General features: G+C 40.2%; 1 protein-coding gene and 1 non-coding gene across 2 annotated transcripts; both read right to left on the bottom strand.

Moving 5' to 3' along the window:
- Positions 1-4,381: 4,381 nt before the first annotated feature.
- Positions 4,382-101,189, bottom strand: Ap1g1 (adaptor related protein complex 1 subunit gamma 1). Its single transcript, XM_059264014.1, has 23 exons — positions 100,857-101,189; positions 67,013-67,216; positions 49,901-50,025; positions 43,479-43,620; positions 41,876-41,972; positions 40,787-40,863; positions 37,658-37,753; positions 37,153-37,233; positions 36,871-36,969; positions 32,459-32,514; positions 31,267-31,380; positions 27,186-27,326; positions 26,120-26,174; positions 20,994-21,116; positions 19,823-19,912; positions 19,029-19,156; positions 16,989-17,093; positions 15,968-16,109; positions 15,661-15,787; positions 13,395-13,502; positions 13,115-13,275; positions 9,857-9,955; positions 4,382-8,550 (listed from the first exon to the last, which is right to left on the bottom strand). Exons 2-23 carry the CDS (start codon positions 67,211-67,213, stop codon positions 8,449-8,451), a joined length of 2,469 nt encoding a protein of 822 aa, XP_059119997.1. The 5' UTR covers positions 67,214-67,216; positions 100,857-101,189; the 3' UTR covers positions 4,382-8,448.
- LOC131912144 (small nucleolar RNA SNORD71) lies at positions 30,864-30,949 on the bottom strand. The gene has a single exon (XR_009379550.1). It is a non-coding gene; the product is annotated as a small nucleolar RNA SNORD71 (small nucleolar RNA).
- Positions 101,190-102,604: the final 1,415 nt, after the last annotated feature.

Genomic DNA, 102,604 nt, shown 5'->3' on the forward strand with positions numbered 1-102,604 from the left:
TGTTAAGAGATAGCCAGGATGCTGCCCTCCACCCACCGAGGGCGGTGCTGGAATTCTCTCTCCAAGACGTTTCCTGCTTTCAAATGTGCCTGTCACCTTGCAAGCACTGGCCATGAAAGAACTGTTGCATATACTCACCTCTCTTAGGAGATAGTTTGCGACCTTCGTCAGCAAACAGCCTTAAGTACGCAGACATCACATCACTTTCCAGCCACATCCCAATGTCCCCTATAGTCAAAATATCATAATTCTTTTCTCGGCCTCAAACAGTAATATGCTGTGTAAGCCTTATTATTATTTTGCAAGGCATAACTCAGCAAAGAATATTTTAAAGGTTAAGTTTTTAGTTCCTGAAGTGATAGTACTTTTGTAGTCAGTGGACCAAATTACGAGTTCTGCCTTATTCCAAATTTTAGTTGTATTCATTATTAGATCTGTACTTGTACAAATTTCTTGATCTAATTCTTTTGGATTGGTTTTTGTCTTTGTTTGTTTGTTCTTTAAAGACAGAGCCACATGTAGCCCAAGCTGACCCCAAACTCACTATATAGCCAAAGCTGGCCTTGAACTTCTGATTCTCCTACCACACATCCCAAGTGCTATGATTGCAGATGTGCACCACCATGCTTCCTTTATGTCATGGGTGTTAGGCCTATGCAACACTTGCACGCTTGGTTGTAGAGGCCAGAAGAGAGTGTCAGATCCTTTGGACCTGGATTACAGATGGTTGTAAATTGCCATGTGGTTGCTGGGAGTTGAACTTGGTACCCTGGAAGAGCCGTCACTGTTCTTAACCACTGAGCCATCTCTCCAGCCCCTTCCATTGGTTCTTACAGGTCGAACTACATTAACATCTGCTTGGCAGTTATTAAGGTGCATGCGGTGAACCAAACCCACAAAGAGCCTAACTCAGAGACTCATAGTAACCATTATGATTCTGAAATTCTAGACTTCCCAAAAGTTACTAGCATTAACTGCTCCTAAGTTTTGTAAGGAGCCTTGTAGACCTCTGCATTTTTAGGGCTTCCTCTCTTATGCATGTGTTGAATCTCCAGTCAACCTGTAAGGAATTAAAAAGCAAAACAAGGTCTTGAACAATTGGCAAAGGTGGTATCTATTATCCACTGCTTCAGTTTGGCTAGTCCAACTATTTGTCTGGAGTACTTTAATTACAGGCTTAAAGCAAGATCATCTGAGATCTAACAGGACCTGTCTTGAGATGTTTTTTAATTTGGAGTTAATTTACCAGTCAAGATAAAATTTTGTTTCAAAGGTTCTGCCTCATACTAATTATTTCTTCTATAAAAAGTATTATCTGTCTTCATATGAGTTACTTTGCATCTATCACAGTCCCAATCTTCATTTCTTGGTTTTCTTTTAAAATTATAAGCATGGTTTCTCTATGCCAAGACTAATATAAGGTGAAAGATAAGGTACTTCCCAGTGCTGTGGAATGGTCTGTATGTCAAGTGTGTTGCTGATTGGTCAGTAAATAAATCACTGATTGGCCATTGGCTAGGCAGGAAGTATAGGCGGGACAAGGAAAAGAATTCTGGGAAGTGGAAGGCTGAGAGAGAGACACTGCCAGCCGCCATCAGGACAAGGAAGATGTAAGGTACCAGTAAGCCATGAGCCATGTGGCAAAGTAAAGATTAATAGAAATGGGCTAAATATAAGAGTAAGAGCTAGACAATAACAGGCCTGAGCTAATGGCCAAGCAGTTTAAATAATGTAAGAGTCTGTATGTTTATTTTATAAGTGGGCTCTGAGACTGGCGGGACTTGGTGGTGGGAGCTGGAGAGAAATTCTCCAGCAACATCCCAGGGTTTGAAATTATTTCAAGAAACCTACCTGATTTAGTTGGATTTTCATTTCATAGTTTCCTGGGTGATTTCTCAGCAAACACAATATAGGACATAGGACAGGCACTAATTTAAAGCCACAAGTAGACAGCCAAGGGAAGGGAAAAAGTAGTTGGGATTGTTTCCAAAAGCCTGTTTCTTGAGGTACTACAGATTACCATTTCCAGATCTCATGTGACTTACCACATTTGATCCTGTCCCAAGTCCAGCCGTGAGTTCACATGAGGGGACAGCAATGGTTTGTAAATGGTTATCTTTTTAGTAATCTGAAGGGTAGCCTACACCATCAATTCAAAGTAAGTCTATATGCTAAAAACTAAGTATTTACTACTTCAAATTGGCAATACCTCTTGTAAAAGAAATACCCCAAGAGCACTGGCCCAGATGCCTTGGGGGGTCAGCTTTTATATGCAGCTACCTTTAAAAGTCCCCATTACTTCAGATCCAGTTCATCATCAAAAATCTGCTGATGTTTCCTTTTCAAATTATATAGTGATGTTAACATACTGTTACAAAGGTCACATTTGGTGCTCACCTCCAGTTCAAGGCAATGTGTATATGTATGCCAAGTGTTATGTAACCACACTTTCTGGAAATGGTGAACAGCTGAGACTAACCCTAAAAATAAATTCCTCTGGGATTTATGTATGAGTGTGTGTGAGTGTGTGTATGTGTATACAAAAAACCATCTGCCCTCACTGCAGGCTTCTCACTACAAATCATGCCAAGTCCAAGAAGCATTAGGATCCCTCCTCTCCGTTTCCTTCCTATGAGGCTCCACACACACACTACCTCAAAGTACACTATGGAGAAAGAAAGCTAATGTCAGACTTTGGGAGAGGAGCCGGGAGCTTTGTATCTGCTTACTGATATCCAGGTCCCATTCTTTCACTGGTCACAAAGTCATCTTTAGGCCCAAATCCAGTGTTAGCCACCACAGGATAAGCAGACTTAGGTGTTCTGTATTCTGGTTCCAAATGTTGTTTACATGACTTCAAAGTTTGAAGGAATTTTTCTCTTTGAACATTTCTCTTTCTCCTTTTATAGTGAGCCTAGGCCTTCACATAAGCTAGGCAAGCACTCTACCACTAAGCGGCACCTCCAGCCCATTGAGCATTTTTATTTTTTACATATGAAGACAGCTGAACTGGGGGAGATCACAGAATACAAAGCTGTTTAAAAATTGATTAAAATTAATTTTGAGCCGGGCAGCGGTGGCTCACGCCTTTAAGCCCAGCACTCGGGAGGCAGAGGCAGGTGGATCTCTGTGAGTTCAAGGCCAGCCTGGTCTACAGAGCGAGACCCAGGACAGGCAGCACTGTTACACAGAGAAACCCTGTCTTGAAAAAACAAAACAAAACAAAAACAAAAAAAATTATTTTTGTACTTCTAGATTGATGTTCAGACCTCATTGAATTGTTAAAGTGAATGTTTAGTTTCTGTTTACTGGCTAAATTGTAGCTTTTATATTTTTACCTAATTATACCTAGATGTACATCAGCTAAATCTACTTACAGAAACAACGATGAATTTTAAGTAAGCCATGTAGAAGACGAGCTTATAGAAATGTTATCAAATGGTACCAAAGGGCACTGCTGCATAAAGTAGATAATCTGCCAAGGTCTACACCCTTCCATCTTCAATCTAGAAGCCGTCATATCTTCTCCTTTCTCATTTAAGGGAATGTTAAGGATCATGAGAGTTGACAAAAAACCAAAAGCATTCAACCTTCAGCAAAAAAACTTTCTATGAAGTTTGGGAAGATAACTTGCCAAGCAAGCAGGAGGACCTGAATCCCACCAGGCATCACTCACGTCAGCACTCATGTAATCCTGGCACTGGGGATGTGGAGACAGGTGACCTTGCTAACCAGCCAACCTCGCCTAAGAGGTGAACCCCAGATCCCAGCAAGTGACCTTGTCTCAAATAACAAGGTGAATGGCTCCTGAGGAACACCTTTAGAGCAACACCTGAGTGCATTCTCTCTCTCTCTCTCTCTCTCTCTCTCTCTCTCTCTCTCTCTCTCTCACACACACACACACACACACACACACACACACACATATTTTAAAAAAAGGAATTCATGAGTTATGCAAAATAAGCCATGAAATGTAATTCATTTGGGCTGGTCAGGTCTTTCTCTATCAAGTCACCAAAACAACTCACCAAAAATCAACCAAGCCAGCAAACAAAACACAAAACCTAATTTATAATTAAACATGAGTGTCCCTTAATATAGTAAGTATATATATAAAATAAGTCATCTTATTGGCTTCATAGCTCTGAGAATTCACCTGTGTGGAGAAAACAAATATGATAGTAATTGCATTACAGTTAAATGTTCACTTGTTCTTTAGACTTTTCAATATCTATAACGTCTACAAGATTTTTAAAATGTTGTTTCTTCTCTTGGTGAGATTTCTGCACAAAGGAACATTAAAAAGTCAATCTAGCACAAAGCTTTGGGGTAAGGATTCATCCAAGCCTTCTAATTCATATGTAAGAAGCAAGGCAGCAAATTTTAAATCATTGAGTATTGACTTTTTATTATTAGTCACTGTTCATAATTTGTTTCAACCAAAAGACAATACACACAGCAGAATTCAAATGCATCCCATGTAAATGTTTACATCCATTTTATTCCTCACTCGCCTCTAAGACTTATCATTTCATTTTAAATTTTTTTACATCTCAAAAATATGTCTGCAATAATTAGAACTTCATTAGCTGTCCCACTTGGAAACAGCCTTTTAATAATTTTACAGTAAAGAAGATGTGATGGGCTTAATGAAAATGTAACTTACAACGTCGTGAAAGAAAAAGGACTTTACAGGAACACAGTGGGAGACCACAAGGGAAAGAGTTCAGAAACCCTTTCCCATAAGATCCCTAAATAAAAATAAAAACAAAACACACAAAGCGCAAATGCAGGTTCTTGGGGTTGGGGGAGGGGGAGTCTCCAATGCTCCATCTTGAAGCCAGAATCAAGAAGCAGCTGCTCACACTGCTTCAGCATTTTCTTCCGTGTAAGTGTTCCAGGTTCTGGGAACAGAACCTTGTCCACGGGACCCACTCACTGCTATTGCTTGAAAAAGGTATTCACTCAGGTCCACACACAGCCCCTCCCTCCCTCCCGAGGCTGGCCAGGAGTATTTTAAACTTCAGCACTTCCTGTGCAGGCCTCTCTTCCGTGATCTTCCCCTACCCAGACTGACAAACAGACCGGCACACACAGCCCTCTCAACCACAAGGTTGGTGAATATGCATTTTCTTTCTTTCTTTCTTTTTTTTTTTTTTTGGTTGTTGTTCTCTCTCAGTTTAGGACACGGTAGTTAAAATACATTCACTGGGAAAAAAAATACACATTCAAACTCCTTCTTCCCCTACTTCTCATGGGCAAATATATTCATTCCAATGTAGAAGATAATGAAATCGAACCACAAAAGCAGTATTTCCTCACTTCCAACTTTTTCTAAAAGAACACAGAAATGGAAAGCATGTTATACAGGAGATGGAAAAGTTCAAACTATTAGTGCTGGACAGTTTCAAAAGTCTATTTTCATTTATGAGGGAGACAAAGGTTAAGAACCACACCTTTAACCAAGAAATGGGTATCTGCAATATTACACTGAGGAATGTTCCTTTAAATGAAAAGACCTTGAAGTTAACAGATGATTACTATACACTGCAGAAAACCTCCATGACTCCTTAAACCATCTCAGGGTAACAGCACCAAAGCATTGTGGGAGAAGTGTCTCGGAAGAGCACCCTTCCTACAGTTTTCTGAGATTACTTAGAGGAATTCTCCCTTAGGATGACTGGGGAGGGAAAGAAGGATGACACAGAAACTACTCCTCGAAGAAGGCGATAATGAGGTACACGTGCATGTGAAATTGTCAGTAAGTGGGGCTCACTGCTTATCACCCTGGGCTTATTCAAAAGTCACAGAAATCACTTTCTTCACAATGGCTCTGAGGTTGTCAAATCCATCCAAATCTGTTTCCTCTTGAAGGGTTACATGTGGGAAAGGAATGACTGAAATGTGCAAGAATTCACAGACACGAAGAGATTTCTCCTTTAAGCTGCAAGGCCAAGTGGGAAGATAACTAATGCTGATCCTAGAAACTAAGAAGGCACGCTGAAGCTTTCAAAGATCCAATCACTTGGAACAGTCTTCACAACCATCTGTATCCTAGGCAGTTATTTGGCTGCTAGTCCATCGGTATGGTGCTCAGGTCGTCTCAGAAATAGTCATATCTACACAGCACCCTTTGTGTTAAGGCCATGATATTTTTATTCCTTCTCGATAAAGCCATGGATGACCACATACGCTACCTCAAAACTCTGATCACCCAGGCAGATACTTTGTCAGCAGAGATCTTTCCAGCTCCATTGGCTAGCACTGTCTTTCAGCTTGGTCTTGAGCAGATTTCTTCAGATTCGACTTAGTTCAACAACAACGACAACGAAAAGCAACCAAAAACCTGAGCTGGTTAGCTACGGATGTAAAGGAGAAAATAAAGCCTCCACACAAAGAGGAATGTTAAGACAAATTCTATTCAAGAAATCCACCAATAGAACATTAATCCTATCATGTTTCACAGCATTAAATCTCCATCCAATGAAATTTGTGTGCAGGAAACCCTGAAGGCTTTCACTGCACAGGCAGAGAAGTTGTCTAAAGTACACGTGTCCAAACTTGCTTTACTGAACACAGGAGAGATATCCTATTTGTAACTCAGCTGTCCATTTACCCAGTCCAGTAAATTTCAGTAAATCTTGCTCTTAAAAGACTATTAAGACCAGAGACTTTCCCTTTTGGAGCCTTTAGTTCAACTCCAGTTTGTCAATGTTAGGAATAGTCTAGCATCTGATACAGAGCTAGGTTTGACAAGACACTGAAGATTTTAAGTAAAGGCTTGGTGAAATGGAACAGGGAGAAAGGAGATTGTATCAAGGTTTAAAACTGAAGCCAAAGTGTCATTCTACTGTACAATATGGTAACAGCCGCCAATTAGCTTTACAAGTAAGGTGGGCCCCACTTTTCCTTTCTCCTGCTGTGCATTAGACACAGTGCCTGAATACCTGAACGTATAAAGTACATTGAATATGTACCGCAGGGCAGTCACCCAGCAAACCAACATAAAGGCTTGGTGACATCAGGGTCTTTTCTAAAAAGCACTCGGCACTCTTACTGTTTAAAATGCTCAAATCTTTAATGCAGATGTTCGTGAGATTGGTTTCTTTCAAGAGACCAATTTCTCAGACTCAGGAAAGGATATTCCTACGCTATGGTGACCATAAGACTTGCTCTCACATAGGGGGCAAAGAAGCTACAAGGCTTCATTTCAACACCATAAAGTACAATATAGGAAAGATTTCTTTAACCGTGTGGTCTTTATTTCAGTGCCAGTGTTACAGATACAACACAAATGTTCCAGTTAGAAGAAGGAATTCAAACGGAATGCCAAGGTCCAAGCCAGGCTCAGGAAATGAAAAGGGAGGTTTGGAGCCATGGATGAACTGACCCCAGTGTGCTCCAGATGAAGTCTGGTACTGCTCTTCCTATGGGCTATGGTGTTTTGTGACAGAGTCTGCTCCTTAAGACTGAACTCCTCTTTTGACCCATTTACCACAGCTCAAAGAGGCAAGTGACAGGCTTGGGGGAACATTGTGGTGGAAACAGGGGCATTAATAACTAATCATGTATCTTTTAGAAAATGTCCACTTTGCACTTTAAGGGGAATTGATTTTGAAAATCATGGAGAGAGAACTCATGACTACAGCTAAAGAATGGAGAGAAGGGGGAGCTGGAAGAGCCTTGGAAGTTTCTATTACAAATAGAGCACCATATCCTTCATGCCAAATCTCAACAAAAGCTCTTTGAACTGCATCTGTCCAGTGTTTACAAACAACCTCTCAAGGTCTAACCAGTTTTGTTTTGTTTTTTTTTTTAACAAACATACATACATACATGTGTGTCTGTGTGTATACAGCAATGCACAGAAAAGGCTACCAGGAGCCTAATGCCTCTTTCAAACATCGGGAGAACCAGCAGAAAAGGGCAGGGCTCCCTTATGTCCATTGTTACAATTCCATTCCAAATGCCGGATGTAAAAAGCGCCTTAGGATGGTAACCAGCTAGTGAGGAACGAACACCCCACCTTGCCCAGTCCACAGAGATACAACAGTAGAAAGAAAGGGCCACTCTTTGCTGCAGAGACAGAGTGAGTGTTTTCTTGCCATGAATTCCAGTCCTCTCCTCCAGACCAGCTGCTGATTGCCTCAGTGGCCCAGAGAATGTTGATTCTGGCTGCAAATGTGGGAGGGGTCAAGTGTGGAAAAGGGAGAAGAGGAGGAAGAGTGCAAAGTAGCCTCCAGAAGCAGCCAGCCTCACCAGCGGAGGAGAGGACATTAGTCTTTACCGATGCTTCAAGGTCAGCAGTAACTTGAGGAGAACCCTCCTCGACAGTTCTCTCAGCTCCTCATGCCCATGGTACAGTTGGGGGGACTTGCCAGCAATCACAACCTCCTTCCCAGAATTCCTTTGATTGAGTGGGATAAGAATGAGAATGGTGCTGGACCCTCATTGCCAGGACTGAGGGGGGAAATTGTTCACTTCTGCTAGATCTTGCATTGCTGAGCCCTTGTGATTATATGTGAGCTTGATCCGCATTCGCAGCTGTTGCTATAAAAGGGAAAGAGAACCATAAATTAATTCACTGAAATAAAATCTCCCTCTCTCTCCAGTCTAAAATAGACTGTTTCTTGGAAACAAGGTTCCACTACATTGACCAGGCTAGCCTTGAACCCTTGGGTCCAAGTGATCTTCTCATTTCAACCTCCCAGGTATCAAGGACTACGGGCACACACCACCATGCCTGGCTCCAGATTTATTTAGTCCTAAAGGCAAACCAAGTACATCAAAGTAAAGCTGTCTCAAATGGTACATAGGCAAACAGCCAACACCAAATACTTATCACTCTTGGAGCCCAGGAGTCAACATCAAGGCCATAAGGTAGAGAGCATGCACATGCAGAATACCAGGCAGGTCCCCAGCATTGGGGATGGGGGTGGGTGGGGTGGGGGTTGGGGGACAGGACACAGACAATACAGATGGACGGATGTGGGGCAGGGGGCACAAAAGATTTAACTCTGTCCAAGTCTCCAGAAAAATTAGGGAATACTCTGCTGCATGTTCTATATTTGAGTCAACTGCTGCTTGGTTTATAAAGCCCATGGTAAACATCAACGTCAACGTTTCTATTTCCAAAGCATAAAAGAAAAAACTGGGTGCCCAGGTAACAGCAGTAGTTTTAAGTGTGGCACATATCAAATATTAATACATTAAGAAAAAATTTGTTCCATGTATCTGACGATGAAAATAATGTGTTTGTCCGTACTAATGATCTGATCAAAACTCAGAAAAAGACAGAGAAAAGGCAAAGTAATACAGGAGAAGGAAACAATCAGAGAGCTTGCAAGGAAAAAAAAAATTGAACCATTTCAAAACACTGTGAAAATCAGACAGTTAATTATAAATAAACCAGTTTATTTCTTTGAAAAAACACAGTGAAACTACTGCTAAGTTGGTTTCTACACTATTTTTCATCTAACTGCTTCACTTAAAATCATCCAGTTTGGATAGCCATACTTGGTAATTACAGCGGGAAATATGGACTTTTGACTCAACAAATGATTTTACCTCGGATTTAAACTTTTGTTAAATCTTCAAAACTATACCTATAATCCTCAAAACAGAGAATTTTTAGTTGTATTTTAATAAGATGTCACTAATCCCATTTGCTGTCCCTGGGCTCAGTTTATCTCTACAAAAGGACAAGGAAGTTAGACCAGGCATATTCCTAGATCTCTTCTCTAACTACGAGTGAGACAAAACAAAAACAAACACAAATCAGAAAAAGAAAAGCAAAGGTTTACATGAGAGAACGGGTTTACACCTTATGTAGAGCTGCTCCAAATGTGCTACTCACCTTCTGTGGATTCAGAACCTTAATGACTTGCGTGATGGTCCCTGTGTTAAATGCTGGGACAACGCTGCTGCTAGGAGACAGAAGCTGCAGCTGGAATGTCTACAGAGGAACAAAGGGCACTTCAGAAAAGCAGCACTGTTAGGTCAGAGATGTCAGCAAGAAGCTGAGCACAAGCAGATGGGTCAAGTCCCAGGTTCCCCTAAGTTCTGTCCAGTGCTTGTTTTCCAGATACCAACCCTTAGTATATAGTCACTCACTGAATTTGCAAAATCCCAGTAGGTCTCTGCTTGTGAAAATTGAAAAGGTGTCACGTTCCCATCTCTACCAGAAGGTGACCAATTCTTGTTCTGGAAACTCTGCTTAGTGGTAACTAAGTAACTTGTGATCAACTACACAAGTAAAGAATGTGTGCCTGTGGCCTGAAACAATACCAAAGGAGCCTAAAAAAAAAGCTTTCCAGACATAATAAGCCAACATACTAGCTACTAACTACAGGCCTTTATGCTTCTGTATGATCTGGGGACTAGGCTTCAGAGACTCTGACTTCTGTTTTCTAAAGCCTGCATAATGTGGATTATGTCAAGGTCTGCCCCTAAAGAAAGGCTTGAAAAAGCCAGTTGTTAATACATAAGTGGAACATTCAGGAATGCACCAGCAGGGACACAAGGCCCTAACACAAAAAGTACATGCAGAACCAGCCCCAACAGCAAAAGACCAAGAGAAGCCAAACATCATAATTTGTTGAGTGTGGAGAGGTTTTTATCTGTTTGCAGAGATGGAACAAATGCTTTAAACAAGCTAGGTAAGCCATATTGTACTAAGTAGCTAAAAAAAGCCTTTCCTGAGAGGCAGAAAAGTTTCTTCATAAGCTCAAATATTAGAACTCAATAGTCAAACTCAAAGCACAGGCTTATTATCTTGGTTCTCATTTATAATTCTATTGTCAAAACGAATTATGTAAGCCAAAAATGCTGTTACCAGCCAGGTGGTGGTGGTGCACGCCTTTAATCCCAGCACTCGGGAGGCAGAGCCAGGCGGATCTCTTTGAGTTCAAGGCCAGCCTGGGCTACAGAGTGAGTTCCCGGAAAGGCTCCAAAGCTACACAGAGAAACCCTGTCTCAAAAAACAAAACAAAACAACAACAACAACAACAACAAAAGCTGTTACTAATGTATTTAATTACATTTAAGACATTATCAACTATGATCTAAATAGGTATTTTATAGAGCACTAAGAAAGAAAAAAAGCTGCCCATTAAACTATGACAAGATATCAAGTTTATTTTTCTATAGCATGGGAGGAGGTAATCAAACTTAGGACCTTGTACATACAGGCAAGTGCTCCACCACTGAGCAACAACCTTAGCTTTAAGGTATCACTCAAATTATACTTCAATTTCAGAAGTTGAAAGCTACATAGTAGTAGGAAATGTGGCATTTTGAAGCTCAAGATACATTAACAAAACACAGTGCCCTGTATAACACCCAAAACAAGACCATGCAAAGGCGATGTTGCTAGGCCAGTGAAACATAACTAGCATAAAACCCTAAGGTGTAACAGCTGCCATTTCCTGGACACTGAACACAGAAAAGTGCTTCTGGCTGGGTCCAACATGAGAAACTCATCCACTCTTCAAAGTGACACTAGAAGTAACTCTTCTTACCACCTCACTTAGCAAATGAAGACAAAGACACAGAGAATGACCTGCTTCATGCAACACAGCAAGTACTAAGATCAAAACAGGACAGCTCTAGAATTTATAAGTGACTTATAACTATGTCACATCACTTTAAAAATACATTAATTATTCTGTCTCTAAAATTATGAGCAAAGGTTAAAAAAAAACCCACAAAACAACAGTAACTACAAGAAAGTATTGTCAGCTTCCAAATGCATGTTGTATGAATGCCATGCTGCACATGTCACAGAAAGATTAAATTAGCTTAGTCTAAGCCAGTGCTAAATGCAAACTATGGCCTAATACCTGTCTTTAACATTCTATTGGAATGGAGCCATGCTCAGTCACTTGTGTATTTTCTACAGCTTGAATCACTATCTTTCAGAGAAAACCTTTGTACTCTGCTCATTTCTGAACTTCATTAAAATTGTTCAGTATTCAAAACCAAACAAATACTCCTTAAATTAATTTGTTGTTTTAAAATGCCTCAATTCACCAAACAGTCATTGTATCAATAGTAAACTGGAGGTTAATGAAGGAGGAATATTTCACTCAGGTATCAAGACACAATATTTTTCCTGAGGCTAGAGGGATAGCTCAATGGGTAAAGGCACTTGCTACCAACTCTAATGACTGGAGTTCAATACCTAGAACCCACATGGTGGAAAGAGAGAACCACCTCCTGAAAGTAGAGTTGCCCACACAAACTATGACATGTGTATCTACCCACATACATGAATGTATGTGCAGACACATACAAAATTTAAAAAAAAAAAATCTAACTTTGAAAGTGTAAACTATCTATACATAAAAGTTTTGAAAATTTTTAATTCTAATCTAGTGACTAGCTACCAAGTAGTCCTTTATCCTAATTAACATTTTAATTCTATGTTATATGTTGAGTTCTTAGATCTTTAGTAGTACGTTACTAACCCTATGTCAATACTCTAAGCATTAACCTTATAAAATTCAGTTCTCACTAATCCTAGTTTTTGGTTTACTCTTTTAAAAAATAAGGCCTTACTATGTATGTAGCACTGGCTGGTCTAAAATTCACTACTGAGATAAGGCTGGAATCCTCCTGCCTCTTCTTCCAAAGTGCTGAGATTACAAACATATGTCCCCATATCCAGCTGAATTTTATTTTATTATGCTAGCCGAAAAAGTATCTGTTACTGGGGCTGGAAAGATGGCTCAGCAGTTAAAAACAGTAACTGCTGCTCTTCTAGAGGATCCAAGTTCAATTCCCAGCACCTATGCCAGATAGTTCATAACCACTCATAACTCTAGCTCCAGGGCATCAGATACCCTTTTCTGGCCTCATTGGAGGGACACACACACACGGCATACATTTACAGACATCCACCCAAATACATATAAATAAAATTTTTAAAAAGAGTATAACAAAGTAAAAGTACTCACTAAAATGACATGCTTCAGTGAACAACGATTTTGTGACACTGCTGAGTTAAGTTAAATCTGAAAATTTAATCTCTAAACATTAAATATATTCTTCAAATGCACAAAACAAAGTTAGCTAATTTTTAATCAAAAGAAAAGGCAGAGAAGACACAGTATACCTTTGGTACTGCAGCCTGGAAAACAAAGTCCGTCATGTCTAGCTCTGTGCTGTTAGAGGCCTGTATCGTTATCACTGTTACACTGGGGTTGGTGTTTGACCGTTCAAAGGTGAATTCTATCTTCAAGCCATTCTTACTGTATGCTGTGATGGAGGGGATACCTGGGGAAATACAGGAGGATCAGTCATACAGGAGTCAGCTAACGACAGGAGAATTAGTACTCCCTTTGCTCAGTACCCACCACTCGGTACTCAAGTGAGGGTAGAAATGGTAACTGTACCTGGAGCGATGTCATTGAAGAGAGGCTGTGACGAAAGCCCATCCAACAAGAAGGGGGGCTGGGATATCTGTGGCACTGAGGCAGGGGTAGGAGCAGCAGCTGGAGCACCTAAAACAGATTTCAAAAGAAAGTCAATCTCAGGGAAAAACTGCAGTTACTATGAACTCAAGTTAAAGAAAGGATAACTAACCAGTATTCAAAAAACACAGGCCAAACAAGAAGAACCAAAAATTCAAATACTTTAACTTCTGTTCACCAAAATTACCATTAAGAAAACAAGACCACAAGCAAGGGGAAATGTCTATTATGTAACAACAAATGGGTAAGTGTTCAAGATATAAATATCTCAATGAAAGAGATAATCCAAATAAAGAGTGGTAAGATATATAACATGCAATTTATAGAAAAGAACCTGAATGAAAGGGTATCCTTTGTTTTTCTTTCTTTCTTTCTTTCTTCTTTTTTTTTTTTTTTATGAAAAGGGAATCTTAGAGGGGGCTCAATCCCATCACATAATTAATAAGGCTGAAACTACTTGCTTGGTTGGTTTTGTTTTTGTTCATTAAGACAAAGGCTCATCATGAAGCCTAGGCTGGTCTTGAACTCAAAATCTAAATACTGGGATTATAGGCATGTGCCACAATGATCATCTAATACTGTGTATTTCTTGATAAAATATTAGACAAACATTGAAAAATATAGTCATGCCAGGTACAGTGGCATAGGACTGTAATTCTATACTCAGGAAGCTGAATAAGGAAGAGTCCAGTTAAAGGTTAGACTGGGCTACATAGCAAGATCATGTCTCCAAATCACCCAAAAAGAAGCAAAAGTAAAACCTTAAAATTGAGTTAAAAGCCAGGTGGCAGTGGTGGCACACACCTTTAATCCCAGCACTCGAGAGGCAGAGCCAGGCGAATCTCTGTGAGTTCGAGGCCAGCCTGGTCTACAGAGCGAGATCCAAGACAGGCACCAAAACTACACAGAGAAACCCTGTCTCACAACACCAAAAAAAAAAAAAAAAAAAAAAAAAAAAAAGCATGAAGACCTTGAGCTAATATTGGTCTTCAGTTATCTAGTATAGTTTTGACATCTGCCAGTCTAAAATTGTTTCTCTGTTTACAACCCCTGCCCTCTCCCTTCTCCATAGGCCCAGGCTGGCCTCAAACTCACTATGTTACCAAAACTAACCCTGAACTTCTGATTCTCCTGCCTTCACCTCCTGTGTGCTGGGATCCCATAGGTGTACTAACACACAGGGCTTATTCAGTGCTATCAATAAAAGCCAGAGTTTCCTGAATGCTAGACAGTCATTCTACCTAGGAACTGCGTCTCCTACCCTGAAATTGACTAATTGTAAATGACTCTAAAGGCATAAAACAAGATGCTTTTAAAAACTGTGTTAAGATATAAATTGTGGGCCAGGCATAGTGAAGCATGCCTTTAATCCCAGCATTTGGGAGGTTGAAGCAAGCAGATCTCTGTGAATTCAAGGCCAGCCAGGACTACAAAGCAAGTTCACACACACACACACACACACACACACACACACACACACACACACACACACACGTGTGCACCCAGTCTCACAAAAAAACAACAAACAAGATATACGTGAGAGTTCTGGAAGCCTGCTATGTTTAGGGAAATCATTTAGACCAGGGTAGAGAGCAGAGCTGCTCCACATTCTGAACCTCTGGTTGTCTTCTTCTCAGTATAGATAGGCTGCCAGGTCCATTATACTTTTAAAAACATCAACTTTTCAGCCACACTTTACATGACAATTAGGATAAAATTACACACCTCAGTGATACTCTTGGACACACCACTTGCAAATGGCATAAGACAAGAAAGACCATGCTAATGGTGGGTGCTTTCTCTTTGGTTGCTTTAATAAAAGAAGGGGAAGAGGATGGTAGGTAATAAGTTAACCCATCACCACAAATGTCCACAGCTGTTGAAAACTAACTATGAACAGAAACACATCTGGAGAAGGTTGATTTTGAGGCACCAACTAAAAACAGAGTTGGCTGGAAACACATTATTTTCTCTTCTAAAAAAAGAAGTCCTTTCTATCTTAAAATACTAGCAACAAACCATTCTTCCAAAATTAAGTTAGCCTTTAAGAAATCCCTCTGGATTATCCTCAGAACATTAACATGGCAGCTTACATCCCAGATGTTGCCAATTCTATCCTTGCTTCTTATCATTTCCCCCAAGATCTCTATTGCTATCCAAATAGTAAATAACTCCAGTCTAGCCTCACCTGTTAGGGTGATGTCTCCCAGCAAGTCAAGAAGTTCTCCACCAGCAGAAGCCGGTTTGCTGGTAGGTACAGTTGGAATAACAGGTGTTATGTCATTTCCTCCCAACAAATCCAATAAATCATTGGCCTAAATAAGGAAATAACACCTTCATTCATAAGTTATTTGTCTCAAATGGAAAAAACTTTGTGTTTTTAATATTAAGAAAGGCAATTATCAATCAATCAAAAAACACTAAAGGTATCAGCTAAGAAATAAGCTACAGGGACTAAAATACACCAGGAGCCCCACACAACAAGTAAAGGCTACCTGGCTGGTGGGCTGGGGCCCAGAGGGCGGTGGCTTAGTTTCTAGTGGAGCTGCTTCTGTCTCTCCATTTGTCTGCACAATCTCAGCAGGGCCATTCGTGGTCACTTTTTCCATGACAGGCATTCTTTCAAGTAGGGCAGACCTAGAAGAATCTGAAGTGGTTACATTCTAGGCAGTTAACCTAGACTCCCTGCACAAAACAATCACCATTAATGATTAACTTTGAAGCCTAAAAAACATCTCCCCTCCCTACCCAACACACACACACACACACACACACACACACACACACACACACACACACACACTAGAGTAGAAGATGGATTATAAAATATATACATGACCTAAATTCTTAACTGGATTAAGAACAGGCAAGAAATCTTGAATAAATAAAATGTCCCAAATCCCCAAAACTGCTATTCAGTAGCTGAGACTAGGGTGAAGGAAGTAATATCCAGAGATATTAGCAGACTTCGGTCATGAGTTGGATACTATATAATGGGGGGGGAGGGGGGGGCGCCAAGGACAAAAACAAACCACCAAATGTTTGAAGTAATGGAATCTGAAAATTATTTCTTGTAAAAAGATAGTAACTGCCTTTTAACCAAATAAAATGTGAAATGATGCAAACTTTATATGGGGGGGAGAGTGCAATGAAAAACACACAATAATTTTCATTTATTTATTTATTTATTTAGAGACAGGGTCTTATCATGTAATTCTAGCTGGCCTGAATCTCACTCTGTAGACCAGGCCAGCCTTGAACTCACAGAGACCCACCTGCCTCTGCCTCGTGGGTCCTGGGACTGAAGGCAGGCCTCACCACACCCAGATCAATACATTGATTTCCTTGGTGCTTAGGCAGAGGAGAAAATGGACAAGGAGGAGCGGCCCCGCAGCGCGAACTGAAGAGGGTTACAAACTCTGTGAGTGCCACACAAGCCATGTCTCCTCCACGGACTACAAGGACCAATCACTCAGAACGCAGTGGTACAGCCAGTGGTTGGTTTATTTTGCTCACCTCATATGGTCATATTTCTTAAAAAGTGCATTGTATTCTACTGCCCTCTGCTGGAGCTCTACATCGATGCTGCTTCCATAGATGGAAACCACTTTCTTAATTCGGCTGTAAAAGAAAACGATAAATCAAAACATTCAAAACACAAAATGCAAAACGAAGCAGTGAAAATGTTAAAAACAAGAGTTTCCTCGTTAAATTTTTGAATTATCTATGTTTCTTAAATTCACATCGTGTTTCAAGAAGAGGATACCACTGCCTTACCTCTATTCATTCACCATTATACTACTCTAATTGTAACGACAGATTTCTCAGTATCTATTCCATTTCCTTCAACCTGCTAGAGGTTTGAGAACACAGCTTAGTGGCACAGTGCTTGCAGAGCTGTGTGAGGCCCGGCAGTGAAGAGGAAAAAACCTTGCAAGACAAAAGTACCCATCATTTTGCCACAAAGGGAATTTGTACTATCCAATTCTCTTTCTTAGTAACTTTATTTTATTTATTTATTTATTTATTTATTTATTTATTTATTTATTTATTTATTTATTTATTTATTTATTTATTTTGGTTTTTCGAGACAGGGTTTCTCTGTGTAGCTTTGCGCCTCTCCTGGAACTCACTTGGTAGCCCAGGCTGGCCTCGAACTCACAGAGATCCGCCTGGCTCTGCCTCCCAAGTGCTGGGATTAAAGGCTTGCGCCACCACCGCCCGGCTTCTTAGTAACTTTAAAAATCAGGTTTTCACATCAGAATGCTCACCACAAATCCTTCCAATTAGCAATTTAAATACTAAGAAATTTACACTTCTCATGAAGCCTTACAGTGAAGATGAAATAGCAAGTCCAAGAAAACTAACTTTATCAAGAGTCAATTTTTATTCAAAATTGCACCAAGTAAAACTTAAAAGATTTAAACACACACACACACACACACAAACACACTTTTATTCCTATACCAATATTTCAGAATATAATACATCAAGGCAGGCATAGTGATACATGCCTTTAATCCCAGCCCTTGAGAGGCAGAGGCAGGCAGATCTCTGAGTTCCAATCAGCCATAGTTACATGGTATAAGATCTTGTCTCAAACAAACCAAAACAAACAAGAAAACAACACAATAGACCAAAATTTTAAGTGCAAATGTTAGAAACTAGATTGTAAAAATACAACTTTAGCTACACAATAATCCTCAGTAGGGTGGGGCCATGACAGAACAAAATACAAATGAAATAAGCATCAACTACAGACTGATCATTCTGAATGTGTAGTACGAAGTAAATGAAAACTTTCTATCGTTGTCTCTACTTCTCTCCAGTCTTCTTATTTTATGTGTGTGAGCTCCTTGTCTGCATGGATGTCAGTTCACCAAGCATTTGCAGTGCCTGAGGAAGCTAGAGGAGGCTGTTGGATCCCTGGAACTGGAGTTACAGGTAGCTGTTAACTAAAGAGTGGGTGCTGGGAATGGAACTCGAGTTCTCTGCAAGAGCAACAAGTGCTGAGCCATCTCCCCAGCCCCATTTTTGTCTACTCTTGAAGTTTCCTGTGATAAGCTTTTAAATTTCCCAGAGTCTCATGTAATCTAGGTTGGCCTGATTAGTTATATATTCAAGGATGACCATAAACAACTGATCTGACCTGTTTATGCAGTGCTTGGGATCAACCCTGGGTCTTGTGTATGTCAGGCAAATAAATATTCTACCAAATGAGCTATAGAACAAGGGGCTAGGGTGATACTTCAGTGGGTAAAGTGACTCTCAGGCAAGCATGAGGCCCCCAGATTGTCCCGAGCACCTACAGAAAGCCAGGGGTGGTGGTACACATCTGTAATCCTAGTGCGACCGAGGTGGACACTGAGGGTCAGGTTCTTGAAGCTCTCTGGCCAACTTGTCAAATAAGTGAGCTTCTGGCTAAGAGACCCTATCTCAAAAATGAAGGTGGCAAATGATAGCAGAAGACACTGCATCAACCTCTGGCCTCTGTAGTGTGCACACACAAACGGAGTTACAGAACAACCCTCTCATTCTACTTCCCTCAATACTCACTTTACAGTACAGGTGAATCGAGTAGAAAGCTTCATAATGGCAGTGAGAGCATACCCTCGTGTCACAGAGGTGGACATATTAGAGATCAGGACACTTTCTAAAATATCCAGCACTTCATCTTCAGTCACCTGGAGAGGAAAACCAAGACGCAGCACGTCACCAATGGAAACTGTAAAGCACGGGAATCAGAGGAGCTGGAGGGGCCGCCTCTCCCACTGCCTGTGCGGAGCTAGTCCACTGCTCTGAGCAGGTTTCAAAGCAACCACTGGCGATTAAGAACAGATTCTATTTTCAGTGACAGAAGGAGAAGAAACATATGAGATGCAAGGAGTTCAAGGCTGTTGCCGGGGGTTGGGATTTAGCACAAGGCCCTGGGTTCGGTCCTCAGCTCCAAAAAAAAAAAAAAAAAAAAAAAAGCTGTTGCTAATATGTTCTCAAAAGTTAATGTCTCAATGAACAAATGGAAACACGAAAACGTGCCTCATAACTGCCCACAGAAACCAGAACCCCATCTGCTACGGAAGAGTGAGACAGGAGTGGTCAGTTCAGTACTGGGGACTGAACCCTGCACTGATCTAGCACTCGATAATCCAACTACACCCCCAAGTCCAACCGCAATGGATTTAAATCCACATAATAATCCAAAAATTTGCCAAAAATGTCTAAACACAGTCTTGATACTACTACTACTGTAAAAAGCTTTCAAGGAATCCATTCCAACTCCCCATTAAACATTACTCCATTGTCAAAAACACAATCTTGTTCCCTCCTTAACCAAGAGTAACAAGAGATACCTGAATAGGCTCTTCCTCTTCACACTGGCCAGACACAAGAAGATCGCCATATTCACCTATACACCATGCAGCCACTTGTACCAACGGTTGCTGCCAAAAGAAAGTCAAGGCCTTCAATCTTCCCAAATGCTTTGTTGTGTGTGTCTCTGTGTAAGCATGCATTTATACATGTACAGGTATACATGTGTGCGTTTGTATATACAATGGCTTAAGTGTATGTGCACGTACATGTGTGAAAGTAAATATGGAGGCCAGAAAAAACCTCTGTGCTTCTCAGATGCTGTCCACCCTTTTTCTAATGTGTGTATGCATGTGAGCACATGTGTGTGTGTGGATGTATGTGTATATGTGTACATGTGTGAGTAGAGGCCTCCATCTCCACCTTTTTCATTAAAGCATGGTCTCTTTACTGAACACAGAGCTCACAAATATGGTAACCAGGCTTGTTTGAGCCTGTTCTGAGGGTCTTGGGACTTGAGCACTAGAATTACAGGTGAACAGGCACACCAACCACGCTCACGCTTCTTCCGCTGGTTCTGGTGACCCCATCTAGACCACTTTTATGTCTTTCATGTTGGTTCTGGTGATACTAACTATAGCTTTCTGGATTTCTGCTTGTACACCAGGGTCAGCCAATTTTTACTTGTTTGTTTTTGAGATAGGATCTCACTGGCTTGGACCTCACCAAGCAGGCTAAGCTGGCTGACTAGCAAACCCCAGGGTTTCTCCTGTCTTCTCCTTACCAGCACTGGGATTATACAAGCCTGTGCTGCCACACTTGCCTTTAAAGGGGCGGGAGGAGGGTCGTACAGAGGTGGGGAGTGGTGGCACATGCCCTTTATAATCCAGCATCCAGGAAACAGAGGCAGGCAGATCTCTATAAATTTGGATACAGCCTGGTCTACACAGCCAGGGATACACAGTGAGATCCTGTCTCAAAAATGTAATAAATAATAATTAAAAATAATAATAATGAACAAGGGTACAAGAGATAAAATTCAGGTCCTCATGCTTGCAAAGTCAAGAAACTTCATTGACCCCAAAAATATTAAATGTAGGTTATATATCATGTAATTATAAAGTTCAAAATAGATTATATGTGGAATGATAGTAACATAAGATTAAAAAAGAGTATTTTTTTCCATGATGTAACAAAAAATGAAGTACTTACTTGAGAATAATCCCCAAGAATTGCCTTGTACAAGCGCTGGACAGTGTATGCATGCATCTCCACACTATTGGTGATTAACTGAATCAAGTTGGGGACCGCATCATCCCGAACATAACTTCCTGCCTAAAAGGAAACAGAAACAATTATCCTAGAACACACCAGCAGCATTGGCAAGTACAGGTAAATGGTTTTACCAATCGCTGGTTTTGGAAAAAGGCCACAAAAATAAATGAATGGACGGACGGACGGACAGACAGACAGACAGACAGATAGGTAGATAGATAGATAGATAAAAGCAGATATGATTATAACTAGATAGATAGATAGATAGATAGATAGATAGATAGATAGATAGATAGATAGATAGATAGATAGATAGATAAAAGCAGATATGATTATAACAGCCAGGTTGATAAACACCTCAACCAAAGCCTAACAAAAAATTGCCATCAAAATCAAAATAGAAAGTTTCAAATTCCTGAGGATGACTTTTTTTTCTACTTAGGTAAAGCTCTGAAATTTTAAAACTTTAAAAGATGCATTCTCTGGGAACAAAATCACCACGTCTGTTTTCCACAACTCCCCAACACTGTTAAAACCCCATGAGCAAGGGGAGCACTCACTCTGGGGGTGCAAGGAAGGGCGCCTGTGCACAGCACCAAAGGTCCAGTCAACCTTCTTCTGTTTTGTTTTCAGTGTTGGGGCAAATATAGGCTTCTCACAAAGGCTAGACAAACATTACCACTAAACGATACCCTAGCATAGCATATCAACTTTTCAAAAATAAGCTTAAAGTATCACACTGTTATTTAAAAACTAGTACTCACTAATATGATCAATAATATAGACCTAGGGATGGGAGATATTTTAATCATTTATGCACTGCCGGGCTGATTTTGGCGTGGCACCTGAGATTAAACAGTCTTATAAATGATAGGCAAGCACTCTACCACTGAGCCTTCTCTCCAGCTGTCATCCTTTTAAACTGTCTATGTAGGATTTTTTGTTTTTGTTTTTGTTTTTTTTGCTTTTTTGGTTTTTGTTTGTTTGGTTGGTTGGTTTTTTGGTTTTTTGAGACAGGGTTTCTCTGTGTAGTTTTGGTGCCTGTCCTGGATCTGCCTCCCAAGTGCTGGGATTAAAGGTGTGCGCCACCACCACTGCCCAGCCTGTCTATGTAGTTTGAATATTTTTGGCCCTCCTAAACTCACCGGAGTGTGACTTTGTTGCCTGCAAGATGTAGAACTCTGAGCTACTTCTCCAGCACCATGTCTGCCTATATGCCACCATGTCCACCATGATGATAATGGACTAAACCTTTGAAAATGTAAGCAATGGGGCTGGAGAGATGGAGAGATGGCTCAGAGGTAAGAGCACTAGCTGCTCTTCCAGAGGTCCTGAGTTCAATTCCCAGCAACCATATAGTGGCTCACAACCATCCGTAATGAGATTTGGTGATCTCTCTGGCCTGCAGGTATACATGCAAGCAGAACACTGGATACATAACAAATAAATATCATATATATATATATATATATATATATATATGAGTTGCCATGGTCCAGCCAAACACCGGGTTGAGCTCCAGGAGTCCAGTCAAATAGAGAGAAGAGGGATTCTATGAGCAAGGGGCATCAAGATCATAATGGGGAAACCTACAGAGACGACCAGGCCAAACTAGTGGGAACCCAGGAACTTTAGACCAACAGCTGTGAAGCCTCCACGGGACTGGACTAGGCCCTCTGCATAAGCGAGACAGTTGTGTAGGGGCCTCCTGACAGTAAGATCAGGATCCATCCTTGTTGCATGAGCTGGCTTTTTGGAGCCCACTACCTATGTTGGGACACCTTGCACAGCCTTGAGGCAGGGGGAAAAGCTTGGACCTGCCTCAACTGAATGTAACAGGCTCTGCTGACTCCCCATGGAGGGCCTTACCTATTGGTTAGAGGGAATGGGGGGTGGTTTGGGGAGGGAGGCTGGAGGGGCAGAAAGAGGGAAGAGGAGGATCTGTGATTGTTATGTAAAATGAATTAAAAAATATTTCTTAATTAAAAAAAAAAGAGTTGCTGTGGTCATAGTGTCTCTTTACAACAATAGAAACCCTAAGACAGTTCTTAAACCTTTTGATGAGGGAGGTTCACAGAAGAGCCTGAGCCCAAGCTCTGTTTCCTAGGCAGGAGACAGGGAAGGAGTGGGGAGCGGGACATATATGACACCAATACCTTAATACCAATACCCTGTCTGCAATGTCCCAATAGGGTGCCTGTCAGTATCTGTGAGAGAGGGGGAGCTGCTGCAAGATCCTAACATTACATTCCTACAGGGCTAAAGAAGAAAAACCACATGGTCATCATGAGAGAGTACAAGTCAGCTAGAAAAGTGACAAGTACAAGCATTTCAAAATATTCTCCTCTAAGAGCTCTGATTTCTCACCAAAACTAGGAATGAGTATTCTAATTCATTGTGATTTTTGTTAAAATGTACTTATTCCTCATTATCAATCACATTTGTCAACTTTAAGTCTTCTATGAAATTAACTTATTAGCAAAACAGAAACTAGCATATCCCAGAAAATTCCCTACAAAAAAAATGTATCTTTCTGTTGCTGTTCTGTTTGTTTAATGGCACCATCTTTTTTGGGATTTTTGTTTTTTGGTCGTCCCCTCCCCCCGCCCCTGCCCCCCCAGGCAGGGTTTCTCCATGTAGTTTTGGTGCCTGTCCTGGAGCTCGCTCTGAAGAGCAGGCTGGCCTTGAACTCACAGAGATTCGCCTGGCTCTGCCTCCTGAGTGCTGAGATTAAAGGCGTGCGCCACCACCAACTGGCTAATGGCAGGATCTTACATTATAGTCTAAGCCAGCCTGAAAATCACTCTGTAGCGCAGGCTGGTGTTGAATTCATGGCAGTCCTTTTCCTTAAGCCTCCTAAGTGCTAAGATTACGGTCATAAGCCACCATGTCCAGTAACAAATGCATCTAAATCATCATAATTTACTGAACTAATTCTCATTTGTGCACTGACAGCTGCTTTCAGTTTGCCTCTAGGATAAAGGAACATTTTTGCATGAACATTTTTGTGCATTTGTCTTTTTCATTTTTCTAAGCTAAAGCCTAAAAATTTGTATCAATACAGCAAAAGGTACAACATAAGCCTTTCACTGCATTCTTTCCTACTGCACTCTGAAAAGATACCACCATTTTATTACACTATCAAGTGAAGAGTGTGGTCTACATCTCTATTGGTTTAACCATTAATTACATTTTTATGCATTTTATGTGTGTGGGTATGGGCTTGCGGGCTGTGGGTGGCATGCATGTGGAGGTAGGGAACAGTTTTTGAGAGTCAGCCCTCTTCTGCCAACATGAGCACTGCAGGGATTGAACTCAGGTGACCAGAATCAATGGCAGCCACCTTTACCTGTTTCTTTTTTAACCAACACTAGAAACTGGGTTTAGAAAGTACAACAGAAGATAAGTGGGTTGGCCAGACCCGTTCTTCCAACTAATTGTAAGGCTAGCCTAACCAACACAGTGAGACCTTGTCTCAAAAACAAAAGGTATGGTAGAAAGAAGGCCTATAAGCAAAAAGAGAAAGTATGAGTACAGGTATAATGGCATATCCCTATAATCACAGGATGGAGGATCAAGAGTTCAAAGTCAGCCTTGGCTGCATAAGCCAGTTCAACTCCAGCCTGAACTACATGAGGACCTGTCTCAAAAAGAGACAGTATCACAGATTAAAAATGGTACTTTGCTGGGGTTGGGGATTTAGCTCAGTGGTAGAGCGCAAGGCCCTGGGTTCGGTCCTCAGCTCTGGGGGGGAAAAATGATACTTTGCTTTTATTTTTCTTACTATTTACTAGTAAGTCTATTTTTCACTTGTTAAATGTTTCCTTCCCTTTTGGTGATCTATTCAAATGCCAATGACTCTGTTCATCAGATTTTCCCATTTTTATTTATGTATTAAAGATAACTAATATACTGTCATGTTACAATGTTTTCCCTACTTAGTTTCTCGATCTGTCAGTTTTTCCCTTTTGCTTTATGAGTTTATAACTTTAATGCTGTCACTAATGAGAATATTTTCCTTTATGGTATCCATCATGACATACAGTATATCTTCTTATTATGTCATCACACTCTACTAACTAGTTTAAAAAGAAAAAAGAAAGAAAGAAAAGAAACCCAATAAGAATGCCCAAGAAAAGACAACATCTAAGACGGAAATTGTAAAGTAAATATAATCATTTCAAACATTTGCAATAACTGATAGAGGATAGAACTCAAAGATCAAGTACTTGCCTAGTGTGGAAAGGAAAAATTCAACTGCAACACCTTCCTATCATATTCAAAATAAAATTCAAACACTTAGGAAGCTTTACAGAATGGCTCCTGCTTACATCTCTCCTTTTACTGGCTTTACTACTTATCTGTCTGGTGCTTTCCACGCAGGCCAAGCGTGCTGCCCCAGGTCTTTGAACTTACCATTCATTCCCTTTGATGAGGACACATTTCCCTGAGGTATATGAATGACTTGCTCCTCCTTCCACAAAGCCCGTTTCTCAAATGTTACCCTCTCTAAAACAGCCCCTGACCACACTAAAAATAACATGTGGTTAGTTGCATTAGGCACACCGGCATCTATCCCTATCTGACATTATTTCACATATTGGAAGGTTAGCCTAGACAACACAATGAAACCTGTATTTGTCAATTTGACACAAACTAGTCACTCAGGAGGAGGGACCTTCAACTGAGGAACTGCCTTCATCAGCTTAGCCTGTGGGCATGTCTGTGAGGCATTTTCTTGATTAATGATTGATGAGCAGGGGTGGGGTGGGAGGGACAAGCTCACTGGGAGTGGCAGCACCCCTGTTCAGGTGGTCCTGGTTTATAAGTAATCTGAGCATGCCAGTAGCACTCCTCTAGCTTCCTGCCTTGGCTTCCTTCTACGATGGACTATAACTTCTAAGCTCCAAACTCTTCTAGTGTTTTATCAAAGCAATACCACAACAGTTACAGTTACATAATTTCCATTCTTCCAGCTGAATACAACCTCCATGACAACAGGGGCTTCATTGCCGCATTTCTAGGTACATTCAGTATATAGTCTGACTTAAAAAGCTACATACCGTTGTCAGGACACGCATAATTGTATCTATATGCCACCGTTTGGAAGGTGCATACCTGAGAAAATAAGGTGAAAAACACTGAAATTAATAAACTGTACTATACCCAGTGACTTTCAAAAACTCTATTTTACAAACTTTTTCAAGTCTTCTAGTTAAATGATTCTATTTGGAGATGTTTCACCATTAAACCTAGCAGAAACCATCATTTATTTCAATGAACAATCAAATATAACCAAACTCACATTTCCCATAATATTACAATAGGAGTAGCTATACTGAAAATATGGAACTTTGCCCCAGTTTCTCAGAAGACAAATCACAGTGTCAGGAAAAAAAGAAAGCAAATTAAGAGGGCTGGGGAGATAGCTCAGTGGTTACAACACTTGCTTCAGAAAGCCAAGAACCGGAGTTAGATCCCCAGGACTCATATAAATACAATGTGGTGGATGTGGCAGCCTCAGGAAGCAGAGACAGGGAAAATCCAGAGCAAGCTTGAGAGACTTAGCCAAATCAGGGAGCTCTGGGTTTGACTAAGAGACTGTCCTCAATGAATAAGCTGGAAGAGCAACTGAGGATGATCCTGGACATCAACGTTGGACCTCCACTTGCACATACCCACACACAAGCAAACATGCATACTGCACACATACCACAAATGGGGAAATGAAGTTTCGTTAGACACTGGTTAAGACCCAAAATGAACCCTAGTTCCTTTAAACTCAGAGTGAGATATTCAGGAATAAGATAAAGAATAGTTACACTACTGCAACTGAGAAGCACTTTGTACTTGAGGTTTTATACATAAATAACTTCAATTCAGACGCTCTTCTGCCTCTTCATAACAGAGCCGAGCTTAAAGAATGGATATAGGAACAAAGTTCACAAAAGTGGAATTTTGTTTGGTCTTAATATATTTCAATATTGGCTACAATCACTTATAATTCAGACCTAGAAAAACACTACATGCCTTAAACATGTCTATAACATATCTTGGTCCGATGTTTTAAAGATGCTTTTAGGAAGTTCCAAAAACCTTCTACCAAGGAAAATAAAAATTAAATCTTACTTTTCTGCAGCAAGGAAGATTCCAGATGCACAATCGGCTTTAAATTCTGGTTCACATGAATCCAGAAAATAAAGTAATTCCTTCATCATGCCTCGGATATTATTTCCATTTACCAGGGCAAAACTCAACTCCATTGCACGTCTTGCAGAGGGGAAAAAAAGCATATTTATGTAACGCATACCCACCAAAAGCACTGACAGATGCATATGTACATAATCTTGTGATTTCAATCTTTACAAGCCAGATAAGCATGAAAATGTATTCATATGCTAGTTCTGATACTGTGTTAACCCAACACCTTTCTCCAGAAATCCTGGAGAGAACCTAGGTGTGGTAGCACATGCCTACAAGTCTAGCTCTTGAAAGTGGAGACAGAAGTATCAGTAGGTCAATGGCATTATCAGCTACAGAGCTAAAAAAAAAGTCAGCCTAGCCAGTGGTGGTGGCCAATGCTTTTAATCCCAGCACTCAGGAAACAGAGGCAGATCTCTGTAAATTCAAGCCAGCTTGGTCCACAGAGCTAGTTCTAGGACAGCGAGGGCTAGACAAAGAAACCCTGTCAGGAAAAACCAAAAAAAAAAAAGTCAGCCTGAGCTACATTGAGACCCTGCCTCACTCACGAATGAATGAATGAATGTATGAATGAATGAATGAAAATGCAGATAGACAGACACACAGACAGGGTGAATAAATAAATAATAAAAAATACCAATACAAACCTAGGAAAAGTCTAGTAACTGTAGTTCATCAGTCTATGTTCTATAAGACTGAAATATATTTTTCAAATATATTTGAAATTCTAAGACTTAAGACTCTCCAAAAGACAGGCAAGAAATTATTACTCAATAATAATGCCTCTTAGCATTGTTTCTTTAAAAACATGACATTTGTTTACCATATTCTTTTTGCACTCTACTTCTGTGTAAATGTAACATAACTGTGCTTACATGAAACAGTCCCATAGGACTGGGATGTAGCCTAGTTATTAGAGTGACTGCCAGTCCTGTTCAAAGCACTGGTTCCATCCTCTGCACTGCAGAAACTGAAGAAAGTGGGCCATGCCTATGCTCCCAGCATTAGGAAGGTAGAGGCAGGAGGTAAGAAATTCAATATCATTTTTACCATAGTGAGTTCAAGACCAGGCTGGGCTACATCAGACACTGCCCACCCCCCAAAAAAGAAGCAAAGGAGGGAGGCACGCATCATTAAAAGTAATAAAAATAAATATTAAAATATACTGATTATGGGGCTAGAGAGATGGTTCAGCCATTAAGAACTGTCCCCACACAGACACATATGAATATATCTAATTTAAAAAAAAAAAAACAGAAATAATCTAGCAGTGGTGGCATATGTCTTTAATCCCAGCACTCAGGAGGCAGAGGCAGGCAGGTCTCTCTGAGTTCCAGACCTGCCTGGTCTACATAGTGAGTTCCAGGACAGCCAGGGCTAGAGAGACCCTGTCTTCAAAAACAACCCCCTCACCAAAAAAAAACCTGCTAGACGTGATAGTGCATGCCTTTGATTCCAACACTCAGGAGGCAGGAGCAGGAGGATCTGTACGAGTTCAAGGATATCCTGGTCCATATAGTGAGTTCCAGGAAGTCAGGGCTACACAGTGAGACCTTACTCCAAAGAATTTTTAAACTAATTAATAAAAATTTTAATGAGAGAATATAGAAGCAAGGCATGATGGTTCATGCCTATAATTCCAGCACTTGAGAGAAAGAGGGCAGGAAGGCCATCACAAGTTAAAGGCCAAGCTGGTCTACATAATGAGTTCCATACCAGCCAGAACTACATAGAGAGAACCACTCCCCAAAACACAAATAGGACACCAACAGATATGCTAATGTAGTAGAAAGCACAGAAGGCCTCAACCCTAAACAAAGAACTAAGAAATACTGAGAGCAGGGAAAAATAGTCTTCTTAGAGAAGAGTACACCAAATGGTTATCCAATACCAAATGGTTATCCCTGAAAAAATAAACATAAATAACATTATACAGACTGACAGGTTACATTTATATATTTAGGAATGTATGTATACACCCACATATATATGCAACAAATTAGAGAAAGAGGCCATAAATGTGAATGAGAGCATATATATACAAGTAATATACAGACTGAGCAGGTTATATGTATATATTTAGGAATGTGTGTATACATATGTATACATATATGTACATGCACACACATATATATGTGACAATAATTAAAAAGAGGCCACAAATTTAAATGAGAGCAAGGAGTACATGGGAGAGGTTGAAGGGAGAAAAAGATGGAAATGAGGCAATTATATTATAATTATATTATAAATATAATTATATTGCATTATAATATCAAAAAATAAAAAAATTTTATAAAGGTATGAAAAACAAACTGGGCAGTGGTGGGGCACGCCTTTAATTCCTGCACTAGGGAGGCAGAGGCAAGCGGATCTTTGTGAGTTCAAGGCCAGCCTGGTCTACAGAGCAAGTTCAGATCAGCCAGAGCTGTTAGTTACATAGAGAAACCTTGTCTCAAAAAACCAACCAACCAAACAAACAAACAAAAACCAAACTAAACAGGAAACTGACCATAAAAAAGGAAAAAAAATTATAAAATAAAGTTCCTATCAAGTTTGGTAATAAAGGCAAAACTAAAAAAGTATAAAATACAAAATTCCATATAAATCTTTTCATGTTTGGTCAAAATGTAAATATTGTTCACAGCCAAAATGATGGCACATGCTTGTAATCTCAGCACTTAGGAGCTGGAGACAATAGAATCACAAGTTGAAGGTCAACCTCAACTATTTGAGACGTGTCTCTGGGCAAAAATATCAGACATATGATGCCTTTCAAAAGTCACAATTAGGTTAAGTACATGATTCCACATTGACCAATACACAGCAGTAGCAATTAAACTCTCAAAGCTATAATCATTCTCATAAAATGTTAAGGTAGCTTTTATACATGAACACAGTTAGTCTTGCACAGGCCTCTGAAGTGGGTGGCCTTCTGCCTGCATCACACAGGAGGCAACCAATGTCCTGGAAGGGTAGGGAAAAGGATCTAGTCTGTGAAGCATAGAGCTGCGATGAGAAACAATCTGGCTGAGTCGCAGCTCTTATTGCTATAGCTTCTGTCAAACACAGGTTTCATTTTTAATCAAAACCCTAAGCTACAGAGAAACAACAAAAATAAGAGTGAGAAAATGGACTTCTATTTCCAGAACTGCCCCTTTCAAGGGCCGAAGTGTAGGGTACATCATCTGATCCCTTGGTGACTATATTTTTACAAGTCTATTAATCAGACATAGGAAGAACTACTTCTCATTGGCTTACTGTGATAAACAACCAAGGAGCCGTAAAACCCTTTGCAAAGCTCTCCTGAAAGCTCATGTTACTAAATCTGGCTCTTACCTGTAAACACTTAGCATGTTTTTCTGTATAAATAAATGTTTGTTTACTGAATAACTACAGAGATCACTTTAAACCTCCTTTGTTTTAGATTTGAACACATATCAAAAGTATATTAAAGCTAACTATAAATCACACAGTTCTTCGAGAGCCACCAGATTCCACTGAACAAAGAAATTTTGTGTCTTTTCAGAGTGTCAACTGCCTGGTGATTGTACTACTCTAAGAAACTCACTTGCCTCCAGGATTCTGGGAGATTAGGTCCTGTGAAAAAGTGCGCTGTCAGCAATTTGAGTTTCAGCACAGTGGTAAGACACTTAGCCGATGGATCACTCCTTCTTTTCATCCCCCAGCACACATAACACAGCACCTCTACCAAGTGAAGTTGGGCCCAACGTATTTGTACCAATTCTTCTACCTCAGAACTGAGAGCTCTTTCAGTGCACACTTCAGTATTTCCCATGGGTCTCTTTAACTGACCGAAACTTCCCTTGCCAATCTTTACTTTAAAAACAAAACCAAACAAACAAAAAAACAGCTCATTTCTAAACACAATGACTAAATCCCTAAATGCCTGACTCAAAACTACCACAATTTATCAAACTGATGGAGGAGACAGATTTATCAAAAAAACCTGTTTCGCTTAACCACACTAGAGAAAGAGTCTCTTTCTTACCTCTTTATTGAGACATCCAGATCTTTTAGACAGTCCACAATTGTGCTTCTGTGCCTCTGTACAGCATTATGATCTGTCTGCACAGTCTTTAACAAAGATGTCAGAGCAACATATCTACAGAAAATAAAGTTTCACAATAACCAAGTTAAAATATAAAACTCAAGATGTTTTCCCTCTGCCTAAATAATAAAGACATCTAATAGATAAGGAAATGTATGCATCTTCAAAGGGTCAAGGTAAACACAGAACTAGTGAATATGGAGTAACATCCGTCAAGGGAGAAGAGCAGAATCTAAATAGTAGTGACAAGTTGGAGAGGCTTTGGATTAGCCTTGCTTTCACAATAACATCCACTTAAACTTCTAAAAGTAACCGACTCAGCTCTTTCTAAATCTTCCAAAGTAAAAAACACAGTAATTATATATGCTTTTTTCACACTGCCTTATCCCAAAGGACAAGAAGAAATTATTTTAATTTTATCATTTGAATGTTTTCTGCTCTTTTTTTTTTTTTACCAGTACCAAAACAGCTTCTATAAAAATTTGAGCCGGGCGGTGGTGGCCCACGCCTTTAATCCCAGCACTCAGGAGGCAGAGGCAGGAGGATCTTTGTGAGTTCGAGGCCAGCCTAGTCTACAGAGCGAGATCCAGGAAAAGGCGCAAAGCTACACAGAGAAACCCTATCTCAAAAAACCAAAAAAAAAAAAAAAAAAAAAAAAAAATTTGAGTTTAAAGCTGGGCATGGTGGTGCACACCTTTAATCTCAGAACTTTTGAGGCAGAGACAGGTTCTAGGCAAACCTGGTCTACAAACTGAGCTCCAATACATCCAGAGCTACACAAAGAAACCCTCAAGCCCCCCACCCCACCCAAAAATCAATTTGAGTTTACGATCCAAAGCCATGGCATTGAGTAGTTGCTACAAAAACCCTGTGGTTCAGAAAGCCTAAAATGTTTACCAATTGGCCCTTGGTAAGATGTTTGTTTTTGCCTTATAAGTTAATGTAAAAATTAAGCGGTAAAGGAAATCCTCAAATTCTTTACAAAACAGCAATTTTAAAACTTAAAATTAGAATTCTGACTTCAAATTCTAGATCATATAATACATAATACACATATAATTTTGAGCAAAATCACTCTGTAAATATTAATTTTTATAATTTGAAGACATGGGAAATTTTTTAGCTGACTTACCTAATATTTTTGTCATTGTTCAATAAGAATCGACCGAGAATATTTATGGCTAGAACCTAAAGAGAAATAGCACAGGTTTTTTGTTTTGTTTTTTAATCTAGAAAAATTACACACTTATATTGTTTTCTAACTCTAAAGAATCAATTTCTAGCTTCTAGGTAGAAGCTGCTTAAAGATGGCAGCTAGTTATCTATAGATTATTAGCAAAAAAAAAAAATTATCTAAAAGCAAATTCTTAAAATCACATTCCATTTCAGGGGCCAGAAAGATGGCTCAACAGATAAAGGTGCCTGCCACCTAGCCTGATGACCTGATTTCAAGTCCCAGATCCCATGTTGGAAGGACAGAACCCATTCCCTCAAACTGTCCTCTGACCACCATATGTACACAATAGTGGATATGTATAGACGCACATGTCCACACACAAAATAAATTCATTCTTTTTAAAAACAACATTCCATTTCAGCGGTAATACTGAAATTACTGGAAGACATAATGAAAATTTATTCTATTTACAGAATGTTACCCTATTCTAGAATGATAGTAAAGTCAACTGAGATCTTGAAACTGAAAGACAAACAAATACTCTACTTGAATAGTTTAACCCTAGAAATTTTTCTGATAAATATAACTGTACAAACTTATACAGAAAGTCTCCTGGAGCAGTATCAGCAAGGAACAAATGATAGGAGACATCCTAGATACCCAAACTAACAGATCTGCTGGATAGATTACTGGTGTGTACAGTGGAGTCCTATGTAGGCATTTCAAGAAAGGCATCTGACAGCGACAAAACTCAAGAGAACCTTGACATTATGCTAAACAAAGACACAAGCAAAGAGACAAATACTATATGGTTGCATTCATATAAGATAATATGATACTGTGAAATAACCTCTGTCATCGACCCATTTCTGGGTCAATGTCTTGGCATACAGCTCCTAAATCTCACATAGCTTTTTTCAAAAGATTTGTTTTTAAAATGTATGTGTGCACTCGACTCCCTGGAGGTAAAGTGCTAGGAATTGAACTCTAGTCCTCTGCAGGAACAGCAATCACTCATTTAGATCTCCACATTTAGATGCTGTGAAGTAACTCTTGATGGACTCCTGCATAGCCTTAGGATGGGACTAGTTTGTCAGAGGAAGCAACCATGTTATTGGAGGGTTGGAGCTTTCAGCCCATTCCCAAGATCCTGGGAAAGGAAAAGTGCTGAGAGTTATAATCATCACCAACGGCCAATGATTTAATCAATCATGCCTACATAATGAGGCCTCCATAAAAAACAAAAGAACAGAGTTCCTAAGAGCTTCTGGGTAGCTAAACACATGACGTTTTCTGAAGGATGGTACATGTGTGGGGAATGTTTCTTACCCCTCTCCATATGTTCTGCCTCCTATGTTTTTGCAATATACTCATCTGTATCCTTTGAGTATCCATTACCATAAACAAGAACAATTAAGTGTAACTCTTAATTCTGTAAGCCACTCTAGGAACCTAGAATTACAGCTAGCTGGTTAAAAATACCAGTCATATAAGTAGCATCTGGTGTGGGAGATAGGCCTGTGGAACTAAAGCCTTCAATCTGTGAGACCCAGGTACAGAATATTTAAACTGAATTACATTAGAGAATACCAACTGGTGATCACTGAAGCTATCACCCCATATCTGGTGTTGGAAGTAAAATATTAAGTGAGTAAGGAAGAGTACCGATTAGAAGGGAAGAAAATAGAACATTTCTTCTTCTCTTCTGCTGAAGCAATGGGACCCAAGCCTTGCACACACTAAGCAAACACTCTACCACTGAGCTGCATCCCCAACCCATTTTGTTGTTTTCTTTCTTTCTGTATCTTTGCAGAGGTATTGAGAAGAATCCAACAAATGGTGGTTTCTAAAGAATGATTTTTCAAAATAAATCCTTTTCTTTAAAAAAAAAAAAAAAAAAAAAAGCAGGGAGAGGAGGGGTTGAAAAAATGGTGCAGAGGTTAAGAGCACTGGCTGCTCTTCCAGAGAACTTGGGTTCAATTCCCAGGACCCAGTGGTGGCTTACAAGCATCTGCAAATCAAGTTCCAGGCATCTGATAACCTCTTCTGGCCTCCGCAGGCACCAGATACACATGTGGTACACAGACATATTTGCAATAGAAACATCCATACACATAAAATAAAATCATTTTAAATAACATTTTAATTAAAAAAGGGGGGATAAGGAACAGAAAAATTTGGGAAGACAAAAAAGCTCTAGACAAAGAAGGCAATATTGACTACTAAGCGATGTAAAAGCACTAAATCCATTACTACATCTTTATATGATTCAAGTGGTAAATTTTGTTACATATGTTCTACCACAACTGGAAACACATATACACACACACAAAACTGGTCTTAATCTATGAATAAGAAAGTTATCTAACAGAGTAGAGAACAATATATATGATGCTGCTCTTGCTTTAAAGGAGAGAAAAAGACCTTGCTCCAAGTTGACCTAGTACATTATTAAGGTGGTAAGTATGTTTCTTTAAAGGCTTTGGATTAGCAATTCTATTATTAACAATTGATTTGGACTGATGAACAAATGGGGAGAATTTATAGGGAGAATTCCACAGAACTTTCATCATTTAATGAGGGGAAAAAATGAAGGAAATAGGAAACTAATATTAGAATATCATCCTAGCAATTATTATACACAAGAACATCTGATGGATACCAAAACTCACTGGCAAAAGCCTGTAAGTACATTTGCACAGGCTCAAAGGGTCTCCTCCCAAAAATTTTAATTACAAAAGTTAAGATAGTAACTTTACAGTACTAAAGAAACCCAGCATATGGGGCTGGAGAAATGGCTCAGCAGTTAATAGCTTGTTGCTCTTGTAGAGGACCTGGGTTCAATCCCTAACACCCACATGATGGCTCACAAATTGTCCATAACTCCATTTCCAGGTGATGTGACACCCTCTTCCAAACTCCGTAGGAACCAGGCATGTACATGGGGCATATCCATACATACAGGCAAAACTCATCCACATAAAAAATAAAATAAATGAATTTTTATAGATAGAACAGGGGTGGAGGAGGCACACCCAGCTGGTATCACACTGGTAAGAAAACTAGTATGTATTACTTTGTATGCTCAGCTGCAAAGGACACATCAAGTCTGTGGAAAAGAATTGCCAAGAAAAGTATAACTTTAATCTATAAAATTATGAAAACATATCAGACAGACTAAATTGAGTTACATTCAACAAAACAACTGGTCAATACTTCTAAAGTGTCAAAATCACAAAAGATAAACAGAGACTGAGAAACTAACAGACCAGGATAAAAAAAAAAAAAAAAGTGACAATTAAATATAACGTGAGCTCATGGATTGGATCCTGTAACAGAAAATAAATACCATGTGGAAACTTGGCGAAATATGAATCAAGTCTAGAATTTATGTAATAGTAGAATGTCAATGTTACTTTCTTGGTCTTCATAAGACGTATACATTTGCAAGATATTATATCAGGAAAAGTTAAATAAAGGGCATAGCACATATAGGAACTCTAAGGCTTCAGGGGCAGGAGACAGCTAAGGAGTTAAGAGCATGTGCTTGCTAGTCTTCCAGAGGATCCAAACGTGGTTCCCAGCACCCACATTAGGCTGCTCACAACCATCTGTAATTCTAGCTCCAGGGAATCCAACACCCTCTTCTGGCTTCCAAAGGCACTGCTCTTACCACAAGCACATGCATATATACACAATTAATTACAAAAAAAAAAAAAAAAAAAAAAAACTTTTTAAAAAATATAAAATTATTTCAAAGTTAAGTGAAACTGGGGGAAAAGAGCTGGATGTGGTGGAGCACATCTATAACCCCAGCACTGGGAGGCTAAGGCAAAAGAATCAAGAAACTGAAGGCAATCTACACTACAGAGGAGTTCCAGGCCAGCTCAGTCTACATCCTACAGCAAGATGCTGTCTGACCACAGACAAAGCATCACAAGAAAGTATTTTCCTCTGGAAGGAGACTTCATGGGCAAATGTGCACGTTATGGAGCTAACATTTCCCTCTCTGCATACTGCTGGGGCGGCCTGAGTCTCTTGCTCTATAGGTATACTCCTTAAATAAATTTACTCAATATTGTACCTCTGACTTGTTTAAATAATGAGGTATAATTCAGGGTGTAGCTCTAATAAAAGCTTATTTTGAAAGGTTTCCTTAACAATAGCATTAGAGCTAACCCTGCCTTAGTTTTCCGAGCTCTACTATTTTCCTCAAGATTAAAGCGTAGAAAACACAGCACTATGCATTGGTACACCAATCCTTCCTAAAGTTCCAAATGGAATCTGTTTCCAAAGTGCTGAAGAAGCCCAATTCAATCACTCTAATTAAAATGTTTAGAAGGAAAAGAAGATTCAAAAAGACTTACTCGCAATCCACTCTCTGATTTAATATCCATGATAGTCAGAACCGTTTCATACAGAATAGCATTCCCTACATTTTTACTAGTCTCTGTATTAGTGGCAACCTGAAAAGACAAAGAGCGCACAAGTGACAAACCACACTTCCAAAAAGTATCTAGTGGCAACAAGACATATTTTGATGACAGTCACTCACTAAGGAGGAAACAGAAACTATTCACCCTAATAATCACATTCTACTCTCTGCTGCACGAAATGAAAATAATATACTCCAAGTTGGATCAACTCACCTGGGCTAATATATCATTCATAGCTTCACTTGAATCATCATCATTTCGTCCTAAAATTCTTAATAACCGCAAAATTCGTACCTAACATGCAAAATACAAAAATGTCAACAAATTATGTCTGACACAAACAAATCTCACTCAGTATGAAATTCAGATAATTCAGATGAAGTTTTAGATCAGAAAGAAGTCACAAGTATTTTAAACACTTTTCAAAAGAATTCATGCACACTTCTACATTAAATTAAGTTGTAAGATAATCCACCTTTCATGGCCCCATATCCTTTAGCTACTTAACTGATAATCAAGTACCTAAGTATCAGATAAATTTTACATTTACATGGTCATTTTATTAATTAAATACAATACTTATTTGGTCTTGGTGCACTTATTAATAGAATTAATAAATTACCAAATTTGTACCCTACATAAACTTAAGATGAAGGAAACATTTTTTTCAGAAGCACTGCATTCAAATGACATTTATCCAAATGTTTTTGAACCTCACCTGCAAAAAGGGGTCACTGATCCCAGAAACATCATGTTCTGGGGAGTATCCGGACATGATGAGGTTCTTTAGAATACGAACTAATTGGGGTACAAGCTGCAGAAAAGAAAGATGCATCAAAACAACAACAGCAACAAAAAGTGAATACCTAAGACTATCTCTTCAATAAGCAGATTCTTTGCTTTAGAATAATGATGCAAGGATCTGAGTCGAAGAAATTTCTTCTGCTACAAATATAGTATTGAAGACGGTTGACTCGGATACTTGGGTGAAAACCCAACAAGTAACATGTGCTTTACCAGGATGAAAACAAGCCAGGTCTTTTTCCTCCAGAGTTCTATTTGTAAAGACACTAGAAATCACAGTGCTCCAAGAGCTTATGGGAACCAGATAAAACAGGCCTATGGGGTATACTGGAACTCTACTGCTAGAGAACTTGAAACTCTTGGGTAGGAAAAAAGTTCCTTTTTATCCATTCTAACAAAGTCATACAAAGCATTAACCAATGATCTTATTAAAATAAAAAGCATACCACACCTCAAATAGAAGGGAAAAAAAAGTCTCTCCCCTGAAGATAGGTTTAGTCATGTATCCCAAAAAGCAACAGGAAATACCAAAGTGACCAACATGAGCCAAATGGAAAAGAGAGATGAAGAAAGCACACCTAAGATACCAAGGCCCTACTCTTTACTCATGTGATGGAATTCTGTCACAATTTCATACCAGCACTCAATTAAGTTTTCTTATCTTACCAAAGAGACTATACATCCCTCATAATCACGAATTCCTTTGTCCTTCCTTCATTAGGTCCACATCAGAGAGACAACTATTACTGTCAATCTAAAGTTACAGATGCTTTCAAATAAATATGAGCACTCACTTCCTTTTTGTTGATCAATTCCTTCATGTTAAACCCCTACTCAAAAATGTCTGCCACAGGTGAATTTTCCCAGGTTCCAAATGAAAACACCAATGAATTAACTAGATGAGCAGCTCTTATTACCTAAAACTAAATAAGGAAGGGTACAAACACTGCATCTTTCTGTAGGACATCTGAAAGAGCCAACTCTACTGCAACTCGTTCTTTTTCCTCCTTGTGTTTATGCTGTTCCCTCTCTACTCCCCAAGCCTAGAAAGGTATTGATATTAAAATAAAATGCCAAGCTACACTCAAGGCATGCACCCAAAACACTCAAAACATTAAGGCCACTTATAAAAAGCAAGAGAACATAATGTGAACTTAAGTTAGCCATAATCCTTTAGAATTTAGTGACTCATTAAATCATCAAAACCAAAATGAATTTGGACAACTCCAAGAATAAGACTAATAAGTCTAAGCTATAGAGATCTGTAAACTGTAAATAAAGTCTCAGTAAATCTGTTGACTGTGGTGTGAAGATAAACAGCTCGCCTTTCACACTACCCACAGTCTTTTGTGTACATACAACCCTAATCACTTTTTAAAATCTGGTTTAGTTCTTGGAGAAGTCCTTTTTCCCTGGGCTACTAAATTCAGAAATTGTTGTACTTGCTGCCAAGGCCAGTACATTGCATAAGACTGTCCTGGGACAGAAAGCACAGGTCTAAGTATTCAGCATACAAGTTCTCGGAACCCAGCTTCATTTTTCAGACAGAAATGCCAAGTTGCTAAAAGTGATGACAGGACAAATAACAGAGGGTGAGAGAGGGGAAGCTGCAGCCATGAAAGTCAGTTGGTGCCGGGTACTCCACCTCTAAATCCTTTCAATATCCCAAAGCTTCTCGGATTAAGTCCCAGGAGAGGGGAATAAAAGCTCTAAGTCTGAACTGAGAGCTCAGAAGTACGCGGAGCTTTTCCAAGTATGAGCTGCCCACAGATGGCTCTAAACTGTCTACTTCAAAAAGAAGCAGTGTTTTGTGTAAAGGCTCCAGACAGACCCGGAATGGCCATGAGCAAAGTCTCTCCCAGGAAGATGAAGGTAAGATACAGGAGGAGGATTACAACTCAGGGAAGGCTGCAACTGAAATCCAAGGCTGACTTTGGAGTCAGGAGTTTAAGTGACAAGACAGAAACTGGACCAGGAAGTTAGCCAAAAAATGCTCAAACAAATAATTCACAGTATTAAGCACAGCTTCAGCATTAGTATAGTTTAAAAGGCACACTTGTGGATGGACACACAAAAGCTACTAAGACCTAAAGCCAGCATGCACCATCTAGAAATAGGGTTAATTCTTACCTTTTCATTCTAACATACAGCAGGATTCCAAACAGACAACAGGAACAAAACATACAAAGCAAGCATTAGGGACAGATACGGGTCTCATACTATTTTACATTAATTTAATCAAGACATGAACATCTAAGGGAGAGTGAGGCCAAAAAAAAAAAAAGCTGTCAATAGATCGAATACAAAATGAACTCTTTGTGGAGTGCTCAGCAACCTTCTCTATGGAAATCATTACATGTAACTATACAAAGAACAGTAACCTTCTCACTAAGTAAAGGGAGAAATAAAACTGCCTACTTTAAAATGCTATGAAAAATGGGGTGCACGCCTTTAATCCCACCTCTTGGGAGGAAGAAGCAGGCGAATCTCTGAGTTTGAGCCCGCCTGGTCTATAGAGCAAGTTCCAGGACAGCCTAGGCTACATACGAAACCCTGTCTCAGGAAAAAAAAAGAGGGGGAGGGCTTAAAAAAGGTATGGCTATCACAGGACTCAATGACCTCAAGTGAACACTGTAATAAAGTAACAAAAGTAAAAATTCTGTTTGTTGTTTTCACCTTAATAAAGAAATATTACCTGTCTTTTAAAAAAAAAATCCTGTTTGTAATTTGACCTCAGGTTACATTTCCTGGCTCACTGTGAAAGCAGCAGATAAAACACGTGAGCAGTTTGTCTGCCAACAACAAGGAAAGACTTCTATTCTGAAAGGAAAAACACTATACTAGTGCCAGCCCTTATTTGCCTAAATCTGGCTCCCAGCCCTACCACACAGCAGGGCTAGTCAAATCCTTTACTCAGCTTCACAGCTTGCTTTCAAAAGAAAATCCTAAGTGGAAAAAAAAAAACCCAAAAAACAAAAACATGTACTTTTCAGGAAAATCATCTTTCAATCAACAAAGGCTAAGGCACACAGAAGGCACCTACCTTTCTGAAATGTGCGAGCATGTCTGGGCTCCGCTCACACATCTCTGTGAGGAGGACTACAGACGTGTGGAGGACACCTGAAAAAAAGGCCAAAGGGAAGCAAAAATGAGGGCCTACTCAGCTCCAGAGAACAAGGCTTCACTCCAGAAGGAGACTTGCTACTCCTGCTTTTCAATCCCCCCAGAATCAAAGCACTGTGAAAGAGTACTCAGCAGGAGCTGCTGCTTCCCAACAGTTAAAATGCCAAGAACAAGTCTGTCCATCTAGAACACCCACGCTCTGTTAGTGTAAACTAGACCTTTCCTTCTCCATGCTTATGTAATACACTACTAGCGACAATGACAGATAATCCTAGACAAAAAACCTTAGTAAGATACTAAATTCTCAGATAAAATGGATCAAAACACAAAGAACAAGTAAATTTGTTTGTCCCAAAGTCAGTAAAAAGAATCTCTAAAGACTTTTCACTAAGTAATAAATGACAGACCTACCTAAACCTTCATGTGTTCAACACTTGTTTTGAGCATCCCAGGCACAGCACAGATTTAAACTAATTTAAATTTGGTTTAAATTAATCAAATTAAATCTATTGTATCATTTTTTTCCTCTTAGTATTTAGGACATAAAACTTTACTTGGAACTCATTTCATTGACTTCAAGATAAGAACAAAAAGTTTGAGGGAGAAAAAAACCTAGTCACAATCCATTTCATTCCTCTCAAGCTTTCTATAAAGATATCTGAATGCACACTACAGATTCCGGTTAGAAATAACTCACCGGAATTCTTGCTAATCTTATACTCCTAGCACATGATAGCAAAAAAAAAAATTGTTTTTTTGTTGTAAAATAGCCAAGAAATCAGAGGGCTTTTACATGAAAATTGAAAATATGATCTTTTGTACATCATACTGAACATTAATAACCTAAGACAGGACCAGAACTGAAAGGTAGGTTTACTATGAAGAAATCATTGAACTATAAAGCTAGGCTCTGGCAGGCAAGCCCTATCTATGGTAACTGTACAGCCCTGAGACACAAGGCTGACCCTTCCTTTCTTGGAACTTTATGAGTTCATCCAAATCACATTACCATGGTTCTTCTCATTCAATAAATTTTTTGTTGCTGGTAAAAACATCTCCATAAGTTCAGGAACCTTCCTGATGACATGAACAGCACACAGTGCTGCCTATAAAAACAAAAATAAAAGGACAAAACATTTTATTTCAAGTAAGCCAGGGCAACCAAACTTATAAAAGAACTTCACCAACTAATTCATCTACGAGAAAAATTAAGAGGCTGGACAATGGGATTTATTATTTATGAACTGCCTGGGGCTTTCCAGTACATACTAGTGAATTAATGAGAAACTTTAAGCTCACCCATCTCTTTGTTCACATATTGCCAGACACCAGGGGGAAATGCTTTCAATTAGATAATAGTTAATAGGAATTTATCACACAAGTTAAATGTAAGTGGAATTCTGGGGAACTGAAAAACAGACAAGGGCTTCCATCTCTGATAATCATTCCTGAGTCAGATGATCAATACATCCAACAGTGTCATATAACGTAAAGACTCCTATAAACGCAATGCTAAGTTTAACAGTATCTATCCTGCCCTCAATTGACTCAAGTCAAGAAAGTCACTTAGGGGATAGAGAGTACAGCTCAGTGTCAATTGGGCTTAATTCCCAGTAAAAAGAAGGAAGGAAAGGGGAGAGGAAGGGAGGGAAGGTTGGTTAGCAAAATGTATTAACTAGTTTCTACTAAAAAAAAGACAATCTTACTAATCTGCCCACCGGGAAAAACAGGAGAGGTGGAGACTGTGGTGATCCCTCAAAGTAACTGCAGCTATTACTTGAGTCAAATGCAACAACAGCTTAGAAAGACTGGTTAGGGAAGATTCCTGCTCATTCCTCTCCATTTTATGGGGAGGAATTCAAATCTGAAGGAATGGTTTATTTAATGCAATATTGTGCATTCTAATAAGAGTAGCTTCCAGAATACTGAACAGGACACTGGCACATACACTAAGGAAATCTGTTTGTATGCATCATTAACAATATACATCCTAAAAACAGTCCTATATAAGCTTCTTTTTCTCACACCAATAACAGATTCAGTAAATGCCAACGAGATGATAGTTTATGCTCCTTTCTTGGACATATACATTCTGTGTTTTCTCTACCACAGTCTTAGGATTGAAGCAAAATTTTTAACTCAATAAAAAGCTTTTTTAGAAACAAGCAAAAGCAAGGTTAGGAGAATAAGATCACTCTCTTTGCCGTTACTATCCCAATCAGGCACATCGATTTTAGAAAGTGGTCTCTCCATCATAGCTATCTAGGCCCAGTGGAACTGTCCTTTTAGAGATACAAAGGCATGAGTATGAAGACATGAGCACATGTGCCAGTTATTAGTACAAAGTCAATGAAAAACTGTTCAATATCATAATTTTGATACGTGAAATAATTTACAAAGTACTCAGATATGCCACTGAGGACATAGTTTGTCTATGAATTATTTCTTTACAAAAAAGGAATCAAAATTCATGTATAATTCTTTTAAATATATTTACTGAAAAAAGAAAAAATATTTTAATTCCATCTAAGTTTTCAAAAACAAGTATTCTGCCTTCTCATTTCCATAATACTACCTAATCCAGACAGACATTTGACTTACTGCAAAGTTACCTTTTTTCTTAAGTAAGAGTTGGAGGTTTTCAGAAGCTTCTCTACCTCTCCTGCAAGATCTCTGCACATCTCTGAGGAGCCCATGCAGCCGAGGGTACAGAGTGCTAGCCCCTGTACGAACTGCGTGCTATGATTAAGATCACTGCAAGAGAAAGAAAGGGAAGTAGGAACAAACACACTCAGCCTTCCCAAAGCAGCTGCCAACCTAACTGCAAGTCTCAAGATTACTCCACTAATAACAAAGCAAACCGCAGGGGCTGGGGAGACAGCTTAGCACAAGATGCTTGCCTTGCAAACTTAAGGAATGAATGAATATAGGTCCCTAGAACTCTGCAAGCTAGACTCAGTAGACACCGGGGCCCTATGGCCAGATAGGCAGTGGAGACAAAGATCTCCAGAAGCTCTGCAGGACTGCTAGCCTAGGATGTGTAATAGGACAAGAGATCCTGTCTCAAACAAGGTAGAAGACAGACTGACACCTACGGCTACACAAGTACTATGGCACACGTGTACATGTACACGTACACACACACACACACACACACACACACACACACACACACACACACACACACTGAATCAATAGTTTTCTATCCAAGGTTTTCAAATGACAAAGTAACAAGAATGTGTTACCTATTAGATATTAAAAATACCACTTTAGAAAACTTAGCAACCACTAAAAGTAAAAAGATGGAGCAAAACTGTCTTGAAAGATTTCTAAGACATGATCTAGTACTGTCTATAAGAAAAGTTAAGATTCATACTAACTAAAATTCTTTTGTAGCCAGGTGTGGTGGCATACACTTTTAATTCCAGGCCTTGGGAAGCAGAGGTAGGAGGATGTCTACAAATTCGAGGCAAGCCTGGTCTACATAGCAAGTCCCAGGCCAGCCAGAGCTATATATTGAGACCCTGCCTCCCCGCCCCCCAAAAAAATAAATAATAAAAAAAATTAGAAAAGGAAATCTCAATTGCTAGTGAATTTTAGGATAATGTAAACACAACAAAAATATAGTTACTCTGGCCCCCTTTGATCTTACGCATTAGCCACCTCACATTAAATGTCTTCTATATTTCTAGTTATACTTGTTCAAGAAGGAAAACCAGTATTGTTATTACTATGATAAAAATAGCACTAGTGGAAGCACCTTTAACATACTAAACTAGGTAGTAACAATGAGCCCTCCTCAGTGTTTCTAACACACCAAATGTGGTTTGTGTGTCCTTGTATCCTGGAAGCCGGGTTCCCAATGTGTTCACGGTCGAGATGGTGACACTTGTATCACTTGTATCACTGAGCACCCTGCCCTCACAAGCGGCACTGGTGTTGAGAACTAAGCCTTTCTCATGAGGTTGGGTTGCTTTAAAGGAGCAAGAGATTCTGCTTCCTTGTGTGATTCCCCCTCTCCACACATGTACTCCGGCTGTGTGAAATGCTGAATGCCACAAGGCCCTCCCCAGAAGCTAAGCAGTTTGGTAGGCTACCACATCTTGGACTTTCAGCCTGGACAACTGTGAACTGAATAAATATTTTTTTTCTTTATATATTATAGCCTCAGGAATTCTGATTGTAACAAAAAATGAATATATTACTGTATAAAAGTGTTTTATTTAAAAAAAGCTAAAGTATTAAAAACATGAACTGCTAAACATACTTATATCTCGATATTAACTATTGCTATTCAGAAGCCAAATTATATGATTTACAATACCTCTACCAGTTTCTGAGCATTTTATATTATTTAGCACAACATGGGTCAAGGAAGTGTTTTCAGCCTTCCTAATGCTGCGACCCTTTAATACAGTTCCTCACGTTGGGTGAACCCAACCACAAAATTATATTGTAATTTTGCTACTGTTATGAACTGTAATGTAAATATCTGATATGCAGAATATGATACTTGACTCCCAACAGGTTCATGACCCATAGGTTGAGAACCACTGGTTCAGAGTTTATGGACATCTCAATAGTTCATGAGATCCAAACTGTTTTCATAATCCTACCCTACTGTCAGCTGTGCTGAGCTCTGCAGTTAGTTAAAGCAGTGGTAGGAAAACTGCTGTCCACAGCCCAGCGAAGGCAGCAGCATTAAACAACAGTGAGCACTGTGTTCACCACTGTATGGCTGAGGTACGGAGCAAGGAAGAAAGCAGCCAGAGAGGAGGGGAAGGAAGGCAGCTTCTTTAAACCAACAGCCAGCAGTAGTGGCACACGTGTGTGATCCCATCACTCGGAACGCTCAGACCAGCCTGAGGTCTTTCTGGACAAACTCATGTGACCATAGAACTTCAAAAGGAACAACTGATATTTGTTGCTAATGACATAATCCAAGCTTTGAAGTAAAATCTGAGGTTTTAGAAAACTTCTATCATCTCTACAAACTTGACAGTTTATAAATAATAGCTGTTCTGTGACATCAGTGATGATCCTAACCCATGAGGTATTTTTGCTATTTTATGATGAGATGCATTGGCATCCAGAAGATCTACATAACTTGGTGAACAATTTCTTTTCCCAAGTATAAAATCATCCATGGGTAAATAAGTTATTGGTTAAGGGGTGAGTGAGATGGCTCAGGGGGTAAGGGCACTTTACTGTCCAGGCTGGTGATATGAGTTCAATCTCCAGAACCCATAAGGCAGAGAAAACCAACTCCCCCAAATTGTTCTCTGATACCCACACATGCAATGACACACTCAGCCCAACACATATACAAAACAAATAAATGTTTAAAAAATTTTTCTTAGCTGGGCAGTGGTGGCACACGCCTTTAATCCCAGCACTCGGCAGGCAGAGGCAGGAGGATCTCTGAGTTCCAGAACAATCTGGTCTACAGAGTGAGTTTTAGGACAGCCAAAGATACACAGAGAAACCCTATCTTGAAAAACTACCAGGGAGAGGGAGAGAGGAAAGGAGAGAGAAAGAGAGCGTGCCAGCCACCTGTTCAATTTTAGCATAGTAGCAAAGACTATTAAGTACTTTGAAAAGTCAATTATTCTTCTCTTTGTGCTGCTGGGACCAAACCAGGCCTATGTTAAGTAAGCAAGAGCTCTATCTACGATGGGACTCCATATCCAGCTGTGTTTATTTTTATTTTGAAGTAGAAGCTGGCTAAGTTGCCCAGATCCAATTTTAACTTACTAAGTAGCCCAGACAGGCCCCAAATTTGTGATCCTCTGGCCTCAGCTCCAGAACAGCTGGGACTACGTGCCCTGCAACTGGCAAGTTTTCCCTTCTCCACATTACACCTGCTGGATGCTCCCCACCTCCATCAGTCAACAGACCACAATCAAGGAACTGAAGAAAGACATGAACATACAACTATCCTCCTTGGGGTAGAGTGGAAAAAAAATAATAAAATAATGCCACTCTCCACACAGGAATTTATCTTAAGAAATATTTTCATAGAAAATTTTACTTATAGCTAGGCATGTGCCTACAATTCCAACATATACCAAGCTAGCCTGAGCTACATAGTGAGAGTCTATCTCCAAAGAAAAAGAAAAAGAAAAAGAAAGTACTTATGTTAACCAACAGTTCATTATTATTCTCTGGGGAAGTGGAGTTATTGGGACAACACACACACACACACACACACACACACACACACACACACACACACACGGCAAACACTTTACCACTAAGCTAAACCACCAGGCCATTATTAGTTTTGGTTTGTTTTGTTTTGCTCTTTGAGACAAGGTCTCTATTATATAGCTTTGGCTATCTTCGAACTTGCTACATAGACTAGGCTGGCCTCAAAGTCACAGAGATCCACTTGAATCTGCCTCATGCGTGCTGGTATTAAAGGACTGCACCACCATGCCTGGCCCCATTATTAGTATTTTTAAATTAAAAAAAAATGAAGTTTAAAAGTTAAGTTTATTCTTTTATACCATACCAATTTTAATAGTTTAAAATTATTAAAGTAAAACTTGAATATTAATTATGGTTTTTAAACACTTAAGGGCCCAGCTCCTACAAATATTTAGTTGATTTTGTATTCATTTTCAATAGTTAAGGGTATTTTCAAAATGCAAATTCTTAAAATATTAAATTCAATTTCTTAAGACTTTACTCCAAGATCTTTCAATATCTTAAGTTTTTCCTCTGCCAATAAGGCAGCTATTCAGTATTAAGCATTAAAACTGTTGCTATACCATGAGCCTTATAATACAAATAAACCCACACATTAAACACACACACACACACACTTGTTAACAGACTTTAAATGTGCAAGACAAGCAAACAAGGAGAGACATGAATAATGCCATGCTTAAAATGAAATGCTTATCAATTCTCAATTATCTGAGAATATCCTCTCCTAAATTCACCTGGGGTTTGGCCTAACAACTGAACACAAGCTGGGAATGGTGTCACACACCTCTAACACCAGCCCCTAGGAGTCTGAGGCAGGAGAATCTTCAAGTCTAGCCTGGACTACACAGTGAATTTGAGATAGCCTAGCATTCATAATGAAGTATGGTTTTTTTGTTGTTGTTGTTTTTTTTGTTTTTTGTTTTGTTTTGTTTTTTGTTTTGAAACAGGGTCTCACTATGTAGATCAGGCTGGGTTCAAACTCACAGTGATCTATCTGACTCTAAAGGTATGTGATACCACACCCAGATAAGATTTTATTTCAAAATAGAAATTAAACATCAAGATTTCTTTATTCATGTGCCTCATTTTTCAGCTCTTACCAAGCTACAGCCTATCCTTTCGTTTGGTATTAACTCTAACATGTCTTGCTGCTGGGCAGAACTGGCAGCTTCCCTGCACATTGACTGAAAGGTTAGGTAACAGGGCAACAAACCATGAAAGAACCAAAGGAAAAGAACTGCCTTCCAGCCCTGTCCACAAGGGGATGTGGAAGATAAGCAGGATGACCTTTAAGGATGTATTCTCACGTCACTGAGGGATGCTGTTCATGGTTTTCTACTCTCCACTCTGGTGCTCACAACAGCCCCTGGCATGTAGGCAGGTGTGCAATAAAGCTCAATAATTAATCACCTTGGTATGTTCACTACTCATATTCCATGAACGCCCACCCCCCCAAAAAAAAAACCTTCCCAAAATTAAGTTCACAGCCTGCATTTAAATGCTACACTTCACAATTACAACCAAACTGTAACTCTCATTTTGAAATATTCTATTTTACACTGAAAAAGTTGAAAGGAGATCAGTACTAATAGAAAGAAATATACAATTTAAATGTCTATGAAGATGGTCATCTATACCCCTAATGTCTACCCCTTTCTATTTTCTGTCAAATACAGAAATATTACAAACAAAAGAAAATTTTAAATATTAAATTCATTGATAAAAACCAAAACCCAAAGGTACTTTTGACCATTTAAGACTTGAAGAATTTCCATAACTCTCTAACGGAATCCCCCTATTATTTTTTTATTTGTATGTTGGTACTATCTCACCAAACAGCCCAGATTAGCCTTGAACTTGAGATTGCCTGATTGAGTCTTGTAGTGGTAGGATTACAGGCATGTGCCACTGCACCCAGCTCACAGCATATTCTAAGAGGCTACTGGAGAAAACAGCTAACTTCTCCTAGATCCTCTCGTCTGTCCACACAGCAGGGGGTCCTTGGTTACTACAAAAGGTAAGAAGTCTAACAACTGCCGCATCAGTGAAGACACACTGGACTCTAAAGATGCTGTGTATTAAGTTCAGGGGCCAAGTCATGCTGCACACAACTGTGCTTCTCATCCTAACACTGTTGAGGTAAGAAGAGCCAGGGTTCGGGGTTAGCCTGAGGCATACACAGCAACACTCTCTCTCAAAAGAACATTTTCAGGGCTGGTGAGATGGTTAAATGGGTAAAGCACTTGCCACACAAGCCTAATGACCTCAGTTCAATCCCTGGAACTCATGGAAAGGTAGAAGGAGAGAACCGACTCCACAGATTGTCCTTTGACACACGCACACACACACACCACTGGCCATGCTCCCCTCACATAAACACATCACATATATACACACAATAATAAAATAAATCTATTATTTCACAGGGGTTGAGTACAATTCTACACTACTAAAATTTCAGTCCCTTACTCAGAATACAGATTAGTAACTTTTAATTAAGGTAAAATTTCATTATTCATGGTATCCAACATCCTAGAAATATAAAATATGAAAATCTAGATTTCACTAATGTTTTCTTCTCTTTTCTAAGAACATCCAAAGGTTTATCTAATTGCTAATTATGTATCATGTCTAAAGATGTACAGCAATGCTTTCGTTTTCTTTTGCTTAGTATCTTTACAATATTAACTACAATCAGGAGACACTCACATATATTCTGGACAAGAAATTTAAAATCAGTGAGTAGACACTCTTACTCTCATAAGAAATCCTTAAAAGAGCAAAACAGTTGTTTTGAGGGGAGGGAAAAGGTATGACTTACTTCTTGATACAATTGGTCATGAGAAGATGCACATCTTGTCTTTCATCTAATAACAGCATTGCTCCTAAATACCCAATGCGTTTGTCTGTGAATTTTTGTGAGGCGATTAGCTTGAGGCACTCCAACTACAAAAAAACAAAACAAAACAAAAACAAAAACAAAAAAGAAGAAAAAAAGAGGAGGGGTGAACAGAGAAGGAAAAGCATTGTTTTTAATTCACAATTCCCAGGGACTAGAGTCTGAATTTGTATAGTTCAGTGGTTAAGAGCAAGCATTTGCTGCTCTTGCAGAAGACCTGGGTTTGGTTCACACCACCCATATCAGGTAGCTCACTACGGCCTATAACTCCCAGCCCCAGGGTATGTGACTCCTCTTTCTGGCCTTCACAGGCACTTGCACACATACATACACATAAAACAACAAATCTTTTTCAAAGATTTGGTTTCTGTTTTGATAATCAAAACACTCAACAATTGGAAATAAAGCAATAAACAATATCTTAAATATCAAAATACACAATGAACTCAATAATTTTGATATAACATGAGAAGTACTACATTTAGGGCTTAAACCAAGGAATCAAATGCAGAAAGAAAATTAAATCTCCAGAGCAAAACACCATAGTGATACTAATCTAAAATGTTTTCTATCATTTTTCTTCAGACAATTATTGGAAGAGCACTTGTCTAGCATGTGTGAGGTCCTGGGTCACAAAACAATAAAAACAACTATTATTAACTAACTCTTCAGGATTCAAGAGTGAAACTGGGCTTTTCTTGAAAGTCACAACTACTCAAATACACTTTAAGGTTTCACCTGGACAAAAAAAATGTCAAGCAATCCCTCTGGGCTAGTGTTTTTCAAAGGGCATACACAAATCAAATTCTCCAAGCAGAGCTCTTAAATTACACTCTCCTTCTGAATCATACATCTGTGTAAGGGCCTCCAATGGAGACCTGTGTACATAGGAAGCGACAGTCAGGTGAGACTACTTTCCACTATGAATTTATCTAGTGGGCTCAAGTGAAATGGAAGGAAGTAAAGCAGTTTCACAATAGAACTGTCTGAGGCTATTTTTAATTACTCTTTTACAGTACCTTTTAATTATAAAAGCACCTCAAGTTAGGTGACTGACCACACTATCACAATGCTAAGATTCCAAGACCAGGATCAAAAGGAGAATGACTTGGGGGGGGGGGGGGGGGCAGGAAAGGGAAGAGGGAAGCAGCGGCCCCGCCCTTCCTGCTACGTATCCTATTCCAATTTTAACAACAATTTCTGAATAGAAGTTGATGATGTCTTTTATAATGTGTGCAGAAAAGGCCCTGCTGGTGAAGAAGAAAATCAGAAGCTGAACTGTTAACAAAGCTTCCCTTTTCAAGGAGGCCTGTAATCCCAGCATGACAGAGTTGGAGACGGAAGGGTCAATTCAAGGTCAACCTCAGCTACACAACAAGTTTGAGGCCATCCTGGGCTATATAACATACTACCTCTCAAACACACTATAATAAAAATTCCAGGCCGGGCAGTGGTGGCGCACGCCTTTAATCCCAGCACTCGGGAGGCAGAGCCAGGCAGATCTCTGTGAGTTCGAGGCCAGCCTGGGCTACCAAGTGAGTTCCAGGAGAGGCGCAAAGCTACACAGAGAAACCCTGTCTCGAAAAACCAAAAAAAAAAAAAAAAAAAAAAAAATTCCACTTTAAGCTTATTTTTCAAACATTCCATTGAATAATTCTATAAAAATTTTGTCATGTAAGAAAACGCCAAGATCTAAGCCGGGCGGTGGTGGCGCACGCCTTTAATCCCAGCACTCGGGAGGCAGAGCCAAGTGGATCTCTGTGAGTTCGAGGCCAGCCTGGACTACCAAGTAAGTTCCAGGAAAGGCGCGAAGCTACGCAGAGAAACCCTGTCTCGAAAAACCAAAAAAAAAAAAAAAAGAAAGAAAGAAAACGCCAAGATCTAGATATCACAAAAGTCTCCACTATCATTACTGAACCTTGGTCATAGCCAACTCTAAGCACTATACAAATACACTATCCAAAAACATTTTATTTAGATTATCTAGTGAGGGGGCAACACTCTTTATATATATGTATTTATTTGTAGTCTGTACTGTAAGTTGAGGGGAAGGGGAGAAAAGTACAATGGTGGGTTACAGACCCTCTAAATCAGCCACATCAGGGCAAAGCATCCATCACTGAAGAGGGGCTTCAGTCACCCTCATGTTTCGAGACTGTTGTTCAGAGACTGTTTTCTTTTCTTTTCTTTTCTTTTCTTTCTTTCTTTCTTTCTTTCTTTCTTTTTTTAATTTTACATACCAACCACAGTTTTCCCTCCCTCCTCTCCTCCCACCCCCCACCTCAGAATTCACTCTTCAGAAAGGGTAATCAGGCCACACTCCTTAAGGCATCGCTCATACCATTAGGAGTGTGTTTGAAGACAGTCACACAAGAGTCACCATTTCTTTCCTTATTGAGATATATTTTGTAAATGATAAAGGTGAACTTCATTTTCGTTTTCTGTGAGCTGCTTTGTCACCACCCACCCCCACCCCAGGGCTGGAGTTACTGGTATTCATGAGACCATGCCCAGCTTGTTAAATAGGTGCTGGGATTTGAACTCAGGTCCTCATTGGTTACACAATAAGCACTCTTAATCACTGAGCCATCTTGCCAGCGGTCATCTTTTTTTTTTTTTTTTTTGAGACAGGACAGGGTCTCTCAATGGCCTTAGGGTAGACTAGCTGGCCAGTGAGTCAGTCCCAAGGATTCTCCCATCTTGTTTCCCAGCCCTGAGATGACAAGAGCCCACCATGACACCCAGCTTTTTCTACTTGGGTCTAGAGAGCAAGCTCAGGTTCTTCGGACTGCTGCACAAGCACCTTACTGACAGAGCTGGCTCCCCAACCCTAGCCCCACGATATTCATATTCCAGACAATCTTAAAGGAAACTGATTTTCATACTCCATGGCCAAATTCAAAAGACAAATGCACACTGGAAGACATATTTGCAACTCATTTCACACTCATAAGGTCCTATGTAATGGCCTCCTACCAGCTGATCATGTAAAAAAAGACCAACATCCATTACTAAAATGAGAAAGATAAGGCCAGACAATTCACAGAAAACAGTTCAAATAAATGAAGTGAACCTCATAAAACAAACACAAAGTAAACTAAATAAATATATAAGATATTGAACTGTACACTTGAAAGGCATGAGCCGTACGGTTTATAATATAAGCTTCAATAAAGGTGTTAAAGAAACTTATAAATCCCAACCATTAGCCGGGTGTAGTGGAGCACGTCGTTAGTCCCAGAGGCAGAGGCAGGCGGATCTCTGTGAGTTTGAGGCCAGCCTGGTCTACAAAGTGAGTTCCAGGACAGGCTCCAAAGCTACAGAGAAACCCTGTGGGGGGGAGGAGGATAAAATAAAATATAATCCCAACCATAAAGAGATGCTACGTTTAAGATTTACTTTTTTATACAGAGAATGGTGGTGCACGCCTTTAATCCCAGCACTCGGGAAGCAGAAGGAAGCAGAAGCAAGCGGATCTCTGAGTTCCAGGCCAGCCTAGTTTACAGAGTAAGTTCCAGGATAGCCAGGGCGACATAGTAAGCTGTGTCTCAGAAAATGACAAAAAAATTAAATTTATTTATGCATATGTGTGTTTGAATGCACCCTCAGAGGCTAAGAAGAGGGTGTACTAGCTAGTTTTATGTGAATTTGACACAAGCTAGAGTCATCATATGGGAAGGAGCCTCAATTGAGAAAATGCCACCATTAAGACTGGGCTGTAGGGAAGCCTGTAGGGCATTTTCTTAATTAGCTATTAATGGGAGAGGGTACAGCCCATGGTGGATGGTGCCATCCCTGAGCTGGTGGGCCTGGGTTCTGTAAGAAAGCAGGCTGAGCAAGCCAGGGGAAACAAGCCAGTAAGCAGCACTCCTCCATCACCTCTGCCTTAGCTCCTGCCTCCAGGTTCCTGCTCTAGAGTTTGAGTTCTTGTTCTGACTTCCTTTGATGATGAACTGTGATATGGACATATAAGCCAAATAAAAATAAACCCTTTCCTCCCCAACTCGCTTTGGTCGTGGTGATTTATCACATCAATAGTAACACCTAAGATAAGTTGGTACCAGCATAATAGGGTATTGCTGTGACAAACCTAACCTTGTTGTTTTGGGGAGGATTATGGAAGGACTTTGGAACTTTGGGCTAGAAAAATCATCAGTTAACTATTCTATAGGAACTTGGAAGATAAGATTGTTGAGAACAGTGATGATGGAGTCCTGGCTTGTGAAGTTTCAGAGGGAAACAAAGACTCTACAGGGCTTTTTGTGTGAAGATTCTGTGGTTCTCCTTAGCTGGGGTTGAAGAATTAATTAGCTGTGATTAACAAGATACCAGAAATACTAAAGTGAAACCTATGCTGGGATAGTCAATGCTGGTCAGCTGAAGCTGAAAAATTAGTAGTGATTAAGAAGAGAACAACATCATTGAAGTAAAATCTTCTAGAAAATGTATCCTGAGAGTAGCACATAGAAACTATGTTCCAGACATGGTCAAGGTTGTACTTGGTAGTGTATGAGTCACCAGGTGATGCTGGTTTTGAAGGTGTGAGGGGTCACAGAGAGCAACTGAGGCTTGGCACTGTGTGTCTGGGCTAGGGTCACGAAATAAAGCTCAGGAGAAGCTATTGGTGAAAGAGTGGCCCAGTTGCAGCAAGAGATGCCCACAGTTTTGGAAATGCCAGTGCCATGGGGGCATTAGATCCCTTGGAGTTAGAGTTACAGGTGGTTTGAAGCCACGTAACATGGATGCTGGTACTAAACGCCAGTCCTTCACAAAGCAGCAAACACTTAACCACTGAGCCATCTCTCCAGCCACTACTTTTAAATCTAGATTTGCAAGGACTAACAATCATTTGATAGCAAACGGGCACGATGTAGAAAGTTTGGATCTATTTAAATTACAAATATATACAACCTTTGACTTGGCAATTCTCCTAAGAATCTGCACTTACTTAGAATCACATAGGAAAAATAACTGATATTGTTCAAATATTTCAGCTAGGAAGATGGAAAATATGTGCCACTAACAAGACATCAGTATAATGTATAATGATTCATTCATGTAGCAAGACACTGAGCAAAATATACCATGAGCACATCAAGTTGGGAGTGGGGAGAGATGAGGACATGTATATTTTTGTGTTGCTGGGAAATGATCCCAGGGCCTTCTGAGAACTAAGTAGGCAAGTACTCTATCATGCTGCTATATGCCCTAGCCCAAAGAATGTTTGTTTTTGTTGTTGTTTTGCAAGACAGTGTCTCTGTGTAGTCCTGGCTGTCCTGGAACTCACTATAGACCAGCCTAGCCTCCAACTCAGAGCTCTACCTACCTCTGCCCCCCAAGTAATGGGATTAAAGGCGTGCGCCACCACCGACGGGCAAGAATTGTTTTTTTAATTTGTATGGTGTTCTTGCCTGAGTGTATGTCTGTGCACCATATGCGTGCCTGATATCTACACAGGCCAAAAGAAAACATCAAATTCTCTGGGAATGAAGTTATAGGCAGCTGTGAACCACCATGTGGGTCCTGAGAATTGAACCTGGGTCTTCTGCAAGAGCAGCAAGTATTTCTAGCCACTGAGCCAGCTCTTCAGTTCCTTGACTAAGATTATGATATACTGATATGGGTTACTGTTGAGGACAGATGAGTGTCCAGTGCAAACTCCATTCACCTGCAGATGCACAATGTATATTATCTATCTGGAAGGATGTTTAGTAAGAAGTTGAACCGGCCTATGGAACAAGAAGTGATGGAAAGCTAGAAACAGACAGAGTTTTTATCCTAACCCTTCTGTATCTTTCAAACTTAGAATCAATTACACTATTATTACCTATTCCAAACAAAAATAATAAAAATACAAGACTAGGAGACTCTTGCTAAGAAAAGCTAAAAACTGAGGGGGAAATTATTTCTATATACCTGGACAGTATATATTTCAAAGCCTACCAAAAGCACATTTGAATATGAGAACACTTTACAAAGTAAGACACTAGAATCTTGGGAAGATGTAATGCTTAGTTAAGGGGGTGGTGAATCAGTCTTTTTAAGAGAAATCCATGAAGAGCGCTTTTATGCTGCAGGCGCTTGTAAGAGCTTTGGTGTGTTTGTTCCTAATCCCTAATTCTCACAAAAGCTATGCTTTTTTCTGCTAGTAATTACTTTGTATCTCCTATCAAATCCCCTTTGCCAACATCACTATTTAACTTGCACTGCGATATATTTGCTTTTACACAGGAATCTCCGCCTCTCTCCTTCCTTTAATATCAAAGCCTGATAATGACCTCTTTCCTATTCCTTGATTTTCTTTTTAACTTTTGCTTCCAATTGTGAGACGCTGTTTTGAGATGGTATGGTTACCACCAGCTTCAACTCTTAACACATCCTGCTCTAATTTAGTAAATTCCTACAGTGTAGCAACCAATGTGCCAGATATTGACACTCAATTGAAAGGGAATATATAATAAAATCAGTATCTACAGTACACACACACACACACACACACACACACACACACAGAGAGACAGAGACAGAGACAGAGAGACAGACAGATCTGGTGGGGAAAATGATCAGAGAGAGACTTCTGTTTCCTTACAAAACACATACTGGACTAGAAAGAAATCAGTCTGAATTAGGAGCTGAACCACTTAAACCCTAATTCTACTTAGGGGCCTGGGTTCCCCATTATTGTCTTGCAGGTAGTCATTAATCCTCTGGAGCTGATTTTTGAAACAGCCTCAGAATCCTCCTCAGCAGGTGCACTCGAGTCAGCCATCAGCAGGAAGCCTAAAAGACCTGCAGCCATGAGTCCTCTCTGGAACAAGCACAGAGTCTTAGGAATGATTCTTAAACTGGACTGGTGAGAATCGACAGGCAGTTTTCAAAGTAGAGGACACTTCTAGGATATTCCTTTTTATTTTTGGCTTTACAGCTTTTTGAGACAGGATCTCATGTATCCCAGGCTGGCTTTCAACAACAGTTCCCTGTGTACCTCAAGGATGACCCTAAACTCTTTGACTCCCCTGCCTCCACCTCCCAAGTGCTATAATTATAGTTATGCACCAGCATGGCTGGTTATGTCAAGGAAATTGTGATAGAGTAGATTTTAAGTAGAGACTGTTTGTTTGTTTTAGACAGAACCTTACTATGCAGTCCTGGCTGGCCTGGAACTTGCTATGTAGATCAGGCTGGCCTCAAATTCAAAGAGATCTACCTGCCTTGGCTTCCTGAGTGCTGAGATTAAAGGATGCACAGCACACCCAGATAACAATTTCATTTTTACAAAATTTTTCTAGATTCTAGATAATTTTTGTTTTGTTTTGTTTTTTGAGACAGGGTTTCTCTGTAGTTTTGGAGCCTTTCCTGGATCTCGCTCTGTAGACCAGGCTGGCTTCGAACTCACAGAGATCCGCCTGGCTCTGCCTCCCGAGTGCTTGGGATTAAAGGAGTGTGCCACCACCACCCGGCTGTAGATGACTTTTAATACACCTTTTTAAAAGAAAATTTCAAACCAATTTTTATAATAAGAACTTTAAGTCTGAAGAGAAAGGCTTAGTGGGTAAAGTGTTTGCTCTGTAAGCATGAGGACTTCAGTTCTGATCCCCAACCTCTATGTAAAAAGTTAGGTTTGGGAGCTGCAGAGATGGCTTTGCGGTTAAGATCACTGGCTGCTCTTGCACAGGATGTAGGTTCAATTCCCAGCACTCACATGGTGGCTCACAGCCATCAGGAAATGCAGTTCCCAGCTATCCAACAGGTATGCACATAGTACAGAAACAGGCATGCGGGTAAAACACTGACACACATCAAGTAAAATAATGTTTTAAACCATTTTAGGTAGGCTTGAGGACCAGTGAGACAGCTTATTAGGTGAAAGTGCTTACCACCAAGCCTGACAAGCTGAGTTTGATTCCAAGGACCCATGTGGTGGAAAAAATGGATTTCCACAACTGAACTATGATCTCCTCACACAAGTCATGGAGCGGGGGCTGGAGAGATGGCTCAGAGGTTAAGAGCACTGGCTTGTTCTTTCAGAGGTCATGAGTTCAATTCCCAGCAACTACATGGTGGCTCACTACCATCTATAATGAGATCTGGTGCTCTCTTCTGGAATGCAGGCATACATGCAGGCAGAATACTGTATACATAATAAATAAATAAATCTTTTAAAAAAGTCATGGAGCACATGTGAACACATACATAAACAAATGTTTTGTGTGTGTGTGTGTGTGTGTGTGTGTGTGTAAATTTTTAAAAAGCCAGGCTTAGCAGCAAGCATCTGTGATCCCAGAAATGGGGGTGGGAGGAAGACTGGGCCATGTGCACACCAGGCTGATCCCAAGCATGTACTACTCTGCCACTGTAGCTGAAACTGGGAGCTCCAAGTTTATTAAAGAGATCTTTTCTCAAAAAGTGAACTGAAAAAGCAACCGAGGATTTTAACCCACATTGGCCTCCACATGAGCCCACATGGCCAAGTGCACCAGCACAGCACACACATACCAAAAAGAAAAGAGCAGCCAACAGATTTCTGGTTGTCACTTTCCTGAAGCAAATACAAATGTCTCCTTTTACCAGTGTTTAATATGGCTGTCCAGAGAAAAAAGGTGCTCCACTCTGTTAGCTTTTAGAAGACTCTTAACAGGAGGTCAGGAGCACGGATGCATTTGCTTGAAAATTTAACAATGGAGATTTATGCTCATTTGTTTTATTTTACCATTAAAAAAATAACTCCCGGGCTGGAGAGATGGCTCAGTGGTTAAGAGCACTGGCTGCTCTTCCAAAGGTTCTGAGTTCAATTCCCAGCAACCACATGGTGGCTCACAACCATCTGTAATGAGATCTGGTTCCCTCTTCTGGCCTGCAGGCATACATGCAGAAAGAACACTGTACATAATAAATAAATAAATCTTTAAAAAATAAAAAATTAAAAAAAATAAGTCCCTATTTAACACAGACACGCACACACACACACACACACACACACACACACACACACACAGATACACTTTTGAAAAACAAAGCTTGCTACAATTACTATGTAGCCTAGCAACATCTTTACAGACCAGAAACTTTTTTTTTCATATTTCTGACAGAGAAAAACAAAACTCTAAAACCTAGCATTCATATTGAAGAATCACTTCTCTTAAGAAAAATAACTATGAAATATTTTATTCAAAAATATATAAGCCGGGCGGTGGTGGCGCACGCCTTTAATCCCAGCACTCGGGAGGCAGAGCCAGGCGAATCTCTGTGAGTTCGAGGCCAGCCTGGGCTACCAAGTGAGTTCCAGGAGAGGCGCAAAGCTACACAGAGAAACCCTGTCTCGAAAAACCAAAAAAAAAAAAATATATATATATATAAAAACTCTAATACTAGCTGACATACCAACTACCTTTATTTATTTATTTTATTTATTTATTTTTTTTTTTTTGGTTTTTCGAGACAGGGTTTCTCTGTGTAGCTTTGCGCCTTTCCTGGGACTCACTTGGTAGCCCAGGCTGGCCTCGAACTCACAGAGATCCGCCTGGCTCTGCCTCCCGAGTGCTGGGATTAAAGGCGTGCGCCACCACCGCCCGGCCCAACTACCTTTATCAATCAACATTCTGCACTACTTAATGTGGAGGTCAGGTGAGGCCTGAAAATTTAGAGTTCTGTGCATAAGAGGCTAATAGTTTATCACTCTGTCAATAAACCTGAGATCCTTTTGTTTTGTTGTTTTTGAGACAGTATCTCATGAACCCTAGGCTGGTCTCAAATTCACAATGGAACTGAGAAATGACTTTGAACTCTTTGATCCTGCCTCCACCTTCCAGGTGCTGAAATTACAGACTTGTGCCATTTGAACTCAACTCAGGGCCTGTGGCACGCTAGGCAAGCACTCTGCCAACTCAGCTACATCCACAACCATTTGTTTTTTACTGTACGCCAGTGTCTCTCCAAGTTGTCCAGGCTGGCTTTGCGCTTGCAATCCTGATTAAGTAGCTAGATTACAGGTCTGCACCACCAGACCTGGCTTACTTTAAATATATATAGATATAGATATATAGATAGATACGTTATATATTATATATATCTATATATGTTATATATCCTAACTTCAACTGAAGCCTCTGTATGTTAATAAGATTCAGAACCATTTGCTTCCTTCCTCTCAGTTTCAGAAGTAACCAACCACCCAAAACTGCTGTCCCTACTATACATGTAGAAAAGCTGTTTTGGGTGTTTAAACATTTAAACATTTAAAAATATATCATATCCCTGATCTTCTCACTCCCCATCAATACAAACTCTAATTCACATTTACTGTATCATTTGTTCTACTCCCCACCCCACACCCCTACTTGTGAATATAAACTTACCTACTGTTTTTGAGACCAAATAGGTTGTTTCCAATGTTTTACTAGGAAAAACAATGCTGTAATGAATACAGTTACACTGTTTTGACATAATGGACAAGAACTGCTTTCCATTATATAAGTTAAATGGCTTGATCAGATGCAGGTTTTTCAGTGAGGTTTGTTTTGATCTTGCAAATATGTGCCACCCTCAGGTAGCAATATTCACTTTCATCAGGGGGCACTCTATCATCTTTCTTCCTCAGACATCAGCAGTACTTCTGATCACCAGGTGTTGCAAGATGGTAACAGTCTAATTCTCTTACACTCCCCTCTTTATCGGCTAAACAAAAATTCTAAGAAGCAACATCTCTATACAGATCATCAGATTACCATCAATTCTTCTGAAACACTGTAAAGAAAAGTAAAGATGAATGTTTCTTTCCTTCTATTGGCCAGTTTCAAAATGAGTTAATTCTGTAGTATCTTTTAAGGATGACCAATGAAGTTCATAAAATTTTGTTTAAATATTAGCTTGCCTTCATGGGTACTAACCTGCTTGATGCTGAAGATGGGCTTCTACGGTAGAGCACACACTTAGCAAGTTTAGGGCCTGGTTTCAACACCCGCATTGCTAGATTGGGGGAGGGCTCGTCTTTTTTAATCAATTACACTATTAACCTCAATATTCAGTCACCAGTTGGGAGCATAAAAGACTCTTCCAATGACTACTGAAACCTCTAGTAACAACCTCTGTAGCTAGTCTTTCTGGCTCCTGACATTGACTAATGGTTCTAACTTGTCTTGTACATTTCTTAACCTGCATTTAGGATCTGTCATCACTCTAAGGGGCTCAGAGACTTTTAAAGTGAAATAGCATTTGGAGATCACAATCAAGGTCTGTTAATGGTGTGATCATTGTTTTTAGGATTTTTGTTTGTTTGTTTTTGGAGACAGGGTTTCTCAGTATAGTTTTTTGTTTGTTTGTTTGTTTGTTTGTTTGTTGTGCCTTTCTTGGATCTAGCTCTGTAGACCAGGCTGGCCTTGAACTCACAGACCCTGGCTCTGCCTCTCAAGTGCTGGGATTAAAGGCATGTGCCACTACTGCCCGGAGTTTTTAGGACTTTTATTTCTTTTTCTTCTTTGAGACAAGTTCCATATATCCCAGGCTGGCCTCAAATTCTATATAGCCTAGCATGACTTTTAACTTCTGATCCTCCTGCCTCCACCTCCAGAGTGCTGAGATTACAGGTATACATCATAACCCAAGACTTTGTGTATCTAGGCAAATACCCTCCCATCTGAGCTACATGCTCAGCTCCTGTTTTTTAGGGCATGTTAAGGGACAAAACAAAATGAAGTAAGGTAATATATGTGTTTGAATACTGGTAAGGTCAGTCTAGCAATATAAAAGAAAATCTACAAAGAGACTATAGCAGCAGAGTAGCTATTAATAAAAATCACTAATAGTGGTTAAAAGAGAAAACCATGACTATTTCAGCACACAGTGAAAAGGCAGTTCATGAAATTAAATATCAAGAGTTTTCTTATGACAAAGGAAAACCATGACTATTTCAGCACACAGTGAAAAGGCAGTTCATGAAATTAAATATCAAGAGTTTTCTTATGACAAAGGATAACTACCTAAACCCAATGACAGTCACCATATTTAGTCATAATATGTAGTTTAAGGATTTTTAATAAGGATGACTACTATCACTGTCTTTTTCTTTTCCTCCTCTTTTTTTTAATAGTGTCTTTCTATGTCGTCCTGGTGTCTTGGAGGTTGCTGGCCTCCAACTCACAGAGATCCTCCTGCCTCTGCCTCCCAAGTGCTGGAATTAAATACTATCTCTTTTTAATACTGCAGTACCTATACAGTGTAGTAAGCAGATGAGAAAAGTGTTATAAAGGAGGGAAAAAAAATTGCCTTTGTTCTCAGGTAACAGTACTAACCACATAGAGAGCAACTCTGAGAACCAAGTTCAATAATGTTGCTAGGCAAAGAAATATATAAAAACTGTATTTCTGGGGAGATGGAGAAATGGCTCAACAATTAAGAGCACTGAGTGCTCTTCCAGTGGGCCTGGGCCCAACCAAGCGGTTAACAACCAGCTGTGACTCCAGTTCCAAGGCATCTGAGACCCTCTTCTGGCTTTGTTGGACAATACATGCACACGGTACATAGGCATATAGGCAGGCAAGACACCATACACATGAAACTAAATCTCAATTAAAAATTGAGTTTGTCCTGGGCAGTGGTGGTGCACGCCTTTAATCCCAGCACTTGGGAGGCAGAGGCAGGCGGATCTCTGTGAGTTCGAGGCCAGCCTGGTCTACAGAGCGAGATATCCAGGAAAGGCACAAAGCTACACAGAGAAACTGTCTCGAAAAACCAAAAAAAAAAAAAAAAAAAAAAAAAAAATTGAGTTTGTTTTTAAAAAAAAACTATATTTATGACACAATTGTTAAAAAAAATTAAAGAACAAAGCATGTGTATGCGTGCATGCACAGACAGACAAATCTTTAAGGATACAGTTTGTAATTAGGGACAGAAGCTTTGGAGAAGCTGCAGAGAAATGTCTCTTAGAATGCATGAGACTTCATGGCAAGCACTGTGTTTCAGGGTTACCAAGTCGAGGACAGCTGGAGTACACTGACAGGAATGACGCACACACAGGAAACGGGACAGAGCAGGCAGGCTGAACCCAGGGAGAAACAGAACGCTGCCCAGCCCTCTGACTGCCACCTGGACATCGTGTTGCCAAAGCTTCTGACCTTTCTAACTATAGAAGAAGCCTATACTTCTATGTGAAGTTCCTTCATTTGCATAGATCGGCAGCAAATTCAAAACAATTTTCCAAAAGACAACTGTAGAAAATTTGGTCCTGGATCCCAGTTTTCTATTCCTAAAATAAACTTTAGATACTCAACTTGTGATCAACAAGATGGCTCGGAGAGTAGAGGCACCTTTGACTAGGCCTACAGACTGAGTTCCCTCCCCAGATCCATCTGGGCAGAGAAAGAAAGACAATCCCTGCAAGTTGTCATCTTCCTGTCCCATGTGCACCACACACATACATAGATATGGAACAGGAAACTTCGGAGACGGTGTCTAAACGACACAAGTGAAAGGTTACACACCTTTGGAGAAATGTTTTACTATTTCTGGTATAAAATGCTATGGGTACTGTTTCTGACATAAACGCTGATGATAAAGATGAATGGAAGACAATCTCTTAGAATTCAGTACTTCCAAAAGCTGTGTTTGCTCTCCTCCAGGAAATGATAAAATAGGTAATGTTTTATGTACAAATCATAAATGTCTAACATTTATTAACTCAGTCTTCATAATAGCCCTATGTAGAGGTTAGGATTGTCTCCATTTTACAGATGAGGACACTGACATACCATGGTCAAAGAGCTTAAAGAGAAGGAAAAAGGTGGGGGAGACAAGACAGGAGAAGGGGGGAGAGAAGAAGAGAGGGAAGGAAAGGGGAACAATCCAAACTCTTGTTCCCAATCACTGGACAGGAAAACAGGAAAGGTGGAGTTCACCCTGGACAGTCTGGCCCCTGCAGGCTTGTTCTTGGATTCTGGCATTGGACCTGTGGAGCTAACTGCCCCTCTCCTGCTCTGGCCGACTCAACAACAGCTACACTGGCCTGTTTTGAGTTTCTCCTCCTAATTCTGACTTTGAACTATTTTATTCTTTTAAATCGATGCTGGAAGTTTTTGCTGTCTTGGTCACTTTGTTGTTTGGCAGGATTAAAATAAATAAACTTAATGGAAATAACTATTTATAGAATTTAACTAAGCACAAAAACTGAATACGTGTTACGTAAGGCTGAAGTATAGTCTAGTATTTATTTACTAGCTGAATAAATTTAAACAAGTCACTTAAAACTCTGAATTTAATTTTTTTTTCTGGCTCCCTCTCCATAGGATATCTACCTCCAGGTTTTACTGTAAAACTTAAATGAGATTTTTCTTTAAGTGGCTACTAAAAAAATTTACATTTTTTTTGGGTCTCATTAAAAATTTTTCTTGGTATTAAAAAAATTTTTTTCTTGGCATTTTTGAGACAGGGTTTTACTATGTAGCCCAGGCTTGCCTCAAATTTGCTATGTAGCCCAAGCTAGCCTCAAAAGTGCAGCAATCCTCCTGCCTCGGCCTCCCAAGTGCTGGGATTACAGGCATGCACCACCATGCCTGGCTCTTCACATTTTGTTTCTATTGACAGCATCATGCTAGACACTGCATTAAAAATTAAAAAGAAACAAGTAAAATTAGTTTTAATAATATATTTTATTTAACCAATTTATCTAAAGTATCATTTCAACATATCATAGAAAGTTTTCAATATTTTACACTTTTGTGTATGAGGCTTCTAAATACAGTATGTACTTTACACTTATAGCACATTTCAATTTGTATACATTTTCAGTAGAAATATTTTAACTATATTTCAATTTCATAAAATATACAGATAAACTCACGTATCCAAGTTGCTTAAAACACATTTAAAAGTTTTCCAATAACTGAATCAATACTCAAGAAAATTTTATTTTAATAGTCACCTTAGTTAAATTAGCTGTATTTCAAGAGCTCAATGACCAGCATATAGCTCCTGACTACCAAAATGAACAGCCCATCTGACAAATAAAATGCAATTACAGGGCAGCTGTTATACACAATTAAACAAGAATGGCTGCTCCTCATACCTGGAAGTGACAGAATCAAGATATGAACCTTTTTTATGGGCATATTATAAAGGAAATTAAGACATGAATAAAGAAGGAACTTGTTTAAGTAAAAGAAACAGAGTAATGGACTTAAAATTATAATTCTTAGCCCCAAACAGAAATATCTTTATTTTTTTAACCAAAATTTTACCATAGCTTTCTTGAATATTCACTCTTTTCAACTAAAAATTTAGTTTTATCAAATAATTAAGTTGCAAATATTCCCCAAAAAGTCACCTATACCTTGAAAGTTATTACTTTTAATGTGGTACTATGGATCAAATGTAGGCCTTACATATACTAGGAAGGAATTCCACCACTAAACTATACCTTGACCCATGTAATTTTATTTAATCATGTTATAGAAATGAACCTTAACTCTGTGTGTATGTATACATGTGCATACAGGAGTATCTTTTTTCAAAACAAAATCTCCAAACATTAAATCTACTCTGACTTTAGATTCAAGAGTTTCCCCCTTAGAACTCTCTTGGGGATACATAAATGTGCTGTTCACAAGATGTTAACACTGGGCATCTCCCATTGGAAGGATTCTGAGTCTTTTCTCAACCAGGTTACCTTTTCTTTTTAAAGCTCAATTCTAATATCACACTTCTATAAATCTGACTTGATGTTTCAAATGAAAACCAACCAAGACTATATGGACACCCATGTTTTCTATTATGCCATGTAGTATACAGCAATCATTTGGATCAAATTTAAGTAGCCTATACCTTGAAATATTAGCATCTTTAGGCTCTGATTCCATTAATTCTATAAGAATAAAATATAAAATTTGTATCAAAGGAGGCACCAGTTATATTTTTTTTAGAAAACTGCTAACGACAGATGTGAATAACAGCGCTATTTAGGACTACTCTCGTGGAAATCAAATAATGAATGAACGCATCCACAGGAGATCGCTGCTATTTTTGCTGCTCACTTTCTTCTAACCCAGTCTCCTTTCTTCTTACAGTAATACCTTAGTTTTCCTCAGAACTAATGCTCTTCCGTGCCTAATTGTGTATCTCTAAAGAAGCTGACTCCACTTACAGCCCTCAACGTAAGAGAACACTGACTGAGAGCAGTATGACAAAACTCCGTCTGAGGACTGTTTTAAGAGGCAGGAGCTAAATAGACAAGCTGCCTGCTGTCCCGACAGACGTGTCAAGTTATCTGAGAAAGGCCATGTGAGTACTTCTTCCCTAGAGTTGTACTTCCTTTCAATTTTGCAGTCCATTCCTTTAAAAAGACTAGTTAGCATTGACTTATGTAGAATAGAATTTGAGACTAAAAATGTTCTTAAGAAATTTTTAAACAACTCATATTTCTTCTATGACTAAACCCTAAGCCCCTTTTATCACAATAAAAGCATCAAAAGAAAAAAGCACCTGCAACTGAAACCATCATCCTCAGTGCAGACTGGAGAAAGCAAAGAGCAGACATTTGTGTCAGGAAGAGAATCAGCAGGCAGACAGAGTTGAACAAGAGTGGCAGCAACTAAGACTTGAGGAAATCGGGACAAAATAAAATGCAAGTACCTGGCATCCACTTAGTATCTTTAACTTAAAAGCATCTGTCATGACATTTTCCCATATATCATACACAAGGAAAGTAACTAAGAAAACAATCAGCAAACACTAATTAAATATTCATTATAGCCCAGGTCCTCTGGCAGAAGTAGTCCTCTGGTTAGTCTGGTAAATATTTAAGCTAGGGGCCACCACTGAAAAGGAAAAAAACCTCTGATCCACATAAAGAATTACAAGAGAGAACAAACGAGGGAATATCATGCCTTTCCAGGTACACGATTGCTCTCTCCATCCTACCCTTGGTGCCACAATGATCAGACTGCAAACTACAGGCACCTCCCTGCCAGGAAAGGTTTGATTGGTTCCCTAAGTCACTGTCATCAAAAAAGAAGTGTCCTTGCTAGATGTGGTCTCCCCTCAGCCTACCTGTCCAAAGTGAGCAGGGTAGCCCAGCATGTGCATATATAGTAATTTTGCCACATTCCGACACCGGTATGTATTGTCTTCTTCTCTAAATGATGACCGGATTGCAGCACATTCTTTCTGGATCATTTCTCGTTCCTCAGCTTGGGTTCGGGCTGTCCGGATGGTCCGGATCAGCTCCCGCAATCTGATGGGGGCTGGCATCCTCTGGATATGGAAAGACATAAAATAGAAATGTTAATATTGTTTGCTTCCAAAACCATTCATACAACTTCCTATATAATATACTGGCTGGTTTTTAAGAATGCAAGACTTTTTAAATCCAGCTTAGATACAATAAAGTTTGATAATAAGCTTCAAAGACATTACATGTAAATCCTGCAACTTAGTAAATTTCTAGAAAGACTACAAAGGGCTAACAAAACAAGACACAGAAACATTAATGTCTGCCAGATATGATGGCTCCTTCCTGTAATCCCAGCATTAGAAAGGCAGAAGTAGGAAAATTACCATGAGTTCAAGGCTAGCCTGGGATTCATAATGAGTTCCAAGCTAGCCTGAGATACAAAGCAAGATCCAATGTTGCAAAGGGGGAGGGGAGATAATATATCTACATATCTCACAAGAAAATTGAAATATTAACTAATCATTAAGGTAATTAGGAAAAACCTATGCCTGACTTCAGGAAAGACAGGCATTTTCTGTTCAACTAATCCTAAATTCAACACAGCTCAATAAAGTATTAAATGAGTGACAGCTCAACACTGCAAAGAATGAGAAATTAGAAGGAGGCAACCGTCAGGTTAAACAGCAATCATCTGTCCACCAAACAGCATTTTGGTACACTGGGTATATTGTGAAAATACACTTTTAGAGAAGTTAGAAAAGGAACTAGAGAGACAGCTCAGCTGGGAGAGTACTTGCCTATCACTCATGGAGTCCTGAGTTTAAATCCCCAACACCAATAATATCTGGTGGGGGAAGGGGTTGTGCTGTGTGTGTGTGTAGTGAAGGGGGTGGTCCTAATCCAACACATCAAGAGGCAGATGCAAAGACGAGAAATTTAGAATCATCAAGTTTGACGTCAGCCTGGCTACATAAAACCTGGTTTCAAAAATAATTTTTTTTTAAGTTTTTAAAAAGTGAGATGAGCCGGGTGGTGGTGGCACATGCCTTTAATCCCAGCACTCAAGGGGCAGAGGCAGGGGGATCTCTGTGAGTTCGAGGCCAGCCTGGTCTACAGAGTGAAATCCAGAACAGGCACCAAAATTACACAGAGAAACTCTGTCTTGAAAAAAAACAAAAAAAAAAAAAAAAAAAAAAAGTGAGATGAAGACAAAAATAAGCTAACCTCCAAAAGTAGCTCTATTAAGTGTCAGAAAGAGTTTTAAAAAAAATAAGTAATCTGTAACAGCCAAAACAAGCATAAGGGAAAATAAAATAATCAAGTTGGAAATTTTGTACTATTTAACTTTAAGGATTATTACAAAGTTATAGATACTGTAGAATTGAATTTAAGGAGAGACTTAGAGAATGGCAGAGCAAAATGTAAAGTTCAAAATGCTCAACTAGTTTTCAGTAAAGTAGCAAAACCATTCAACAGGAGAAAGACTAGTTCTTTAGCAAAAAGTGTCAGTACAAGTGGATTTCTATCTGGGGGGAAAATCAATGCTGGGCCAATAAGCTAGCTCAGTAGGTAAAGGCCTGACAACCTGTGTTCAATCCTCATGTCCTCAGATGGTAGAAAGAGCCAGCCAAATCCCACAAGTTGTTCTCTGACCTCCATTCAAGCACCATGCTATAAGCCTACATACACACACGCATACACATACACCCAGACAGAAATATAACAAAAATCAGGTACTTCATGGGGGGAGGGCAACACATTTCTAATAAATGATGTCTATTCAGAATATATAAATTTTATAATTCAATAACAAGGCAAGTTTATTTTTTACTTATTTATTATCTGTCCGTCCGTCCGTTTGTTTGTTTATTGGTTTTTTGAGACAGGGTTTCTCTGTGTAGTTTTACTGCCTGCCCTGGATCTCGCTCTGTAGACCAGACTGGCCTCGAACTCAGAGATCCACCTGGCTCTGCCTTACGAGTGCTGGGACTAAAGACGTGTGCCACCACTGCCCAGCACAAGTTTATTTTTAAATGGGTAAAAGATTCCTAAGGACACTTCCCTAGAAAAAGACACACAGAGGCTAAAGACACAGCTCAGTTGATAAAGAGCGCTTTCTCAATATACACAAAGCCCTAGCACCATGTAGGCATAATGGTGCATACCTATAATCCCAGCACTTGGGAAGTAAAAGCAGAAGAATCAGAGATTCAAGGTTATCATCATCAGCTACATAACAAGTTCAAGGCTAGTTTGAGCTACATGAGACCCTGTCTCAAAATAAAATAATATACAAATGGCCGTAAGCATATCAAAAGATACTTAAAAGAAAATGCTATTTAAATCATAGTAAGATGGAATCAACTAACCTGGACCCATAGGGGCTCACAGAGACTGAACCAACAGTCAGGTAGCCTACATGGGTCTGACCTAGGCCCTTCCCATATATGTTTTGGTTTTGTGGCTTGGTCTTCTTGTGGGATCCCTAACAGTGGGAACAGGGGCTATCTCTGACTCTTTTGCCTGCTTTTGGGACCCCTTTCCCCTCATTGGGTAGCTTCATCCAGCTTTTTTTGTTAATATTTTTTAATCTTTGATTTTTATGTGGAAGGGTGTTCTGCTTGCATGTGTGTCTGGGCACCACATTCACGCAGTGCTCTTGGAGGCCAGAAATGGCTGTCAGATCCCCTGTAACTGTAGTTACAGATGGCTGTGAGCCAACATGTGGGTACTGGGAATTGATCTCAGATCCTCTGGATGAGCAGCCAGTGCTCTTAACCAGTGAGCCATCTCTCCAGCCCCTTCATCCAGCTTTAATATGAGGAGAGTTGCCATTGCAATTGATATGCCATGTTTGGTTGTTATCCCTGGCAGGCCTGCCCTTTTCTGAAGGGAAATGTAGGAGAAGTGGATTGGGGGGGGGGGGGGGGGGGGGAGCTGGAGTGGGAGGAGAGGAGAGAGAGAAAACTGCAGTCGGGATGTAATATATGAGAGAAAAATCACAGTGAGAAACTACAGACAACAGAATGGCTAAAATTAAAGATGCATATCAAACACCAAGGATTAAAGTTCCGAGTAACTGAACTGGTAAAGACTGCTCACAGGAATAAGAGTGGTCCAACTACTTTGGAAAACAATTTGACAGTTTCACAGAAAGCTAACTATATCCAGCACATTCAGAAAATCTATCCAGCCTGAAGCAGTTGTTCACTCCTTTAAATCCAGCATTTGAGAAGTAGAGGCAAAATCAGCAGTTCAAGATCATCACTGGCTACACAATGAGTTTGTTGGGAGGGAGGGAGGGAGGGAGGGAGGGAGGGAGGGAGGGAGGGAGGGAGGGAGGGAGGGAGGGAATAAAAAAAAAATCTATTCAGCCAGGCAGTGGTGGTGGTGCACGCCTTTAATCCCAGCACTCGGGAGGCAGAGGCAGGCAGATCTCTGTGAGTTTGAGGCCAGCCTGGTCTACAGTGTCCAGGACAGGCTCCAAAGCTACACAGAGAAACCCTATCTTGAAAAAACAAACAAAAAAAATTGAAGAAAAAAAATTTTTTCAACATTATCCAAGACAGATATTTACCCACAAGAAATGAAAAATCCAACTCCTCACTAAGACTTGTGCACAAATGTTCATAAACACTTCATTTATAATTTAAAAAAATTAGAAACAGCCCAAATGTCTATAAAAAGATGAATGTATAATGGCTTTGCCATAACATGAAATTTCTTTTTTTTTTAAAAAAGATTTATTTATTTATACAGTATTCTGCCTGCATGCCTGCAGGCCAGAAGAGGGCACCAGATCTCATTACAGATGGTTGTGAGCCACCATGTGGTTGCTGGGAATTGAACTCAGGACCTCTGGAAGAACAGCCAGTGCTCTTAACCTCTGAGCCATTTCTCCAGCCCGAAATTTCTTAAACAGTTCTTCAAAAAACATTCTGTCGAGCAAAGTACAAGAGTACACACTCTCTCCCCTCATTCATAGGGCTCTACTGGAAAAATAGAACTAATCAAAAGTAATGATGGAGGAAGGAATGAATGGTTGTCTTGAGGGTAGGGATGGAGACTGACTACGTATAAGAAATCTACAGTGATGGACATTCACAAGCTGTGTACACATACTTCTCAAAACTCACTGAACTTCACATTTAAATAGGTACATAAAACCTCAAAAATGCTAAGAAAGTAAAAATTACAAAATTGGGGCTGGGCATGGTGCTCATGCCTCCAAAGGTAGAGGAGCTCTGTGAGTTCAAGGCCAGCCCAGTCTATATAGTGAGTTCCAGGTAGCCAGCAGCTACGTAGCAGAACCTGGCAGGGAGGGGGTAAAAAAGTAAATGAAGAAACTGCTATCTTTTTTTTCTTTTTTGGGGGGGTGGGTGGGCGGGGGGGTTGAGACAGAGTTTCTCTGTGTAACTTTGTGCCTTTCCTAGAACTCTGTAGCCCAGGCTGGCCTCGAATTCACAGAGATCCTCCTAGCTCTGCCTCCCAGTGCTGGGATTAAAGGCATGCGCCACCACCGCCCGGCTTTACTGCAATCTTCAGATGAAGATATCCGTCTTCTTCAGTACACTATTACCAGCTGCTGAATTCTTAAATCAGTGATTTCAAGTGTTGTTCGAACCAAAACACCAGGTGGATAACCCACTCTCATCAATTCCCTGTAGCATTAATCTTCAAGTTGGGAACAATACACTGGAAATTTGGGGAAAAGCTATCTAGGTACTGTTACCCTCTTAGAAGAGGGGCCATATTGGCCCTCTGGAACCTGTGTAACTCAAGCTACATATATCTAGAGGTTCTTGTGCTCACAGAGAAGCACTAGGGGAACCAGGAATGTTAAAGACACAGGGCTGTCTCTTCAAAGGGAGAGATGTATAACCTGTTTTCTGCCCAGAAGGTTGGGAATGGATGTGGATAGTCTGGTGACCTCTGCCATTATCTGTAGGGCCAGGCCACACCTGGCTCCCCCAGACTCTTACGTTTATCTCAGACATTCTCCCTAGACCCTAGCTTATGCACTGTTTCTCAGTCAACAGATCTCATCTTTATGGAAGAGGTCATATGTACTTTGAAAAGAGTTTCAATGTAATCATGTCTTAAGCTTTGTTGTACATGCAGATTGAGTTAATTATCACCAGGAAACTTTCTTCCAAAATTGTTCTGTGCTTATATATGCTTAACTAAGCTGCCCGGTGTCGGACTATAGAAGTTTAAACCAACACTAGCTACTGAGTAGTGTTGAATCAGATTTTCTTCTTGTCTCACTCAGATCGACACTTTGTTGGCCCTGGTGGTCCCAGAGAGCCCCCACACTGCCTGTGTATTACTGTTACATTTTATGAGAAAAGTCAGGGGTCTAGCATTTGAAGTTTACAAAAATATTTTTATATTCATTATCTCATTTGTCCTGTTCTTTCTTTGGTTTTGAAACAGAGTTTTGTATCATTCAGGTTGGCCTGAAATTGCTACTAAACCTCTGATACTCCTATTTCTGCCTCCCAAATGCTCAGATTAAAGGTATGTGCCACTATGCCTAGTCTATATGGTGCTGGGAAGAAAAGCCCAGAGGTCTGTGCATGCTAGGCAAGCCTTCTACTAAGTGAACTACATCCCCAGCCCTCCTTAGAGCACTTTGTAAGTAAAGTAGAAATCATGCTCCCTGTTTTGCCTATGAAGAAACTTATTTTCAAACACTCTGCAATTTGCTTAAGATCACAAAGGTTAACAGGCGACAAAGGCAGGGCTTGAACCAGTCTTAGATCTCCAGTGTTTGAGCTCTCTCAGTTCTTCAAAATGAACATTGCACTTACACAGGAAATGACACAACTACTAGGAATTGTTTTAAAGTACTCCAGAAAAAGAAACAACAAAGGCCAACCGACCAACCAACCAAACAAACAAAAATCTAGGAAAAAATTAAGAAGATGGGCAAAAGGTGATCATTGCTGAATAAATGAATGTTCAGTGTTCTGGTTTTGTGTACATGACATTTTCATAATCAAAAGCTCTTAGGAAATCACAATGCTTCTAGGTAAAGATATAGTGGAATTGGCAAGAGTGCTTGCCTGACATGCAGGAAGGCCTGGGTTCAATTCCCAGCACCGCATAATCATGCATGGTAGTACACACCTGTAATCTAAGCACTCAGGAGGTGAAGGAAGAAGAGTCAGAAGTTAAAAGCCAGCCTAGGATACCTGAGACCATATCAAGGAAAGAAGAACAGAAGGAGGGTTGGAAGAAAGACTGGATGGAAAGAAGGGGGAAAAGAGGAAACAAAGTAGGGAAGGACAAGGGAGAAAGGGAAGAAAAGGAAAGAAATTGTGAAATTTCAATAAACAAGGCATTTAAACACTTAAATGTCTCATTGATAAGATGCTTAATAGTTAAGGATCTACTTAAAGGCCATTTCTTTATTGTAAACTATAAATGCCACAGACTTTAGAATAAAACATTTGTAAGCAAACTGATATGCTGCATATGTAATATATAACAGGATATGTACTAAAAAGCATCAAGAGAGCACACCTGCTAATGACCAAGAGCTGTAACTTCCCAAAGGCCAGTCTACTTTCAAAAGTAGACTTAACTCCTTCATGGAGAAGAGAAATATTATCTGGCAAAGCATGGTGGCTCAGTCTGTAATCCCATCACTCAGAAGGCTAAAGTGGGAGGATCATTACAGGTTCAAAGCTGAACAGTCTCAAAGGTCAAGAACCAATGCTACTGGAAGGAACAGGGGTACAGCTGAGGGTAGACAGCTTGCCTGGCATGCATAATGCCCTGGTTCACACCAGCACCACCAAAAGTAGCTGGGAAGCTCTGCTAGAAAACAATGCTAGAAAAATACCCCAATGATTCTACAAAGAAAAAAGAAGAAAAAAAAAAAGACTGTTAGAAAAGGCTTAAATCTAGTCCCAGAACATTTACTTACTCTAACTCGGGGGAGGGGGAGGAACCAAAAATTTAAGCTACGTAATACAAAAACAGGTTATCTGGCATAAAGCCTAAGCAACCAGTCACAAACTCGCAGAAATAAAGTCCATGCCACAGTGTGATTTTTTTTTTTTTTTTGAAAGCTCCAAGACAATTTATTTTTAGAATTTGAAAGAAAAAACCCCAAGGGGGCAAACTGTAAGACAGCAGCCTGGAGGAGAGAGGAAGGGGGAGGCAGGGAGGGAAAGAGGAGAGGGAGGGAGGAGTGAGAAAATCATTCTGTTTGAGTTAGGCCAGCATGGAGATCAACCACATGGCAGACAAGCAGCCACATAACCAGGAAGGAAGGGTTAGCGAAAGACTAAAAAGGCCTCAAGTACCAGAGAAGCACACTTAGGCTGAGGCTAACATCAAAAAGAAAAGGGGGCAAATCCAACAGAACTTTATGGTGGCTCTGGTGTGGTTGCAAGAGGGCAAGAATTCTGGGGAGGAAACATATTTTTATCATTGTGAGAATACTTCTTTCTCCTACTACTTCTTAAGCATAGCTTAAGGTAGATCCTCAGCCAAACCTACCAAGAGCTTTTTGACTGACCTGCCCAGTATGTTAACTGTTAAGGGACAAAACAATGGCATGTCTTCACCTAGAGGCAGTCCATTCTTCACTGTAACATTCCCTCCTCTAAAGAAGTAACCCTAAAAACGTTTAGGAGATGGGCTAAAATTGAGGGCTACAACTCATTTCTACCATGAAAATCTAGGGATCTGATTCCAGCACTTTTCACCAGAAGAAATTACTATCTGGACTAAAGTTAGTCCTTACCCTCCCAGATAGCATCCAGGCAGGATTTAAGAGGATTCTCTATGTCCTGTTACCATCAATGGCTCCTCTGAAGAGGTATCCCTAACTGTCCTTTAGAGAACTGCGGTGATGACTGAACCTGGCTTCTTCCCGGGGTAGGTCTGAGACAACAGTTGTGGTACCCCTCCAGGGGGCCCCATCTAGGAGACTGCAAATAAAACTCAGTGAAGAAAGAAGTCCTCGGCTGGTGCATGGAAAGAAAAATGTGGGAGAAGTAGGAAAGAGTTACTAACATTACAAGACCTAGACAGAGAGCTAGAAGAAGCCAGAACAAAATATAATTTTAAATGCCAATAAGTTTTTATGGAGCAAATTTAGGGTCCTAGCAGATATATATACCATGTACAAGAACATCAAATTAGTTACCTGTTTGACTCACCTGTGATTCTGCAGTTTGCCCAATACTAAGCTGTCTACAGCTTACAAAAAAAAAAAAAAGCATTTTTCCCTGAGTTGTTACAACTCACTACATTAACTGGTATCTTTATATATCATAATATCTTAACAGGAACAGATTGAAAACAAAACTTAACTCAGATGGCAAACAATTGGGCCCAAGGCCAGAGAAGTGGGTTACCTGGCAAAAGCACTTGCTTGCCCCACACCTGCTAACCCTAAATTCAACCCCTGGGACCCATATGGTAGAAGATAATTGTAGCAGGAATCTTAAATGGTCTTATTAATTAAATCAAACCTGAAGCCAGGTATTGGGGTGAATGCTGAAAGATCAGAGAAGCAGAACAAGCCACAGCCACCTCACCTTGCCAGTTCCTCAGCTGATCCTGTTTCCTCAGACTGGATGCCTCTCAGCTGAACTGTGCTGCTAAAAGCCTAAAAGTTTAACCAGACAAAAGCTTCTAGTTTCTGGTCTTCACGCCTTATATACCTTTCTGCTTTCTGCCATCACTCCCTGGGATTAAAGGCTCACTTTCTGGGATTAAAGCTTGAGTCACCATGCTTGGCTGTATCCTTGAACACACAGAGATCCAGACGGATTTCTGCCTCTGGAATGCTAGGATTAAAGGTGTGTGCTACCACTGCTTATCCTCTATGTTTAATATTGTGGCTGTTCTGTTCTCTGACCCCCAGATACGTTTATTAGCGTGCACAATATTTTGGGGAACACAATATCACCACAGAGAATGGACTAACAAATTCACTTAAATACCATGATACACCTGTCCCTGCCCCTGACACCCCCCCACACACACACAGAGAATTGGTCAAAATTTTAAAAAACACATTTTAAAATCAAAACTAAACACATTCTGGATCCAGGGAAGATGAATAAGCACATGCTACTCTGTTCCTCTAAACCAGCAGCTCTCAACTTGTGGGTCGCAACCCCTTTGGGGGTCATCCAATGACCCTTTCACAGGGGTGGCATATCGGATATCCTGCGTATCAGATATTTACATGATGATTCAAAACAGTAACAAAATTACAGTTATGGGGTAGCAACGAAATAACTTTATGGTCGAGGTTCACCACAGCATGAGGAACTGGATTAAAGGGTCCCAGCTCTAAACACACCTACAGATACTAAACAAAAACCATCACACAGTGTCCTAAGGACTCTCGTATGTAGTGACAGTGAGCAGACTGAAGATGCATGACTTCAAGTTCCCAGAAACTTAATAGACAGGTTTTCACTTTCCCTCCAGCTCTGTCCAGTCTGGACTGACCGAAACAAAGCAGAAGTGCTCACTGGAGAGAGGAGAAGCTCTGTGAAAAGGGGAAATCCCTCTGGGCTTTCTGCTCTAGTCCCTTCCTCGTTCCTCCACCCCAGCTCCTATGCACGACCGCAGTACTGGTGGCCACTGGCATGATGCACAGCAGCCATAGGCAGATAGAGGAACACTGCGGGAAAGGAAAGAATATTTTTCCCCTGACTAGTGGTCATGATACCAAGACTGTAGTCATTCTCTTCCCTTCTCTCTCTCTCCTCCAGTGGATGATAAAATGGTAAATTCATATTTTTAAAAAAAAAAAAGCGAAACAACTCTTAATGTTAAAAGACGTAAAATACACCGAAACAATGCACCTAAAAAATACACGAGGCCGGGTGGTGGTGGTGCACACCTTTAATCCCAGCACTTGGGAGGCTGAGCCAGGCAGAACTCTGTGAGCTCAAGGCCAGACTGGGCTACAAAGGACAGGCACCAAAACTACACAGAGAAACCCTGTCTCAAAAAAACAAAACAAAACAAACAAACAAACAAAAACAAAACAAAAAACACAACACAAAACTAACAGATATACATAGGAAAATAAAGCGGATGGTGAGTTCAAGGCCAGCCTGGGCTACATAGCAATACTGTCTCTAAAAAAAAAATCAGCCAATAAAAATAAATAACAAATAATAAATGTAAAAACCAGGCATGGTGGTGTGCACCTATATTCTAAGCAACTAGGTTGGCTCAAACAGAACGATCACTATTCTGTACAACATAATGAGGCCTTCATCAAAAAGTAGGGAGCTGGAGAGAAGGCTCAATGGTTAAGAGCACACATTACTCTTGCAGGGAACCCAAGTTTGAGTCCCAGTATCCAGGTGGCAGCACACAACTGTCTGTAACTCCAGTTCCAGGAGAGCTGATACCCTTTTCTAGCCCACATGGACACCAGGCAGTTCATGGTACACATACATACAACACACATATATGCAAGCAAAACACTCATACAGATAAAATTAAATAAATCTAGATTTTTAATTGAAATCCACTAAGCTCTTAGATGAAAGACGATGCTGAAGTGGTCTCACTTGACAGTCATTTACTGTGCCCTTAGACCAGACCTACTGGAGATGAAGACTAGTGAGGCCTCTACTGATCTGAACCAGAGCTGTCAAGTTGTCTAGAAACAAGTCTTTATTTTTTTTTTTTTTTTTTTTTTTTTTGTTTTTTTTGAGACAGGGTTTCTCTGTGTAGCTTTGCGCCTTTCCTGGAACTCACTTGGTAGCCCAGGCTGGCCTAGAACTCACAGAGATCCACCTGGCTCTGCCTCCCGAGTGCTGGGATTAAAGGCGTGCGCCACCACCGCCCGGCCAGAAACAAGTCTTTAAGTGGCTGACTGAAAGACAGTACCCAGCTGGGTGGAAGTGGTGGTGGATGCCTTTAATTCCAGCACTCGGGATGCAGAGCCAGGCCGATCTCTGTGAGTCTGAGGCCAGCCTGGTCTACAGAGTGAGTTCCAGGACAGCCAGGGCTACACAGAGAAACCCTGTCTCTAGAAAAGAAAGAAAGGAAGGAAGGAAGGAAGGAAGGAAGGAAGGAAGGAAGGAAGGAAGGAAGGAAGGAAGGAGAGAGAGAAAGAAAGAACCCTCCAAATACTCAAATAAAAAAATGCTGCCTACTAAGTTAAGCACACACACCACACACACACACACACACACACACACACACACACCTGCTTTTTTTGTTTTTTCAAGACAGGGTTTCTCTATGCAGCTTTGCACCTTTCCTGGATCTCGCTCTGTAGGCCAGGCTGGCCTCGAACTCACAAAGATCCGCCTGGCTCTGCCTCCCGAGTGCTGGGATTAAAGGAGTGCGCCACCACCGCCCAGCTAAGCCCCCCTTTTTAAACTTCTAAACAGGTAAAATAAAATTAAAAAGGGGATACAATGCTTTAAATATGTGGGAAGGAGCAAAGATGAACAGTTGGTACTTCTCTTTATGTAAAAATGCCTGTTCTGAAAATCCTAGCCATGTCCAATACTACAAAGGAAAGCAATAAGGAATGTGCCTTTATTTGGCCAAAGTGCTAAAGAGTAAAGCATTCTATGGAAATAAAACACTGGAAGTAACAGCAACTAAAATAAAATAAATTACAAAGAAGGAAAACTACCAAGGTACAGAAATGGAGCTGTTCAGCCAACTTCTTCACCTGCCTCCCCAAGTCTTGCATAAATAAGCCTTGGATTTAGGGTCTTAGACTGTGAAAGAGATTTTGAATGACAAGTAGAAATGGGAAAGATAAAGCGAAGTTCTCAAACCCTTAAAAGCACAGTCTCAGTATCACAACATATCCCTCAGATACAGGAGCTATAACGTTCTTAAGCCTTTAAATGTGTACGCTCAGTATCATAATATACTCCTCAGACATGGAACCTGTAACAGAAATGTGCTGCTCTATTAGAGAACAGACTTGAAGAAACTCTCCAACCCAAATAATAAAACAGAAACTCTAATTAGCATTGTCAGCCAAGCCACCTAGGACATAAGCCTAATGACATGACTAGGCCTCTGCTCCCACTAACTTGAAAATAAGGACATACCTGTAAATATGCCTTAAAATGGAATCCAGACATGACAGTACACAAATGTAATCCTAATGAGAGACCAGGGGTTAAACAGATTCCTGGAAAGATGCAGGGGCCATGGGCAGGTAATAAAGGTGGTGAATTTTCAAGGCAGCCAGCTTCGTCCTCACCCTCCCGACTTGAGATAAAAGTCTGGCAGCTTCAAACTGAAGGACTTGTAGGCTTCTGTCTCCCATCAGCAGGAGGCCTGCTGATGGACTGGCTCAACAAGTTCAAGGCCTTGTCACACTTAACAGTTGGGCGCCAATCAACCATCCTATCTGTCTCCAAACTGACCAACCCTAAATTAGGGGAGGAAGACTTTTCAGTCTTAAAAAACTGAGCCTTGGAGAAGCGACTGGAATTTTCAGCTTTCTGCTCCATCTGCTTTACAGAGGGTCATTCTCTTTGTGTCTGCTGCATGTGTGTGTTCCCTCAGCCCCAATAAACATGTTTCTTCAAAAAAAAAAAAGACATAGAATAGTCTCTAAAAACGTGTAAGAGTATTCCATGAAGATGTTACATATCATTCTATCTGAAATTTAATGTTAAAAGTATCATTCTTGCCAGGCGGTGATGCCGCATGCCTTTGATCCTGGCACTCAGCAGGCAGAGGTAAGTGGATCTCTGTGATTAGAGGCCAGCCTAGTCTACAAAGTGAGTTACAAGACAACCAGAGCTGTTACACAGAGAAACCCTATGTGGTGGTTTGAAAGAAAATGGCCCACAAAGGGAGTGGCACTATTAGGAGGTGTAACCTTGTTGGAGGAAGTGTGTCACTATGGGGGTGGGTTTTGAGGTTTCTTTTGCTCAAGCTTCTCTCAATATGACAGTAACTCCAATTTCTTGTTGCCTGCCTATGAAGATGTAAGGACTCCCAGCCCCAGCACCATGCCTACATGCATGCCATCATGCTCCCCACCATGATGATAATGGACTGAACCTCTGAAACTGTAAGCTGCCACCACAATTAAATGTTGTCCTTTATAAGAGTTGTCGTGGTCATGGTGTCTCTTCACAGCAACAAAAACCTAACTAGGATACCCTGTCTCAAAAAAAAAAAAAAAGTATCATTCTTTATGAGTGAAATATAATTCCCTTCATTAATCAATACCATCAACCAGATCCATAAAAGGGAAAAAATAAAATACTCTAAACTTCAATAAGGAAACACACTACATACTATGTACATAACGGAATCACAGCAATTAAGTCTGGGAATCTTAAATTCAGAAAGCTGCAGGGTCAGGTGCTTAATGAAGAAATTAAAAATAACAGTTTAGTGCCCATGGGACTATGTTATAAAGTTCCATGTAGTTCAAGAAAACAGAGAATACAAGAAATAGTATTCCACAGAACCAGGGAGGCTATATAGCAGGGGGACCCTAGGATGACTGTAGCTTAAAATAAGTTTTGGTTTTACTCAATTACTGGGCAAGCCTCAATGAAACACTTCACTATTAGGATAAGAATTTATACTCTATCAAGCTGATAATAGAAAATAAATAAGAAAAAGAAAAGAAATAGCATTAACACAAGCATTGTTCAGATCCAGTTCAAGCTGGGGTGGTGGTGGTGGTGGTGGTGGTGGTGCACACCTTTCTTTAACCCCAGCAATCGGAAGGCAGAGAATTCAAGGCCAGCCTAGTCTACATAGTGAGTTCCAGGATAGCCAGGACTGTTCCACAAAGAAACCTGTCTCAAACAAAACACAAAAACAAAAGAAAAAACAAAAAATAGATCCAGTTCAAAGTACTGGAGTGGGGGGGGGGGAAGAGTAATAAAAACATAGAATCCAAAATCAGTGCCAATCACTCAACAAATATTTGCTCACTCTTTTTTTATAGCAGATATTCCAGTAGGTACTTGGGTCCAGAATGTCAATATATTCTTAAGAACTCAAAGGTGAAGCTGGATACACACCTGTGATCCCAGCATTTAGGAGGTGAAGGCCAGAGGATTGGGGACTGAGACCAGCATTGGCTATCAGACTGTCTCCAAAAAAAAAAAAAACCTCAAAAGAACTCAAAAGTCTAGTGAGGAAAACAGTACTTAAGTTCAGCCACATAATAAAAAGAAACAGATCACTGGTAAAAGAAGAAAATTTTTATATATAAATAAGTCAAATATATTTGGGCCTGTTTTTCTTTTCTAAAATGGCTTTTTACTGAATTCAGAGTTTCTCCAATTTGGTAAAGATGATGGAGGACAAAGACTACGCCTGCTGACTTGCCCACTGTGTCTGTCTGGCATAGCACCTTAATTACAGTGGCATTTTTGCAGAAAAAAAAAGAAGTCAGTCACATCAAAAGAAAGAAATGTTAACCAACAAATTCATTTCTACTTGGGTCAGATTTTTTTAACATTGAAAGGATCATAAAAAAAAACCTGCTCATTTTCTGTGTTCTTTGGGGTTTTTTTGTTGTTGTTGTTAACTTTAATTTCAAGCTTGAGACAAGGAACTGCAGACTGAGAGCTATAAATGATAACCTTGGGATCAATTACCTGGGTTGATTCCTAGCTCCACCACTTAATAGCTGTGTGTCCTTGAATAAATGACTTAAACTCTGACATCTTCAGTTTCCTCATCTGCAAAATGTGGAGAGAGTACCTATCTCAAAGGGTTATTGCAAAAATTCAATATAACACATATAAAATCAACACATTCAAGAACATATTCTAGCCTAGCCCGATGGCTCTCAATGTAATCCCAGTACTCAGGAGTCTGAAACCAAAGGGCCAATAAATAGTTTCAATCCAGCCTGGGCTCTATTAGGGAAACAGTTTTGTTTTGTTTAAATCATTTTCTTTAAAGACAGACCAGTGTAGAAGGGAGTTAACTGTATTCATGGAAAAGATAAAGATCAATCCAACACTCGGCACATCTATGAGAGAAGGGAGTATGACAGGGACAGAATGAGATACAGGGTCTTCGGTAACATTTTCTTTCTTAGATGATGGGTAAGTTAATATTTATTATTGCTCACCACGTTTTATGTCTGAAATATTTTATACTTAGAACTAAACTCAGGACTGGGAGAGAGAGCCTCAGTTGGTAGAGTGCTTGCATGACATGAGAAAGGCCCTGGGATTAACCTCCAATCCTGAAATAAAAAATTCTCAATTCAAATACATCTAATCCATGTAATAGGTACTATTTATCTGGACAATATAAACTATCTGGTTATATTGTTGAGTTTTTGTTGTTGTTACTTTTTTTTTTAGAGCAGGATTTCACGTGACCATAGCTGGCTCCAACTAGCTATAGAGTTGCTAACTTTTAACTCATGATTCTCCTGCCTCTCTATACACACACACATGTGGTAATATATTTGTAATCTAAAAAATAAAGCTTGCCTGAAGATCAGAGGACAGAGTTTGCCACAGAGGTCAGGCAGTGGTGGCACACACTTTTAATACAAGGAGGGAGAGGCAGAGATCCATCTGGATTTCTGTGAACTCAAGGCCACACTGGGCTACATGAGATCAATACAGTATAGAAGAGAAACAGCCAGGCAGTGGTGGCTCACACCTTTAATTCCAGCACTTGGGATCACACACCTTTATCCCTAGCACTGGGAAGGTTGATACAGGAAGTGATATGGCTGGGCAGAGAAAGGAATATAAGGTGGGAGTAGACAGGAATTCATTCACTCTCTTGCAGAGGCTCTGTCAGGCTGAGGAGTTGGTGAGGTAAGAGGTGGTAGCTGTGGCTTGCTCTGCTTCTCTGATCGTTCAGCTTTCACCCCGATTATCTGGCTCCGGTTTTTATTATAAGACCATTTAGGATTTGTGCAACACACACACACACACACACACACACACACACACACACACTTTAGTTCACTAGACAAATGCCATATATCATGGAGCTACAACCCCTGCCCTGTGTGGTCTTTTAGTACTTTGAAAAATAAAGCCCGGCGTGGTAGTACATACCCATAATTCCAGCACTCGATGATACACAGTCGTTTGCCTAGTATACACAAGACCCTGGGTTCAATCACCAATACGAAAAGAACAACAAGGGCATTTCCTTAACTAAGTGATGAAGGGGGAGGGCCCAACCCATTATGGGTGGTTCCATTCCTGGGCCAATGGTTCTGGGTTCTATAAGAAAGCAGGCTGAGCAAACCATGGGAAGCAAGCCAGTAAGCAACACCCCCCTCTGTGGCCTCTGAATCTGCTCCTGCTTCTAGGATCCAGCTCTGTTTGAGTTCCTGTCCAGACTTCCTTTGTGGATAAACAGCAATATGGAAACAAATAAACCCTTTACTCCCCAAGTTGCTTTCTGGTCGTGGTGGTTCTTCGCAGTGATAGAAACCCTAACTAGGACACCAGCGAAGAGCACTTGCAAGCATAAGGGCCAAAGTTCAGATCTCAGCACCCAAAAGCTCCAGACAGCACTCATGACTGAAACCCCAACACTGGGGTTACAGCATTAGGAAGGGTAGAGACAGCAAAGACAGAAGAAAATCTGGGGTTTGCTGGCCACCAGTCTAAGCAAAAAAAATAGTGACTGAGCTCCAGGTTCAGGGAAAGACCATGTCCTAATGAAGTAAGAGGGCGAACAATAAGACATGCCTACACGTCTGAATATCATACACAGACACCAGGACCGGGGGGGGGGGGGGGGGGGCCGCAAGAGAGAGAACTGAGGTTATCTAGTTACCATGCTAGCAAAAAGCATTCGATGGCTTTCTAAGGTCCTTAGCCTACCTTCAATTTACTGAACTCCTGATTCTCTTGTGTCCAACACCACCTGGTTTGTTCAGTGTTGGAAAATTAAGAGCCCCCTGAATGCTAGGCAAGCACTACACCCTCAGCCTGTAAAATTCATTTTAGAAAACTTTTATTTTTCTGAGACAGGGTCTCACTCTGCAACCCAGATTAGCCTAGAACTAAAATTTTTCCTGCCCATGTGCTAGGATTGCACGTATACAAAGCCACGCCCAGCCATTTAGAAAATGTTCTGTCCAAACAGCTAAGTAAAACTGGGTTTCGGAGATTAAACTATATATGAGGTTATTTTATATGTTCAAAGAGTAATTAAAATTACCAACACAGGGGGTGAGGGGGTAGGGGGTGGTGAAGCTGGAGAGATGGTTCAGTGGTTACTTAACAGTACTAAATGTTCTCCCAGAGGACCCAAGCTCATCTCAAAAAAATTACCAACATATTGATTCTCCTAAAATTCATCACCCAAATTGAGAAAACAGTCAATTTCCAAAATCTATAGAACTATATCTGGGATAAAGCGCCCCCACAAGGAGTAACACCATTTTCAAGCCAAGATCACCATTTTTCTGTCCCATGAAATGAAATGCTTACTTCATCACTCCAAGATAAGATCCCCAAGGTTGTGTCCTTGGAAGTTCACCCTTATCTCTCCCTCACCTCTGAAGTATGAACACAATAAATACTGTTTTTATTGAATCTGAAAGACGAAAATAGTCTTATCTAAAGAATATGTATCTGTCCTTCCAAACGAAGCACATGAAGTGAAGGTGCACTTGCTGTACAGCTTCAGAAAAAAGCAGCCAGGACTCAGCCCAGTTCCTGGCCCAGATAACTTTCTTCCCACATCAGAACTCACTACTTGCTGAGAGCTCTGAGCTAATGACAGCCAAGAGTCAATAACAAAAAACTAAAAAGCTCCTATGGTTACAAGGTCATCTGTTCCCTCAACCTAAAGACATCTGAACTCTACGTCTTGAAAAAATAAATAAATCCTAAATTAAAAGCCAACTTTTCAACACTAAAATCACTCCTTTTCTATCCAACATGAGGACTTTACTTGAATAGGTCGTCCTTGATAAACACTGAGAAAAGACTTGAGTAAAGGAATGGGACTGCAGTTCCTTTGCCACTGACTATGACATAATATCCTAGTCCTGGATTGTGTGGCTGAGAACTAAGAAACTAGGTTAACTAGACAAAATCCTCCATACTCCCCTCTTGTGGTGCCCATATGGTCTATACTTTCACGTTACCTACTATATAAAACCCCCATGCCAGATTTTGTTGTTGTTTTGTTTTGTCTTTTGAGTCAAAGTTTTTCTATGTAGTCCTGGCTGTCTTGGAACTTGCCATGTAGACCAGGCTGGCCTCGAACTCAGAGATCTGCCTGCCTCTGCCTCCCAAGTGCTGGGATTAAAGACATGTGCCACCACCTGTTTCATAAGCCTAACTAAATTAATGCACTTACAAATTGCAAAATACTATGACTGGAGCAGAACACTAAGCAGGGTTAAACAGGAAGTGGGGCTGGGAGGTGGCAAAAGTGGTCTTCTGTATGTGCTATGTGCGTGTGTGCAACTGCCAAAGAACAAATGTAAGTACGTTAAAAAGAAGGGAAGCAAGCAAGCTAGCTAGCTTAAACGAAGAATGAGGATTTAGCTGGGTATGGTGGTGCATGCCTTTAATCCCAGCACTAGGGAGGCAGAGGCAGATGGATCTTTGTGAGTTTGAGGCCAGCCTGGTCTACAGAGCAAGTTCCAAGACAGCCAGAGCTGTTACACAGAGAAACCCTGTCTCAAAAAAACCAAAGAGAGAGAAAGAAGAGATTGAGCTCAGCTGACAGAATACTTGCCTAGCACGATCAAAGCCCTGAGTTCAATCCCCAGCACCATACAAACCAGGCACAGGGCACAAGCAGGTTCCAAATATTTAGGTTGTAGACACAGGAGAATCAGAAGCTCAGAAATTCAAAGTCAGGTGCTGGAGACATGGCTCAGTGGTCAAGAGCATGGAATGTCTTTCCAAAGGTCCCAGCTTCAGGTCATATCATCAACATGGCAGCTCACTCCTATCACTCCAATCTGTCCAGTAGCCCTCTTTTGGCCTCCTCAGGCACCAGGTACACAAACATACATACATGCAGGCAAAAATACTCATACACATAGAATAAAATTAAAATTAAAAGAAAATGCAAAGCAAGCCTGGGCTACATGAACCACTGGTTAAAAAAAAAATCAGAATTTTATTTTCTAGTATTGTTCAGTGTCTTAGTGCTTTTCTTAGGCAATAGGAAGTGAGGTAAGAATATGTAAAGAATGCATAATTTGCTCAATATGAAGATATGTGATGTGTTCACAAAAGTAAGATCTACAGAGTTAAGGAAGGTTAGTATTAGAACATTACTGGGTCAGCAAGATGGCTCAGCAAATAAAAGATGCTTACTGACAAGCCTAAAAACTAAGTTTGACTCCTGGAACCCAAAATGTAGATGGAAAGAATCAACTCCCCAAAGTTGTCCTCTGACCTCCAATGTGCACCATGGCAGGCATGCACCACCTCCCCAACACACACACACACACACACACACACACACACACACACACACACAGAGAGAGAGAGAGAGAGAGAGAGAGAGAGAGAGAGAGAGAATAAATAAATAAATTAATTAAATAAATAAATAAATAAATAAATAAATAAATAAATAAATAGGTAGATGTGATAATGAGAAGACATGGGCTAGAGAATGCTCAGTGAGCACTTGCTGCTATTCTAGTTCAGTTCCCAGCACTCCCATTAGGGGCTCACAACTGTCTTAACTTGCTCAAAAGGATTTGATTCCAACCTCCTCAGAAATCTGCACCCACACGGGATTCATTCACACAGACACACACTCATCCACATAAAAAGAAATAAAAATTAAATCTTTAAAAAAAATTCAGGCCCAAAGACCCAGGTAAGATTCCCAACACCCACATGTCAGCTCACAACCATCAGTAACTCCAGTTCCAAGGGATCTGGTTCCCTCTTCTTGCAGGCATGCAAATGGCACACATACATACAGGCAGGCAAAACATCTAAACACATAAATACAACTTCCTAATTATTAATCACTGTCTCAGGTTCCTCAGAAAAACAAATAGGAGAAGTTCAAATGAAGAACACAGTACCCTGTGAATTACAGTATACTATAATTCTAACTCTCAACTTGGTCGGTTTGGCCTGAATCATCCCTAAGTAAAATACTAAAATGGAATTTCTGTCTCTTCAAAGCAAAGGAGTATGTGCTAAAATGTAACCACAGAGAGATACCACCACACCCTGTGTAGGGCAGCCAGCTGGCATCCCTCTGAGAGTCTTAAGTTCAATTCTCCCTTAACTGCCACAGCAATCCTTTTTTATGTTTAACTATTCATACCAAACTTCAACAAAGCTGAAAATTTAAAAAGCAGACATATAAATGCAAGCATACTACCAAACAACTGAACAGCTTAAGATGCATGAATAGCAACAAAGGTCAAGTAAACAGCAGTAAGTAAATCGGTTAAATATCAAATTGTACACTAAATACTACTAAACTAAGAAGCAATTTTTACCTTTCCCACCCTAATGTTATTAACAAAATAAACAATAAGTGTCATCAAATTATCCAAGCAAAACTTTAACTGTGCCTAGTATGAATGTAAGTGCCTTTTTCCTTTTTTCCTTTTTTTTTTTAAAAGATTTATTTACTTATTATGTATACAGTGTTCTGTTTGCATGTGTCCCTGCAGGCCAGAAGAGGGAGCCAGATCTCATTACAGATGGTTTTGAGCCACCATGTGGATGCTGGGAATTGAACTCAGGACCTCTGGAAGAACAGTCAGTGTTTTTAACCTCTGAGTCATCTCTCCAGCCCTCTTTTTTTCTTTTTTAAGACAAAGTCTCACTACATAAACTCACAGATATCTGTCTGCCTCTACCTCAAGAGTGCTGGGATTAAAGGCATGAGACACCTCTCCACGCCTAGAATTTGCTTTTTAAATGAAACAAGTAAAGGGAACCATGAGGAAAGCAAAATCATAAACTTTCAACCTTAGTAAGATGTCATTCATACCATAAGACTTACAGAAGGGTATTTTCCTATAGGATGAAAGCAGAAATATTAAAGTTATTTAATAATAAGTTTTCAACCCAGGCATGGTCGCATACACCTTTAATCCCAGCACTCAAGAGGTAGAGGCAGGCAAACTTCTGAGTTCAAGGCCAGCCTGGTCTACAAGTGAGTTCCAGGAAAGCCAGAGCTACACAAGAAACCTTGTCTCAAAAATCAAAATAAATAAGTTAATAAATAAATAATTAATTTTCCCTAGCATATTCTTCATGAATCCAAACTCTGTTACATCTGGATACTCAAGAAACAGAAAGTTGGCCTCAGAAAAACATAGCATAATACTCATTTTAGCCCATTTCTGATTATTGACTTATTAGAAATGGACAGAAAAGAGTGACAACAGTGTCAAAATAGGCGGGCAGCGGTGGCGCATGCATTTAATCCCAGCACTCGGGAGGCAGAGGAAGGGGAGGGGGGAGTCTCTGTGAGTTCGAGGACAGCCATGGCTACAGAGAAACCCTGTTGTTGTAGAATACTATTTTAAGGTGTGCTACTTTTGCACAATTATGTGGCATTTGTTTAACTCCGTGAAGCTGTGTTACTGTGCCTGTCTAACACACCTGATGGTCTAATAAAGAACTGAACGGCCAATAGTGAGGCAGGAGAACGGATAGGCGGGGCTGGCCTATATACTCTCTCTAGAGTATATAGAAATATATAGAAGGAGAAATCTTGTAGGAGGAGGAGCCAAAGAAGGAAGAGGACATTAGGGGCCAGCCACCTAGCTACACAGCCAGCCACAGAGTAAGAGTGAAAGTAAGATTACAGAAGTAAGAAAAGGTAAAAGCCCAGAGACAAAAGGAAGACAGGATAACTTAAAGTTAAGTAAAGCTGGCAAGAAACAAGCCAAGATACGGCCAGGCATTTATAGGTAAGAATTCATCTTTGTATGTATCTATTTGGGATCTGGGTGGACCACCCGCCAAAAGAGCAAAAACAATCAACAACACCCTGTCTCAAAAAAACTGGCAAAATAAACACCTAGAATAAATTCAGTAAGAAAAGCAAAGGAACTGTATGAAGAAAATTATGAAAATTTTATTTAAATTAGGAAATATTTATTTAAACAGAAAAAAACAAAACTGTCACCCTGAATAAATGTCAAGCCTCCAAAATTAATGTATGAATATAATGCAATTCCAAGCAGTGTAACATTTTTGGTTTTCCAAATTCCAAATTACTTTTAATCCACAGACAATAAAAATGAATGTTTAAGAATAGCCAAAGATGGGCTGGAGAGATGGCTCAGAGGTTAAGAGCACTGCTTGCTCTTCCAAAGGTCCTGAGTTCAATTCCCAGCAACCACATGGTGGCTCACAACCATCTGTAATGAGATCTAGTGCCCTCTTCTGGCCTTCAGGGATATGTGCAGATAGAACACTGTATACATAATAAATAAATAAATCTTTAAAAAAGAATAGCCAAAGATGCTGGATGGTTGTACATACCTTTAATCCCAGCACTCAAAATGTAGCCAGGGCTACACAGAGAAACCTTGCCTCAAAAAAACACACACAAAAAAAGAGTAGCCGAAGATAAAAAAAGCAGTCATAGCTTTTCTTAACAAAAATAATTTTCCATATGAAGCTATTATGTTTTTTAAATTTCAGGACAGCAAAATAGGATCAGCAGCCGGGCGGTGGTGGCGCACGCCTTTAATCCCAGCACTCGGGAGGCAGAGCCAGGTGGATCTCTGTGAGTTCGAGGCCAGCCTGGACTACCAAGTGAGTTCCAGGAAAGGCGCAAAGCTACACAGAGAAACCTTGTCTCGAAAAACCAAAAAAAAAAAAAAAAAAAAAAAAAAAAAAAAAAAAAAAAAAAAAAAATAGGATCAGCAAGACGGCTCAGGTAGGGGCACTTGCTGCTCAGTATGATGACCTGAGTTCAATCCCTGGGACGTATGTGGTAAAGAGAGAGAACTGACTCTTGCAAATTGTTCTCGGATTTACAACACACACACACACACACGCACGCACGCACGCACGCACGCACGCACGCACAAAAAAATTAATTAGAAATCGGGGAGCAAAGCAAAGATACTAAGGGAAGAAACAAAAAACATAATAGAAACATAAAACATAGCAAGTGACATAAATCAATTGAGGGAAGAATGATTCCTTTAGTTCTAGCACAGCTTACTCTCTACAGGTCACATAAGAACCTATACTGCAGCACTCGGGAGGCAGAGCCAGGCGGATCTCTGTGAGTTCGAGGCCAGCCTGGGCTACCAAGTGAGTTCCAGGAAAGGCGCAAAACTACACAGAGAAACCCTGCCTCGAAAAACCGGGGTTAAAAAAAAAAAAAAAAAAAAAAAAGAACCTATACTGACACAATATGGCTCATACTTTGTATTCCCAACACACTGGAGGCTGAAGAAGTGGGAAGCCAGCAGAATTACATACTGGGTTTTAAGCTAACTACAGAGTGAGACCTCTCAGATAAAAGCAAACCCCCCATCTCACACTATATGTTAACTGCATGTTATTTCTAGAACTAAATAAACCATTCTTTTCTCAATTACTTTAATGTCAGCTTGTCATGTTTTACATATCTACTGTGTTTAGAAACATGTATGACGATATAGCTCACTGCTAACACAGGCTTGTACAGCAAGTACCTTTACCCATTGAACCACCTCACCAGGTGCAAATTATGGCAACCTATTTATAAGAATCTGACAACAGAAATATATATGTGTACATATATATATATATATATATATATATTTTAAACCACTTTGGAGGGCTGAAGAGATGGTTCAGCACTTAAAAATCACTTGCTGCTCTTCTAGGGGACCCAAGTTCAGTTCCTAGCACCTAGGTTCAGCAATTGTAACATCTATCCACCTAAAATTCTAACTCCAGGGGATCCAACACTCTCTTATAGCCTCCATGGGCACATGCATAATACTACACATTGATACATAATTAAAAAAAAATTAAAGTATACTTCTGTTAAACTTAATATCCCATGTTAGAGACTCTATTCACAGAATCAGCAAATATGGTCACATCTACAAGTATATTTATTGTAGTCTGTAGTGACAAAAATATGGAAATGAGAGCTGGAGATGGTCCAATGGTTAGGGCACTTGCTGCTCTAGCAGAGGATCTATTTTGTTTCCAGCACGAGCATGACAACTTATTAACTGTCCACTAACTCCAGCTCAGGGAATCCAATGCCCTCTCTGGCCTCCCAGGCACCAGGCATGTAGCTGGTACACATATATGCATACAGGCAAAACATAAACACACAAAAATAGATAAATAAATCTTTCCTGTTATTTTATTTGTTTGTTTTGTTTTTTCAGACAGAGTTTCTCTGCATAACAGTCCTGGCTGTCCTAGAACTTGCTTTGTAGATCAGGCTAGCCTCAAACTCACTGAGATCAGCCTGCCTCTGCCTCCCAAGTGCTGGGATTAAAGGCATGCACCACCACCACCCGGCAAATAAACTTTTTTTGGAAATGACCTAAATGCCCATAGAAAAACAGTCAAATAAACTAGGGTTTATCTGTGCTATAAGTCATAATGGAACTGTTTAAAAGATCATGATGGAAATATATCTACTGACCTCAACATGTTATGAGAGGCTTTTTTATTGAGTAATATAGTTCAATCTTTCTTTAGTAAAAACAATTCCAACATATGCACATTTATGTCAGCATAGTATATAAGAACCCAGAAACACTGACAGATGCCCATCATCTATGCTAAACAGCTGGAGAGTAACTATGGAAGATCTGAAGGAAATTAATAGCTTTCTTAAAAGCCTTTCAATTTTATTCACTTATTACAATAGATTGTATTCTTTTATATATTAAAAATTTAAAAACAAAACTGGGCTTAGTGGACACACCTTTAATGTCAGAACTTTGTGAGTTTGAGGCCAGCAGAATCTACATACTGAGTCCCAGGCCAACCAGGGTTACAGTGAGATTCTATCTCAAAAAAGAAATGAAAAGTGAGCCAGGCGGTGGTGGTGCATGCCTCTAGTCCCAGCACTCAGGAGGCAGAGCTAGGTCGATTTCTGTGTGTTCGAGGCCAGCCTGGTCTACAGAGTGAGTTCCAGGATAGCCAGGGCTGTTACACAGAGAAACTCTGTCTCTAAAAACAAAAACAAGCAAACAAACAACAAAAAAATACCCAAAAAACGTTTCAAAGAGACAGATAAAGATTACCTGCTTTCCGTTTTGTTGCTGGTGTTTACACATTAGAAATAATTTATAGGGGAATGGAGAAATAGCTCAGTGATTAAAAGCACTGGCTTCTCTACCAGGGGACCCAGGTTTAATTCCCAGCACCACATAGAAGCTCACAACTGTGTATATTGAGGGTGAAGGATGCACATGTGGAGATCAGAGGACAATCTGCTCTCTTCCACCTTTACTTGGATGCTAGGGATCATATCAAATTTAAGTTACCAGGCCTGTACAGCAAGCACCTTTCCCCACTGAGTAACCTCACCAGTCTTGAGAAATAATTTTATAAGGGTTCAAACAAATACAGGACACTTTCTGGATTAGGAAAATATTCAACAAACTATATCAATGTATACTGAGCTAGAAACAAACAAATACTTTTACTGTCAATTTCAATGTAATTAATTTTTTATATGCATTTTCTAGGGCAGTGTTTTGTTTTGTTTTGTTTTGTTTTTTTGTGTCTTTCCTGGAACTCACACTGTAGCCCAGGCTGGCCTCAAACTCACGGAGATCCGCCTGCCTCTGCCTCCCAAGTGCTGGGATTAAAGGTGTGCGGCGGCGGCGGCGCCGCCCAACTGTGTTTTGATTTTGATGTTTGTAAATGTCCTATTCTCTCAATGTGTTACAGCTGATAAAAGTTGTTTTGGGGCCGGGCGGCAGTGGTGGCGCACACCTTTAATCCCAGCACTTGGGAGGCAGAGGCAGGCAGATCTCCATGAGTTCAAGGCCAGCCTGGTCTACAGAACAAGGTCCAGGAAGGTGCAAAGCTTCACAGAGAAACCCTGTCTCGAAAAACCAAAAAAAAAAAAAAAACCTGAAGACAAACTTTTTGCTGACATCAACTCTTCCTGTCACAAGTAAAGGAACTGCAACAGGGTCTCGTAACTAAGTCAAGACCCTGGCTGCTCTGGACTGGACGAATTACTGTATGTCAGAGTACATTAACAATTCTGTATTATTTTCACTCACAACATCCATTCTGCAGAATAACCACTAAGTGCCAGGCATTGCACTATGTGTGCCACAAATTTGAATTTTGGTTTTTTTAGAAGCTAAAAATAAATAAATAAATAAAAACAATCTAGCACATACTAAAAGCTGTCTCGTTCCCTTGCCTGGGGCAATGCTTCATTTCTACAGGGGAACGGAGGGGAACAGAGGAATGGATTTTCCAGGTAAAAGAAAAGCATTACAGATGTATTGGAATATCAAACATTAAAAATAAATATGAAGGCCCGGCCTGGCATAGTGTTGAATGCACACCTTTAATCCCACACCTGGGAGACAAGAGGCAGGCAGATCTCTTTGAGTTCAAGGCCAACCTAATCTAAAATAGTGAGTTCCAGGACAGCCAGAACTACATAGTGAGACCCCTGTCTCGAGGGGAAAAAAAAAATGTAAGAAGTAATCAGGGAACAGCAAAAGTTGGGGGGGGGGGGAAGAGGGGGGATAGTACAATCAAGCAGCAAAAATAAAAAATAAAATAAAAAAGCTACTTCCTCATTCTACTGTCTAAATACCTCCATTTTTAAGCAAAATACAGAACCTATGTTCCCACTACAGGAGAAAATAACACATTTTAAAATTATCAAATATACAGGTCTAGCACAACAGCTCAGCAGGTTAAGGTGCTTCCCACTTAGCCTGACAACCTGAGTTTGATCTCCAGGACCACATGGTACAAAAACTGACTTCCTCAAATGGTCTTCTGAGCACACCACATGAGCTCTACCTAGCCCACACTCACACGCACGTGCATGTGCACACAAATAAATAAACATAATTTTAAAAATATATTTGTTATACTGCCAGGAAAGGTTCTTTCTTCTGGAAACTAAGTTTTGCCCTTCAACCATCATATCAAAACCTAATATTTACAGAGATTCAATTAACTCTATACAGTGTACTTGATTAGTCTCAGTTTCCCTAATCATCTCAAACAAGTATATTTTTAAACATCATATTTTCAAATACTTCAAAATATTGTAAGAGAAGCCTTTAATAAGACCTTTTTAAAAAGGAATTTAAATATTAATTTATCTTCTATTTCTTTAGCTTGAAACTGAAATTTATTTTATTTTTTATTTTTGGTTTTTCAAGACAGCATTTTCTCTGTGTAGCCCTGGCTCTCCTGGAACTCTGTAGACCAGCCTGGCCTAGAACTCAAGAGACAGGCTAAAAACTGAAATTTCTTTTTTTTTTTTTTGGGGGGGGGGTCTCTGTGTAGCTTTGCGCCTTTCCTGGAACTCACTTGGTAGCCCAGGCTGGCCTGGAACTCACAGAGATCCACCTGGCTCTGCCTCCCAAGTGCTGGGATTAAAGGCGTGCACCACCACCGCTCGGCAAAACTGAAATTTCTTAATAGTGGGAATTAAAAATTACTTTCCCTAACTTAAGCTGTAAAAGCACACCTGGGACTCTTCTTACAAGCAAATAATACAGAACATCTCTCTCTCTCTCTCTTTTTTCTTTTTTTTAGAACTGCTCTCAGTTTCTGTGTAGCCTTGGCTAGCCTGGAACTCACTATTTAGACCAAGCTGGCCTCAAATTCATAGAGGTCTCCCTGCCTCTCCAAGTACTAGTTTCAAGGCATGTGCCAGCATGCCCAGCCTACTTTATGATAATTTTTTAAAGATTTTTTTGTTTTTAATTATGTGTATGGATATACATCTGTGTGGGAATATGTACAAAGAAGTGCTGTTGCCCATAAAGGCCAGAAGAGTGTCTAAATCCCTGGCTCTGGAATTACAGATGGTTGTGAGGCACCTGATGTGGGTGCTGAGAACCAAACCCGGGTCAGTGTCTGCTGTACTGTGCCCTCTTAACTGCTGAACTATCTAACCAAGCTTTCTGTGACACTCTTAACCCAAAGGCTTGTAAAGAAAAGAAAACGAAGTTATTTCACAGTTACAAAGATCCTATCCTCCTCATATCTGTTACTACCAGGAGTCGGTACTGGAGCCTCAAAGTGGGACAGGCTGGAAAGTCTGGGATGCTCAATGAAGCAGGACCACAGGGGAGACAACAAACAAGCTGGAATTAGCAAGGCAACTGCAGGCCAAAGGGACCACTGTGCGCTGGCAACAGAAAAGGGGAAAACAGCTGCCGCTGAGGTGCCTTTAAGTATTCACACAGTACAGGGGCCACAGATAGCATCGTTAAAAAGAAAAAAAAGGGGGGACGTGGGGATTTAGCTCAGTGGTAGAGCGCTTGCCTAGCAAGCACAAGGCCCTGGGTTCGGTCCTCAGCTCTGGAAAATTAAAAAAAAAAAAAAAAAGAAAAGAAAAGGGAAAAAAACCTATTTTCTTTTTAAATATTTAATCTTCAATTGACAATGCTTCTAACTTAATTTTATTTTCCAATGGTCTCAATAAGCTTTTTTTAAGAGCTAAACTTGCAAGTACTTAGTGAAAAAGCATTTTCCATGTCAATAATCTCACCCTAGCTTTGATACTAAAATGCTAGCTAATGCTGATTTAACAACTTTGATAAGTGGATTGTTATTTTCCTCATTTCTAAACTTTCAAATTCCTAGTAACCAAAACTCATGCCCAATTAGGTATTTTGTATTATTCTTTCAGAGAAGAAAAAGGAGCTTGCAGGTATTTTCAAGATAGAAATGACATTCCTTTTCACTTTCTCTTCCCTGCCTTCACTGAAATGAAATTTTCTACACATACACATACATACACATACACACACACACACACACACATACACACACACACACACACACACACACACACACACACCCCTATTCTGGAAAAGTTCTAATAACATATTGACAAACAAGATTTTCAAAACATACAAGCCAAGAAATACAAACTCATATAAACCTGTATGTTCTCTTGTTATGGTTGTGGCTGTTGTTGTTACGGTTAGATAAGGGGTCTAGTTATGAAGCTATCCCTGGCAGTCATGGAATTTGCTATGCAGATCAGGCTGACCTAAAATTTGCATTGATCTTCATACCTCTGCTTCCTGAATGCTAGATTACAGGCCAAGAGCTACCATATTCAACTTTACATGTTCTCTCAATTCTAAAACTGCTTGCTACTTTTAAATATCCTGCCTGAGCAGTAAGCTGAGTAAGCTAGAGCTTGGAAGCAAAGGCTTGTAAACTGAGGTGTAGGGAAGCTGAAACAAAGTTCATGGGTTTAAGGCCACCCTGAGATACACAAGACCTTGTATCAAAAACAAATAAAGGACCAGGGCAATTGCTCAGCAGGTAAAAGCACTTGCCAAGCAAGAGGACCTGAGTTCACTCTTCAGAACCTATGTAAAAAGCATGTTTGGCACATCTGTAACCCCAAGACGAAAGGCAGATAGAGAAGAGACTGTATCAAAAAGGTAGAAAGCAAGAACTCTTAAAAATTGCCCTGTGGAGGCTGGAGAGACTGCTCAGAAGAACACTGTCTGCTCTTGCAGAAGACCCTGGTTTGATTCCCAGCACCCACATGTTGGCTTACAACTGTCCATGTAACTCCAATTTATGGCCTCCATGGGCACCAAGCATACATGATACACAGACACTATATAAGCAAAACACCAATACACATAAATACAACTTTGTTTAAATTTAAGCTGTCTTCTGACTTCCACACTCTCATATGGCATATATATGCATGCACTCACACATACATACACAAAATAAATAAAAAATTTGGAATATAAAGTAATAAATATAAAATATTTATATAAATATAAAATATAACAGATAAATGTAATGAAGATTTTTTAAAAAGACAAAAATCAAGAACTAAAAACAATTCATAAAGCAATAAAGATTAAAATGCAGGCCAGATGTGGTGACATACACCTTGAGCCTAGGAAGGAGGCTGAGGCAGTCAAAACTCTTGAGTTCGAGGCCAGCCTGGTCTACACAGGTAGTTCAGGACAGCCAGAGCTACACAGGGATATCCTGTCTTTGGGAGAAAAAAAAAAAAAAGACAAGAACAGAAAGATTTTATTTTTATTTTTTTGTACCAGCACATACCTGGAGCTCCCTAGAGGCCAGGGGGAGTCAGATCCATGAAACTAGAGTCATGGATGGCTGTGAGTCTCCATGTGGGTGCTGGGAGCCTAACCTCGATCCTCTGGAAGAGCAGCCAGTTAGTCACCTCTTCGGCAGCCTTAAAGGTTTTATGTTTACATTCTCTTCAGTTAAACCTAAGAGTTTAAGTTTAGGGGATTTTTTGTTTGTTTGTTTTGGTTGGTTGGTTGGTTGGTTGGTTGGTTTTTCAAAGCAGGGTTTCTCTGTGTAGCCCTGGTTGTCCTGGAACTCACTCTGTAGACCAACTGGCCTCAAACTCACAGAGATCCCCCTGCCTCTGCCTCCCAAGTACTGGGACTAAAGGTATTCACCACCTCTGCCTGGCAGGATCAAGCATTTTGAAATCTGTCTTGACAGGTAAATTCCACTTCAACTTTTTAAATTATAAAAATATAAATATAAAAAAATAACTCATTTGACCTTTTATCTATTGCATAAAGAGTTTTTAATGATCCATTTAAAACTTCTTGGATTTGTATCTGCTTTGTATACTGCTTAGTTTAAGAACTTTTTGGTTTTGGCTTTCTGGGCGACAGAGTGGGATAGAACCTGTAGCTTTCAGTGTGCTAGGCTACCAATGCCACTACCTGGCTTTTTAAAAATAATTCTGGGTGAAATACCAGCAAGGCATTACTAACAATTTCTATATTTATAGTTTCATTCTAAAATTCACCCTTAGATTGTGTAATTGCTGTCAGTAAAACAGACTATATCAAAAAACATGTAACTTCACAATAGAAAGTGAATGTTGCTAGATCTACCCTGGTGTGGCAAATACCTGCCGTCCCAGCAGCATTGGGAAGATAAGAGACTATCCAAGTTCCAGGCCAACCTGAGCAACATAGGAAGACTGCCTCAAACACCAAAAGCTAGGCCTGGACTGATGGCACAGACCTGTTCATCCCAGCTACTCAGCTAAGGTACGAGGATCACAAGTTAAAGCCAGCCTGAGCAATTTAGCAAAATCAAGTTTCAAGAAAAAAAAAGGAAGGGGGGGGGGGCAAGAAGGAAGGAAACAAATGGAACTTTACTAAACACAAATGTTAACTTCTAGTGCAATTCTCAACAGCCAAGGCGAGGTACATTTATATATGTACTGACCAATGAATGATACACAGAACAGCACTTTGCTAATCTTTGTTTGGTAAAGATGTACTTTCTCCAGGTAAAATGCAAACCACCTAAGAATGAATGACATTCATATACCATAACATGAACTGAGTTAAATAACTTTTAATAGCTCTTTCAATACCTGTTCAGAAAGTGAACTCAAAAACAGAACATTTCAGCAGCAAAGTACAAGGAGATATTGAGTTCTTTTTAAAGCAAAAGGAAACTGAACAACTTCAGAGCAACACACTCACAGAATTACTAATTACTGTCAGAACTCCTGTCGAAAAGTAATTAACATAGTTCTGAAGGGGTTTCTTTTTTTTTTTTTTTTTTTTTTTTTTTTTTTTTTTTTTATAAGATTTATTTATTATGTATACAGTGTTCTGCCTGCATGTATATCTTGCAGGTCAGAAGAGGGCACCAGATCTCATTATAGATGGTTGTGAGCCACCATGTGGTTGCTAGGAATTGAACTCAGGACCTCTGGAAGAGCAGTCAGTGCTCTTAACCTCTGAGCCATCTCTCCAGCCCCTGAAGGGGTTTCTTAAAACAAATAACAAGAGCACAGAATATTTACAATGAAAATACTGTCCTCTTTGACATTGTATGACCTGTAAAGAATTTACCTGCAGTCTCATTTCAAAAGCTTCATAAGAATAAAGCATCAGAGGGCTGCAGAGACGGCTCAGCAGCTAAGAGCACTTACTGCTCTTGTAGAGGACTTGGATTCAGTTTCCAGCACCCACATGGCAGCTCACAACTGCCTGTAACTCCACTTCCAGGGGATCTGAATAGCTTCTTCTGATTTCCACCGGCACTGAGCATGCACATGATGCACATATATACATGCAGGCAAGACACTCATATATATAAAATAAATAAATAAAATAAATCTTCAAAAAATTTTAAAAATAAAGCATCATTATAAAGTTTACAAGTACCAAGAGATTTGACTCGGTTCAAGTTATAAACTTAGGTTTTGAGTCACTTAACTGTGAACTCAAAGAAGTATTTCTCTTTTGCAGATGTAAAAACCTGGGCTGAGATAAAATAGGGGTGACTCAACCACACTCACCTAACCTGAAATGTAGGAAATAATCAGTGATTTATTGTTAAATTCTTTTTACTAAAGCACGCTGGGCTGCAAACAGACAGTAAAAACAGAATTAAAGTCATGAGGCTATCAGTACTTCGAGGATCCACAGGTTTCAAATAAAAACTTAAGAGTATATAATCTGGCAAATGCTACAGGCAACGGTGGGAATGGATGCTTAAAATCTCTAACTACCCTGAGAAAAATCAACATATGAAGTCAGCAAAGATCATTACTACACAAACACCTGAGAGGTGAAGTCACTAAGAGATCATTCAGCTCGCTCTTCTGTTAACTAATCCCTACAGGAACCAAAAAAGTTATTTTCCTCTCTCCCTACGTCAGATTAATATTCTCCAAGGGCAGATTCCCGTGCTCAAGCATATATAACGCCAAAAGAAAAAAGGAGGTGGTGGGGGAGTATCAGTTAAGTGCCCAAAAGCTCAGTGTTCGGGACAGAAAGGAAATCCAGAAAGTATTTTGACAGCTCCTTCCCACCTAAAGCCGCTCTGCCTGCTTTAAACCCATTTACTGCTGAAATACACCCTAAGCGGTTCGACAGCTTTCCAACACCAAGCCCTAACTGGGAAGCATAACCCACAGTTCCAGGCAATAAGGAAGATCCGGAGAATTACTAGAAACTGACGTCCGCAGAACCAAGAGTTGGAGCGGAGGGCGAACAGTGCAGTCGCAGGTAAGTTTTTTAAAAAGGAAAAGAAAAAAAGGCGGAAAATTTTGGACCAGAAGTTAGTTGGAAGGTTAGAGGGAGGCGAGGCCGATGTCCGGTTCTGAGCGGACGACACTGCAGGGACAAGCAGCATTACCCCTGCATGTGGAAATGCTGAGAGTTCTCAGATCTGACCCGAGTCCACGACACAAGAACGCTGATACGTGGCTCGGAGAGGACACGCGGGGGTGGGGCCCGCCCGCCCCGCTAAATCCTAGGCCCCCTGAACCGGCTCTCAAAGGAGGATCGCAGCCTGATAAAGTCAATGGGTTCAAGGAGGCCTGCACCGGCAGGACAATGCCACAGGAGGGAAAGCGGCCGCGCACCGAAGCTCCTGCTCAGAAGCCTCCGAGGGTCGGCCCTCGGGAAGTCCGAGCAAGCCCTGGGGCTTCCCGGTCCCACCTGACCCAACCTGGGTCCTCCTCACCCCCCACAGGCTGAGACCGGACCCCTGGGACTGACAGGAGGTTTCCAGCCAAAAGCTCGCAGCCGCAGCGGAGCCAAAGACACAACCTGCTCTCAGTGCCGCGAGTGACACTCACCGGCCCGAAACCTCGAATGAAACCAGCAGCTTCGGGGGCGGCGGCAGCAGTGGCAGCAGGAACCGAACATCCAAAATGGCGGCTCCCTCGGCCTCACCACCGCAACTGCAGGCGGAGGGATCCCGGGCAGGGAGGGAGTTTCTAACTCACTTCACGCGCTCTCGAGAAGACGTCGCTCCTCAGCTCCCTCTCCTCGTCAACTCCGCGTCCCTTCAACTGCAACCACTCCTGTTTCCCACCTCGGATGACCCGAAAATTCGGACCCTGCCGAGGACTATTTGCCAAGGAGGAGGCGACTGCGCCTGGCAGAGCGACGCAAAGCGTAGCAAGGGTCGGGGCTGTCACTGATGACGCTAGACGCGGCTGCCGAGTCACCGCTGCGATGAGTCTGCGCTAGAAAGATCCGGCCGCCCCCAGAGTCAGAGCACTTTGGTTCCGCTTGGCGGCAGGGTTGGGGAAGGAAGCTGGGCTACCAGGAAACGGTGGGGCCACCTGAGGGGGCGGAGCTAGGCAAGGTAGCTTGCTGGAGAAGTGGGAGGGAGAGGCAGGTGGAGATGCAGGACACTTAACCAGGATTTAGTCGTTTACAGAATTCCTAAATCGTTCCCGTCACCTTGAGTCCTTAGCTTTCTGTTCAACTTTAGAAGCATGCTCCAAGTAGTCTTGGAGTCTATGGTTTTATTATATCTTCATAACAATTGTACAAAAACAGGTATAAGATGAAGCACGAGAATGGGTTCCAAGCACAACACCACCCCTTGTGCGTTTAGTCACTTAATCTCGCCAACATTACAGTTCCCTCCTGTGGGAAAAGAGAATCTGGACAAATGACAGCCAAAACTCTTCCACGATAGGCTTTCAATCTATGATTGAATGAACTAATGACCTGAGCCAAAGAAAGTCGAACTAGATAGTTCCCGGCGTGATAAATAATTGCTAACTTGTGACAAAAGTATTTTCCATGTGAACCTAGGGATCCTTGATATCTTGGCCCATTTAAAGGAAAGGTGACCTACCTAGAATAAAATCTTTCCAATAGATTGGTAACAAAGTCGTCCCGGATGTGAACAAAACACAGCACTAGACTGAATGCCGAAGACAAGGAACTAAGCACAAATCCTAGGTTTGAGACTTGAGTGTCATCAACAGGAAGTTGCACCTTTTTCCTTAGGCATTCGTTTTTCATGCAAGGATTTCAAAATACTTTACAGGCGTTGAGCTGTACAATTTTGAACTTGAATTTCTGGGGCATGCCAAGTGGCTGGAAAGAAAGGACGCCCAGGGCATGATTACATTTCTTTATTAAATATTGGTATCCCATTGTTTATAAGGCACCTTCTTATGTACAACCTAACCCTCTAAGCAATCTTTTGAGTCTAAGTAAGTAACCTAATTTTACAAACATACTTAAGACTCTCTGGGCGGTGGTGGCACACACCTTTAGTTCCCAGCACTCGGGAGGCAGAGGCAGGCGGATCTCCATGAGTTTGAGGCCAGCCTGGTCTATAGAGTGAGTTCCAGAAACAGCCAGGGCTACACAGAGAAACCCAATCTTGGAAAACCAAAGAGAGAGAGAGAGAGAGAGAGAGAGAGAGAGAGAGAGAGAGAGAGAGAGAGAGACTGACTTAAGGCTCAGAAACTATGACTGCCTCCCACACGGGATTCTGCCATAAGATACCATCCTGCAAATTAGAAAACCCACTACACCCAAAACATGCATTCCAACCCAGAGCTACTGGTTCAAAACC

This window comes from Peromyscus eremicus, chromosome 5, assembly GCF_949786415.1.
Source record: "Peromyscus eremicus chromosome 5, PerEre_H2_v1, whole genome shotgun sequence".
NCBI classification, from domain to species: Eukaryota; Metazoa; Chordata; class Mammalia; order Rodentia; family Cricetidae; genus Peromyscus; species Peromyscus eremicus.

Bases quoted from the DNA above. Each gene is read 5' to 3' on its own strand.
- Ap1g1 (XM_059264014.1), bottom strand. From the start codon at position 67,213: ATGCCAGCCCCCATCAGATTGCGGGAGCTGATCCGGACCATCCGGACA. The intron at 37,234-37,657 runs GTGAGGTTCAAA...TTTGCATGTTAG, and splicing joins TCAGTGACCCCTTTTTGCAG to GTACGAATTTTGCGGTTATT. The intron at 17,094-19,028 runs GTGAGTATTGAG...TTTCTTTTACAG, and splicing joins CGATTCACCTGTACTGTAAA to CCGAATTAAGAAAGTGGTTT.